This window comes from Balearica regulorum, chromosome 30, assembly GCF_011004875.1.
Source record: "Balearica regulorum gibbericeps isolate bBalReg1 chromosome 30, bBalReg1.pri, whole genome shotgun sequence".
NCBI lineage: Eukaryota > Metazoa > Chordata > Aves > Gruiformes > Gruidae > Balearica > Balearica regulorum.
In genome coordinates this window covers 1,072,910-1,180,969 of record NC_046213.1, presented here as the reverse complement: position 1 = coordinate 1,180,969, position 108,060 = coordinate 1,072,910, and the positions used below count along the sequence as shown (strand labels likewise).

General features: G+C 58.0%; 10 protein-coding genes across 14 annotated transcripts in view; 5 read left to right on the top strand and 5 right to left on the bottom strand.

Moving 5' to 3' along the window:
- Positions 1-7,683: 7,683 nt before the first annotated feature.
- On the top strand, positions 7,684-8,658 carry LOC142598713 (olfactory receptor 14J1-like). Its single transcript, XM_075737993.1, has one exon. It carries the CDS (start codon positions 7,684-7,686, stop codon positions 8,656-8,658), a length of 975 nt encoding a protein of 324 aa, XP_075594108.1.
- A 27,963-nt stretch (positions 8,659-36,621) lies between these two features.
- LOC104642516 (olfactory receptor 10H1) lies at positions 36,622-40,873 on the bottom strand. 3 transcript variants are annotated; one of them, XM_075738150.1, is made up of 3 exons: positions 39,264-40,873; positions 38,982-39,090; positions 36,622-38,847 (listed from the first exon to the last, which is right to left on the bottom strand). In XM_075738150.1, the coding sequence occupies exon 3, from the start codon at positions 38,092-38,094 to the stop codon at positions 37,105-37,107; it is 990 nt and encodes a 329-aa protein (XP_075594265.1). In that variant the 5' UTR covers positions 38,095-38,847; positions 38,982-39,090; positions 39,264-40,873; the 3' UTR covers positions 36,622-37,104. The 3 variants fall into 3 exon arrangements, with proteins under 3 accessions (XP_075594265.1, XP_075594264.1, XP_075594266.1); XM_075738149.1 differs by having other exon boundaries at positions 36,622-39,174; XM_075738151.1 differs by lacking the exon at positions 38,982-39,090.
- Positions 40,874-44,175: 3,302 nt separating this feature from the next.
- GIPC1 (GIPC PDZ domain containing family member 1) lies at positions 44,176-49,835 on the bottom strand. Its single transcript, XM_075738156.1, has 7 exons — positions 49,741-49,835; positions 48,757-49,165; positions 47,044-47,229; positions 46,583-46,763; positions 45,817-45,926; positions 45,615-45,696; positions 44,176-44,974 (listed from the first exon to the last, which is right to left on the bottom strand). Exons 1-7 carry the CDS (start codon positions 49,827-49,829, stop codon positions 44,823-44,825), a joined length of 1,209 nt encoding a protein of 402 aa, XP_075594271.1. The 5' UTR covers positions 49,830-49,835; the 3' UTR covers positions 44,176-44,822.
- A 1,207-nt stretch (positions 49,836-51,042) lies between these two features.
- On the bottom strand, positions 51,043-54,660 carry DNAJB1 (DnaJ heat shock protein family (Hsp40) member B1). Of its 2 annotated transcripts, none has more exons than XM_075738138.1 (3): positions 54,423-54,660; positions 52,750-53,318; positions 51,043-51,420 (listed from the first exon to the last, which is right to left on the bottom strand). In XM_075738138.1, the coding sequence occupies exons 1-3, from the start codon at positions 54,631-54,633 to the stop codon at positions 51,190-51,192; spliced, it is 1,011 nt and encodes a 336-aa protein (XP_075594253.1). In that variant the 5' UTR covers positions 54,634-54,660; the 3' UTR covers positions 51,043-51,189. The 2 variants fall into 2 exon arrangements, with proteins under 2 accessions (XP_075594253.1, XP_075594254.1); XM_075738139.1 differs by having other exon boundaries at positions 54,437-54,569.
- An 848-nt stretch (positions 54,661-55,508) lies between these two features.
- Positions 55,509-64,221, top strand: TECR (trans-2,3-enoyl-CoA reductase). 2 transcript variants are annotated; one of them, XM_075738210.1, is made up of 13 exons: positions 55,509-55,831; positions 57,940-57,990; positions 58,129-58,180; positions 58,966-59,010; positions 59,104-59,207; positions 60,058-60,173; positions 61,065-61,170; positions 61,425-61,497; positions 61,624-61,667; positions 62,086-62,143; positions 62,645-62,733; positions 63,146-63,191; positions 63,664-64,221. In XM_075738210.1, exons 1-13 carry the CDS (start codon positions 55,817-55,819, stop codon positions 63,789-63,791), a joined length of 927 nt encoding a protein of 308 aa, XP_075594325.1. In that variant the 5' UTR covers positions 55,509-55,816; the 3' UTR covers positions 63,792-64,221. The 2 variants fall into 2 exon arrangements, with proteins under 2 accessions (XP_075594325.1, XP_075594324.1); XM_075738209.1 differs by lacking the exon at positions 55,509-55,831 and having other exon boundaries at positions 57,048-57,990.
- A 111-nt stretch (positions 64,222-64,332) lies between these two features.
- NDUFB7 (NADH:ubiquinone oxidoreductase subunit B7) lies at positions 64,333-67,211 on the bottom strand. Its single transcript, XM_075738211.1, has 3 exons — positions 67,053-67,211; positions 65,581-65,749; positions 64,333-64,488 (listed from the first exon to the last, which is right to left on the bottom strand). The coding sequence occupies exons 1-3, from the start codon at positions 67,162-67,164 to the stop codon at positions 64,389-64,391; spliced, it is 381 nt and encodes a 126-aa protein (XP_075594326.1). The 5' UTR covers positions 67,165-67,211; the 3' UTR covers positions 64,333-64,388.
- A 6,366-nt stretch (positions 67,212-73,577) lies between these two features.
- On the top strand, positions 73,578-77,225 carry LOC142598712 (guanylate-binding protein 1-like). Its single transcript, XM_075737991.1, has 9 exons — positions 73,578-73,789; positions 73,880-74,007; positions 74,448-74,557; positions 74,874-75,076; positions 75,194-75,436; positions 75,741-76,021; positions 76,562-76,774; positions 76,900-77,002; positions 77,095-77,225. Exons 1-9 carry the CDS (start codon positions 73,597-73,599, stop codon positions 77,223-77,225), a joined length of 1,605 nt encoding a protein of 534 aa, XP_075594106.1. The 5' UTR covers positions 73,578-73,596.
- A 3,980-nt stretch (positions 77,226-81,205) lies between these two features.
- Positions 81,206-86,857, top strand: LOC142598781 (guanylate-binding protein 1-like). Its single transcript, XM_075738191.1, has 10 exons — positions 81,206-81,299; positions 83,210-83,421; positions 83,512-83,639; positions 84,080-84,189; positions 84,506-84,708; positions 84,826-85,068; positions 85,373-85,653; positions 86,194-86,406; positions 86,532-86,634; positions 86,727-86,857. Exons 2-10 carry the CDS (start codon positions 83,229-83,231, stop codon positions 86,855-86,857), a joined length of 1,605 nt encoding a protein of 534 aa, XP_075594306.1. The 5' UTR covers positions 81,206-81,299; positions 83,210-83,228.
- Positions 86,858-92,841: 5,984 nt separating this feature from the next.
- LOC104633080 (guanylate-binding protein 1) lies at positions 92,842-96,488 on the top strand. The gene is given in 10 exon segments (XM_010299179.2): positions 92,842-93,053; positions 93,144-93,271; positions 93,712-93,821; positions 94,138-94,340; positions 94,458-94,556; positions 94,559-94,699; positions 95,004-95,284; positions 95,825-96,037; positions 96,163-96,265; positions 96,358-96,488. Coding segments are annotated over 10 exon segments (1,602 nt in total). The 5' UTR covers positions 92,842-92,860.
- Positions 96,489-107,132: 10,644 nt separating this feature from the next.
- Positions 107,133-108,060, bottom strand: part of TRAPPC5 (trafficking protein particle complex subunit 5) — a gene marked incomplete at its 5' end in the record, with an annotated part of 970 nt that continues 42 nt past the window's right edge. The window contains one exon of the mRNA XM_075737990.1: positions 107,133-108,060. This exon is cut by the window's right edge and continues 42 nt beyond it. Coding sequence (XP_075594105.1) covers positions 107,785-108,060 — 276 coding nt within the window.

Sequence of the window (108,060 nt, the reverse complement as noted above, 5' to 3'; positions counted from 1 at the left end):
CACAGAGGTGCCAAAAAGCCCTATGCATTTGGGCTGCTGTTCCAGCGGCAGGATGCCCTGAGCTGATTGAGTGTTTAGTCTTGTCACCCAGCTGGTATATTCCCATTAACCACCATGAGAGGTGAAATGAGGACCAAGCCCAGCTGCTTCTTGGAGGTCAGAGGACAGGATTCATATCCTCCTACTTTGGCTTCTTTGACAGATGTCAATCTCTCACTAGCAGCTCTCTCTCAAGCCAAGGACCGGCAGGAAGCAGAGATGACCTGCCCATTGCAGAGGTCTTTGTCCCTGTCCTCACATCAATACACCACACGCACTATTTCTCCAGGCACTGCAGGGATACCAGAGTGCAAGGAATGCTTGCAAAAAGACAAGCTCCAAAGCATGCCTTTTTCAATGGCAAGCTGGTCTAGTGGAGAGTGTCCTTGCCCATGGCAGGGCGGTTGGAACTAGATGATCTTTGAGGTCTCTTTCAGCCTAAACCATTCTATGATTCTGTGATTCAAATTGACTGCCCGTTCTGCAGGGAATGAGGTAGAGTAGGTGAGTACAGACTCTTACGTGTAGCCTCAGCTTTCAGATGCCTGCGTCTGGTGTTCATTGCAATGGTAGAAATTCTCGGCTTTTCCTTAGCTCTCAGGATAAACACTGGTGAGTCACTGGAGAGCAGAACAGCTCCCGGTAACCTAGTGCAGACTCAGGAGAGCCAGTGCGTTGGTGGGTCCTGCTCTCAGCTGCCCTGTGCTTGCACCTCTCTCAGCTAGAGGACGATTGCACTCAGAGGCCACTCTGCAAGGGATCTGGACTGTGCCAACATCAGAGGAGTCCAGTTTCAGAGGGAGAAAAATCTCCAAAGAGCACTCTCTTTCTCTGCCCTGCTAGGGAGAGAGTGGCAGGCTGGGGGATGTGAAGAGGCTCCTGACTCAGATGAGCAAACCAAGGACTGTCAGACACCAGAAGGATCTTCCAGGAGAGCTGTGCTGTTCTTCAGCACTGCCCACAGCCTTCAAGGACACCCCAGGGGGACAGTCAGGTGTGGGCTCCTTAAAAGAGAGTGTGCTCATTCCCCAACTCGTGCACTGCATTGCCACAGCTCTTGGCATCAGAAGCGGGGTTGGGCATCTCACTGCCATAAAGGCACCTCCATGGAAGGACCCTCAGGGCCAGTATCTGAACCGCAGCTGAGTCCCCCCCACCTTTTAGCCCCAGGGATCTTTAAAACAGGGGCAAGAGCCGCAGCACTCAGAGATGGAGAAACACGGGTCATCACTCCTCTCCTCCTGCCAAAGGAGGCATGGAGAGAGAGAGAAAGAGAGAGGCCGGCTCTTGGGAAAGCCTTGCCCTTACCTCAACGTGCGCACCACCTTCCAGATGGTGACATTGCCGGCCTGTTGCTCTCAGCCCCTTGGTCGTGCAGCAGGAAAAGGGCAGTTGTGGGAGAGATGCCCCTCTCTTCTGCTGGAGATCTGACTGCAGAGGAGGTGACTCATGCTTTAGACCCCACGGTTTTGAGGGCAGAGGACTCTCCTGGGTGGGAGAGGAGACAAGAGGCGGGGGGGGCACATTCAGAGGCAGGCATGCTGAAAGGGAATCGCCTGGATCCCATTGCCCACAACCGAGAGACAGAACTGTTTTCTGCCTCTGGGCCTTTTCCCTGTCAGTGCTCACAGAGCCCACCCCACCCTCTGTGTGCTCTGATCTGCCCTCCAGAAACCTTCCAGGGCTGGACACGTTTCAGGAGCATCTCTGTGTTTGCAGCTGCTAAGGAGCAATTTAGAAGAGCCCTGTTGGGAAAGGTGGACACTGCCAAGGAGATGTTGGTGCTGCCTGTAGGCTGGGAGGTCAGGGGAGGGTGAAGGCACTTCCTGAGGTTCCTCACAGAGCTCTTGATCTTCCAAAGTAACGTTTTAGAGCTCTCACTATCAAATCTAAACCCTCAAAACTGTTTCCATCTCCCTATTGCCCGTGCGGGAAAACTGAAAAGAAACCAACAAATCCTGCACAGAACAGTTCAGAGTCAGGAAAGACCTTTCAGGTACCTGATGACTTTCCCTTCCCCTTGAAAAGTCCCCATGGTGAGCTAGAGCTTTGAGCTGCCCAATCCCACATAACACCCTCCAGACGGAAGAAAGACGCTGCCCTGCCAGGGCTGCTCCTTCCTCCCAGACTTTCTCCCTGTCCTGCTCTGGGTAGTTCCTCTTCTCCTGCACCCCTGAGAAGCTGTGAGAGGCATCCTGACAGGTCCCATCAGCTGTCAGATGTGGCAGCTTTGGAGGAGCTCTCTGGGAACATCAGCCATACCGCCCTGCAGCCAGAGACTTACTGTGTCCAGGACTGGGAAGATCTCCCCTGCTATAAGCCCTCCTCTGTCCTCCCACCCCGGGCTGCCTTTTATCTCCCTCCGAGTTGCCCATCCTGTCTTGTCACCTGGAGGCAGTGCTCTGAGCCCTGCACTCTTTGCAGAGGAGCTACTCCTGGACCGAGCTGTCTTTCTGCAGGCGCCATGCATCCATTCCCATGAGCTCTCTCAGTCCCAGGAGGTTGTGGCAGCCCAGGAGCACAAGTGCAGCTGAAGGTGTGACTTTCTCTGCCCCACACGCTTCCTCGAGATGCTCCCTGGTCTCTGGCGCTGAAAAAGCACCCGTGTCCCTCCTGGGGAACCCTCCTGGAAGGAGGCTGAAGAAAATAACTGCATCATGTCTCTGATCTGTGGGGAAAGACGTGGAGGCCAGCTGTGTGAGTTGTCCTTCCAGAGAATGGTTGACTAAGAGAGGCGACAAGTGCTGCCTCTGAAAACCCCTACTCCTCCCCAAATATTAGGCAGCGAGAGGAGGGGGTTGTTTTCCCCGTGGAGAGGTAGTGATGCAAGTGAGTCAATGCAGAAACTGCACTTTGGTTACAGGCTTCCCATCTCGATTCTTCTCCCTCCAGTTCATTCCACACACCTACAGGAGGTGGGAGGCCCTTTCCCTCAGGTCATGTGCACAGAAAGCAGGCGTCTGCATGGGAGCTCCTTGACTAAGCTCTCACGAGAGTCAGTGGAGATGGATGGAGTCAGTTGCTCACGCAAATGTCACTTAGTGACATTTCAGGGGGCTGATGGGTTGACCCTGGCCGGCCATGAAGCACCCGCTCATTCGTTCACTTGCCCTCTTCCTCCCTTCCCTAGAGGGACGGGAGGGAAGCTAAAAAGCTCCCCTTCATCAAGGTGGAAAAGGCTCTGAGCAGCATGATCTAGTGAAAGATGGCTGGTGACAAGGGGTGTCTGTGAAACATTCTTACTTCATGCTCACAGGAAGCATCACACTGATCCCGCTCGAGGATTTCAACCGCCCCGGTGTCTGTTGGAAAAGTGACACAGCATGCTGCAAGCAATATCTAGCATGCATTGAGGATCACTTCCTCATCCAGGTGAGAGAAAGCCCAACGAGAGGAGATGTGGTTTTGGATCTGTTGCTCACAAATGCAGAAAACCTTACCGGAGAGGTCAAAGATTTGTGTTAGCCTGAGCTGCAGTGATGATGCCCTGATTGAACTCATGAACTCGAGGGATATAGGCCAGGCAAAACTATAGTCAAGACCCTAAACTTTAGGGACGCTGAGTTTCAGTTGCTTGAGGGACAGGTGGATGGGAGCCCCTGGGAAACTGCCCTCAGGTATAAAGGAGCAGAAGAGACCTGACACCTTTTTAAAGGCATTCTTAGAGCACAACAACTGCTGCTTGCCATGTGTAAGAAATTGGGCAAGGAAGGCAGGAGACTAGCATGGCTGAGTAAGGACCGCCTGGTCAAACTGAAACACAAGAGGGAAATGCATAGGCAGTGGAAGCAGGGACACATGTCTTGGGACGAATATAAGGATACTGCCCGGAGTGTAGGGATGTGATTGGGAGAGCTAAGGCAGAGCTGGAGTTAAATTTGGCAAGGGGTAGGAAGAATAGTAAGAAGGACTTCAACAGGTACGTTAGTCAGAAAAAGAAGACAAAAGAAATTGAATTCCTCCCCCAAGAGACGCGACAGGGCATTTGCTGACAACTGACATGGAGAAGGCTGATGAACTCACCACCATTTTTTGCCTCTGTTTCCACTGGCGATTGCTCTTCTCACATCTCTCTGTTCCCTGAATCTCAAGGCAAGGACTGGGGGGGTGAATTCCCACCCACCGTAGGACAAGATCAGTTTCAAGACCATCTGAGGAACCTGGACAAGTCCATGGAACCCGATGAGATGCATCCCAGGGTCCTGAGGGAACTGGCAGGCATCATTGCTAAGCCACTCCCCATCCTGTTCAAAAAGTCCTGGCAGTCAGAGGAAGTCCCCAGTGACTGCAGAAAGGGGAACCATCATGCACATTTTTAAAAAGCATAAAAAGGAGGGACCTGGGAGCTACTGACCAGCTAGCCTCAACTCTGTGCCAGGTAAGATCGTGGAAAAGAGCCACCTGGAAGCTATGTCAAGGCGTATGGAACGCAGGGAGGTGGTTAGTGACAGTCAAGTCATCTTCACTGAGGGCAAAGTGTGCCTGACTAACCTGGTGGCCTTCTACGATGGAGCAACTACGTCAATGGACAAGGAAAGAGCAACTGATGTCATCTCCCTTGACTTCTGCAAAGCCTTTGACATGGTCCCACAACAAAGCATCCTTGCCTCTAAATTGGAGAGAGATGGATTTGATGGGTGGACTATTCAATGGATAAGGAATTGGCTGGAAGGCCGTATCCAAAGAGTTGAAGTCAATGGCAAGTTGGTGGACACCACCAACGTGAGCGCTGAAGTTGCTAGTGCTTGAGAGAAGGGATGCCATTCAGAGGGACCTTGAAAGGCTTGAGAAGGAGGCCAGTGTGAACCCTGTGAAGTTCAACGAGGCCAAGCTCAAGGTCTCACACACGGGTCGGGGCAATCCCCAGTATCGGTACAGACTGGGGGATGAATGGATTGAGAGCAGCCCTGCAGAGGACTTGGAAAGACTAGTGGATGAAAAATCGTGTAGAAGCTGGCAATGCGCGCTTGCAGCCCAGAAAGCCAACTGCGTCCTGGGCTGCATAAACAGAAGCGTGGCCAGCAGGTCAGGGAAGGTGATCCTGCCCCTCCACTCTGTGCCAGTGAGACCCCACCTGCAGAACTGCATCTGGCCACGGACACTTAGGTCAACAGGATCAGCTTCTACAAGGGCATCAGCAGCAAAAGGAAGCTTGGGCTAATTCATGCTTTTAAAATCAGTCTCTTTTCACTAATTAGGGAAGAATCTATAGGCAGTTACTTCAGTCAGCTTCAAAGTACAGTTTCCTTTCAGGCTCTGTCAGCCCTGGAGCCCCAGGGACATCTCCAGGGAGCGCAGAAGGGACAGAAGAAGTGGCACGTTGGGCCCGTCCTCTGTGACTGAGCTGGGCTGAGCTCCTGGCATGGAGGGAGCTCATGGCAAGTGGGCAGTGCCTGCGAGAGACAGCTCTGCCCAGGAGGAGCTCCTCCGCAAAGCGCAGTGGGGTTGAGGGGCCTGCCTGCAGGCAGCCAGGGAGGAGAAGAGAAGCAAAGGAGATGGCAGTGAGTAGTGGGAGGACACTGAGAGGTGGCTGGGGAAGAAATCTTCACAGTCCGTAAGACAGTAAGTCTCTGGCAGCAGGGAAATGCACACGCGTGTCCTGGCGGGGTCTTCTAGAGCTGGCGCATGCCACAAATGGATTTGGCAGGATGGCTCTCAGGGTTTCTTTTGTGTGGAGGAAGGTCGTGCTCCAGAGCAGAGCACGATCAGAGGGAAAGGACATGGCAACCCCCTTCTTCCAGGGAGGGCTGCAGGGGTGTGAATCCAGGTGCGCACCCAGGGGTGCCCAGGACTGTCCTTCAGAGCAGGGTCCTTGCACCGCAGGGGGCTGTGTGCTGGGGCAGGGACTCTGCCGCCATCCAGGGTCAGCACTCAGCCTGCCCGGGGAGCTCCCCACAGCACTTTGGGAAGGTGCTGGGAGTGGAAGGAGCAAGCCCCAGCAGGGCAGGGTCCTTCTGCTGTTGAGAGGGTGCTGCATGGGCCAGGGCTGCTCACAGCTCCAGATCTCCCCCAGAACATTTGCAGAGGGTCCTTTTGAAGAAGGACACAAATGGAGCATTTCCTTGAAAGGGCAGGTGTCTGTGCTTTGAATTTTCCCCTCTTGTTTGTCTGGGTGGGCAGTGGGAGATGGGAATTTAGTTCTCTGTTCTGGAGAAGGCACTGAGACCATGCTTCTCCTTCGGACTTGCCTGAGCTGCTCCTTCAGCCCCCGCACACACAGAGACGGCCCTAGGCAGTGTCCTGCTGCCAGGAGGTGTCTGCAGGGCAGAGCTAAGCACACAGTGTGTGGGATGGGGTCCATGAGCACTGACAGGGAGGACACCTGGGGATATTGAAACAGCTCCCGGCAGAGACATCTGCAGGCAGCAGAGACATGGGCGGGGAATGAGAGGACAGTGCTAACGGAACAGTCTGACAGGACAATGAGAGAAGCTCCCTGTCGGCCCTCAAAGGCATGGTTTTGAAGGGCATGGGTCAACTCCTTGGAAGCCAGACCTTCAGCAGAGCACACTCTCCTGAGCGTCCATCTTTCCCTTCCTGGCCTTCCCTCCCCTGGCAGAAGCACTGTGGCATTTCCCTTGTGTCTCCTGCGCCGCTGTTCTTGTTTGGAGGCTCTCTGGGGATGCGGGTTTCAGCTGCAGCTGAGACGCTCACCCTGTGGGTCGTGCCATGCTGATGCCTCCATGGCAGGGAGATGTCCAAACCCGTTGTAAACAGTGGGGTGGGAAAAAGCTGAGTCTCCCATCAGGATATCCTAATGGAAGTGCACAGCTCTCCATCAAGGTCTTTGTCATATCTGGGAGCCCAACACAGAAGACAGGGAGTAACCAGGCAGTTGCACGTAGGCAGCTGGAATGAGCCCGAGCCTGCGACTGGACTGACGGGCAGACTGGCTGTCCTCACTCTGCACTGAGGGACAGTCCCTTTGCCTCCCAGGACTCTCAAGATCTCGCTTGCAGTGCAGTACAAATGCCAGGGTTGCCTACCTGTGATAAGAGCTCCTAGGAGGGACACAGGCAGCTAGAACAAAATAAACAGCCAACACTGTTCTGCAGTCAAGTGAATTGAGGCTGAATATGCTGTAAAGTCCATCACAGGTTGATTTAATCACAGTTCACTCCAGCTTCCAAATAACCTATTGCAGTAGGGCAGGACTAAGTCCTCCAGAGACCACTGCAGAGTCCTCTCCTCCCAGTGGCACCCTCAGCCACAACAAGCCAGCACTCAGGTAAGGAAAATGCCCAAAGCTCTCTGAAAGGGGAGAGGAAGTTTGGGGGGGGGGGGGGGGGGGGGGGGGGGGGGGGGGGGGGGGTGTAAATGAAGAATAGCTTTGATTTTGCTCAGAGAAATCTCCCCTAACTTTTCACTGCCAACAAGACACCCCAGTTGAGATGGGGGGAACTGTGAAAATACCCCACCCCCCACCCCTCTGAAAATGCCTTCTGCCATTCCCAAGGAGTGCAGATGCTGACAAGCCCGTCGGAATTAGGAGCGGTTTGATCTGACAAATACAATGACCAGGCTCCTGCCCCTTCTATTCCCATGAACCCATGGCTTCACAGCAGGGTTGACTCCTGCACAAACCCAACTTCTCACTTTTTTTTTTTTTTTTCATGCACAGTTCCCCACGCCCAGAGGCAGCAAATGTCCAACGCCAGCTCCATCACCCACTTCCTCCTCCTGGCATTTGCAGACATGTGGGAATTGCAGCTCTTGCACTTCTGGCTCTTCCTGGGCATCTACCTGGCTGCCCTCCTGAGCAACGGCCTCATCATCACCGCCATAGCCTGTGACCACCGCCTCCACACCCCCATGTACTTCTTCCTCCTCAACCTCTCCCTCCTTGACCTGGGCTGCATCTCCACCACTCTCCCCAAATCCATGGCCAATTCCCTCTGGGACACCAGGGACATTTCCTATGCAGGATGTGCTGCACAGCTCTTTCTGTTTGTCTTTTTGATGTCGTCAGAGTTTCATCTCCTCACTGTCATGGCCTACGACCGCTACGTTGCCATCTGCAAACCTCTGCACTACGGGACCCTCCTGGGCAGCAGAGCTTGTGTCCACATGGCAGCAGCTGCCTGGGGCGCTGGTTTCCTCAATGCCATGCTTCACACAGCCAATACATTTTCACTACCACTCTGCCAAGGCAATGCCATAGGCCAGTTCTTCTGTGAAATCCCACAGATCCTCAAGCTCTCCTGCTCCAACTCCTTCCTCAGGGAAGCTGGGCTTCTTGTGTTTAGTGCTCTTCTATTTTGGGGGAGTTTTGTTTTCATCGTGCTGTCCTACGTGCAGATCTTCAGGGCCGTGCTGAGGATCCCCTCCGAGCAGGGACGGCACAAAGCCTTTTCCACGTGCCTCCCTCACCTGGCCGTGGTCTCTCTATTTCTCTGCACTGGCATGTTTTCCAACCTGAAGCCCCCCTCAATCTCTTCACCATCTTTGAATCTGGTCGTGGCAGTTCTGTACGCGGTGGTGCCCCCAACATTGAACCCCCTCATCTACAGCATGAAGAACAAGGAGCTCAAGGATGCAGTCAAGAAACTGCTTGGATTTATTTCAGCAGCCACAGACTGCCAGCCTTCCTCTGCAAATGGCTCCCACTCTCTGTCGTGACAGCCCAAGCCTCTCTTCTTTTTTTGGTTTGGTTTTTTTTTTTTTTTTTACCTCTTGTGATGCTGTTGTCTTTAAGGAAATGTCATTATTCATCCCCTCCGGACAATGTATCCACCTGTCTTGTGTGACCCTGAGACTTTGTGTAAATGAGGAGCCAGGCTCTCCGTGTATTTCTCTAAATAAACAAACTTGCTGCAGCAACGTCTTTCTCCAAGGTCCACCCTCAGTGGAGCAGGACGGAATGGGAAATGAAAACCCCTTTGCGGCTGCACCAGGTGGGGGCAGGCTGCTCTGTCCCTGGGGCAGCAGGAGCAGCCTGAGGACCCCCCCAGAGCCCATGGTGTTGTGCTGGTCTGGGGAGAGGGGATGGCACGGGTTGGGTCTCCTGGAGAGAAGAGCAGGAGACACGGGGTGACACTGACCTCTGTTTCCCTGTGCTATGGAGGTCGCCCATGCTTGGGTGTGACCCTCAGGAGCCACTACGGCCTTCAGAGGGTCTGGGGTGTGGTGTGAGTGCCCGGAGGTCTGCAGCACCCTACGGTAGGCACTGCCGTGGGTCCAGCTGAGACTGGGCTGGGCTGGGCAGTGAAGACAGGCGAGGTGGAGAGAGGGCAGGGGAGGTGGGAGAGTTTGGGCACATCTGGGCTGGGTGAGAACGTGCCCAGGAGATGTAGCCATCAGTGTATAGCTCGTGACCATGCAGGGTGAGGGCACAGCCCAGTGGGTTTGTGCTGCAGAGCCTGTTCTAATGGAGGGGATCCAAGACATACAGGGTCAGGGGAGAAGAGACTGGCCTGTGCCCTTGGTGGCACGGACACACCAGGAAGGTGGGCCCAGGGCACTTGGAACCTGCCAGCCTCTCTCTCTTTGGCCATTTCCATACTCACCCTGGTTGTGAGCTCACCCTAGAGCTTTAGTTGTTGCTCATTAGACACCAAGGCTGAACAAGGAAACTTCAGGGCTGCTGCTGAACAGGGAGGGTGATTAAATAAGAGCAGACGCAGATGGGGCTGAGGGACTCAATGCCTCCATGTTTAGGGAAAGGGTTGAAGGAGGAGGAGAGCATTGATTGTCAGGAACCTCATGCAATCACAGAAGGACAAATGCCAGCTTCTGCCGGGCTGGGAAGCAGACCTGTGGAGAAGGTAGGTCTTAGTGGTCAGGAATCTGGAGAGGAGGCAGCCGTGCGCCCTGAAGCAAGGGAGGCCAACAGGGTCCTGGGATGTACTAGGAACCCTCGTACAGGTAAAATGTTGGCAAGCTGGAGGAGCTTTAGCAAAGGGCCCCCAAGATGGTCAGGGCCTGGAGCACTTGGCCTGTGAGCAGAGGCTGAAGGAGCTGGATTTGTTCAGCCTGGCAAAGGGAAGCTTGAGGGAGACCTCATCGCAGCCTAGCAGTTCCTACAAGGAGGTCATGGAGAATACAGAGCCAAATTCTCCACCATGGTGCATGGTGGGAAGATGAAGGGCAACGGGTGTTGGGTGAAAGAGATGGTCAATGTGGAGATAAGTAAAAGATTTTTCACCCAGCTCAGGGCTAGTCCTGAGCAGGGCGGCCATGAGCCCTGTCGGCCTTCCTGCCTGGCACAGTCCGTCGGGTGGCTGCAACAGCCTTGCCCCCAGAATCAGCACCCAGGCGGGTCTCTTTCACCTGTGTCACCCCACATTAGATCCCACATTCAACAACCAAACCCACCCCTTTGCGGGCATCTCCATCTGCCCTGTCCCATGGGATGACAGAGCCAGGGTGTTACTTTGTGCTCATGCAACAACGTTGGTGCTGAAATCAGACGCTACGGTGTAGAGTTGAACCCTCCAAGAAAAGATGTTGTTGTGAGGGACCACGTCTTGAGTGAACTGTCTCAAAGCTTGTTCGCAACCCTGGTAAGGTCTTCACGAGACTCCCCACTGGATTGGCCGAGCCCAGTTGCCATGGACAGACCAAGAGGGGTCAAAGAACAATCACGTTGCTTCGGGGGGTGTGGTGGGGGTATGCCTAGGCAGGGGCGACCACCCCAACCTGTCGAGAGCATGCGCAGGTATGCAGTACGTGCCGTCGTCTAGGGAACAACCTTCCCCCACACCCTATAAAAGACTGCTCGGTCAAATGGTGAGGGGGACTCTCACTGCCGGAATACACGAAGACTACGGACTAACGGGACGCCGCTGAATCCATGGTGGTGACTGTCTTTCGCAACTCTATCCTGACTGCTTGCTAAATTCCCTCCTTTTCTAGTCTCTCTTTCCCTTTCCTATCGCTACTTTCTTGATAGGTACTTTCTTCAATGAAGTCCTCCAGGTAGCGGCATATGCCCTCATTTGTGTCTTAATCTCACTCCGGGTATAACAACAAATCTTCCCAGCCCGAGCTTTCCCACATTGGAACAGTTGTTAAACAGCAGCGTTGCAGTGGTGGCCACCATCTTGCTTTTGCAATGGAGGGCTTCTGCTCGTTTACACAATGGATCTACTCTGACCATGATGCACTTGGTGTTTCAAGCTGTCACTGGCACAGTCAATCTGCAAGCATGCCCATGGGCCTGCAATATGTTGGTGCTGGACTGGGGCTTCTACTCCAGCCCAATCTGTGTTGCTCAGGGCATATGAAAGACGATTCTTACGCCAGAGCTCTACATCCTTCTTCGGGTTAGGCCACCACTCAGTGTCCTTCATGGTGTTCAGAGTGCCTTAGCTCATGGATAAACCAGATTAGATCTCCTCAAGTACTCTGCGGAACAAGCCAATGCTTGTTGCCTTTGGCATCTGTGGCATAACAAAGACTACTTTCCCTTAATACATGGATTGACCTGATGGGTCTTTCACACTACTCACTTTCAAAGGGGATGTTTTCCCAAAACAACAAGGGCCCTAGATGCTCACTTGGATCCAGTACTGGCAAAGAACGAAGAGCTGCTCAGACATGCGATAGTCAGGAGAGACAACCACACACACACACACAGACACACACTAGAAACAGGAATAAAAGACAGAGAGCAGAAATGATTTAGAGGTAATATAGTCTGAGAGCTCTCGCAAGTAGATGATAATAATTGGAAAGGAGAGAAAAGTAATTCTTGTCAACACTTCATGCCAGAATATAATGAGAAATTGAAACTACCTTGTCAAGTAGGAGTGAAAGAAAGGAATAACTTTAAAGACATAAATTTTACCATCATAAAGACGAAGAGGAAGGAGGAGGTATTATTTTAGAGCACGTTACTGGGTTTAGCGACAGTAGAAGTAAGGCAAATTATAGGGTGGGATGACCCCAGCAGGCAGCTAAGCCCCCTCCCCGCTGTTCGCTCACTCGCCTCAAGCGGGATGGGGGAGAGCATTGGAATGGCAGAAAAACTCATGGGTCAAGACAAAGACAGTTTAAGAAGCGAAGCCGAGCTGCGTGCGCAAGCAAAGCAGAATAAGGCATGCCTATCAGTGCGCTTTCCTTCCTCAGACTTTGCTGAGGGCACTGACTAGAGCCTCCTCTTTTTCTGGAACCAAAGAAAAAGAGGTTTGCGTTGGAAGAGAACTTAGAGCTCATCTGGCTGCAAGCCCCTGCCATGGGCAGAGAAAGGGCAAGGCGTCTCTGGGTGGGCTCGAACCACCAACCTTTCGGTTAACAGCCGAACGCGCTAACCGGTTGCGCCACGGAGACTCCCGAAGGGATGCCTAGAGTGCTTCCCGTCGGCAGGCGGATGGTTGGCCATTTCCAGGCAAGCAGAGCTCCACCACGCCTAATGGTGACTTGGGAAGAGAAACACCAGAACCCTGACTGTCCAGCCTTCGTCCTTCATCCTGCCTTCCCCCAGCACCGGACTGCCCCTGCCATGGCACTTCTGGTGCCACTTCTGTCTCATTCCCTGGCCACTGCAGACCATCCCTCTGCCCTACAAAGGTGGCACCTCTGGTGACTGGAGAAACGTGGTCGTCCCCTGAGGACGGGATGGAAAGCTGTGAGAGCTTCTTAGCTTCCCAGGGACTAGTCAGCAACCGGCAGTGTGGATGGATGCGAGAGAGGGTGGAGGGAACTCGGCGAGAAGCGAGGCGATGGCTGAGGGCTTTAGCAAATCCTCCCAACCATGCGTGAGCCCAGAAATGGAAAGCTGCTGATGTCTGTGGGTGGAGGAGGAATAGCTCTGCTCTGGGAATGTGCCTGAAGGCCCCTGCACAAAGGAGAGGTTGCCATCACGCCTGTGTGCCTCAAGCTGGGAGATGGGGAATGCCCACTGCTGGGGGGTGGCCAGACAGTGCTCAACACGCCCCACGAGCTGACCTGCCTCTCTTCCTTTCCCTCACTCCCCACGCTGGGATGGACCTCAGGAAGCCTTTTGCTTGCTTAGGGGCTGGTTCACGCTCTCAGGAGCTGCACCTCAGGAACTTGGCACCAGAGGGCTCCGTAACCTGCAAAATGCCCCAAGGAGCCAAGTCTCCCTCCATAATTCTCCCTAATTCTTCAAGTCTTGCCCGCCTCACTTGAGAGATTCCAGTAGCCAAACTGAGAAGATTCCAGTACTAAAAAACAGTAACACAGAATTCCTCCTTCTACCGGTTTCATTCATTTTTCTGCTTACAGAACTCCAAGTCCTATTGGTCTCCAGAGCCTGGCTCCGTCCTCTTCACACCTTCCCTTCGGGTATTTATATACATTGACAGGATGCCCCCCCCGAGACTTCTCCACGCTGAACAGTCCCAGGTCTCTTGTGGGAGACATGCTCCAGTCCATCATCTTCATGGGCCTTTGTTGGACTCTCTCCACTATAACCATTGCTCTCCTCTTGTCTCCAAAGGCAATCATTTCACTGGAGAAGGTTGTCAGGTCAGTCAAGCACGACTTCCCCCTGCTGAATTCATGCTGACTACACCTCATGGTTTTCCTGCTGTTGATGTGCCTGGAAGTAGTTTCCAGAATTCGCTGCTCCATCATGTTCCCATGGATGAAGATGAGGCAGAGCGGTCTGTATCTCCCTGGGTCCTCCTTCTTGCCCTTCTTGATTGTAGGACTGACATTTCATTTCCTCCACTCTTCGGGCACTTCTCCCAGGCACAGACTCATAGAATCATAGAATCCTTTAGGTTGGAAAAGACCTTTAAGTTCATCAAGTTCATTTCTGGTACAAGACAGGGTGCTGTTGGCCTTCTTGGCCACGGGGGAACACTGCTGGCTCATGTTCAGCAAGCTGTCGACCAACAGCCCCAGGTCCTTTTCCACGGGGCAGCTTTCCAGCCACTCTTCCACAAGCCTGTAGCGCTGCCTGGGGTTGTTCTGACCCAAGTGCAGGACCTGGTGCTCAGCCTTGTTGAACCTCATACAATTGGCCTGGGCCCATCGATCCAGCCTGTCCAGAGCCCTCTGTAGAGTCTTCCTACCCGTCAGCAGATCAACACTCCTGCCCAACTTGGTCTCGTCTCCAATCTTACTGAGGGTGCGCTCGATCCCCTCGCCCAGATCATTGATACAGACATTAAAGAGAACCGGCCCCAGTGCTGAGCCCCGGGGAACGCCGCTTATGACCGGCCACCAACTGGAGTTAACTCCATTCACCGCAACTCTCCGGGCCTGGCCTTCCTGCCAGTTTTTTACCCAGCAAAGAGTCATGATGATGGATCACAGACTATCAAGAGTGGCTTTGCAATGACATCTGCCAGCTCCCTCAGTATGCAGGAGTACATCCCATCAGGGCCCATGGACTTAGGTATGTCCCGTTGGCTTAAGTATTCCCTGACCTGATCCTCTTCCACTAAGGTTATGTGTTCCTTGCTCCAGCCTTACCCCCTGGCCTCTGGGACCCGGCATTCCTGAAGGTTGGTCTTGCTGGTAAAGGCTGAGGTGAAGGCGGTGTTCAGTACCTCAGCCTTTCCTCTGTCCTGTGTCACAGGGTGCCCTGCCTCATCCAGCAGCGAGCCCTCATTTTCCCTAACCTTCCTTTCATCACCCATGTACTTCTAGAAGCCCTTCTTGATGCCTTGGACATCCCAGGACAGATTCAATTCTCCTTGGGCTTTGGCTTTCCCAGCCCTCTCTCTGCGCGCTTGGACAATGTCTCTCTAGTCCTCCCAGGTTACCTGTCCCTGCTTCCACCCTATGAAGGCTTCCTCCTTCTGTTTGAGTTTTGCCAGGTAATCCTTGCTCGTCCCTGCAGGCATTTTTGCCCAATTGCCTGGACGTAAAATCATGTAGCTGCCGTGAATTAGCTTTGGCATTGCAGGGACGTCCGTGAGACAAGTGCCATCACAGTCAGTGTAGTTCGAGAAAATACAGCTGATGGAGACTCTTCAGGAGAGAGGTTGAGCTCTCCCGATGGCACATGACGCTAACTGGTCAGCTGAATACTTGTACGTGCTGCCATGAACGGGATGGATGAGAAGAGATTCCGTTGCCAATTCAATTGGGCACCTGCTGTCATTTCAGTTAGAATCAGGGAATCATAGAACAGTGCAGGTTGGGAGGGACCTTGAAAGATCATCTGGTCCAGCCTTTCATGGCAAAGGGACCCTAGGTGAGATTGTCTAGCTCCCTGTCCAATTGGACTACAAACCCGGAAGGAGATGCCTTGATTGACTCCGCTGAATCACTTCCCTCGGTCTGGATAAATCAGGTCCCTCCTCATAACCTTCCAGGTTTCCTACCTAATGCTGGGACAAGAAGAGTTGATTCTCATGGCCAGCTCTGTCTCTGATAGGAGAAATGGCAGTGCTGGCAATGAGTGTCTCTCCCCAGCTGAGGGAGGGAACATCAGGGATTCCTTCAGCCTGTTTCACAGCAGGTTCCCCTGGAGCCACAGGGGCACCTCGAGGGAGCCTGGGGGGGACAGAGAAAGTGGCACCTTGGGCTGGTCCTCTGCTGCTCAGCTGGGCTGGGCTCCTGGGACGGAGGAGGCTCATGGCAAGCGGGCGGTGCTTGTGAGAGGCAGCTCGGCCCAGGAGCAGCTCCCTTGCAAAGCACAGCAGGGCTGCGGGCACTGCCTGCGGGCAGCGAGGGGAGAGGAGAGAGGCGAGGCAGGGAGAGGTTGAAGTCAGCGTAGGGTGGGAAGATGCTGAGAGCTCACTGGAGGAGAAATCTTCATAACCTTGTGGAAGGGAGCATGGACATGCAGGCAGAGGAGAGAGGAGTCTGGTCTGGAACAGTATTTGCAACTACAGTCCTTGGCCATCGAAGGACAGGGTGGTGATGGGCCATGAAGTAGAGTCAGAGGGTGGCAGCAAAGATGGGTACAAACAAGGAATTTATGTGCATTGCCTTCATTGTGCAGGTAGGATTTTGGGAAAGACAAAGCTTACCTGGGGTTGGTTGCAAAGAATGTCAATAGCAAAATCAAGAGCTTTGATCACTCATTAGACACCAAGGCTGGACAAGAAAACTGCAGGGCTGCTGTGAACAGGGAGGGTGATTTAATAACAGCAGATACAGATAGGGCTGAGGGACTCAATGCCTTCTTTGCCTTAGTCTTTACTGAAAAGTTCTCCAGGGCTCTGTGCTCAGGGAAAGATCTCGAGGAGGAGGAGAGCATTTATTGACAGGAACCTCATGAAATTGCACAAGGACAAATGCCAGTTTCTGCCTCTGCAGGGGACTAACCCTGGCAACGGCACAGGCTGGGTGCTTCCTGGCTGGGGAGCAGCCCTGTGGAGGTGGTCTTGGTGGTCATGAATCTGGACATGAGGCAGCCGTGCACCCTGAAGCAAGGGAGGCTAACAACATCCCAGGTGGTATGAACAGGAGCATGGCCAGGAAATCGAACGAAGGGATTAGCCAATTCTGTGTCCATAATTCAGATCTCAAATACAGGAAAGGTGTTGGCAAAGTGGAGTATGTTCAGGAAAGGGCCCCCAAGATGGTCTGGGGTTGGAGCACTTGGCCTGTGAGTAGAGGTCAAGTGGCTAAGAGGCCAAGAAAGCAAGGCTTAGGGGAATTCATCACAGCCTGCCTTACCTATGAGGAGGTCATGGAGAATGAAGAGCCAAGCTCTTCATGATGGTGCATGGTGGGAGGAGAAGAACAATGGGTGGAAGGTGAGGGCAGATATTCAGCCTAGACACAAGGAAAAAACTTTTTCACCATCAGCTCAGTCAAGCATTGGAGCAGGTCTCCCAGATAGACTGTGCAGTCTGTCCTGGGAGGTTTTAAAAATCCAGCTGGTTCAAGCTCAAGCTGAAATACTTGAATCCTTGTAATAAAACAGCAATGTTTTCCCACCATACCAGAATGTGGGAATTTCCAGGAAGTGCATTGATCATAGGAGAAGAAATATTGACGTCTCTCTGTACTTGCATTACCACTATTCTATTACACTGTGTGTTTGATCTCCCTCACCTTTCAGGTGTTCCTACCTCTCCTGATTAAATGACTATGTCTAAGGGCATCTCTTCAGCAGACTATCTGGACATACGCCCTTCCAATGGCTCTCCAGATTTCTCCCTCCCCTTGCACTTTGATCATTCAGATAGATACCTCCAAACTATCTGGTTGCTGCTTTGAGCTTCAGGCAGTTACAAACTTGTCCCATCTCTGAGAAGTCAAGTTAACTCTTGAGCCAACTCCTTAACTATGTTTATATCTATCCTTTCCTATTCTTGCACAGATATCCCCAGTAGAAGGTGGACTTCTCATTAGATGCAGCTTGGACTTGGCATACAGCTGAGGAGAGTTTTTTTAAAGCTTATTAAATTGCATCATGTGTAACTTTTGGGTTTTGGCAATGAGGAGAAGTCCTCCTGTGCCTGTGTGCAGTCAGTTGTCTGAGGAAAGCAGGTGGGAATTGGTGCCAAGGAGCTGTAACCTCCAGCTGCAGACTTCAGTGGAGAAGTCTGATGTGAGGACAAGTGATGCAAGGCTCACGGGTCCAACCAAAGAAATGGTGGGGCTGGGGAGGTGAGGAGCAAGGGTGTCCCTAGAGTATCTAGCCTGAAGGGACTGCTTTTCCTAACTGCCCATATCTGCTTAGGTGACCTTCAGGATCAATAGCAATTGGAGAATGCTGCTATCACTTCTTCTGTAAATAAATAAATTAAAAAAAAATAAAATTTACCTTGAAAAAGTAAAAAGCCTTTTATCGTAAAAGCGCATGGAAGTCTTCCTCTCCAATTAGCTGTAGAAGTCTTGAAGTCTTGAAGAAAATCATGGGAAAAGACACCTGAGGGCTCTCTGCCTTGTAATGAGCCCCATGGGGTATTTGGTGCTGAGTGCATGGATCTGCAATGCTGAGAAGAGATTGCACAAACTGCTCAAGGAATCAAAGTCAGAAGCAAACTCTGAAGTTTCCTGGAGTATTAATGAGCCCCACTGAGGGCCATTACCAACACAGCCTCCCCATGGACTCGTTAGAGCAGAAAATTGGAGACAGTGATGACAGGCAGGCAAAGGCAAAGTTAAAGTTCTGGTGGCTCTGATGCTGCATAAAGACTTGATGTGTTTTACCAAGCCAAATGCCAAGCCCTGACCCCAGCCCCTCAGAAGACGGATCCTGCCCATCATGTGAGACTCAGAGCTCTTCATGGGATGTGGGGTGTGTGATGCTGAGTGAAGGGCAACAATATGACACCTCCTGGCCTGCACGGGGATGTGCAAGGAGGCAACATGGCCTCAGTGCCAGGAGGACAATGTGTCTCCCCATAGGCCTTTGTGGCAGAGACATCAGCCATAGCCAAGGGGACAAAGACCTCAGTTCTGTCAGGGCCTTTCCACCTTGCCAACCCCCTTAGTCATCTCCACCATTGGCTGTTCTACACTGTCCCATGCCTGCATCTCTTTCCCTGCAGGCTGTAGACATCCAACACACTTCCCCATCTTGTTCTAAACTTGGTATGTCCCTATCTTTACTGACATCGTTCCATCAAGGGCTGTTCCTTTAAACACAAAATCATGGGCTAACCCAGACTTCTTCTAAGTGACCTGTTGCATCAAAGTACTACCCTCCTTCAAGTGACATTTCAGTCTCTTCATGTCCATCTGGACATCCAAAACTGCAGTTTCTTTTTTTCCTTTCCCATGCTCTTACCCATTATTAAATAACCATGCAATCATCTCTGAAAGTAAACATCAAGCTTTCTCAAGCTATTACTATACTTTCCTGAGCCTCCACTTCACCAGGCCAACGAAGCCCCCATCTCTCAACCTTTCCACACCTGGTCCCTAACCCCATCTTGACAGACTTCGTATTGAGCCACTCCAGTTCCTTCCCTCTCCTCCAGAGCAGGGACCCCCACGCTAGGACACTATTCCAGTGCTGAGTCCATGGAGGGATGATCATAGAATCATAGAATCATAGAATCATAGAATGGTTTGGGTTGGAAGGGACCTCAAAGATCATCTAGTTCCAACCCCCCCTGCTGTGGGCAGGGACACTCTCCACTAGACCATGTTGCCCAAAGCCTCATCCAACCTGGCCTTAAACACTTCCAGGGATGGGGCCTCCACAACCTCTCTGGGCAACCTGTGCCACTGCCTCACCACCCTCACAGTAAAGAATTTCTTTCTAACATCTGATCTAAATCAACCCTCCTTCAGCTTGAACCCATTACCCCTTGTCCTGTCACTACACTCCCTGATGAACAGTCCCTCACCATCTCTCCTGTAGGCCCCTTCACATACTGGAAGGTCACAATTAGATCTCCCCAGGGCCACCTTTTCTCCAGGCTGAACAATCCCAACTCTCTCAGCCTGTCCTCATAGCAGAGGTGCTCCAGCCCTCTGATCAGCTTCGTGGCCTCCTCTGGACTCTCTCCAACAGCTCCATGTCTCTCCTTTACTGGGGCCCCCAGAGCTGGACGCAGTACTCCAGGTGGGGTCTCACCAGAGCGGAGTAGAGCGGCAGGATCACCTCCCTCGACCTGCTGGTCACACCTCTTTTGATGCGGCCCAGGACACGGTTGGCTTTCTGGGCTGCAAGCGCACACTGCCGGCTCATGTTGAGCTTCTCATCGATCAACACCCCCAAGTCCTTCTCCTCGGGGCGGCTTTCAATCCATTCCTCGCCCAGCCTATAGTCGTGCTTGGGATTGCACCGACCCACATGCAGGACCTTGCACTTGGCCTTGTTGAACTTCATGCGGTTCACACGGGCCCACCTCTCCAGCCTGTCAAGGTCCCTCTGGATGGCATCCCTTCCCTCCATCGTGTCGACCACACCACACAGCTTGGTGTTGTCGGCAAACTTGCTGAGGGTGCGCTCGATCCCACTGTCCATGTCGCCAACAAAGATGTTGAACAGTGCGGGTCCCAGTACCGACCCCTGAGGAACGCCACTCATCACTGATCTCCACTTGGACATTGAGCCGTTGACCACAACTCTTTGAGTGCGACCATCCAGCCAATTCCTTATCCACCAAGTGGTCCATCCATCGAACCCGTGTCTCTCCATTTTAGAGACAAGGATGTCATGCGGCACAATGTCAAATGCCTTGCACAAATCCAGGTAGATGACGTCAGTTGCCCTTCCCTTATCCACCGATGCTGTAACCCCATCGTAGAAGGTCACCAAGTTTGTCAGGCACAATCTGCCCTTAGTGAAGCCATGTTGGCTGTCACCAATCACCTCCTTGTTTTCCATGTGCCTGAGCATAGTCTCCAGGAGGGTCTGCTCCATAATCTTGCCAGGCACGGAGGTGAGACTGACCGGCCTGTAGTTCCCTGGGTCTTCCTTTTTACCCTTCTTAAAAATGGGGGTTATGTTCCCCCTCTTCCACCCAGTGGGAACTTCGCCAGACTGCCAGGACTTCTCAAATATGATGGCGAGTGGCCTGGCCACTTCATCCGCCAGTTCCCTCAAGACCCGCGGATGCATCCCCTCAGGACCCATGGACTTGTGCACCTTCAGGTTCCTTAGATATTCTCGAACCTGATCTTCTCCTGCAGTGGGCAGTTCTGCATTCTCCCAGTCCCTGCCTTCTGTGACCTGGGCATGTGGCTCAAGCACTTGCCAGTGAAGACTGAGGCAAAGAAGTCATTGAGCACCTCAGCCTTCTCCATATCCTGGGTAACCAGTTCACCCGTTTCATTCCGGAGGGGACCCACATTTTCCCTCGTCCTCCTCTTATCACTGACATACCTGTAGAAGCTTTTCTTGTTTTCCTTGACATCCCTGGCCAGACTAATTTCTATCACAGCTTTGGCTTTCCTAACCTGATCCCTCGCTGCTTGGACAGTTTCTCTGTATTCCTGCCAGGCTACCTGCCCTTGCTTCCACCTTCTGTAGGCTTTCTCTTTTTGTTTGATTTTGCCCAGGAGCTCCTTGTTCATCCATGCAGGCCTCCAGGCATTTTTGCCTGACTTCGTCTTTGTTGGGATGCATCACTCCTGAGCTTGGAGGAGGTGACCCTTGAATATTAGCCAGCTGTCTTGGGCCCGTCTTCCTTCCAGGGCTTTGTTCCATGGTATTCTACCAAGCAGATCCCTGAAGAGGCCAAAGTCTGCTCTCCTGACGTCCACTCACCTTGTCTGGGTGGCCATGCTCCTCCCACTGCAGCCCAATGTGCATATGGCCATATTCATGTTTAGCACCACTGCCCTGTACGGCATCCCTTGTAATGCCCAGGCTCTTCTCCTCAAGGTTGCTCCTCATTCAGTTCAAGTCTGAGCCTGTCTTGATGTACAGGGTGGTTTTGCTTCGTAATGTAGAAAAAATCAAAATATCAGAAGATCAGAAGGAGAAAGTCCCTTCTCCTTGGATTTCTGTTGACCAAATCCCTGAGTTCCTCAAGGTCCAATCAGACTGAAGCGCAATTGTGTCAGCTGTTAGTCTGTGCACGCAGATGGCTCACCTGACTTGTGGTGTCTCTAAAAAGTTCAAGGCATGAGGAATTCAGACTGGACAGATAATAAATTAAAGGAGGAGATACTAATTAAATGAAATTTCAAGCCAAGATAGATATTACCATAGTGACCACCCCAGAAACACCAAATGACAGTACAAAAAAAGCAAAACCAGGGCCAATGAGGAAAGGTTAAACAGAGGTGGGCTGTTCATATGGGAGGCTGTGAGGATGGTCAAAGGGAAGAACTTGGGAGGGACAAAAGACGGAAAAAGAAGACACAAGGTGAAGCCAAGGGTACGGTCAGGGCTCTTTTGGGGTATCTGCCATGCAACCCTTCACCCAAGAAAGACTGGCTGGAGTGGGACACAAAGCTGATCTGACCATACTTAGGTCTGACTTATTTCCATGGTCATGGGGAACCTGAGTGCTTTCCCTACCATCATCAAAGGAAGAGCCCTGTAGTAGATGGAAACACAGAATCATTCAGGCTGAAAGGGACCTCAGGAGATCTCTAGTCCAACCTCCTGCTCACAGCAGGGTCAGCTATTAGGTTGCACCAGCTTGCGCAGGACTTTATTCACGTTGGGCCTGAAACCCTCCAAAGATGGAGATAGCACCAGCTCTCTGGGAAGCCTTCTCCTTGCTCATTGGCCCTCATCCTCCCATCCTGCACCACAGCAAAGAGCCTGACTCTCCTGATTACCTCCTGGAAGGTGAGGGCTCTTCTGCGGTCTCCTGAAAGCCTTCTTTTCTTCTGACTGAATAAATCCAGCTCCTTCGGCCTCCCACAGTGAGAAAGTTGACCTTACAAATGCATACCTGAGATGTTTAAGGTTCTTTCAATCCTGCTGGCTTCACTTGGATCTGCAAAGGACTTCAGGGTTGTGAGAATATCATTCTCCTTCTGCCATGGCTTTCTGCATGTGTCACTCTCCTTGTCACCATGATGTCATGCACAGGTGTTGCAGGCTGTGAGGAGGGTCCAATGAACAAATAGTCATTCACAATTAAATTTTGAACTCAAAATGTTTCAGGTCGAAGAAGCAATGTCACACCATTAGGAGAGGCTGGTGCTGGGGGTGCCATGCCTGGTGCTGATACACGTGCAGAGGAGGAATTCATGACTGCAAGAAGCACTGTACCTGTCACCAGTGGTGTCAGAAACACTGAAGGATTCAGGTCAGAATGGACCATGGGAGGTCTCCAGACCAACTTTCTGCTCACATCAGGATGAACACTGAATTGCCACCAAGTTCCTCAGGGCTTTGCCAAACAGCATCCTGAAAATATTTTCGGGGGGCATTTGGGAGAATCCTGGGAATCCTCAAGGAAGCTGAGGGGGCCTTTTGCTGCCAGGTAAAGAGAGCCACAGCTTTCTGTGAGTCCCAGTAATCTGCTAGCAACCTCTAGCTGTTTCTAACAAACACTTTCTGCTCTCCTTGATAAAAAGCTGCATTTTTGAGAGGCTGCAGAAACTTTTCCAGTGCTTGGACTGTTACTCCCTGCTGCTCTTACATGTAGACATCAGTGACACAGCCAAACATGGAACTACAGGCTGGTCAGACTTATGTTGATCCCTGGGAACATGGTGGAGCCATTTCCAGGCAGATGAACAGCAAGAAAATAATCAGGTGTAATCAGTATGAATTGACCAAGGGGAAGTCATGCTTCACTGACCTCATAAACTTCTACAATGAAATGATAGGCCTGGTAGACAAAGGGACAGCAGTGGATATTGTCTATCTGGGCTCTGACGCTGTCTGCCAGAAGATGTTCATAGAGAAGCTGTTGAAGTCTGGGCTGGATGAGCAGACAGTGAGTTGTGTTGAAAAGTGTCTGGGCCCAGAGAATGGTGATCAGTGACATGAGGTCTAGTTGGAAGCCACTAACTGGCAGTGTACCCTAAGGATCAACACTGGGTCCAATCCTGCTCAAAATCTTCATTAGTGATCTGGGTGATGGGGTAGAGTGTACCCTCAGAAGATCTGCTTATGACACCAAACTGGGAGGAGTGACTGATACACCAGAGGGTTGTGTTGCATCCAGAGGGACCTCGGCAGGCTGGAGAAATGGGCTGATAGGAACTTCATGAAGTTCAACAAGGAGAAGTACCAAGCCCTGCCCCTGGGGAGGAAGAACCCCAAATGTACCAGTTTTTGCTGAGGGTCTCCCAGATGGAAAGCAGCTTGGCAGAAAAGGCCCTGGGGGTCCTGGTGGAATCAAAGTTGAACATGAGCCAGCAATGTGCCCTTACAGGAAAGAAGGTGAATGTTACCCAGGCCTGCATTAGACAAAGTATTTCCAGCAGGTCAAAGAAGAGGATCCTTCTCCTCTCCTCAGCAATGGTGCAGCCACAGCTGGAGTACTGGCTCTAGTTCTGGGATCAAGAGAGTCTTGAACATTCTGGAGAGAGTCCAAAGAACAGAAAAGAAGATGCGCTGGAGCATTTCTCCTATGAGCACTGCGATAGGTTGTGGAGTCTTGTGACAGACGCACAATCAAAGAACAATTAAAATTAGCAAGAGAAACCACTAAAGATGGCCAAGGAAAAGGAATTATTTGTAGGATGTTAGGCATCTGCCTAGAAGGAACCTGTCAGGAGAGGAAAGCTAATAATGAGGAGGTTTGGAACTAGATGGTCTTTGAGGTGCCTTCCAACCCAAACCTTTCTATGATTCTAAGAGAGAGAGAGATCTGACAGGAAACAGAAGGCAAGAAGGCAGCTGAGAGATTACCGTCAAGCAGCTGCAGAAGTAGTTACAGGAAGAAAAAGAGAAAAAAAACAAAGTTGGAAGAAAAGATTGAGCTGATGCTCATGCAGGCCCTGCAGCCCCCTAACCCCTTGCAAATCAGGAAATAAATAGTGTCCACAGAAGATCGGGATGGTGATATTTGGGGTGATCCTGATGACTATGATGAGGGAAATGATGACTCCTGTTCCACTCTGGTTCCCCTGACCATGAGGCTAGACCCATCATGAAAGCAGAATATTCTGAAGGACCTTGGGCTGGTGCCCAGTGACATACTATGCAAATCATTCCCTGGGTTCCATTGCAACCGGCAAACTTAGAAGAGCAATACGGCAGAAAGCCACACGACCCTGAAACTGAAATTTTGTGGCATTTGTGGTGGCACCTTTGGAGATGAAGCAAAAGCTTATTGGGGTCCAGGAGTTTTCACCAAGCTCATGAATGAAGCCCATTCTGTCATCAGTAGGGCAGCCCACTGGGCTGGGGGAACAGATGCCTTCGATCGAGGTGAACCTTCCATGATTCCCATCCACTCCCTAAGCGAGCTCACGGCTGCTGTCACAAAAGACATCTGCATACAAGCCATGCCTATGCAGAGAGAATCCTGTGATACTCCGATATCCATCACGGTAGATCATGCAATATTAAAGCCACTAAATGAAGGAGGCACTCACATTTTGATTCCAGTTGGTTCTTGATGACAACTGGTGAAATTTCTAATAGATACAGGAGCACAAATTTCAACGGTAACACAACAGGATGCCGAGAAGCTGGGTGTACGACCTGGACAGCAAAGAGTTAAAAAGTCACTCGAGGAAACAGAGCAAGTGTTATTTGCCAAAGCACAAAAATTATGGCTTCCAGAAGTGGATGCTGTCTACTTGCTTTGCAGTTAAAAAGCATGATGAAAATATTTTGGCTTTTGATGTTTTGACTGGACAGGACTGGTGCCTGACAGATGGCAGCGGGTGTTCCCTTGGTACAAGTACCGGCCCCAACCCCGGTAGAAATTGGGAAGTTACAGTGCGTGTGCTCGGCACAGCCCAGAAATTACCAATGTACCACAGTGTCTGATTTCTGCTGCAGCACAAAATGGAATTTTGGATGTAATAACAGACTTAAAAAACCCAGCACGTTATTTCCCAACTCCCCGTACAATTCACCTGTCTGGTCAGTCCGAAAGCCAGATGGAGGATGGCGCCTGACAATTGATTTGATAATAATATATTATCATATATTGCTATCATAGTTTAACTTGGAGAAGAGGAGGCTGAGGGGAGACCTTATTGCTCTCTACAACTACCTGAAAGGAGATCGTAGCCAGGTGGGGGTTGGTCTCTTCTCCCAAGCAACTAGCAAAAGGACAAGAGAAAACGGTCTCAAGTTGTGTCAGGGGAGGTTTCAATTAGATATTAGGAAAAATTTCTTCGCCGAAAGAGAGGTCAGGCATTGGAACAAGCTGCCCAGAGAGGTGGTGGAGTCACCATCCCTGGAGGTGTTAAAAAAAAATGTAGACATAGCACTTTGGGACATGGTGGTGGTGGGTCAATGGTTGGACTCGATGATCTTAGAGATCTTTTCCAACCTTAGGATTCTATGATTCTATGTCAACACAGCTGCAGAATCCAATACTGCAACTTTAACAGCCATGCTACAAGCAGCCGCACATCCTTGGATGACAGTGCTAGATGTCAGAGAGAGGTTCTTTGTGGTCCCCTTGCAGGAGGGGGATAAAGAGAAAGCTGCTTGTTTCTTGGGAAGGTATACAGTACACCTTCAACAGACCCCCACAGGGTTGTCAACATTCACCCACAATTGCTCATGCTGCGTTTGCTGAACTTTTACAGACAGTCCCACTTCCACAGGATGTGAAACGGTACCAAAATATAGATGCTATTCTGATCAGAGGAACCTGCCCTGAAAATACGGAGGAAGTGGCGGCAGTGTGGGAGGCACTATGAAAAGCAGAAGTTGAAGCTCCACTGAAAAGTGCCAGGGACCAAGTAGAGAAGTAGAATTGTTAGTACTCGGTGGATTGCAGGTAGTGCAGCAATTCCACCGGACGCCCTAAGCAAAATGGAACAATTGCAGATGCCCCAGTCTAGGAAAGAATTACAACAGCTTATGGGTACTTTAGGTACTGGAGGAAACCCTTGCCTGGATTTTCTATCATTTACAAAAGGGAAAACCGTGGAACTGGAACCCAGACCATGAATCTCACAGTAGTAAGAAAACTGTTGCAGCATGATGACCTGTGCCAATTGCTAAAATTCATTTGGAACAACAGACAGAGAACCCTGATTACTGTCCATCGTGATGCAGAGACAATGCACCGCGTCCCACAAAGAGTGAAGAAAGGTGGAGAACATCACTGGTGGGAAACCCTCCTTGGCTGCTCACCAACAGCAACTGGAGCTTTGAATGTGATGTTGCATCCAGTTTTTGTTCTGTTAGTTTTGAGTTTATTGTGTTTATTGCTTATAGTCATTTTATATATTAAAGTTTGGTGAAAGATGAAACACATTATGTCAATCCAACATGCAAAACATATGCAATCAGCTGATTCTCGTACGTAAAATGGTATATAATTAGCACTAATTGTGACACTGAAGCTAAGCAACCTATCAAGTAATTGTACCCTTATCACTGATCTGCAATACACCACATTTTTATGACAGAGGCATGAGGTAACCATACTACCACTCTATGAGTCAACAAAGTGGATTGAATGTCGTCATGGGGTGGAGCGTGACAGATGCACTTGACTCAGCGTGCGCTAGCAGCCCAGAAAGCCAACCGTGTCCTGGGCTGCGTGTCCAGCAGCGTGACCAACAGGTTGAGGGAGGGGATTCTGCCCCTCTGCTCCGCTCTGGTGAGACCCCCTGCAGTGCTGTGTCCCGCTCGGGGGTCCCCAGGACAAGAAGGACATGGAACTGTTGGAGCGAGTCCAGAGGAGGCCACGGAGATGATGCGAGGGCTGGAGCACCTCTGCTATGAGGACAGGCTGAGAGAGTTGGGGTTGTTCAGCCTGGAGAAGAGAAGGCTCTGGAGAGACCTTAGAGCCCCTTCCAGTCCCTGAAGGGGCTCCAGGAAAGCTGGAGAGGGGCTGGTGACAAGGGCAGGGAGTGACAGGCCAAGGGGAATGGCCTGAAGCTGCAGGAGGGGAGATGGAGATGAGATCTGAGGCAGAAATCCTTCCCTGTGAGGGTGCTGAGGCCCTGGCACAGGTTGCCCAGAGAAGCTGTGGCTGCCCCTGGCTCCCTGGCAGTGTTCAAGGCCAGGCTGGATGGGGCTTTGGGCAACCTGGGCTAGTAGAGGGTGTCCCCGCCCATGGCAGGGGGGTTGGAGCTAGATGATCTTTGAGGTCCCTTCCAACCCAAACCATTTTATGATTTTATGACTCCTTGACCAAACCAGTGGTAGCTTGGTGCAGGCTCCAAACAAGGTAAAGGTCTAATCCATAACCGGACCAAGAACTTCTCTAACCCCAATCTGTTCTCTGAAAACCCACAGAAGAAGAGAGTGAGATGGTGAGCATTGACGCATATGAGCTTGGAACACTGATCACCAGATTAACACATGAATAGAGGCTGGCATGTCCAAGACTTGTTTATCAAGGAACAAAGGAAGTTTTGGTACAAGGACTCTCATGCATACCTTTCCCATTGCATGTAATTTGACTACAAACCAACTACTTTATTCATACAATTATGGAATCATTTAAGTTGGAAAAGAGCCTTAATGTTATCGAGTCCAACCATTAACCTCATGCTGCCAACTCCACCACTAAACCATGCCCCTGAGCCCTACGTCTACACATCTTTCAAATCCCTCCAGCAATGGTGACTCCATCACTTCCCTGGGCAGCCTGTTCCAATACTTGGTAACCTTTTCGGTGAAGAAATTTTTCCTGATAGCCAATCTAAGTCTCCCCTGGCACAGCTTGAGGCCATTTCCTCTTGTCCTATCACCTGAAACTTGGGAGAAGAGACTGACCCCCACCTGGCTACAACCTCCTTTCAGGGAGTTGTAGAGAGCAATCGGATCTCCCCTCAGCCTCCTCTTCTCCAAGCTAAACAACCCCAGTTCCCTCAGCCGCTCCTCATAAGATCTGTTCTCTAGACCCTCCAGCATCTCAATGTCCTTCTTGCAGTGAGGGACCCAAAACTAAACACAGCACTCGAGGTGCAGCCTCACCAGTGCCAACTATAGGGGGATGATCTCTGCCCTGGTATTGCTGGCCACACTATTCCTGATACAAGACAGGGTGCTGTTGGCTTTCTTGGCCACCTGGGCACACTGCTGGCTCATGTTCAGCCCATTGTCATCCAGCACCTCCAGGTCCTTTCCAGGGCAGCTTTCCAGCCACTCTTCCCCAAGCCTGTAGCATTGCTGGGGGTTCTTGTGACCCAAGTGCAGGACCTGGCATGACAGCCCGAGTGACCCCTCTTTGAGCTTTGAGCTGGTGGGCAGCATGGCTGCATGGTGGTGATCTTCTCTTGAGCTGGGACGCCTCTCAAGGTTGCTCCTCGAGGCAGACAGACCTCTGACCAATTGCAGATCTTTGGTAAGTGACCGATATCACGCACAACCTTCTGTTCTAGCGCACTAAGTGTTTGCACTGGAAACTTTGATTCTGTATTGGTAGTTTTGAGTTGGCGTGGTATCCTTTGTGCAGTAAGTAATAGAGAGAACCTTGCTGTTGAACTTGGTTAAGTCACACTTTTACAACATGGTGTTTCAATCAAACCATTTTTGCTGATACCTTTGGTGGTGGTTCTTTCAGAGGTCTGAATCGCCCGCCCACAACAAACTGGTGTCACGGACGGGATTCTACATCTGATCCGATCACGGTCACCAAGATGGTCAGGGGACTGATGCTTACAAAGCACGAGAAGAGGCTGAGGGAAGGGGCTTTGCTCAGTCTTAAGAGGGCAGAAGGCAGAGCTCAGTGCCACCGTCAGTTACTCAGGAAGTGCAAAGAGGGAGTAAAGAAGTTCTGGATACCCCTCCCTGGAAGTGTTTAAGGCCAGCTTGGATGAGGCTTTGGGCAACGCGGTCTAGTGGAGGGTATCCCTGCTCGTAGCAGGGCGGTTGGAACTAGATGATCTCTGAGGTCCCTTCCAACCCAAACCATGATGATTGGGTTGGAAGGGACATGATTCTATGGTTCTATGGTTCTGTGTGGAGCAGCGTGGATGTAGACAGAGGCACAGAGCCCTTACATTTCTCCGTGTGATTTGGAGCCAACTTTGCTGTCTCGGTGATATTCATCTCACCTGCCTGGCGGGACACAGCACAAATGTCCCTGCTCGCTGGCCCACCTCTGCTGCCTTTCCAGATGCTGGAGAGACAGAGGAGTCTGCTTCTCCCCAGGAAGAAGTCAAAGAGGGCTGATACGGGTGGATGTCTAGAGGATGGGGCCAGACTCTTCCCTACGGTGCCATGACAGACACCATAAAAGGGGGGCTAGTTGGGCAGTGGGGGGCGGCGTGGTTCTGGCACGGTTCTGGGACGGGCTGTGTGTCTGGTCGGTCAGTCTGTCATTGGATCGGTAAATTGTTCTCTGTTCTCACCCATTGTGAATATCTGTTATCAGCACTGTTGTTGATTGTTTCCCTCTCCCTTGCTGTCCCAGTAAACTGCCCTTATCCCAACCCTCGAGGCTTTGCCGTTGTTTTCCCGTTCTCCTCCTCATCCCGCTGGGGGAGGGGCGAGTGAGTGACTGCATGGGGCTCTGCTGCCGGCTGGGCCTAAACCACATCAGTATATTATCAACACCACTTTCAGCACAAATCCAAAGTGCAGCCCCATACACACCGTGAAGAAAATTAACTCTATCCCAGCCAAAAACAGCGCAGGCTGCACCAGAAGTTGGGAGGGGACACAGCCAGGACAGCTGACCCCAACTGACCATTTTGCTTTGCTTGCACGCCTGGCTTTTGCTTCACCTATTAAACTCTCTTCATCTCAACGCACAAATTTCTCACTCTTATCCTTCCGATTCTCTCCCCCATCCCGCCGGGATGCGTGGGGCTGAGCTGCCGGCCGGGGTTAAACCACGACAAGCCCCAGCCATCACCCCACCTCCGCCAGGTACCAGTAAAGCCCACGGACGCAGAGGCAGCACAATGGCTCATCCCACGCCCGGACCCCGAAGCTGCCCCACTGCAACCTGCGGACCCCCCGGGACTCGCTCCAGCGATGGCCAGCTCCACAGACACTGCCCACCTCTGGGCTTTGAGCCCTTTCTGAGGACCTCACGAGCCCTGCCTTCTGCCAGGAACACCAAGGGGATTGCCACTGGGGGACAAGAGGCTGCCCCTCACGTCTCGGGCATTCCAGCACAGCAGGGATGAGACGAAAGCTTAGGGCATAGGCTCCAAGCTGAGGCAAGTCCCAACTTGCAAGCAAAGCCATGGGGGGGTTGAGCACAGGCTCCCAGCCACCCATTCCCCTTGCTCCATCCCAGAGCCCGAGCAGAGCTTTGGACCTCGTCCCCCTCCTGCCTGGCGGGGTCCCTTTCGCTTGTTGGGGTCTCTGTCGCTTGCTGGGGTCAGAAGGAATCATCCTGCAGCCCCAGTGCCCAGAGCTGCTTGCGTGGGATGCGGAGGAGGGATTACGGAAAGGACTCACCGTTGTCTTTGTCCCCTGCCCTGGGCTGAAACAGCTTTGCTGCAGCCTGAGTCCTGCCCTGCCTTTTATCCTGCACCCTTGGCCACAACCACCTCCCCTCCTCTTCCGGGAAATAAGTGTGAGAGAGCAGAAGCGAAAGTCAGGAACTGGGAGGGAGGAGGAAATCCCTACTAGAGGTCCTGTCCCACTCGGTGGGTGAGGGTGAGGTTAACTCTTTAATTCTCTGCGCGGTAGTCAGGGGTAACAGCAATTACTCGAGAGGTTCAAACAAATCACAACTTTACTTAAAACTCAGCAGAACTACGAAAGTTAACAGCTTGGCTGAAGTTATAACAATCCTTAAAGCTCAGCGGAACCACGAGAGATAACGGCTTAGCAAAACTTGTGACGACATTATCCTAACCTGCCAAAAACAAAGTTAGAGACAGTGAGAGTGGTGGAGAGGAGAGAGAAAGAGAAAGAAAGGGAAGAAAAGAAAAAAGATATCACCACCCTTGGATCCAGACATGTTTTCTCCTCGTAGCTGTAGTCCTAGGGTGGCGACTACACACTGGAAACCGATGTTTCCCCTTTACAGAACCCAAAATCGCCCGTCCCATAGGTGGGGTTTGCCACCACTGAGCAGGTGCAGTATGTGCTCAGGAATGTTCCAGAAATGAGTCGGTGTATCGGTAATGACCTTTACTCGTTACTGGAGCTCCAGGGATGGACAGTGGTTGGACCCCAGCCAGCAGCTCAGCATGAAAAGAGGCAGCAGGAGAAATAGCGACGGTTTAATAAGCAAAGGAACAAGAAGGAAAACCAAGTGAAGCAAAAGCCAAAGTTGGCGTGGGCGGGGACAAGAGTGAAGATGGCCAAAGCCCCTCACATCCAAGAGCAGCCCGCAGGACGCGCAAGCGACCGGGAGCACGGCCAACAGGATGTGGCACGGCGGTCGGCGAGGCAGTTGGTGCAGGCAAGGCGTGCGGGTCGGCCACAGTCCCCATCCCGGTTCTAAAGGGTAACTCAAGTCGGGGTCATCGCCCTCCCAGGAGAGGACCGGCTCTGGCTTCCACTCGCCTGAAAGCCATTGCCAGAAGGAATGTGGCCACCCAGACGGAGGTCCCATGCAAACATACAGCAGGTCTCGGGCTGCGGGGAGTGCACGAGCCCATCACTGGGACCGGAGGGCAGCAGAGACAACAGCTGTCTTCGGTGCGACCAGGTGGATGATCTGCTGAGCCTGGTGGCAGAGCCGAAAGATGAAGTGGAAAGGTCAGGGAGTATGAGGGAGTGCGAGAGGGAGCTAGAGTGGCGGAGCCGCAGCCTGCCCTCCCTGAGGCCAAGGCAGCCGATGGAGGCTCCACGATAGAGGCTCCACGAGAAGCGGAGGATGCCCTGCCCTCTTGCCACCAAGCAGAAGGAGGGGACCTTAGAGACATGGGGGGGAATGGAAAGGGGTCCCTGCTCGGGGCGGCAGGCAAATCCCCTGCCGGCCTCCCTCAGCCTCCCAGTTGCTCTTACACAACAGATACAGGGCTGTGGAACTAGAGGGCCAGCCCAATGAGGATGTCGATGAAGGTGTGTCTAGGGGGTCGCCTAGGGTGAGTCAGTCAGCCCCACGCATTACGACTACCTCTGTTAAGAAGACAAGGAGGGTCATTGTCATAGGCGACTCCCTTCCGAGGGGAACAGAGGGCCAATATGGCGACCAGACCCACCCCACAGGGAAGTCTGCTGCCTCCCTGGGGCCCGGGTTAGAGACGTTACCAGGAAACTCCCCGGTCTGGTGCGGCCCTCTGATTACCATGGACCTGTGGAGAGCAGACTTTGGCCTGCTCAGGACACTGGTTGAGAGGGAGCCTTGGGAGACGGTCCTGAAGGGCAAAGGGGTCCAGGAAGGCTGGGCACTCTTCAAGAAGGAAGTCTTCAAGGCATGGGAGCAATCCGTCCCCACGTGCCGTAAGGCGAAGCGGCGGGGAAGACGACCGGCCTGGCTGAAGAGGGAGCTTCTGCTGGGACTCAGGGAAAAAAGGAGAGTCTACCACTCTGGGAAGAAGCAGCAGGCAACTCAGGAAGAGTACAGGGATCTTGTTAGGTCATGCAGAGATAAAAGTAGAAAGGCAAAAGCCCAGCTAGAACTCAATCTGGCCACTGTTGTAAGGCATAACAAAAAAATTGGTTTTTACAAATTCATTATCAACAACAAGAGAGCTAAGGAGAATCTCCATCCTTTGTTGGATGCGGAGGGCCACCTGGCCACCAAGGACGAAGAAAAGGCTGAGGTACTTAATGCCGCCTTTGCCTCCATCTTCAATAGTCAGACCAGTTGTCCCCAGGGCATTCAGCCTCCTGAGCTGGAAGACAGGGACGGAGGGCAGAATGAACCCCCCGTGATCCACGAGGAAGCAGTTCATGAACTGCTACACCACCTGGACGCTCACAAGTCTATGGGACCAAAGGGGATCCACGCGAGAGTGCTGAGGGAGCTGGTGGAGGAGCTTGCCAAGCCACTCTCCATCATTTAGCAACAGTCCTGGCTAAAAAACAGGGAAGGTCCCAGATGACTGGAGGCTTCTCAATGTGACGCCCATGTACAAGAAGGGCCGGAAGGAGGATCCGGGGAACTACAGGCCTGTCAGCCTGACCTCGGTGCTGGGGAAGGTTATGGAACAGTTCATCTTGGGTGTGCGCTCACCAAGCGTGTGCAGGACGACCAGGGGATCAGGCCCAGCCAGCACGGGGTCGTGAAAGGCAGGTCCCGCCTTACCAACCCGATCTCCTTCTATGACCAGGTGACCCGCCTAGTGCGTAAGGGTAAGGCTGTGGAAGTTATCTACCTGGACTTTGGTCAAGGCTTCGACATGGTCTCCCACAGCATTCTCCCAGAGAAGCTGGTGACTCACAGCTTGGATGGGTGCACTCTTTGCTGGGTAAAACACTGGCTGGAAGGCCGAGCCCAGAGAGTTGTGGTGAACGGAGTTAACTCCAGTTGGCGGCCGGTCACAAGCGGTGTTCCCCAGGGCTCAGTCTTGGGGCCAGTCTTGTTTAACATCTTTATCAAGGATCTGGATGAGGGGATTGAGTGTGCCCTCAGTAAGTTTGCAGGTGATAGCACATTGGGTGGGAGCATCGATCTGCTGGAGGGTGGGAAGGCTCTGCAGAGGGATCTGGAGAGGCTGGCTGGCTGGGCCGAGGCCAGCTGTATGAGGTTTAAGAAGGCCAAGTGCCGGGTCCTGCCCTTGGGTCACAGCAAGCCCTGGCAACGCTACAGGCTTGGGGCCGAGTGACTGGAAAGGTGCCTGGAGGAAAAGGACCTGGGGGTGCTGGTTGCCAACCGGCTGAACGTGAGCCAGCAGTGTGCCCAGGTGGCCAAGGCGGCCAACAGCATCCTGGCTTGGATCAGAAATAGTGTGGCCAGCAGGAGAAGGGAAGTCACTGTGGCCCTGTACTCGACTCTGGTGAGGCCGAACCTTGAGTCCTGTGTTCAGTTTTCATAGAATCATAGAACGGTTTGGGTTGGAAGGGACCTTAAAGATCATCTAGTTCCAACCCCCCTGCCACGGGCAGGGACACCCTCCACTAGACCATGTTGCCCAAAGCCTCGTCCAACCTGGCCTTAAACACTTCCAGGGATGGGGCCTCCACAACCTCTCTGGGCAACCTGTGCCACTGCCTCACCACCCTCACAGTAAAGAATTTCTTTCAACATCTGATCTAAATCGACCCTCCTTCACCTTAAACCCCTTACCCCTTGTCCTGTCACTACACTCCCTGATGAACAGTCCCTCACCATCTTTCCTGTAGGCCCCTTCAGGTAGTGGAAGGCTGCAATTAGATCTCCCTGGAGCCGCCTTTTCTCCAGGCTGAACAATCCCAACTCTCTCAGCCTGTCCTCATAGCAGAGGTGCTCCAGCCCTCTGATCAGCTTTGTGGGCCTCCTCTGGACTCTCTCCAACAGCTCCGTGTCTCTCCTTTACTGGGGCCCCCAGAGCTGGACGCAGTACTCCAGGTGGGATCTCACCAGAATGGAGTAGAGGGGCAGGATCACCTCCCTCGACGTGCTGGTCACACCTCTTTTGATGCGGCCCAGGACACGGTTGGCTTTCTGGGCTGCAAGCGCACACTGCCGGCTCATGTTGAGCTTCTCATCAATCAACACCCCCAAGTCCTTCTCCTCGGGGCTGCTTTCAATCCATTCCTCGCCCAGCCTGTAGTCGTGCTTGGGATTGCACCGACCCACGTGCAGGACCTTGCACTTGGCCTTGTTGAACTTCATGCGGTTCGCATGGGCCCACCTCTCCAGCCTGTCAAGGTCCCTCTGGATGGCATCCCTTCCCTCCATCGTGTCGACCACACCACACAGCTTGGTGTTGTCGGCAAACTTGCTGAGGGTGCGCTCGATCCCACTGTCCATGTCGCCGACAAAGATGTTGAACAGTGCCGGTCCCAGTACCGACCCCTGAGGAACACCACTCATCACTGATCTCCACTTGGACATTGAGCCGCTGACCACAACTCTTTGAGTGCGACCATCCAGCCAATTCCTTATCCACCGAGTGGTCCATCCATCGAATCCGTGTCTCTCCAATTTAGAGACAAGGATGTTGTGCAGGACAATGTCAAATGCCTTGCACAAATCCAGGTAGATGATGTCAGCTGCCCTTCCCTTATCCACTGATGCTGTAACCCCATCATAGAAGGCCACCAAGTTTGTCAGGCACGATTTGCCCCTACTGAAGCCATGTTGGCTGTCACCAATCACCTCCTTATTTTCCATGTGCCTGAGCATAGTCTCCAGGAGGGTCTGCTCCATGACCTTGCCAGGCATGGAGGTGAGACTGACAGGCCTGTAGTTCCCTGGGTCTTCCTTTTTACCCTTCTTAAAAATGGGGGTTATGTTTCCCTTTTCTTTTAAATCTCTTAGTGTGAAGGAGAAGATCCACCTCCCAGCCCGAAGAGAAAGAGCCTCGTGATTGCAAAGCCATGCAAATGTATTTAAATAGCATTGGAGGTCTGCTGCCATGTCAGACCCTGGAAGTGACCAAAGGAGATGTCCACCTCCTCTGGTTTCCTTGGCAAGGAAATTAATTTTCTGAATTTCAGACTGAATCATACACCTTTAGGATCTGCTCATCACCACTGAAGGACCAGGGAGGTTTCCGATGTGGACAGATGTCCACTGGGAGTTGCACAAAAATTGTGCTGAAGTAAACCAAATTTCAAAATGAAGATGAAATTTGCCTTGAGGGAGTGGGAAATCGGTCATTAGGTGCATGTGAGCTTTTGGTGTCTCAGGGAAAGGATGTCTCCAGAGACAGGGGATGCATCTCAGTCCCTGCTCCCAAGGCAGCTCTCTCTGGTGGCCTTTCCAAGGGCTGAGGGGATGCGTGTCCATCACCATCAGCAATGCCCACCATTGCTCTCAGTGCCCCCCCTTGCAGCGATGCATGTGTTAGGAAGACAGGATGCATGGTTTGTTGTCCTAAAATCCCCTTAAAATGAAAAATAAAGACAGTTGGTGCCTGTTGAGAGCAGCCTGTGGAATGCTCTGCAGGCAGAAATGAAGAGAAAGCCTCCTCCCCAAAAAAACCCAACCCAAAACAAACAATATGTGCTTATGCCACAGTTATTCGTATGGATGAAAGGGATAAATAGTTCTGTCCAAGGCCCCTTTACCTGCTACAAAGCCCAGAACAGCACCAGGACACTCACAACCACCCCATGAGACACCTCCAAACCTCTGCTTCTCAAGGGCCTCTCCAGGTGGCTCACCACCCACACGTATATTTTGTATAAACAGGACTACAAAGATGCAAAGTGTTAAATCACACAAAACACTTTCATTGGAAACAACCTTGTTAAAGCCAGCTTTAATTGCCTTAGACAAGTGGGACTTCTGAAACAGCAGAGCAGTAAGTTGTGTTTGTCCCCAAGTGGTTTTGAGTTTGCAGTTTCTCAAAAGAGGAGCACATTGAAAGGGAATAAATCCAAGACCTTCTCGGACCAGCCACAAAGTCATCAATAGAAGAGGCAAAGTCATGATTAGGCCAGTCGACAACGGTCTTCTGCACCAGGTATCAGAAGAATTCACCTGCTGCTCCTCAAGGAGTTGCCCATGTCTCCACTTCGAGGAGACCATCACTCCTGCTTTTGCACGGTGCCGAGTGTGTAGCACTAAATGTTAAACCAAAACACTCCAGCCAAGCAAGGTCTGCCATCCCCAGGGAGTGTAAAAGACATGAGAGTCACGGAAATGACTCATCTTCCTGGAAGAAGTATGGCTATTGTTTGGAAAGCAACGAGGAACCACCAAAGAAAAGCAAGAAAAAAAATTAGTGATAACCACTCCTGCAGCTGAAACTAGAGCCCGGCCAAAACCTCGTATTCCTGACAACGAAGCTTTTCCTCAGGGATTTCCAAAGGGCATTTTTCAAGTCTTTGCTTCGCAGACTAAAAATGATGGGGCTGAGGAAGGGGGTGAAGACCGTGTAGGACACATCAGTGAGAGCACTCGCTCCCGCAGCTTGGGGCAATTTGCGTTGCAGGTAGATAACGGAGGCGCAGCCATAATGCACCACCACTACGGCGACGTGGGAGGCACAGGTGGAGAAGGTTTTGTGCCTCCCCTCCGCTGAGGGCATCTGCAGGATGTGTCCAAGGATGAAGGCGTAGGAGAGAAGGATGAGCAGAAAGCAACCCAACAAGGCAGTCATGCAAAGGATGTTGACCACGGTGGCAACCATCTCGCCACCAGCACAAGTCAGCTGGAGCAGGGGGGGCACGTGGCAGAAGAAATGGTCGATCTGGTGGGACCGGCAGAAGGGTAACTGGAAGACAGCACATGTCACCAGCAGCCCCAGGAGACCCCCACCCAGCCATGAGGCCACCACCAGCTGGATACAGACACGGGAGGTCATGAGGGTGCTGTAACGCAAGGGGTGACAGATGGCCACGTACCGGTCGTACCCCATCACCGTCAGGAGGAAAGAGTGCATGAAGCCAAACGTGAAGGAGAAATGCGTTTGTGCAGCACAGCCCAGGAAAGAAATGGCTCGAGTTCCAGACACTAACCCAGACAGCATCTTTGGGGTGATGGAGAAGGTGTAACAGAGCTCTGAGAAGGACAGGGCACCTAGGAGGAGATACATGGGCATGTGCAGCCCTCGCTCCACCCTGATAACAACCATTATCACCAGATTTCCAGCCAGGGTCACCATGTGCATGAGGAGAAAGAGCACAAACAAGGCAACCTGGAGCTTGGGGAAGTGGGAAAACCCGGTCAAAATGAACCCTGTTGGGGTGGTTTGGTTGTCCCTTCGCATTTGTGCTTTGTCTGAGAAGAGGACAACATTTTAAGCAGCAGCTCAGCCTCCCATGGTGGAAACAACACTTACAGCAGACTTAAATTCTTGCTCTCTATGAATCTCCCATGGGAAATAAGGTGGAAATTGGTGTGGATGTCCGAGATCTACCAAATCTTTTCTTTGCCCAGCAAAATCTCACGTACCTTCAGAGGTTCTGTCCTGGCACAGCTGAGAAGAACTCAGTAACGTCACTAATTTACATTAACCTCAGTCCTGGTCCACACTGATGCCCAATAGCCAAGCCAAGAATGGCCTAGAATCATAGAATCACAGAATCATTCAGGTTGGAAAAGACCCTTGAGGTCATCAAGTCCAGCTGTAAACCTGCCAAGTCCACCACTAAACCATGTCCCTAAGCACCACGTCTACACGTCTTTTAAATACCTCCACGGTGGTCTTCAGCCAACCCCCTGGTGTCTCTGTGATGGTTGGTACCAGGACTTTGTAGGTAAGAGTTACTCCAATACCTCTGTGAGGACCAACCGTAAGAGCAAGAGAGGCTGCTTCACATGAGAAGACAAGCGTGGTGAGCCATAGCCTGGTGTGAAGATTGATTTTGGGGATATTTGCCTCTTCAGGCTGAATTTCCCTGTGGACACTCGATCCTGTGTCAAGCACAAAGCATCTTCTCATTCTCCATCACCTGAAGGGTTGTGCTGCATTAGCTGAGGGGTGCGCTGGGTCCCCCGTGCACGGAGTCACCGATTGCAACTGGGAAGAAGAAAGAAGAGCAAGAAGGGAATTAGGTCCTCGATGGGGTCAGGGGACACAGCAGCAAGAAGGTTGCGTTCATCACTGCCGGCTGCAGACCTCCGTCACCTTCTCCAGGTCCCCCTTGCTCTCACCTGGGATCTACACCCACTGTAGCTGCTCCTGGGGGCTTTCTGGAGGGGGGTATACACCCTACATATCCTGTACCAGGATGAACTTGGGTCCTTCACACCATCAGCAGATCTGGGCAAGGGGTGGGACAATGCCAGGGAAGAGCGGCACGGTCAGCAGTCTCACCAGACTCCAGGACAGTCAACCAAGCTACATCTTAAGGGGATGTCTCACCTAACTCTGGATGCTCACCATTTCTCTGTGAGAAACGGGCATTTCTCACAGGAACTTGTCCAATCACTCACCTTCAGAGGGGTTGGCTCACGCTGCTCCAGAGGTCCTCATGCTCCAGGAGGTCCAGCCTGAAGGATCTCTCTAGGCATCAGGGATGTTGGAAATTAGAGGAGATGCAGTTTGATGGTCTTGGAACTGTAGGAATTCCTTAATACCTTTAAAACTGTTTTTTTCCTGTTGCTGCTGTCAGCCCCCAGGCTTCTGGAGGAGAAGCTGTTCCCCGAGCTTCAGCAGGACTTGGCCACCCAACCCGATGGCAACAATGAGGTGATGAGCACTCGCTCAAAGGCAACAGCCCCGTGATGATCCCGTCTGCCTTTTCCCTCGGTGTCCAGCCACCAACGCGGCCTGGACTTAAATAGCTTGTAGGCACGGAGGTGGGTGGAGACACTGGGTTGAACGTCATCATCCAAGGTCAGATGATGCCTCTTCCAGAGGTCCCACATGGCAGCGGGGGCTGCAGATCTCATGTTTCCTTGGTGCAGAAGCGTAGGGACGCGCGGGAGCTCAGCCTGGCACTGCAGCTTGAAGAACCAGCCTGCGGGGAGGTGGAGACACGGCGCTCTCCATCGTGTCTCTGGAGGTGACGCATCCCACGTGAGGTCACACCAGTGGGAATCCTGGTCCTTCTCCAGAGCAGCACGTCTACTCGCCGTAAAGAGAATCAAACATCTGCGCAGGGTCCGGTGGTGACACTGTCACCCGAGAAGTGCTGCTGCAGCTCCAGCAGGCAGGACTGCCATGGTTTTCTTTAAGATCTCAAGGGTTGAGACCTTTTAGGTTGAACAATCGAGAGTTTTGTGCGAAGAGTGGAAAGGGGAGCTTGTGTGCGTGCAGCTCCTGGCATGACGTCACCTTCCATGCGCACCATGGGACAAGCAGCTCTCCTCCAGGACCAGCCAGGAGGTGTCATCTCCCACCTCTTGCCGTCAGCCCAAGGCCTCATCGCGCAGAGCACGCAGCTCAGAGGGTCTCCTGGGGTGGCATGGGACCTCTGTGTGGCTCTGAGATAATTTTAAGGTTAATTTGGAAAAATGCAATAATGCACCCAAAACCAGGAGGGGGTTGGCTGGGCCACCTCGGTCTCCAGTGGAAACCCGCGGCCTCTTGTGTTTCCTTCTCAGGGTGTAACGTGAGGACTCATCTCTAACTCCAGAAGTCCTCTGTGGAGGTATCTCCATCTGAGCTGGTTCCTCAGATCTTCAGAGAGCTGGAGAAGACCTGGGCCAAGGAGCGCGGGGCACAAATCATCTCCAAGATACAGGTGGCCACTTGTAGGGTCTCATGCTCCAACCTACCCCTTGGTGACTACCCAGAGAGCCTGAGTGACCAGCTCAAAAGCAGATCTGGTGCACCGGACGAGCCTGGTGGCCTCATCACAGACATCTCCAGCATCAGCCAGAGCTTCTGATCAAGCTCTCTGGGACTGGACTTAGTTGTCTGGTGCTCTACTAAGTGTAGGACATCCTGTGAGCTTCTCAAAGGTTGTCTTAGCTCAGTCCATCACCCTGGGACCTGCAAAACCAGCTCCATCCCAGCATGCGGCTCTTGGAAAGCGTCTCCATTGCCGCAGCGCCAGCTCCGGCAGAGATGACGAGATTTCTCTGCAATCCCCGCCCACCCCCCCATCTGCCCACACCTCCAGGATGGAGATGACCTCTGCACTAAGAGGGAGGTGGAGGAGCTGGGCTGAGCCTCCAGACACGTCTGGCTTAACCCCAGAGGAACCTGTGAGGAGAAACCCTTCCCCACGTCGGCACGAACACGCGGCTCCTGGTTTCCCTCCCCGTGGACGACCCCCATCCATCGTCCGCACGTTGGCTCCTTGACTTCACGCACCTCCATCCTGGTGGACCTCCACCCTTTCCACCTTCCCCACCGTTGACCACCCTGGCTGCCCCAGACCACGCTCGGAGGCGATTTTTGGGGAGCAAGGCGGGGCCTGGCAGGGGGAGCCATGGGAGGGGGGACACCCAGGACAGGGACGGGGACCTGGGGAGCTGCCAGCGCAGCGCGGGGGGCGGCCACGGCCTTTGCGAGAGACAGAAAGGCTCAGTCCTGCTGGGGGGGTGATCTGCTGGAGCCCAGCCTAACCCTAAACTTAACTCTAACCCCAACCCTAACTCAAATCCTAATCCTAGCTCTAAAGCTAACCTTAACTTTAAACCTAACCAAATCTTAACCCAAACAAAAAATCTAACCCTAAGCCCAATGTTAGCCCTAAACCCAACCCTACACCCTAATCTGAAACCTAATCCTAATCTAAACCCTAACCCAAACCCTAACTCTAACCCCTAACCCTAGCTCCAAACCTAACATTAAACCTAACCCAAATCTTAACCCAAACAAAAAAAACTAACCCAAACCCCAATGTTAGCCCTAAGCCTAAACCAAACCCCAACCTTAAACCAAACACAAACCCTAACCCTAGCTCTAAACCCAACTCTAACACTAAACCCAACCTTAAACCTAACCCAAACTCTAACCCTTGCTCTAAACCTAACTCTAACGCTAAATCCAACCTTAAACCTAACTCAAACCCTAATCCTAGCTCTAAACCTAGCACTAACCCAACCTTAAACCTAACCCAACCTTAAACCTAACCCAAACCCTAACCCTAGCACTAAACCCAGCCTTAAACCTAACCCAAACCCTAACCCTAGCTCTAAACCTAGCACTAAACCCAACCCAAACCCCAACCCTAACACTAAACCCAGCCTTAAACCTAACCCAAACCCTAACCCCAGCTCTAAACCTAACCCTAAACCTAACCCAAACCCCAACCCTAACACTAAACCCAGCCTTAAACCTAACCCAAACCCTAACCCCAGCTCTAAACCTAACCCTAAACCTAACCCAAACCCCAACCCTAACACTAAACCCAGCCTTAAACCTAACCCAAACCCTAACCCCAGCTCTAAACCTAACCCTAAACCTAACCCTAAGCACTAAACCCTCGCTCTACCCCTTAACCCACCCCTAACCCTAATACCGGTCCTAACCCCAACCCTGGGTTAGTGCCCCCCCCCCCGCGCCTTTCCCTCCCCCTCCCGTCCCCCCTCCCCCTCCCCGCAGTGCCACCGGCTGCCGCCAGGGGGCGCTCTAGGACCGCCGGTCCCGCCCCTCCCCCCTCCCCGGGCGGCTCGTGCAAAGAGCCTCGCGCGAGCCACGAGCACTCGTGCAAATACGTGTGCAAATGCCCCCTCACGGACCCCCGCGTTCCAGCCCCACCTGGCCCTCGCAGGGTGCCGCGAGGCGGGAAGTGTGCAAGGGGGTGTGCGAGGCCAGGAACGGCCGTGCAAAGGGGGTGTGCGAGGGGGTGTGCGAGGCCACAAAGAGCCGTGCAAGGGGGTGTGCGAGGCCAGGAACGGCCGTGCAAGGGGGTGTGCGAGGGGGTGTGCGAGGCCACAAAGAGCCGTGCAAGGGGGTGTGCGAGGCCACAAAGAGCCGTGCAAGGGGGTGTGCAAAGGGGTGTGTGGGGACGTGCATGAGGCCAGAAACAGCCATGTGAGGGGGTGTGCAAGGGGGTGTGCAAGGCCACGAAGAGCCGTGCAAGGGGGCGTGCGAGGGGGTGTGTGGGGACGTGCGTGAGGCCAGGAACAGCCAGGCGAGGGGGTGTGCAAGGGGGTGTGCGAGGCCACAAAGAGCTGTGGAAGGGGGTGTGCAAAGGGGTGTGTGGGGACGTGCATGAGGCCAGAAACAGCCATGCGAGGGGGTGTGCAAGGGGGTGTGCGAGGCCACGAAGAGCCGTGCAAGGGGGTGTGCGAGGCGGTGTATGACGCCACAAACAGCCGTGCGAGGGTGTATACAAGGCCATGAACAGCTGTGCAAGGGGGTGTGTGAGGGGGTGTATGAGACCACGAACAGCCATGCAAAGGGGTGTGCAAGGGGGTGTGCGAGGACGTGCATGAGGCCAGGAACAGCCATGCGAGGGGGTGTGCAAGGGGGTGTACAAAGCCACGAACAGCCCTGCAAGGGGGTGTGCAAGGCCACGAACAGCCACGCAAGAGAGCGTGCAAGGGGCGTGTGAGTGCGCAAGGCTGGGAAGAGGCACGTGAGGGGTGTGCAAGGCAATGAAGAGACGCGTAAAGGCGCGTGCAAGGTCCTCACAAGGGACGTGCAAGGCGCGGCCGTGCAAGGCTGGGAAGAACCGTGCAAGTGGCACGTGAGGGGGGCGCGAGGGGGCGCGCGAGGCCAGGAACAGCCGCACAAGGGGGCGTGCGAGGCCGCGAAGAACCGTGCGAGGGGCGTGCGAGGGGCGTGCGAGGAGCGTGCGAGGGGCAGCTCAGCTGTCCCCAAACCGCTGCCCCCCCCCCCGTGCCCACCCAGCAGCGACCACTCCCAATTTCTCTCTATTTTATGTTAAAATCACTTTACATGTAAAGTACAAAAATACGCCCCGGGGCGGGGGGGGGAGCAGCCCCCCACCCCGTGACCACCCCCCCCAGCTCCAGGGGACCCCCCCAGGGGACACGGGACAGGGTGACGGGGCGGGGGGGGGGGCTGTGCTGTGCGTCCCCCCCCCCGACACCCCCCTCCCCGAGGTAGTCAGTGCGGTGGGGGGGGGGACGACAGCGTGTCCCTTGGGGGGGGGGGGGCAACAGCGTGTGAAGTGGGGGGGACAGCGTGTCGCGGGGTGGGGGGACAGTGTGTGACAGGCTCAGATTGGCACGGGGGGGGGTCTGTCTCATATTTTGGGGGGACACAGGGTTGCTTCGGTTCCCCCCCCCCCTAAAAAGCCCCTGGGGGGGTGAAGTGGGGGACCCTCATACCTCACCCTGCAGGGGGAGGGGGGGCATTAGTGTCATGGGGGGGGCACTAAGGGCCACCCAAGGCGGGGGGGGGGGGGGGGCTGGAGCACCCCCCCCCCCCCCCCAGTAGTGGGGTACAGCCTGGGGCGGGGGGACGGAATTGGGAGTCTTCAGGCCTGGGGTGGGGGGGGCTTTAAAGGGGTCCCGTGTTTGGGGGGGGGGGGCACCCACACCTGTGGGAGGACACCCAGGGTCATTGGGGGGGGGGCCCAAAAAAATGGGGAGGGGACCTAAGTCCATAGAGGGGCCCTGCAGGAAATGGTGGGGGGTACCCCCCTCTGTTGGGGGTCCCAGACCACCCTGGGGGGGGGGGGGGGCTGTGCTGTGAGGTGGCACCCCAGTTCGCTGGGGGGGGTCGCAGGGTGTAGTGGTGGTCCCGTGTCGGGGGGGGCCCTGGCTGAGAAGGAGGGGCAGGTAATTTGGGGGGGGGTGTCTGGAGTTGGGGTGGGGGCACCCAGGTCCCTCGGAGGGGGTCATGGGGGTGGGGGCTTCATGGGGGGCTCCCCAGCTGGGGTGGGGGTCACCGGTGGGGGTCCCCCATCTCCAGCAGTTTTCAGGGGGGTGTCCAGCTTATTGGGGGGACGACGACCCATTTTCAAGCATGGGAGGGGGGGGGGTCCCCCAATCACGAGATGGAGCCGAGGGGGGCCCAGTCCATGGCGGTCAGTGGGTGGAGGGGTCCACCCCCAAATCCCAGGGGATGGTCCCGGTCCAGGGGAGGGGTCCCCCCCCCACACACAGTGGGCAGGGGGGGGCCCCCTAGCAGCGCCCCACCTTGGCGTCGCCGATGGCCCCCCAGACGTCGAAGACGAACTCGTCGGGGAAGGCGAAATCCCCGAGCTGGGAGTCGAGGGCCTGCGCCAGCGCGTCGGGGTCCCGGGCGTCCCGGCCCAGCTCCACCATGGTGGCGGCTGCGGGGACAACGGGGACACTCAGGGAGGGGGGGGACACACAACGGGGACACTCGGGGGGGGGGGGGTCCCCAGCAGCCTGGGAGGGGGTCCCCGTGTCTCTGGGAGAAGGGGACAGGGCCTGGGCTGGGGCAGGGTGGGGGGGTGGCACCCTGAGTGAGGGGGGGGCTTGCAGTGGGGTGGGGGATCTCAGCTCCCTGGAGGGGTCCGGGGGGGTCCCCAGCACCCCCAGGGGGGTCCCCAGCACCCTGAGAGGAGGGTGCCCTGCAGTGGGGTGGGTCCCCAGCACCCCCAGGGGGGTCCCCAGCACCCTGAGAGGAGGGTGCCCTGCAGTGGGGTGGGTCCCCAGCACCCCCAGGGGGGGTCCCCAGCACCCTGAGAGGAGGGTGCCCTGCAGTGGGGTGGGTCCCCAGCACCCCCAGGGGGGTCCCCAGCACCCTGAGAGGAGGGTGCCCTGCAGTGGGGTGGGTCCCCAGCACCCCCAGGGGGGTCCCCAGCACCCTGAGAGGAGGGTGCCCTGCAGTGGGGTGGGTCCCCAGCACCCTGAGGGGGAGGGAAGGTGCAAGGGGTGGGTCAGAGGGGTCCCCAACACCCCGAGGGGGGGTCCCTCACCCCGGGGGGGTCCCCAGCCCCTGCTCACCCAGCTCGCTGTCCCGGATGCCCATGTAGCTCTCCAGCAGATCGTCCACCTTGGCCACGGCTCGCTCCTCGAAGGCGGAGGGCTGCAGGGGGGGGGACACGACACATTGGGGGGGGGGGTGTCAGGGAGATGTGGGGGGGGACCTGTGCCTCTCCATCTCCCCCCCCCACACACACCCATGACCCCTCACCAGATTTCCTACCTGCTCCTCAACGGTGGCGGGTCCCCGAGCGCGGAGGCGCAGGGTGCCCCGGCCGGTGCCCAGCTGGGTGCCCCCCCCACGCGCCCCCCCCGCCCGTGGGCCGATCATGTCTGAAAAACAACCGGGGGGTGGGGGGGGGGGACGGTTAGAGGGGCTGCAATTTATTGGGGGGCCCCCCCAACACGGATGGAGGGGGCTCCGAACCAATCACAGACCCCAAGAGGTGGGAGGAAGAAGGTTTGGGGGTCTCCATAATACCCTCATCAGTCTTGGGGGGCCCCCACATGCCCCCCCTAAGGTAAGGGGTCCCCATCAGCTCCTTTGGGTTTTGGGGCCCCCCCCAGCACTGTGGGTCCCCATCAGCTCTCTCTTGGGTTTTGGGGTGTCCCCCCAGCACTGTGGGTCCCCATCAGCCCCCCCTTGGGTTTTGGGGTCCCTCCAGGCTATTGGCTCTGCATCAGCTCCCCCCTTGAATCTCAGAGGGACCCTCAGGGCTATGGGGTCCGCCCCCATTTTTGGGGGGGCCCTAAGGTTCTCCGTCTACCTCCCCAGATGTCGTGTCTCCCTCTCTCTTACTGGTGGGGCTCCCAGTGCTCCCAGTAACCCAGGACACCACCCTGCAGTCCCCCAAGATGGGGGACAGCAAAGCTCTGGACACCTGGGTCCCCCCAACCCCATGAGGGGGGCGTGGCTGCCCTGGGCAGGGGGAGGTGGGGACCACAGGGACCCCCCCACTGGGCTCCCAGTGCTCCCAGTTTGGGCTCACCGAAGGCCTTGCGGGGCTCGGTGAGCTGGAGGGCGAAGGTGCGTCCCCGGGGCAGCTCCTTCAGCATCTTGGCCACCTCGTAGTGACGGGCGCCCACCAGGCTCTGCCCGTCGATGGCCTCGATCATGTCCCCCACGCTGATCACCGGGATCCGGTCGATGACGCTGCCCTCCCGGATCCGCTGTGGGACCACCCGGGGTGGGGGGGGGGGGGGGGGGGGGAGGGGGTCACCACGGCGACCCCCACCCCCCACATCATGCTCGGGGATGTCCCCAGGTCCCACCCGACCCCAGGGACCACCCAGGAGCTCCCACATCCCCCCCCCCCCAGCGATATCTCCGTCCCACCTCCACGCTGCCTCGGGATGTCCCCACGTCCCCCCGCAACCCCGGGGCCCTCTCTGAGCACCCCCAATGACAACGTGTGTGTGTGTGTGTGTGTGTCCCCGCGGGGGGTGTCACCTTGATGAAGGCGTAGCCGGCGCCGTTGTCCGTGATGGTGAGCCCCAAGGCTTCCTCCGACTTGAAGACCTCGACCTCCTTGCGCTGGCCCTTGGTGTGGGCGAAGATGAAGTCCTCCAGACCGATCTGGCCGCCCAGGAGCTTCTCCATGTCCACCTTGTGCGTGTTGAGGGTGCAGAACATCACCTGGCCGGGGCAGCGGCGTCACGACACGAGGGTGGGGGGACAGGGGGAGGGACACACCTGGGGACAGCAGGGACATCCCCCCACACACACCCCGGGACACGCGTGGGACGGTCGTGGGGGTGGAAGGGACCTGGGAGATGCGCGAGACCTTCCTGGGGACAACGGGACCCGCCTGGGGACACGAAGGTTCCCTCTTCTTGAGGATGTGTGGGACCCCCCAGGGGACATGTGGGACCCCCCCAGGGACATGTGGGACCCCCCGGGAACACGCAGGGACCCCCCTTCCCTGGGGACACCTGGCACCCTCCTGAGGGACACCTGGGACACCCAGGACCCCCCCCAGGGGACACGAGGGATCCCCCCACGTTGGGGACACCCAGGGACCCCTCTGCACACCCCTGGGGTCCCCTCGCCCCAACTGCAGCCCTCCCCGGCTGCCCCCCCCCCCCCCCCCAGCCCAGGTGTCCCCTCCCCCCCTTCGCTCTGGGTGTCCCCAACATCCCCAGCACCCCCCCCCACCCCTCAGCTCCCAACATCCCCCGACCCCCCCGCACCCAGGGGTGCCTGCAGCCCACCCAGGTGCCCTGATCCCCAGCACCCAGTGGGTGCCCCAAACCCCTCCGGGTGCCCTGTCCCTCAGCCCCCCTGCATCTCCCAGCACCCAAGGGTGCTCCCGCACCCCTCAGGGTGCCCTGTCCCTCAGCCCCCCACACCCCTCAGGGTGCCCTGTGTTTCATCCCCCCACAGCACCCAAGGGTGTTCCCATGTCCCTCAGGGTGCCCTATGTTTGATCCTCCCATGCCCCACAGCACCCAAGGGTGCTCCTGCACCCCTCAGAGTGCCCTGGCTCATCCCCCCATGCCCCACAGCACCCAAGGGTGCCCTGTCTCATCCCTCCACACCCCTCAGGGTGCCCTGTGTTTGATCCCCCCAGACCCCACAGCACCCAAGGGTGCTCCCGTATCCCTCAGGGTGCCCGGTCTCATCCCCCCATACCCCTCAGGGTGCCCTGTGTTTGATCCCCCCACACCCCACAGCACCCAAGGGTGCCCCCATGTCCCTCAGGGTGCCCTGTGTTTGATTCCCCCAGACCCCACAGCACCCAAGGGTGCTCCCGTGCCCCTCAGGGTGCCCTGTCTCATCCCTCCACAGCACCCAAAGGTGCTCCTGTGCCCCTCAGGGTGCCCTGTCTCATCCCCCCACAGCACCCAAGCGTGCTCCCGTGTCCCTCAGGGTACCCTGTCTCATCCCCCCACACCCCACAGCACCCAAAGGTGCTCCTGTGCCCCTCAGGGTGCCCTATGTTTGATCCCCCCACACCCCACAGCACCCAAGGGTGCTCCCGTGTCCCTCAGGGTGCTCTTTCATCCCCCCACCCCCCCATCCTTTAGTCGTCCCTCCCCCTCCACCTCCCTGAGCCCCAGCACCCAGTGGGTGCCCCAAACCCCTCCCAGGCTGCCCCATCCTTCAGCATCCCGTCCCGTCCCCCCCACCCCCCCGGCTCCAGCACCCATGGGTGCCCCCCACCTCTCCCGGGGGGATGCGGAAGGCCTCGGCGATCTTGCCGTAGAGTTCGCGGACGTTGGTGAAGCCCTCGACGCGGCCCGTGGGGCTGCCGTGGGCCAGCTGCGTGTGGAAGACCAGGCGAGGCCGAAGGGCGGGGGGCGGCGGGGGGAGCCCCGGGGGGGGCGGCCCCCCAAGAGCCCCCACCGGGACCCCGGGGGTTTCACCGGCAGCCCCCCCTCGCCCCCCCGCCGCTTCTTCGTTCTCCACCAGCGGCGGGGGCTTCTTGCGGCGGCCCAGGCCCAGCGGCATGGGGGGGGGGGGAAGGGGGTGATGGGGTAAAGGGGGGTGACAGCAGAGATTTGGGGGGGTGGGTGGGGGGGTGGGTGCCCCCTCCCCGAGGAGGGGGGGTCCTGCGGTGCTGCGCTGGGTGCTGGAATGAGAGAGGGGGAAACTGAGGCACGGGGTGGGGGGGTGAAGGGGAGGGGGGAACTGAGGGACGGGGGGAACTGAGGGACGGGGTGGGGGGGTGAAGGGGAGGGGGGAACTGAGGGACGGGGTGGGGTGAAGGGGAGGGGGGAACTGAGGGACGGGGGGAACTGAGGGACGGGGTGGGGGGGTGAAGGGGAGGGGGGAACTGAGGGACGGGGGGAACTGAGGGACGGGGTGGGGGGTGAAGGGGAGGGGGGAACTGAGGGACGGGGTGGGGTGAAGGGGAGGGGGGAACTGAGGGACGGGGTGGGGGGGGGGGGGGTGAAGGGGAGGGGGGAACTGAGGGACGGGGTGGGGGGGATCGAGGTACCAGGGGCCACCCCGGCTCCGGGGGTCCCCGAGGCCCCCCAAGGTGGGGGGGGGGGGCTGGGCCCGGTGAACTCCGGGTACCGCCCCTCCCTCCCGCAAGGAAGCGGCGACGCGGGGCCCCGGCCACCTACCCCCAGTGGGGGGTCGCGACACCCCGGCCCCCCCCCCAGCCCCGGCCCGGGCCTCCCCCCCCCGCCCCCCGCTCACCGGCCGGACCCTCCCGCCCTCCAGCCGGGCGCTGCTGCTGAAGCGACACTTCCGGGAAGGCGGGGCCAAACCGCGCCGGGACCAATCATCGCCACCGCCCCGCCCCGCCGACCAATGAGACGCGCGACAGGAGTGGGGGAGGGGGTGAGGGGGCAGGAAAGGGCTCAGCCGCACCCACCCCCCCCCCGCCCCAGCTCCAGGCAATGGGAGCGCCCGGCCCCGCGCCCCCGCGCGTGGGGCTGCCCGCAGCCAATCAGGGGCGAGAACTGCGAGTCTCAGCGTCGGGGCGGGGCCAGGAGGAGTGGGCGGAGCCAGGAGGAGTGGGCGGGGCCAGGAAGGGGGCGGACGGCCACGGAGCCCGGGGGGGGGGTGGGGTGGGGGGACAGACCCGGACCGACCCCATGTGGGGGGACAGACCCCACGGGGGGAAGGACTGAGAAACCCCCACGGGGGGTGCATTGCGGGGGGGGGGGGGGGACACGGACACGAGAGACCCCGCTAGGGGCGAACACAGCCCACGGGGGAAGGGGGGGATTCACCCACGGCACACACCCCCCCCACACCCCCCCCCCCCAAAAAGGAGCCGGAGGCGGGCGGAGGTTTCAGCGCTTTATACAAAGCCGTACACGTGCGCTCCTGTTGCAGGAACAGACCCTTTTCCGGGCGGTTTTATCCCAAAGGATAAGAGGGCCCCGCCCCGCCACGAGCCGCCCGCGGCCCCCCACCCCCCCAAACCCCCCCCCACCCCTCCCGGGGCTCCCCTCTGGCCTCGGGGGGGGGGGGGGGGGGGGAGAGGGGGCTGGGGGCTCCCCACGACCCCCCTCTGCAAGGAGGGAGAGGGGCTGAGGACACCCCGGGACCCCCAGAGCCCCCCAAAATGGGGGGGGGATGTGGGGACCCCCAGAGCTTGGAGGGGGAAGCCCCAAAATGGGGGGACAAAACCACCCTGGGAGCTCCGGAGCAGAGGTGGGGGGTGGGGACGCCTCGGGACACCCCCAAGGATGGAGGTGGGGGGACAAAGACACCCCAAGACCCCCAAACGGGGAGGAGGGGGGGGGAGGGGGGTCAAGGACACCAGGAGTCCCAAATTAGGGGGGGGGGGCAGGGACAAGGACACCCCAGGGCCACCAGAACACAGAGAGGGGACAGGGACACCGGGAGCCCCAAGGTGGGGGGGGGACACACACCCCCCCCCCCCGGAGCACAGAGCTGGGGGGTGACAGGGACACCCCATCCCCCCCCCAGACCCCCAGGAAGGGGGGGGGGACACCCCTCAAGCCCCCCCCCCACAAACCTGGAGCCGCTCTCAGCCTGGTGCAGGCAGCAGGGCACCCGCAGGCAGCGCAGGCAGGAGCCACCCCCCCACCCCAGCACGGTCCCCAAGAGTCAGAGGCCACCCCAAGCCCCCGGAATTTGGGGGGACATGGGGGGGGGGCAGGGTGGGGGGGGCTAGACGGGCAGGATCTGCTCCAGAAGGGTCTTGGAGGAGGGGGGGATCCTGTCGGGGAACTTGACCTCGAACTCGATGATGAGGTCACCGCGCTGGTCGGGGGTGCGGGGGTAGGGCAGCCCCTCGCCCGGGATGCGGCGCTTCACCCCCGGCTTCAGCACGTCCTTGAAGACCATGGGGATGGTGCGGCCGTCCAGCGTGGGCGCGTTGACCGTGCAGCCGCAGAGGGCCTGGCGGAGGGTGCCGGCGTCGTCGTCACCACCACCACGCCGAGGAGACCACCCGACCACCCGTCACGTCCCCCCCACCGCCCAGACCAACCACCCGTCACGTTCCCGCCAAGCCCAACCACTCAACCCTCGGCCCTCACCGCCCAGACCCACCATCCATCGTGTCCCCACCACCGTCCCATCACCCGTCACATCTCTACCACCAAGATCGACCACCTCGTCGTGTCGCTACCACCCGCCAACTGCCCAACCACCCTTGGGCCTCACCACCCAGATCCACCAGCTCCTGCATCCCCACCACCCCCCATCACATCCCCACCACCACCACCCCGACCCCCCATCACACCCCCACCACCACCCCGACCCCCCATCACACCCCCACCACCACCCCGACCCCCCATCACATCCCCACCACCCCCCAGACCCCCCATCACACCCCCACCACCCCCCAGACCCCCCATCACACCCCCACCACCCCCCAGACCCCCCATCACACCCCCACCACCCCCCAGACCCCCCATCACACCCCCACCACCACCCAGACCCCCCATCACACCCCCACCACCACCCAGACCCCCCATCACATCCCCACCACCACCCAGACCACCCACCCAACCACCCGTCACGTCTCCACCAAGCCCAACCACTCAACTCCTGGTCCTCACCACCAAGACCCACCATCCATCGTACCCCCACCACCGTGACAACCCATCCAATCGCCCGTCACATCTCTACCACCACGACCGACCGACCCTGTCGTGTCCCTACCACCCACCAACTGCCCAACCAACTCCTGGCCCTCACCAGCCCCTGCATCCCCACCACCTAGACAACCACCCATCACATCCCCACCACCCCCTGCACCTCCATCACTGAGGCCAACCGACCCTCTCATCCCCAGCACCAAGGTCAACTGCCCAGACGACCACCTATCACTTCTCCACCATCCATCGTGTCTGCACCACCCAACCCAACTGCCCAGAGAACCACCCATCATGCCCCCACCACAAAGATCCACCACCCATCGCATCCTCACCACCCAAACCAACCGCCTCCTGCGTCCCTGCCACCCCGGGAAACGCTTGTCACATCCCTGCCACCCAGACCAACCCACCCCTGACATCCCCACCACCACCCAGACCAACCCTCACCTGCTGCATCCCCACTATGACCAAGACCGATCTGCCCCCGACATCTCCACCGAGACCAACCCAGCCCTGACGTCACCACCACCATCATCAGGACCAACCCTCACCCACTGCATCCCGACCATCACCAAGACCAACCCAGCCTTGACGTCCCCACCATCACTGAGACCAACCCACCCACCTCGCGGAGGCTGATCTTCGCCGGGTACACAATGTCCGAGCCCTCCCGGCGGAAGACACCATGAGGTTTGTCTTTGAGGACAAAGACGACGTCGGCGGGGATGTTGTTGGGCGTCTGGTCGCCCTCCTTGGGAAAGGTGATCTTCGTGCCCTCCTTCCAACCCCGCTTCACCTCGATGGTGAGGATCTTGTCCTCGTTACGAACCGTCTTCCCGTCGGGGTTGAGACGCTTGTGGGAGATCTTCATCTTCTTGGTGCAACCGCTGTAGATCTCCTCCAGGGAGACCTTCAGATCGTAGAGGACTGGGGGGTCTTGCTTACGGCAGGCGCCTTCTGGTCCACCCCGACCCCGGGGGAAACCAACGCTACCGAAACCTCCCACGTGGAAGGTGGTGAAAGCGTCATCACCGTCCTCGTCATCTCCGTTGCGTTGGACGAAGAAGGTGTCGAAGGGGTTGCGACCGTCGAAGAATTCGGCGAACATGGCATGGGGGTCGCCCCGGAAGGTGTAGGTGAAGGTGGGGCCATTGGACCCCCCTGGGCCAGAGGTGGGGGCTCCCCCCTTCAGCCCTAGAAACAGGGGGAAGGTGCCCGTCAGCCCCCCCAAATGCCAGAGGTGACCCCGGTAGATCACCGAAGTGCCCCAGCGTGTTCCCGGCCAGGGCAGGGTGTGGGGTGAGACGCGGGCAGGGCGTGGGGCGGGTGAGGGTGTGGGGCAGGCAGGCGGGCGGGCGGTGGCGGCGGTCTGGCGCACTCCCAGCGCCAGGAGCAGGAACCGGTTCTGCTCGAGTGCCGGAGGACGCGGCACAGACAGACGCCGCTGACAGCTGCCGGCCCCGGCCAGGCCCCAACAGGCCCAGCCGGATCCATCACCACCCCCCGGCACACCCCGGCGCAGCTCCCGGCACCCCCTGGGCTCCAGCCCTGCTGCCTGCGCCCTGCCAGACCCCCAGTCCTGCTGCCTGCGCCCTGCCAGACCTATCACCCCCTGCCAGATGCCCCCATTCCCCCAGCCTGTCCCTCCAGCCTCTCACCCCCCTGCCTGTCCCCCCCCCAGCCCAACCACCCCATCAAACCCCCAGGCCTTTACCCTGACAGCCCCCCAACCTCACTGCCTGCCCCCCATTCCCACAGCCTCTCCTCCCCCCCCAGCCCCCACTCCTGCTGCCTGCCTTCATCCTGACACTCCTGCCTGCCCTGCCCCCAGGCCCCCATCCTCACTGCCTGCCTCCGTTCTGACCCCCCCCGACCCTACCCTGACTGCTTGTCCCCCAAACCTGCCATCACCCCCTGACCCCCACCCACCCCGAAGACCCCGATCACCCACTGCCTGCCTTCCCCCAACCCCACCACCCCTACCTGCCCCCCTTCACCCCATCACCTCCCCAGCTCCACCCCCCACCCCTGCCTGCCCCCCCACCCTGCCTTCACCCTGACCCCCACCCTCCCTCCACCTCATCACCTCCCCAGCCCCACCCCCCCACCCTCCCTGCCTGCCCCCCCAGACCCCTATCCCCCCCAATCCCCCCACCCCTGCCTGCCCCCCCCCCCGCCTTCACCCTGACCCCCACCCTCCCCGCCTTCCCCCCCAGACCCCCATCCCCGCCGACCCCCACCGCCTGCCCCCTCCCCAGAACCCCAACCCGCCCCCCCCTCCCCGGTGCCGCCGCTCACCCTCCTCCCCGTACTTGTCGAAGATCTCCCGCTTCTTCGGATCGCTGAGGACGTCGTAGGCCTCGGCCACCTCCTTGAAACGCTCCTCGGCCCCCGGCTCCTTGTTCTTGTCGGGGTGGAAGCGCAGGGCCTGCCGGCGGTATGCCCGCCGCACGTCCTCCCCCGAGGCCCCGCGGGACAGCCCCAGCGTGCGGTAATAATCCTTCCCCATACCCGCTACCGCCGCCCCCCCCCCACCGCCGCCTCCTCCTCCTCCTCCTCACACCGCCACCGCCTCACTGAGGGGATGGCGGAACCTTCCAGAGCCCGCCGCACGCCTCGCCCCGCCCCCCCGCCTCTCCGCCAATCCGCGAGCGAAACATCGGGAAAGGGCGGGAAGAGGGAGGGGAGAGGGGGAAACGGCGCGCGACGAGCGCCTGCGCGGAGGTGCTCGGCTCGGGATGGGCGGGGCATCTCAGGCCCCGCCCCCTTTCCTGATCTGCCCCCCCCAGCGGGACCCCGCCGGCTGTTGCCATGGGAACGGGAGGGCGGGGCAGGGGCTCTCCCCGTCACCATGGCAACCGCCACCCCGAGAGACAGCTGTCCCTGTCACCCATGGCAACAGCGGGAGGTGGCTGACTGGCCCTGTCACCCGCTGTGACACCCCGTCCCTGTCACCCACAGCCACTGTCACCCCCAGATGTTGTCACCCACACCGACAGTCCGTCCTCTGCCACCCACGGCACCCACCGCTCTTGGTGACAGCACCACCCACGGCCACTGTCACCAATGACATCCCATCGCTGTCACTGCAGGGTGTCACCGCCGTGTCACCGTCTGGGCCTTGTCGTCCCCGGTTCAGGTGACACCTGAGGCAGAGACAATCGCATGGCAGCCACCCCGGGGGACAGGGGGACACGGGGACATGGGGACACAGGGACAGGGGGACACGGAGACAGGGGGACACAGGGAGAGGGGGACACCGGCACATGGGGACACCCCATTTCCCCCCCACCCTCAGGCCCCGCCCTCTTTCGCGAGGCCCCGCCCCCGCCTCGCTTCTCGAGGCCCGTGCGGAAGTCTACCCCGTCCAACCGCGATGCCGCTGGCCTCCGCCGCAAGCCCATTGGCTGCCGGTGCCGTCACTCTTCGCCCCGCCTCCGCTTTCCATTGGCCGAGGTGCCGTCAGGCTTTTCCGTTGCCCCGGAAACTAGAGGGGCGGGAAAGGGAGAGGGTGGGGGCGGGGTCGCCGGGCTCTCGGGTCCTGATTGGCTGCTTGCCACCACCCGCGCGGCGGTGATTGGCGGCGGCGCGGGTCCCCGCCCGCCAGGTGAAACGGGAGGATCACGTGGGGGGGGGAGCGGGCGCCCGGCGGGAGCGGCGGCGGCGGAGCAGCAGCAGCAGCAGCGACAGCCATGAAGCACTACGAGGTGAGGCGCCGCCGCCCGCCCTGGCCCCGGTCCCAGCCCCGGCTCCCCCTCACGGCTCGGCCCGGCCCGGGCCCGTCGACCCCTCGCTGTTCCCTGCGGGCCGCCGCGCCCCATCTACGCATGCGCCTGACACCCGAGCCGCGCCACTGCGCCTGCGTGCGACGGAGGCGAGGCAGTGCGCATGCGTGCGGCGACGCGGGGCTGTCTACGAGCGCGCGCGGAGGTGGGGGGGAGAGAGACACGCATTGAGCGCATGCGCATCGGGTCTCCCCCACTGAGCATTAAGCCGCGCATGCGTGGGAGGCCGAGCTGCCGGCCGCGCATGCGCAGCAAGACGGCGATGGGGTGCGCACATGCGCAGTGGTGGGTGCGAGGCCGAGGCCTGGGCGAGGCCTGGCCCTTCCGGTGGGGCCCGGGCCGGTTCAACTGGGTCCAGCCGCCCCCCTGGGCCCGTCCCGCCGGGCCTTGCCCGGGCCTGTCACGGCCGTGCCTCACCCCGCTGGCGTCACGCACACACACACCCCCCCCCCCCCGCCAGTCTCAGCAGCCGTGAGGGGATGACGGCAGCGGTGACGGTGACGGGTGTGGCGGCCGCCTTACTGCCCCGGCCCACACGGGAACGAGCGAGGTGTCACCCCCGGGGGGTGGCGGGGGGCTTGGTGCCCCCTCGGGGGTTGTGCCGGGGGAGGGGAGGGGAGGGGGGGGGGCTCCCCGGGGAGGGGAAGAGCCTCACTGCCCGCACGGGCAGGGCTCACCCCCGCCTCTCTGCCCCCCCCCCCCGGGCAGGGGAACGGCATCGCGGGGGCCGGGAGGGCGGTTCCTGCCTGCAGCGCTGCCAGCCCCGGCCTGCCCGGCCCGTCAGGCAGGCTGCCTGCTGCCGCACCCCGCCGGCGAGGGCGAGAAGGGGAGCCCCCAACCCCCACCCCTCCCGACATGGTGTCACCCCCCTCCCCCCCCCGGGGGGCGGCTGTGACGCTGTCACGGCCCCAGGATTCCCCCCCCCCTCCCCCATCCACGAGTGGGGGGGTGACAGGGGTGCTGCCCACCCCTTCGGGGTGCCCCGTTTCCCCCAGGGTGGCAGCGGCCGCGGGCAGATGTTTGTCATAGCTCGACGGTGACGTGGGCGGGACGCAGCCCAACGGGGCCGGGGGGGGGAGACCCAAAATAAACCTCTTCCCCCCCGCACCCCCCCCGGCTCTGTCCCTGTCACCATCGCTGTCACCACGCTCGGGGCACCCTCACACCTTGTTTGGCACGTCCATGGGGGTGTCACACCCCCGGCACCCCCCCTGGGGTGACAGACCCCTGTTCCTGACAGGGTGTGACAGGGTGACAGACTCCTGTCCCCGTCAGGGTGACCCTGGGGTGACAGAGCCCTGTCCCTGCTGGGGTGTCAGAGGGTGACAGACCCTTGTCTGGGTGTCACAGGGGTGACATATCCCCTGTTGGGGTGTCACAGAGGTGACTTACCCCTGTCCCCATCAGGGTGGCACATTGTGACAGACCCCGTCCCCACCAAGGTGTCACAGGGTGACAGACCCCTGCCGCCACTGGGGTGTCACAGGGTGACATATCGCCGGTGTCTCCAGGGGTGACAGACCCCTGTTCCCGTCACGATAGCATGGGGCGACCCAGGGGTGACATCCACCCACGTGGCCGCGCTTTGGCGAGCCCCGTCCCCACCCTTGATGCCACCAAGGCCCTTGGGAGTGTTGGGGAGGGGGTGTCCAGCCTTACCTCCCGCCCGTGCCGCGCTCCTGTCCCCTTCCGTCCCCGCCAGCCGCCAGTCCCCGTCCCTTTCTGGGCGCCGAGTGACCCTGTCCCTCCCCGGGCCACCTCCAGGGCCACCTCCAGGGCCACCAGGGCCAAGAGCCACCCTGGGGTGGTGGGGGTTGGGGGGGGGGAGGTTTATATTTAGCAGCTCCCCGGGGACCGATCGGGTTTCGGCTGGGCGCGCCGCCGTCCCCACGGTGTCCCCGGGGGCCGATGACATGGAGGGAACGGGATTACCCCGTGAGGGGGGCCAGGTGTCCTCGTCCCCCATCCTGGGGCTGTGGCGCCAGGCTCCCCCCCCCAAGAAGGTGAAGAAAGCCGTCCTCTTCTTCGAGGTGGAGATCCTGGACGCCCGGACGCGGGAGAAGCTCTGCTTCCTCGATAAGGTACCTGGGGGACGCGTCCCCTCCCGCCTTGTCCCCTGTCCCCCTGGGTGGGTGGGTGTGGGGGGGCTGGGGGGGGGAAGGGGAAACTGAGGCAGGGGCGCCCCGGCAGCCCCCCGACGGCCTCTGGGTCGCCCGCAGGTGGAGCCCCACGCCACCGTCGCTGAGATCAAGAGCCTCTTCACCAAGGCCCGTACGTACAGATGGGGATGGGGACGAGGACCCTCCGCTGGGGACCCTCGGGTGGTGGGGACCCTCATTGCGCTTGGGGACCTGTCACCGGGCCATGGGGACCCCCGTCACGGGGGGTGGGGACCTTCATCGCGGCTGGAGACCCATCACAGGGCCATCACGGTCTCCGTTGTGGCTGGGGGCCGTGAGGACCCTCGTGGTGGCCAGGGACTCATCGCAGGGCTGTGGGGACACCATTGTGGCCTGGGGACCTGTCACGGGGCCATGGAGACCCCCGTGGTGACCAGGGACCTGTCGTGGGGCTGTGGGGACCCTCGTCAAGACCAGGGACTCGTCATGGGCCTTTAGGGACCCCTGTGGTGACCAGGAACCCGTCACGGGCCCTTGGGGACCTCTGTTGTAGGTGGGGACCCGTCACGGGGCTTTGGGGATCTCCCTTGTGGCTCAGGATCTGTTCCACGGCCGTGGGGGGACCCTTGTCGTGTCTGGGGACCCTCCATGGGGACATCTTGGTCCCCGTTGTGACCAGAGACCTGTCACGGAGCCATCGTGGTCCCTGTCACGACCAGGGACCCTCCATGGGGACCCCTGTTATGGCTGGGGACCCCCAACCATGCCCAGGGACCCGTCCTAAGGCCCTGGGGACCCCCGTCACAACGGGGGGTTCCATTGTGGTCCCCGTCACGGCTGGTGACGTGTCACAGGGCCATGGGGACACCTGGACCCCGTCCTGGTGCCATCGCTGTCCCCACGGTGCCACCGACGCCGTTCCCTCCTCTCCCGCAGATCCCCAGTGGTACCCGGCCAGACAGTCCCTGCGCCTGGACCCCAGTGAGTGCCACCGCGGGGGGCGTCCCTGAGGTGTCCCCAAAGCGTCCCCCACCCCGTCGGGGCTGGTGGTCACCAGGGCGCGTGTCCCCGCAGAGGGCAGGTCCCTGAAGGACGAGGACGTGCTGCAGAGCCTGCCCGTGGGCACCACCGCCACCTTCTACTTCCGTGACCTGGGGGCCCAGATCAGCTGGGTGACGGTGAGGCCTCCCGCTGTCCCTCTGTCCTGCTGTCCCTCCTGCTGTCCCTCTGTCCTGCTGTCCCTCCCGCTCTCCCTCCCGCTCTCCCTCTGTCCTGCTGTCTCTCTGTCCCGCTGTCCCTCTGTCCTGCTGTTCCTCCTGCTGTCCCTCCCGCTGTCCCACTGTCCCGCTGTCCCTCCCGCTGTCCCTCCCGCTGTCCCGCTGTCCCGCTGTCCCTCCCGCTGTCCCTCTGTCCCGCTGTCCCTCCTGCTGTCCCTCTCGCTGTCCCTCCGTCCTGCTGTCCCTCCCGCTGTCCCTCTGTCCTGCTGTCCCTCCTGCTGTCCCTCCCGCTGTCCCTCTGTCCCGCTGTCCCTCCTGCTGTCCCTCCCGCTGTCCCGCTGTCCCGCTGTCCCTCCCACTGTCCCTCCATCTGTCTGTCCCGCTGTCCCTCTGTCCACCCCGTTGTCCCTCCATCCATCCTGCTGTCCACTCCATTGTCCCTCCATCCATTCCTCTGTCCGTCCTTCTGTCCGTTCCTCCGTCTGCTTCTCTGTCCTTGGGCACCTCTGTCCGTCCCTCTGTCCCTCCATCCATCCCTCTGTCCGTGTCCCTCTGTCCCTCCATCCGCTCCTCCGTCCCCACATCCCTCCGTCCGTCCCTCTGTCCCTCAACCCCCCTCGCCCGTCCCCGCATCCCTCTCTCCGTGTGTCCGTCTCTGCGTCCCTCAGCCTGTCCCTCGTCCCTCCGTGTCCCCCCCGTCCCTCTGCCCGTGTGTCCGTCCCTGCCTCCCTCCGTGTCCCCTCAGCCCCCCGCCATGTCCCTCCGCACGCCCCCCACGTCCCCCCGTGTCCGTCTGTCCGTCCGCCCGCAGGTTTTCCTGACGGAGTACGCGGGGCCGCTGCTCATCTACCTGCTCTTCTACTTCCGCGTCCCCTTCCTCTACGGCCCCCGCTACGACTTCACCGCCAGCCGCCACCCCGTCGTCCAGTCAGTGGGGGGCAGGATTTGGGGGGCAGATGGGGGGTAGGGGACTGCTTTGGGGGGGGATTGGGGGTGCTCATATCTGGGGGGGCTGGATTGGGGGGGGAGCTGAGATCGGGGGGGGTCATGGGGGGGCTGAGGGGTGGAATTGGGGGTCATGGGGCCTGGGGGGGGCTGGGGGGCAGGATTTGGGGGGCAGATGGGGGGTAGGGGACTGCTTTGGGGAGGGGTTTGGGGTGCTCATATCTGGGAGGGGGCTGAGATCTGGGGGGGGGGTCATGGGGGGGCTGAGGGGTGGAATTGGGGGTCATGGGGCCTGGGGGGCATGATTTGGGGGGCAGATGGGGTAGGGGGCTGCTTTGGGGAGGGGGATTGGGGGTGCTCATATCTGGGGGGGGTTGGATTGGGGGGGCTGACATCTAGGGGGGGCAGTGCTGGGGGCTGAGGTGGGGGTCATAGGACATGGGGGGGGTTGGGGCAGAATTGGGGGTCATGGGGCCTTGGGGGGCTGGAATTGGGGGTCATAGGGCCTGGGGGGGGCAGAATTGGGGGTCATGGGGCCTGGGGGGGGCTGGGGGGCAGAATTGGGGGTCACGGGGCTGGGGGGGCTGGAATTGGGGGTCATAGGGGCTGGGGGGGGCAGAATTGGGGGTCATGGGGCCGGGGGGGGGGGCTGCCCTGTGGGGGCTCAGGGATTGGGGGGGGCCACACCAGGGGTCCCATGGCCCTGGGGAGGGGGGGCTCTGGGGGCTGGATTGGGGGCCCTGCACCCCCAGGAACAGCAGTGGGGGGACAGCGGGGGACAACCGCCAGCAGGGCTGCGGACAGGGGGGGCGCGGGGTGTGTCTCTGTGTGTGTGTGTGTCCCCACATGTGTCCCCCCCGTGCCCCCCCCCAGCCTGGCCTGCTGCTGTCACTCCTTCCACTACATCAAGCGCCTGCTGGAGACGCTCTTCGTCCACCGCTTCTCCCACGGCACCATGCCCCTGCGCAACATCTTCAAGGTGACACCCCCGTCACACACCCCCCCCCCCCGCTGTCCCCTCCCCGGGCAGCCACCCCCCCCCCCCACCGCCCCCTCGCCGTGTCCCTTCAACCACCCATTCCCCCCGCCACCCCAGCACGGGAACGCCTGTGACCCCGGGGTGCTGGCATCCGGGTGTCTCTGGGTGTCACCCAGCCACCGCGTGTGTCCCCCCCCTCTGTGTGTGTGTGTGTGTGTGTCCCCCGTGTCCCCAACCCCTCCCGCTCCCCCCAGAACTGCACCTACTACTGGGGCTTCGCCGCCTGGATGGCCTATTACATCAACCACCCGCTGTACACCCCCCCCGGTGAGCGGCACCCCCCCCCCCCGCCACCCGCTGTACCCCCCCCCCGTGTCTTGTGTCCCTCATGGGGACACCATGGGGACACGTGGGTGCCCCTGACCCCCCCCAACCCTGTGTCCCCCCCTCCAGCCTACGGTGACGAGCAGGTGAAGCTGGCGCTTGCCGTCTTCCTGGTGGGTGCTGGGGGGGGGCAGGTGGGTGCTGGGGGCGGGGAGACGGGGGGGCTGGGGGCGGCAGGTGGGGGCTGGGGGCGGCAGGTGGGTGCTGGGGGGTCTGGGGGGGGCAGGTGGGTGCTGGGGGTGGGGAGACGGGGGGGCTGGGGGCGGCAGGTGGGTGCTGGGGGGGGCAGGTGGGTGCTGGGGGGTCTGGGGGCAGCAGGTGGGTGCTGGGGGGTCTAGTGGGTGCTGGGGGGGCACTGGGGTGGCAGGTGAGTGCTGGGGGAGGAGACAGGTGGGTGCTGGGGGGGGTCTGGTGGGTGCTGGGGGGGGGGGGCAAGTGGGTGCTCAAGGGACACAGGTGGGTGCTGGGGGTGGGTCCAGGGGCCACCCCCAGCTCAGGGCCCCCCCCTGTGTCCCATCGTCCCCCCCCCAGTTCTGCCAACTCGGGAACTTCTCCATCCATGTGGCCCTGCGGAACCTGCGCCCCGCCGGTGAGGGGACACGGGGACACGCGTGGGCAGGGCGGGGTGGCGCAGGGCGACGCACACGTGCGTGCTGGGGCACGTGGGCGCACGCGTGGGGGGGGCACACGCATTGGGGGGCACACGTGTTGGGGGGGGCAGACACAGGGCACGTGGCCCCGCACATACGCGTGGGGGGAACACGGAGAACACGTGACGGTGCAGGGGGACACGTGTGTGAAGGGGCACAACACACGCATGTGACCACATGTGTATGTGTGGGGTGGGAGGCACGCACACATGTATCAGATCGCACACGCGTGTGCGGGCACATACAGCGGGCAGGTGGCCACACACGCGTGTGGGAGCACCCACGGGCCGGGGGGGGGGCACAGGGAGGGCGTGTGATGGCGCAGAGGCACATGGGGGGGCGGGGGGCAGGTGTGGGGGTGTCCCACGCGTGTGGGGGTGTCACACATATGCGGAGGTGTCACACATGTGTGAGGGTGTCACACGCGTGTGCTGGGGCAGGCTCCAAGACACGGAAGATCCCGTACCCCACCCGCAACCCCTTCACCTGGCTCTTCCTGCTCGTCTCCTGCCCCAACTACACCTACGAGGTGGGGGGGGCACCGGGGGGGGGGGGCACTGCTGGGGGGTGCCAGCACCCTGGGGGGGGGGGGGGTCCTGGTGGGGGGGGGCACCTCTGTACTGGGGGGTTCCAGCACCCTGGGGGGGGGGGGGGGGGTCCTCTGTACTGGGGTGTTCCAGCACCCTGGGGGGGGGGGGTCCTGCTGGGGGGGGGGCACTGCTGGGGGGTGCCAGCACCCTGGGGGGGGGGGGGGGGTCCTGCTGGGGGGGGCACCTCTGTACTAGGGGGGGGTCACTGCTGGGGGGTTCCGCACCTTGGGGGGGGGGGGCACCTCTGTACTGGGGGGTTCCAGCACCCTGGGGGGGGGGGGGGGTCACTGCTGGGGGGGGGGGAAGGAGCTGCCCCCCATAACGGGTGCTGCCCACCCCCACCCCCCCCAGGTTGGGTCCTGGATTGGCTTCACCATCATGACCCAGTGTCTGCCCGGTGAGTCGGGGGGGGCACCCTGAGGGGGGGGGGGGGGAATACCTGGGGGGGCTGGGCAGGGGGCACCCTGATTGGGGGGGGAGCACCCTGATGGAGGGGAGCACCTGGGCTGGGGTGGGGGTGCCATTTTGGAGGGTGGGGCGTTGTGATGGGGGCACCTTGATGGGGGGGACACTAATGGGGGGGGGGGTTTCACCTAGAGCCGGGGGTCAGTGTCCCACCCCCCGCTGCCCACGTTCCCTCAGGGTCCCTGTGTCCCCTGTCCCCCCCGGCCATGCCTCCCCCACGTCCCCTGTCACCTCTTGGGGTCCCCATCCCTCCCTGTCCCCCCCCTCCATGTCCTCTCCCGGGGTCCCCACGTCCCACCTCCCGCGTCAGTGTCCCACCCCCAGCTGCCCACCTCCCCCGTGTACCCCCCGCCCCGTGTCCGTCCCCCCCCCCTTGTCCCCCGTGGTGACGGTGGCCCCCGCAGTGGCCCTCTTCTCGCTGGTGGGCTTCGTGCAGATGGCCATCTGGGCGCAGGGCAAGCACCGCAGCTACCTGCGGGAGTTCCGCGACTACCCCCCCCTGCGCTCCCCCATCGTCCCCTTCCTGCTGTGACACGGGGACAGCCCGCGACACCCCCCCACCCCCCGCGGGGACACCCTGGGGACACCCTGGGGACACCCGGAGCCAGCGGGGGGGGGGGGGCAGGGGACATGGGGACAGGGGACACGAGCCTGTTGTCCCCCCCGAGCCCATGCTTGAGGGTCCCAGCCCTGGTGTCCCCGTCGGTGTTCCCGTGGGGTCTGTCCCCTCCCCGGTGGCAGTGTCACCCCTGGGACTGTGCCGGCCACTGCGGGTGACAAAGCGACGTCACCCACATGTGGCCTGTGACGGTGGCCCGTGTCACCTCCCTGTGGCCGCCTGTCATCCCGCGGGGCCAGGAGTGACCTGTGTCACCCGTGGGTGGCCGGGAATGACCTGTGTCACCCGTCATTGTCCCCCCCTTGTCCCTGCAGGCGACAATAAAATCACGTCACGCCCCCAACGTGTGGCCTGTCATTGTCCCACCCCGGGGGGGACACGTGGGGGGGGTCACGGCCACCCCAGGGGCGAGACACCCCGTCGTCCCCAAGCGCAGTGACAGGCCAGCGCGGCATCAGCTCGGCAGGTTTATTGTGTGGCGGGTGTCCCCGCGTGTCCCCCGCGTCACCGTCACTCGCTGGTGGCAGCTGCCACCTCCCGCTGCCGGATCCGCTTCTGGCGCTGGAGCAGCCGCCGCTCGCGCTCGAACTCCTTCATGCGCATCACGTAGCTGGGGACAGGCGCGTCACCCGCGTGTCACCGGGGGACACCGCTGCACCGGGGGACACCGCGGCGGGCAGGGGACGACGACACCATGGGGGTGTGGGTGCCCGTGGGGACGGGGAGCCCCAGAGGACACCGCGGTGTCCCCGTGTCCCCGTCACCCCCCACTGACACGTCCTGTGTCCCTCCTGTCCCGGTGTCCCCCCATGGCCCCATGTTCCCTCCCCACGTCACCTGCCCCCCCATGTCCCCCGTCCCCGTACTCCTGTGTCCCGTGTCCCCGCTGTGTCCCTGCACCGCCCTGTCCCCGTGCCCCAGCCAACGTCCCCGTGTCCTGGTGTCCCCGTGTCCCCCGTCCCCTCTGCCCCCATCCCTGACCCCTGCTTCCCTGTTCCCCCCCCGCCACGTCCTGCTGTCCCCCCCATGTCCCAGTGTCCCCCCCCATGTCCCCTCTGTGTCCCAGAGATCCCATCTCCATCCTCATGTGTCCCCCTGTCCCCTTCGTGTCCTGGTGTCCCTGTATCCCCTCCCCATGTCACCCCCATGGCCCCCCATGTCCCTGTGTCCTCCCCCCATGTCCCCCCTGTGTCCCAGGGTCCCGGTGTCACCCCCTTGTCCCCTTTGTCCCCCCATCCCTGTACCTCTGCATCCCCATTTCCCCCCTGCCACGTCCTGCTGTCCCCCACCGTGTCCCAGGTTCCCTAAATCCCCTCCCCATGTCCCCCCCCCGTGTCCCCTCATGTCCCCGCCATGTCCCCAGTGTCCCCTCATGTCCTCCGTTCCCTGTGTCACCCCTTTTTCCCCTTGTCCCCTCGTGTTCCCCCACGTCCCCCCACCCCTGTACCTCTGCATCCCCATTTCCCCCTGCCACGTCCTGCTGTCCCCATGTCCCCCAGTGTCCCCCCACGTCCCCCCCCGTGTCCCCTCCGCGTCCCAGGTCCCCCGTATCCCCTCCCCGTGTCCCCCCCACGTCCCCTCTGTATCCCCCCACCCCTGTACCTCTACATCCCCATTTCCCCCCCCCACCTCCTGCTGTCCCCACGTCCCCCGTGTCCCCCCCCCCAACGTCCCCCCGTGTCCCCCCGTGTCCCCGCGGTACTCGCGGTGCTGGCACGCGTCCCAGGCGTGGCGCAGGTGGCGGCAGTCCCAGGGCACGGGGAAGGCGTCGCGCTGGCAGCGCAGCAGCCGCAGCAGATGGTGGGCGCAGAAATCCCGCTGCTCCAGCGGCACCCGGGCCCCCGCCAGCTGCTGCGCCGTGGCCACCATCACTGTCACCGGGGGGGGACACACACACACACACGCGTGTGCGGGGGTCAGCGCCCACGGAGGGGGAGTGGCACGTGGGGGGACGTCGCAGGGACAGCGACACACGTGTGGCACGTGGGGACGGGCAAAGGCACATGGGGATGTGGCGGGGTGGGGGCACGTGGGGACACGCGTGGGGACACACAGCAGGGGTGGGGACACGGGGTGGCACGTGGGGAGACACACGGCAGGGGGACAGCGACACGTGTGTGGCACGTGGGGATGTGGCGGGGTGGGGGCACGTGGGGACGCACGTGGGGACACAGCAGGGGTGGGGACACGGGGTGGCACGTGGGGAGACACACGGCGGGGGACAGCGACACGTGTGTGGCACGTGGGGATGTGGCGGGGTGGGGGCTCGAGGGGGCACGTGGGGACACACGTGGGGAGACACGGCAGGGGGACAGCGACATGCGTGTGGCACGTGGGCACACAGCGGGGGGGACACGGGGTGGCACGTGGGGACACATGGGGGACACACGGCAGGGGGACAGCGACACGTGTGTGGCACATGGGGGGACACAGGGTGGCACGTGGGGACACAGCGGGGGGGGACACGGGGTGGCACACGGGGACACACGGCAGGGGGACAGCGACATGTGTGTGGCACATGGGGGGGACACGGGGTGGCACGTGGGGACACACGGGGGACACACGGCAGGGGGACAGCAACATGCGTGTCGCACGTGGGGACACAGCGGGGGGACACACGGGGGAGACACGGCAGGGGCACATCACGGAGACACCCGACACGCGTGTGGCACGCGGGGACACAGCACGGGGGGGACACGGGGCGGCACACGGGGACGTCAGCGCGCGCGCGGGGAGTGGGGACACGGCGGGTGACACACGGGGACATCGACACGCGTGTGGCACGTGGGGACGGAGGACGGGGGGGGGGGGGGGACACGGCGGGGACGGGACATTGCGGGTGGCGGCCGTGGGGACCCACGGGGGGGACACGCGGTGTGACGGGGACGCATCGGGCCGCCACGGTGGGCAGCGGGACCCGAGAGGTGACAGGGGCAGGCGGGGGACAGCGCGACGAAGGTGTCACCGCGCTGCGCCACGCGCGGGGACAGGGCACGAGGACGGGCGGACACACGTCACGGGTGGGGGACACCGAGGTCACGCGATGGCCCGATCCCGCGGGGACACCCCAAGGTCAGCGCCGCCCCCCCCCCGTGCGTGTGTGTGTGTGTGTGTGTGTGTGTGTCCCTCCCCCACTCGTGCCCCCCCCCCTCCCCACGCGTGACCGGGACTGACCGCGTGGGGCGCGGTTCGGCAGCCCCAGGTCGGCGGGGAAGGACGGCATCTGCAGCGGGTCCGGCTCCGTCTCCGCGCCCCCCGCGTAGCGCCGCACCAGGTGAGCGCCCATGGCAGCTCCGGGAACCGGCACCGGAACCAACGGAAACGGAACCGGAAACACCGGCGCTAGAAACGGAAACAGCGGAAATACCCGGAAAAAAAAACGGAACCAGCGAGACGGGAAACGGAACCCGGGCGGAACCCAAAGCGGGACGGAACCAGCGGGCCGGAAGTTCCGCCATGGGCCGGGGCGGCGGCCCTGGCTGGGGGGGGCGGGGCACACACCCGCCGTTTGGGGACATTTGGGGACATTTAGGGACAATCAGGGACCCTGGGGATGGGGTGGGGGCTGGGGGGGGGGGTCGGGACGGGCGGGTGGCAGGAGCTGCAGGGTGCCAGGGGGCCCTGGGCCGGGGCCGGGCCTGGGGGGGCCGGGGAGCGCTCGGTCACCATTTACGGTCAAAACAGCTTCGATTTGGGGAAATTCATTGAATTTCTTACCAATCAAATCAGAGTAGAACAATGAGAAATAAACCCAAATCTTAACCCCCACCCCTCCCTTCCTTCCCCCCCAGACCCAACTTCACCCCCATTTCTCTCCCTCCCCGCCAGCGGCACAGGGGGACGGGGAACGGCGGTGGGGGTCAGTTCATCTCACCGCGTCTCTCCTGCTCCTTCCTCCTCAGGGCTGTGACCGGCAAACCGGAAAAGAATTCCTTACCGCGACCGTGGAATTACAGAGCGTTCTTTCTTACGGCGCCCGAGGCACGGGGGATAGCTCTGCCTGTCGGGCACACCCTAAAACAAAAGTTCATCCTTTATGTACCTGAAAGACGTGAATATTCGTACATTTTCCAAGAAGTCTCGGCCTCTCCGCCCGTCTGCTACGTTTCCATAATGCTGGCGTTGCAAAACTACGTGACGCATGGGCGGGGGTCTCGGGTGGTCGCCCAATGGGGGACGCCCAAGTGCCCCTGCCCAAGGGTGTCTGGGGTGACAGAGCAGGAGATGGCTGTAGGGGGTTCCTGGCAGGTGTGTGTCCCCTTGGACTGGGTTTGGCCGGGATAGAGTCAATGTTCTCCTCAGATGCCGGTGTGGTTCTGTGGTTTGGATTTGTTGGTAACGCCCCCGTGCTGTAGCTGCTGCTGACCAGAGGCTGCACAGCATCAGGACCTTTTCTGTTTCTCACCCACCGGTGAGGAGGCTGGAGGTGGGCAAGAAGTTGGGAGGGGACCAAAGCGATATCCCAGACCATGTGGCACTCTGCTGAAGCCATAAAAGCTGGGGAAAGAAGGAGGAAGGGGGGATGTTTGCGGATGATGGCGGTTCTCTTCCCAAGTCACCTTTATGCGGGATGAAGCCCTGCTTTCCTGGAGATGGCTGAACACCTGCCTGCGATGGGAAGTGGTGAAGGAATTCCTTAGTTTACTTTGCAAATGCAGCTTTTCTTTTTCCGATTAAACTGTCTTTGTCTCGACCTAGGAGTTGGCTCACTTTTACCCTTCCCACTCGCTCCGCCATCCCCAAGCGGTGTGGGGCTTGGCTGCGTCACCCCAGTGCAGGGGAACGAGCACCGTTCCCCTCACAGATTCGCAGATGCACAGCTTGGTAGGGGTTGGAAGGGACCTCTGGAGATCATCTAGTCCAACCCCCTGCAGAACATGTTGCACGGGATCATGCCCAGGCGGGTTGGGAATCTCTGCACAGAAGGACACTCCACACCCTCCCTGGGCAGCCTGTCCCAGCGCTCGGTCACCCTCAGAGTGAAGAAGTTTTTCCTCATTTTCAGACGGAACTTCCTGCGTTCCAGTTTGTGCCCGTTGCCCCTTGTCCTGTCACGGCACCGTAGGGAAGAGTCTGGCCCCATCCTCTAGACATCCACCCGTATCAGCCCTCTTTGACGTCTTCCTGGGGAGAAGCAGACTCCTCTGTCTCTCCAGCATCTGGAAAGGCAGCAGAGGTGGGCCAGCGAGCAGGGACATTTGTGCTGTGTCCCGCCACGCAGGTGAGATGAATATCACTGAGACAGCAAAGTTGGCTCCAAATCACACGGAGAAATGTAAGGGCTCTGTGCCTCTGTCTACATCCACGCTGCTCCACACAGAACCATAGAACCATAGAATCATGTCCCTTGATCTGCAGTTGGTCAGAGGTCTGTCTGCCTCGAGGAGCAACCTTGAGAGGCGTCCCAGCCCCAGAAATTTTTCCTGATATCCAATCTAAACCTCCCCTGGCACAACTTGTGGCCATTTCCTCTTGTCCTTTTGCTAGTTACTTGGGAGAAGAGACCAACACCCACCTCACCACAACCTCCTGTCAGGGAGTTGTAGAGAGAGAGAAGGTCTCCCCTCAGCCTCCTCTTCTCCTGACTAAACAACCCCACTTCCCTCAGCCGCTCCTCAGAAGACTGGTGCTCCAGACCCTTCACCAGCTTTGTTGCTCTTCTCTGGACACGCTCCAGCACCTCAATGTCCTGCTTGTACTGCGGGGCCCAAAAATGAACACAGCACTCAAGGTGCGGTCTCACCAGAGCACAGTCACTTCCCTTCTCCTGCTGGCCACACTATTCCTGATCCAAGCCAGGATGCTGTTGGCCGCCTTGGCCACCTGGGCACACTGCTGGCTCACGTTCAGCTGGTTGGCAACCAGCACCCCCAGGTCCTTTTCCTCCAGGCAGCTTTCCAGTCACTCGGCCCCAAGCCTGTAGCGTTGCCAGGGCTTGCTGTGACCCAAGGGCAGGACCCGGCACTTGGCCTTCTTAAACCTCATACAGTTGGCCTCGGCCCAGCCAGCCAGCCTCTCCAGATCCCTCTGCAGAGCCTTCCCACCCTCCAGCAGACCGACGCTCCCACCCAATGTGCTATCACCTGCAAACTTACTGAGGGCACACTCAATCCCCTCATCCAGATCCTTGATAAAGGTGTTAAACAAGACTGGCCCCAAGACTGAGCCCTGGGGAACACCGCTTGTGACCGGCCGCCAACTGGAGTTAACTCCGTTCACCACAGCTCTCTGGGCTCGGCCTTCCAGCCAGTGTTTTACCCAGCAAAGAGTGCACCCATCCAAGCTGTGAGTCACCAGCTTCTCTGGGAGAATGCTGTGGGAGACCATGTCGAAGCCTTGACCAAAGTCCAGGTAGATAACTTCCACAGCCTTACCCTTACGCACTAGGCGGGTCACCTGGTCATAGAAGGAGATCGGGTTGGTAAGGCGGGACCTGCCTTTCACGACCCCGTGCTGGCTGGGCCTGATCCCCTGGTCGTCCTGCACACGCTTGGTGAGCGCACACCCAAGATGAACTGTTCCATAACCTTCCCCAGCACCGAGGTCAGGCTGACAGGCCTGTAGTTCCCCAGATTCTCCTTCCGGCCCTTCTTGTACATGGGCGTCACATTGAGAAGCCTCCAGTCATCTGGGACCTTCCCTGTTTGTTAGCCAGGACTGTTGATAAAGGATGGAGAGTGGCTTGGCAAGCTCCTCCACCAGCTCCCTCAGCACTCTCGCGTGGATCCCCTGTGGCCCCATAGACTTGTGAGCGTCCAGGTGGCGTAGCAGGTCGTGAACTGCTTCCTCCTGGATCACGGGGGGTTCATTCTGCCCTCCGTCCCTGTCTTCCAGCTCAGGAGGCTGAATGCCCTGGGGACAAGTGGTCTGACTATTGAAGATGGAGGCAAAGGCAGCATTAAGTACCTCAGCCTTTTCTTCGTCCTTGGTGGCCAGGTGGCCCTCCGCATCCAACAAAGGATGGAGATTCTCCTTAGCTCTCTTGTTGTTGATAATGAATTTGTAAAAACCAATTTTTTTGTTATGCCTTACAACAGTGGCCAGATTGAGTTCTAGCTGGGCTTTTGCCTTTCTACTTTTATCTCTGCATGACCTAACAAGATCCCTGTACTCTTCCTGAGTTGCCTGCTGCTTCTTCCAAGAGTGGTAGACTCTCCTTTTTTCCCTGAGTCCCAGCAGAAGCTCCCTCTTCAGCCAGGCCGGTCGTCTTCCCCGCCGCTTCGTCTTACGGCACGTGGGGACGGATTGCTCCCATGCCTTGAAGACTTCCTTCTTGAAGAGTGCCCAGCCTTCCTGGACCCCTTTGCCCTTCAGGACCGTCTCCCAAGGCTCCCTCTCAACCAGTGTCCTGAGCAGGCCAAAGTCTGCTCTCCACAGGTCCATGGTAATCAGAGGGCCGCACCAGACCGGGGAGTTTCCTGGTAACGCCATCTTCACTCTTGTCCCCACCCACGCCGACTTTGGCTTTTGCTTCACTTGGTTTTCCTTCTTGTTCCTTTGCTTATTAAACCGTCGCTATTTCTCCTGCTGCCTCTTTTCATGCTGAGCTGCTGGCTGGGGTCCAACCACCGTCCATCCCTGGAGCTCCAGTAACGAGTAAATGTCATTACCGATACACCGACTCATTTCTGGAACATTCCTGAGCACATACTGCACCTGCTCAGTGGTGGCAAACCCCACCTATGGGACGGGTGATTTTGGGTTCTGTAAAGGGGAAACATCGGTTTCCAGTGCGTAGTCACCACCCTAGGACTACAGCTACGAGAAGAAAACATCTCTGGATCCAAGGGTGGTGATATCTTTTTTCTTTTCTTCCCTTTCTTTCTCTTTCTCTCTCCTCTCCACCACTCTCACTGTCTCTAACTTTGTTTTTGGCAGGTTAGGATAATGTCGTCACAAGTTTTGCTAAGCCGTTATCTCTCGTGGTTCCGCTGAGCTTTAAGGATTGTTATAACTTCAGCCAAGCTGTTATCTTTCGTAGTTCTGCTGAGTTTTAAGTAAAGTTGTGATTTGTTTGAACCTCTCAAGTAATTGCTGTTACCCCTGACTACCGTGCAGAGAATTAAAGAGTTAACCTCACCCTCACCCACCGAGTGGGACGGGACCTCTGGTGGGGATTTCCTCCTCCCTCCCAGTTCCTGACTTTCGCTTCTGCTCTCTCACACTTATTTCCCGGAAGAGGAGGGGAGGTGGTTGTGGCCAAGGGTGCAGGATAAAAGGCAGGGCAGGACTCAGGCTGCAGCAAAGCTGTTTCAGCCCAGGGCAGGGGACAAAGACAACGGTGAGTCCTTTCCGTAATCCCTCCTCCGCATCCCACGCAAGCAGCTCTGGGCACTGGGGCTGCGGGATGATTCCTTCTGACCCCAGCAAGCGACAGAGACCCCAACAAGCGAAAGGGACCCCGCCAGGCAGGAGGGGGATGAGGTCCAAAGCTCTGCTCGGGCTCTGGGATGGAGCAAGGGGAACGGGTGGCTGGGAGCCTGTGCTCAACCCCCCCATGGCTTTGCTTGCAAGTTGGGACTTGCCTCAGCTTGGAGCCTATGCCCTAAGCTTTCGTCTCATCCCTGCTGTGCTGGAATGCCCGAGACGTGAGGGGCAGCCTCTTGTCCCCCAGTGGCAATCCCCTTGGTGTTCCTGGCAGAAGGCAGGGCTCGTGAGGTCCTCAGAAAGGGCTCAAAGCTCAGAGGTGGGCAGTGTCTGTGGAGCTGGCCATCGCTGGAGCGAGTCCCGGGGGGTCCGCAGGTTGCAGTGGGGCAGCTTCGGGGTCCGGGCGTGGGATGAGCCATTGTGCTGCCTCTGCGTCCGTGGGCTTTACTGGTACCTGGCGGAGGTGGGGTGATGGCTGGGGCTTGTCGTGGTTTAACCCCGGCCGGCAGCTCAGCCCCACGCATCCCGGCGGGATGGGGGAGAGAATCGGAAGGATAAGAGTGAGAAATTTGTGCGTTGAGATGAAGAGAGTTTAATAGGTGAAGCAAAAGCCGGGCGTGCAAGCAAAGCAAAATGGTCAGTTGGGGTCAGCTGTCCTGGCTGTGTCCCCTCCCAACTTCTGGTGCAGCCTGCGCTGGTTTTGGCTGGGATAGAGTTAATTTTCTTCACGGTTTGTATGGGGCTGCACTTTGGATTTGTGCTGAAAGCGGTGGTGATAATATACAGGTCTTTTCCTTTCTGCTGAACAATGCTTACAGAGTCAAGGGCTTTTCCGCTTCTCGCACCACCCGTCAGCGAGCAGGCTGGGGGTGGGCAAGGAGGTGGGAGGGCACACGGCCGGGATGGCTGACGTCACCCCTATGACGTGATGCTCAGCAATAAAACTAGAGGGGAGTTTGCGGCGGAGGCTGCTGCTGCTGCTGCTCAGGGCTGGGCATTGGTCAGTTGGCGGTGAGCAGCGGTTTGCATTTGCATTGCTGAGCAAACTTCAGGAAATAATGCCGAGCACTTCCACCGTGCCACTGGGCTTTCAGGAATCGATCTCTTTCTGTTGTGAGGCCAGCGAGAAGGGGCTGTGCACCTCTTCTAAGTCTTGTCACCATCTTCAGAGCACGGCTGGCAAGGGGCAAGAAGGGGAGGCGTGGCGGAAGCAATTTGGTGCAAAGCACAATTGGCTTGGAAAAATGAAGCAGAATGATAATGACTGTCCCTGTTTGGACTGTGGGCTGTCCCCAGCGTGTTGACCAGCGCATCTCACCGTCTCCTTTGCAGGCTGTGTTTGCTGTCGGCGATGGCATCTGACATCCACATGCCGGAGCCTGTCTGCCTCATTGAGAACACCCAGACGAAGGGGCTGGTGGTCCGTCAGGAAGCCCTGCAGGTGCTGTCAGAGATCACCCAGCCGGTGGTGGTGGTGGCCATCACAGGGCTGTACCGCACGGGCAAGTCCTACCTCATGAACAGGCTGGCTGGTGAGAGGAAAGGTGAGGGAGGTCCCAGGCCTGCACGGCCAAGGTACCGGGGTTTTCCTGCTCTGTACTTAACACGGTTGAGACCCTTGTGTCCTCCCATAGGTTTCTCCCTGGGCTCCGGCGTGCAGTCCCACACCAAAGGTATCTGGATGTGGTGTGTACCTCACCCCTGCCAGCCTGGACACACTCTGGTGCTGCTGGACACCGAAGGACTGGGTGATGTGGAGAAGGTGTGGAAGAAGCAGAAGCTGCCTTTGTGCATTCCCAGCACTTTGTGGAAGCTCTTGAGGGCCCCGCCATGGTGACCAGGGTCAAGGTGCTCCCACCGCCTACGGCGGCCTTCAGCCTGTGTGCTGGGACGAGCCAGAGGCCATGGGGAAGGAGGTCGGGGTGGACAAGTTGCCACATCACTCTGCTTTTCTGGAAGAGAGCAGCAGAACAGGAACAAGGAGCTCGGGGAGCACTTTGATAGAGGTCTGTGGGACCTTGCGAGTTAAGAGTGGAGGATAAGCCCAGCTACAGAGAGACACAGTGATGGCATGGGGGCGAGTCTCTCCAAAACCTGCTCTTGCTGTGGCCGGGTGGTTAGGGGCATTTGGGGTCGGAGGATCTGAGGCTTTGCTGATACTTGGGGAGTCATCTTGATAAGAGCCAAGGGTTGTTGTTGCAGGGCGACAGCAAGAACGACGCCTGGATCTTTGTGCTGGCCGTCCTGCTCTCCAGCACCCTGATCTACAACAGCAAAGGCACCATTGACCAGCAAGCCATGGACCAGCTGCAGTATCCTTGGTGGGACAGCAGCACCAGGGATGCCCTCCTCTCCCTGTGTGGGGGGCTAGGGGTTGACAAATCCCAGTTGCTCCCACAGCTGCAGAACCTTCTGGTGGTGCCCAGTGATGTGCTTTGAGGCCTTAGGCGTCCTTGTGTTGGGGACCTCAGGGCTGAGGGCTTTTCTCCCTCCTCTTTCTGGTGGTTCCAGGCTGTTCTCCACCCCTGCAGAGTCTCCTCTCTGCCCCGTCGAGTGCTGAGTGGTTGCAGGATGGCGATGCCCCTGCATTCAGAGCTGACGTCCCTGTTTCCTTAGCCAGCTCCCTAGCTACGCGATGAAGCTGGCTGGGCATGTCAAGTTGAAAGCAGCACCCAAGGCGAGTGAAGATGAACCGGAGGATTCAGAAAAAATTGTCCTCTTCCTCCCGACTTTCATCTGGGCTGTCCGGGATTTCACCCTGCAGCTGGAGCTGGATGGGGAGGAAATCTCTGAGGACAAATACTTGGAGAACGCACTGAAGTTAAAGGCTGGTAAGGGAATGGTGCTGTGCTGCTGGAGATGTCCAGCCCCAGAGCCAGCAGCGCTGCGGTGTAATTCAACAACAGCCCAAGCCCGCTGAACTTGCTTCATGTCCTCTTACCCCACAGGCAGCAGCCCGGAGACCCAACGCTACAACCAGCCCCGGGAATGCATCCACCAGTTCTTTCCGCATCGCAAGTGCTTTGTTTTTGACCAGCCGGCCAGAAAGGGGGACCTGGTCCGCTTGGAGGAGCTTGAGGATGATGAGATCGATCCTGACTTCCAGCAGCAGGTGGAGAAATTCTGCAGCCACGTCTGGGAAACGTCTCCACTTAAGACCATCCCCGGTGGCCACATCATAACAGGGAGCTGTGAGTACTGCTGTCCAGAGGGCTGGCTGGCCAGCAGCTCTTGGGACTGTGTCTGGAGAAGGATCAAATGTAGAGCGAAACGATGCCGGTGGGCAAAAGGAGAGCTTCTCTGCTGGCTGCTGTCCCTGCCTCTGGATTTGGAGCTTCTGGGTGTGGCAGGCGGGGTGGGAAAGAGTTAGGAAAAGAAGTTGAGGGAGAGTCTGGCAGGGAGGCAGGAGGGATATGGCAGGACCCAGGGCCAAACGGGAGGCTGCGTTCTATTCAGGCTGCAGATCTCTCTCTCATCCTTGGTCCTCCTTGGCAGTGCTGGGGAAACTGGCAGCGACCTACGTGGAGACCATCCGGAGCGGGGCAGTGCCGTGCCTGGAGAGCGCAGTGCTCGCCCTGGCAAAGATTGAGAACACAGCGGCAGTGAAAGAGGCCGTGGCGTTGTACCAGCATCTGATGGAGCAGCGGGCGAAGCTGCCGACGGAGACTGCTGAGGAGCTGCTGGAGCTGCACGCCCAGTGTGAGCGGGAGACACTGGACCTGTTCACGGCACGGGCATTCGAGGATGGCATCTCCCAGTTCCGGGAAGATCTCATGGTAGGTGGTCCCCAACGCGGGCAGGATTACCCCAGGGACACCATCATCCCCTTGGGTTTGGGGAGATAGCGTGGTCCTGTGGGATGGGGGTCTCCCTGCCTCCTGCCAGAGGACACTGCTGTGCCCTCTCCAGAGGACACTCAGTCCCAACGCCTGCTCTCACGCTCTGCACTTGTCCCTGCTGCACTACGTCTTCTGCCTCGGTTCAAAGCTGTGCTGCAATGGGCACAAAGCTCAGCCCTGGCCCCTGTCTTGCTGCAGCCCAGATGTGTCTCTGCCCTGGCCGGAAGCCTGGAGCCTCCCACGCTTCCCCTGTCCTGCTGGCTAATTCTTGTCCCTGGGTTTTGTGGAGCCTGTCATGCTCTCTGCTCCTGTGCACCTTGGTCCAGACGTGCCCGTGGGTGTCACCTCCCAGCTGATTACCCCACAGACCGGAGATCTCAGCTCCCATGTCAACCTGCCTTGATTTTTGCCTAGAATGAGGGTGGTGGATGCGGCTCAGCCTGGGCTGATGCCTTCCCTCTGCGTCTTTCCGGACAGCGCCAGGTAGAGGCGATCAAGGTGAAGTTCCGCAAGGACAACGAGCAGGCATCCCGTGACGAGTGCCAGGCTGCTCTCAAGAAGCTCTTCCAAGGCATGAAGGAACGAATCAGTGGTGGTGTCTACATTGCGTCAGGGGGTTACCAGCTGTTCAAAGAAGACCAGCAGGCACTGGTGGAGAAGTATCAGCAGCTGCCTGGCAAGGGGGTGATGGTAGGAACAAGAGCAGCTCCCCTTCCAGGGGGGAGGCTCCATGTCCCAGCGCCTTCCCCCAAGAAACCATTTCTCCCCAGCTGCTCTTTCTCCTCTTGACTCCTCTTCCACCTGTGGTCCTACAGGCTGATGCTGTCCTGCAGGAGTTCCTCCAAAGCACAGACCTTCTGGCCAAGTTCATCCTCAAAATAGACCACTTCCTGACCTGGAAGGAGAAGGAGATGAAAAGTAATTTCTGGGCTGGGGAAATGCCCCTGCCTGCGGGGGCATTGTGGGCTCAGCTCCTGCCCTTGTAACACCTCTGTTTCTCTGTTCACCAGGTGAGCGAGACCGGCATGAGAGAGCTGAGCAGGAGAGAGGGAACTGGTGCAACAACAAGATTTTTCTATCTATAGCGTTAAATGTGACATTGGCCGTATTATTGCGTAAAATCCCTGTACTACTAAAGTAAGAGAGGTGTGTATTGCCCCCACGCACAATTCTGTTAAAATTCAAGAGCCTTTCCTGCAAGATGCTTGCCTTAGAGTGTGGAAGTGTCCTCCACGTTCACCTGTACCGCGCGACCTAGTGCTTTCGTGCACGTCTACTCCTGGAGAAGATGGTCTCCTCCTCCCTCCCAGAGCGCCTGGTCCCTCACTGCATCTGAAGGCACGGGGAACATCAAAATCCAGGGTGGCCTGGGGCGCAGAAAGGCCATAATGCCAGCAGGCAGGTCTGAGCATTTTGCCATGCTCAGAACATGTCACTGTATGTAGTGGGATGTAACCCACCTCTTCTGGAGACCTCCTCACCAGGGCCATGAGAAACACGCCCAGGAGAGCTGTCAGGAAGTTCTCCCCACAGGGATGTTCTGCTCTGCGCTCGCTCACCCCATGTCCGTGCTGCTCCCCCTTGCCTTTTTTCAGAGCAAGAGACGCCCAAGTGCCCCTGCCCAAGGGTGTCTGGGGTGACAGAGCAGGAGATGGCTGTAGGGGGTTCCTGGCAGGTGTGTCCCCCCTTGGACTGGGTTTGGCCGGGATAGAGTCAATGTTCTCCTCAGATGCCGGTGTGGTTCTGTGGTTTGGATTTGTTGGTAACGCCCCCGTGCTGTAGCTGCTGCTGACCAGAGGCTGCACAGCATCAGGACCTTTTCTGTTTCTCACCCACCGGTGAGGAGGCTGGAGGTGGGCAAGAAGTTGGGAGGGGACCAAAGCGATATCCCAGACCATGTGGCACTCTGCTGAAGCCATAAAAGCTGGGGAAAGAAGGAGGAAGGGGGGATGTTTGCAGTGATGGCGGTTCTCTTCCCAAGTCACCTTTATGCGGGATGAAGCCCTGCTTTCCTGGAGATGGCTGAACACCTGCCTGCGATGGGAAGTGGTGAAGGAATTCCTTAGTTTACTTTGCAAATGCAGCTTTTCTTTTTCCGATTAAACTGTCTTTGTCTCGACCTAGGAGTTGGCTCACTTTTACCCTTCCCACTCGCTCCGCCATCCCCAAGCGGTGTGGGGCTTGGCTGCGTCACCCCAGTGCAGGGGAATGAGCACGGTTCCCCTCACAGATTCGCAGATGCACAGCTTGGTAGGGGTTGGAAGGGACCTCTGGAGATCATCTAGTCCAACCCCCTGCAGAACATGTTGCACGGGATCATGCCCAGGCGGGTTGGGAATCTCTGCACAGAAGGACGCTCCACACCCTCCCTGGGCAGCCTGTCCCAGCGCTCGGTCACCCTCCGAGTGAAGAAGTTTTTCCTCATTTTCAGACGGAACTTCCTGTGTTCCAGTTTGTGCCCGTTGCCCCTTGTCCTGTCACGGCACCGTAGGGAAGAGTCTGGCCCCATCCTCTAGACATCCACCCGTATCAGCCCTCTTTGACGTCTTCCTGGGGAGAAGCAGACTCCTCTGTCTCTCCAGCATCTGGAAAGGCAGCAGAGGTGGGCCAGCGAGCAGGGACATTTGTGCTGTGTCCCGCCAGGCAGGTGAGATGAGTATCACTGAGACAGCAAAGTTGGCTCCAAATCACACGGAGAAATGTAAGGGCTCTGTGCCTCTGTCTACATCCACGCTGCTCCACATAGAACCATAGAACCATAGAATCATGTCCCTTGATCTGCAGTTGGTCAGAGGTCTGTCTGCCTCGAGGAGCAACCTTGAGAGGCGTCCCAGCCCCAGAAATTTTTCCTGATATCCAATCTAAACCTCCCCTGGCACAACTTGAGGCCATTTCCTCTTGTCCTTTTGCTAGTTACTTGGGAGAAGAGACCAACACCCACCTCACCACAACCTCCTGTCAGGGAGTTGTAGAGAGAGATAAGGTCTCCCCTCAGCCTCCTCTTCTCCTGACTAAACAACCCCACTTCCCTCAGCCGCTCCTCAGAAGACTGGTGCTCCAGACCCTTCACCAGCTTTGTTGCTCTTCTCTGGACACGCTCCAGCACCTCAATGTCCTGCTTGTACTGCGGGGCCCAAAAATGAACACAGCACTCAAGGTGCGGTCTCACCAGAGCACAGTCACTTCCCTTCTCCTGCTGGCCACACTATTCCTGATCCAAGCCAGGATGCTGTTGGCCGCCTTGGCCACCTGGGCACACTGCTGGCTCACGTTCAGCCGGTTGGCAACCAGCACCCCCAGGTCCTTTTCCTCCAGGCAGCTTTCCAGTCACTCGGCCCCAAGCCTGTAGCGTTGCCAGGGCTTGCTGTGACCCAAGGGCAGGACCCGGCACTTGGCCTTCTTAAACCTCATACAGCTGGCCTCGGCCCAGCCAGCCAGCCTCTCCAGATCCCTCTGCAGAGCCTTCCCACCCTCCAGCAGACCGACACTCCCACCCAATGTGCTATCATCTGCAAACTTACTGAGGGCACACTCAATCCCCTCATCCAGATCCTTGATAAAGATGTTAAACAAGACTGGCCCCAAGACTGAGCCCTGGGGAACACCGCTTGTGACCGGCCGCCAACTGGAGTTAACTCCGTTCACCACAACTCTCTGGGCTCGGCCTTCCAGCCAGTGTTTTACCCAGCAAAGAGTGCACCCATCCAAGCTGTGAGTCACCAGCTTCTCTGGGAGAATGCTGTGGGAGACCATGTCGAAGCCTTGACCAAAGTCCAGGTAGATAACTTCCACAGCCTTACCCTTACGCACTAGGCGGGTCACCTGGTCATAGAAGGAGATCGGGTTGGTAAGGCGGGACCTGCCTTTCACGACCCCGTGCTGGCTGGGCCTGATCCCCTGGTCGTCCTGCACACGCTTGGTGAGCGCACACCCAAGATGAACTGTTCCATAACCTTCCCCAGCACCGAGGTCAGGCTGACAGGCCTGTAGTTCCCCGGATCCTCCTTCCGGCCCTTCTTGTACATGGGCGTCACATTGAGAAGCCTCCAGTCATCTGGGACCTTCCCTGTTTGTTAGCCAGGACTGTTGATAAAGGATGGAGAGTGGCTTGGCAAGCTCCTCCACCAGCTCCCTCAGCACTCTCGCGTGGATCCCCTGCGGCCCCATAGACTTGTGAGCGTCCAGGTGGCGTAGCAGGTCGTGAACTGCTTCCTCCTGGATCACGGGGGGTTCATTCTGCCCTCCGTCCCTGTCTTCCAGCTCAGGAGGCTGAATGCCCTGGGGACAACTGGTCTGACTATTGAAGATGGAGGCAAAGGCGGCATTAAGTACCTCAGCCTTTTCTTCGTCCTTGGTGGCCAGGTGGCCCTCCGCATCCAACAAAGGATGGAGATTCTCCTTAGCTCTCTTGTTGTTGATAATGAATTTGTAAAAACCAATTTTTTTGTTATGCCTTACAACAGTGGCCAGATTGAGTTCTAGCTGGGCTTTTGCCTTTCTACTTTTATCTCTGCATGACCTAACAAGATCCCTGTACTCTTCCTGAGTTGCCTGCTGCTTCTTCCCAGAGTGGTAGACTCTCCTTTTTTCCCTGAGTCCCAGCAGAAGCTCCCTCTTCAGCCAGGCCGGTCGTCTTCCCCGCCGCTTCGTCTTACGGCACGTGGGGACGGATTGCTCCCATGCCTTGAAGACTTCCTTCTTGAAGAGTGCCCAGCCTTCCTGGACCCCTTTGCCCTTCAGGACCGTCTCCCAAGGCTCCCTCTCAACCAGTGTCCTGAGCAGGCCAAAGTCTGCTCTCCACAGGTCCATGGTAATCAGAGGGCCGCACCAGACCGGGGAGTTTCCTGGTAACGCCATCTTCACTCTTGTCCCCACCCACGCCGACTTTGGCTTTTGCTTCACTTGGTTTTCCTTCTTGTTCCTTTGCTTATTAAACCGTCGCTATTTCTCCTGCTGCCTCTTTTCATGCTGAGCTGCTGGCTGGGGTCCAACCACTGTCCATCCCTGGAGCTCCAGTAACGAGTAAATGTCATTACCGATACACCGACTCATTTCTGGAACATTCCTGAGCACATACTGCACCTGCTCAGTGGTGGCAAACCCCACCTATGGGACGGGTGATTTTGGGTTCTGTAAAGGGGAAACATCGGTTTCCAGTGCGTAGTCACCACCCTAGGACTACAGCTACGAGAAGAAAACATCTCTGGATCCAAGGGTGGTGATATCTTTTTTCTTTTCTTCCCTTTCTTTCTCTTTCTCTCTCCTCTCCACCACTCTCACTGTCTCTAACTTTGTTTTTGGCAGGTTAGGATAATGTCGTCACAAGTTTTGCTAAGCCGTTATCTCTCGTGGTTCCGCTGAGCTTTAAGGATTGTTATAACTTCAGCCAAGCTGTTATCTTTCGTAGTTCTGCTGAGTTTTAAGTAAAGTTGTGATTTGTTTGAACCTCTCAAGTAATTGCTGTTACCCCTGACTACCGCGCAGAGAATTAAAGAGTTAACCTCACCCTCACCCACCGAGTGGGACGGGACCTCTGGTAGGGATTTCCTCCTCCCTCCCAGTTCCTGACTTTCGCTTCTGCTCTCTCACACTTATTTCCCGGAAGAGGAGGGGAGGTGGTTGTGGCCAAGGGTGCAGGATAAAAGGCAGGGCAGGACTCAGGCTGCAGCAAAGCTGTTTCAGCCCAGGGCAGGGGACAAAGACAACGGTGAGTCCTTTCCGTAATCCCTCCTCCGCATCCCACGCAAGCAGCTCTGGGCACTGGGGCTGCGGGATGATTCCTTCTGACCCCAGCAAGCAACAGAGACCCCAACAAGCGAAAGGGACCCCACCAGGCAGGAGGGGGACGAGGTCCAAAGCTCTGCTCGGGCTCTGGGATGGAGCAAGGGGAACGGGTGGCTGGGAGCCTGTGCTCAACCCCCCCATGGCTTTGCTTGCAAGTTGGGACTTGCCTCAGCTTGGAGCCTATGCCCTAAGCTTTCGTCTCATCCCTGCTGTGCTGGAATGCCCGAGACGTGAGGGGCAGCCTCTTGTCCCCCAGTGGCAATCCCCTTGGTGTTCCTGGCAGAAGGCAGGGCTCGTGAGGTCCTCAGAAAGGGCTCAAAGCCCAGAGGTGGGCAGTGTCTGTGGAGCTGGCCATCGCTGGAGCGAGTCCCGGGGGGTCCGCAGGTTGCAGTGGGGCAGCTTCGGGGTCCGGGCGTGGGATGAGCCATTGTGCTGCCTCTGCGTCCGTGGGCTTTACTGGTACCTGGCGGAGGTGGGGTGATGGCTGGGGCTTGTCGTGGTTTAACCCCGGCCGGCAGCTCAGCCCCACGCATCCCGGCGGGATGGGGGAGAGAATCGGAAGGGTAAGAGTGAGAAATTTGTGCGTTGAGATGAAGAGAGTTTAATAGGTGAAGCAAAAGCTGGGCGTGCAAGCAAAGCAAAATGGTCGGTTGGGGTCAGCTGTCCTGGCTGTGTCCCCTCCCAACTTCTGGTGCAGCCTGCGCTGGTTTTGGCTGGGATAGAGTTAATTTTCTTCACGGTTTGTATGGGGCTGCACTTTGGATTTGTGCTGAAAGCGGTGGTGATAATATACAGGTCTTTTCCTTTCTGCTGAACAATGCTTACAGAGTCAAGGGCTTTTCCGCTTCTCGCACCACCCGTCAGCGAGCAGGCTGGGGGTGGGCAAGGAGGTGGGAGGGCACACGGCCGGGATGGCTGACGTCACCCCTATGACGTGATGCTCAGCAATAAAACTAGAGGGGAGTTTGCGGCGGAGGCTGCTGCTGCTGCTGCTCAGGGCTGGGCATTGGTCAGTTGGCGGTGAGCAGCGGTTTGCATTTGCATCGCTGAGCAAACTTCAGGAAATAATGCCGAGCACTTCCACCGTGCCACTGGGCTTTCAGGAATCGATCTCTTTCTGTTGTGAGGCCAGCGAGAAGGGGCTGTGCACCTCTTCTAAGTCTCGTCATCATCTTCAGAGCACGGCTGGCAAGGGGCAAGAAGGGGAGGCGTGGCGGAAGCAATTTGGTGCAAAGCACAATTGGCTTGGAAAAATGAAGCAGAATGATAATGACTGTCCCTGTTTGGACTGTGGGCTGTCCCCAGCGTGTTGACCAGCGCATCTCACCGTCTCCTTTGCAGGCTGTGTTTGCTGTCAGCGATGGCATCTGACATCCACATGCCGGAGCCTGTCTGCCTCATTGAGAACACCCAGACGAAGGGGCTGGTGGTCCGTCAGGAAGCCCTGCAGGTGCTGTCAGAGATCACCCAGCCGGTGGTGGTGGTGGCCATCACAGGGCTGTACCGCACGGGCAAGTCCTACCTCATGAACAGGCTGGCTGGTGAGAGGAAAGGTGAGGGAGGTCCCAGGCCTGCACGGCCAAGGTACCGGGGTTTTCCTGCTCTGTACTTAACACGGTTGAGACCCTTGTGTCCTCCCATAGGTTTCTCCCTGGGCTCCGGCGTGCAGTCCCACACCAAAGGTATCTGGATGTGGTGTGTACCTCACCCCTGCCAGCCTGGACACACTCTGGTGCTGCTGGACACCGAAGGACTGGGTGATGTGGAGAAGGTGTGGAAGAAGCAGAAGCTGCCTTTGTGCATTCCCAGCACTTTGTGGAAGCTCTTGAGGGCCCCGCCATGGTGACCAGGGTCAAGGTGCTCCCACCGCCTACGGCGGCCTTCAGCCTGTGTGCTGGGACGAGCCAGAGGCCATGGGGAAGGAGGTCGGGGTGGACAAGTTGCCACATCACTCTGCTTTTCTGGAAGAGAGCAGCAGAACAGGAACAAGGAGCTCGGGGAGCACTTTGATAGAGGTCTGTGGGACCTTGCGAGTTAAGAGTGGAGGATAAGCCCAGCTACAGAGAGACACAGTGATGGCATGGGGGCGAGTCTCTCCAAAACCTGCTCTTGCTGTGGCCGGGTGGTTAGGGGCATTTGGGGTCGGAGGATCTGAGGCTTTGCTGATACTTGGGGAGTCATCTTGATAAGAGCCAAGGGTTGTTGTTGCAGGGCGACAGCAAGAACGACGCCTGGATCTTTGTGCTGGCCGTCCTGCTCTCCAGCACCCTGATCTACAACAGCAAAGGCACCATTGACCAGCAAGCCATGGACCAGCTGCAGTATCCTTGGTGGGACAGCAGCACCAGGGATGCCCTCCTCTCCCTGTGTGGGGGGCTAGGGGTTGACAAATCCCAGTTGCTCCCACAGCTGCAGAACCTTCTGGTGGTGCCCAGTGATGTGCTTTGAGGCCTTAGGAGTCCTTGTGTTGGGGACCTCAGGGCTGAGGGCTTTTCTCCCTCCTCTTTCTGGTGGTTCCAGGCTGTTCTCCACCCCTGCAGAGTCTCCTCTCTGCCCCGTCGAGTGCTGAGTGGTTGCAGGGTGGCGATGCCCCTGCATTCAGAGCTGACGTCCCCGTTTCCTTAGCCAGCTCCCTAGCTACGCGATGAAGCTGGCTGGGCATGTCAAGTTGAAAGCAGCACCCAAGGCGAGTGAAGATGAACCGGAGGATTCAGAAAAAATTGTCCTCTTCCTCCCGACTTTCATCTGGGCTGTCCGGGATTTCACCCTGCAGCTGGAGCTGGATGGGGAGGAAATCTCTGAGGACAAATACTTGGAGAACGCACTGAAGTTAAAGGCTGGTAAGGGAATGGTGCTGTGCTGCTGGAGATGTCCAGCCCCAGAGCCAGCAGCGCTGCGGTGTAATTCAACAACAGCCCAAGCCCGCTGAACTTGCTTCATGTCCTCTTACCCCACAGGCAGCAGCCCGGAGACCCAACGCTACAACCAGCCCCGGGAATGCATCCACCAGTTCTTTCCGCATCGCAAGTGCTTTGTTTTTGACCAGCCGGCCAGAAAGGGGGACCTGGTCCGCTTGGAGGAGCTTGAGGATGATGAGATCGATCCTGACTTCCAGCAGCAGGTGGAGAAATTCTGCAGCCACGTCTGGGAAACGTCTCCACTTAAGACCATCCCCGGTGGCCACATCATAACAGGGAGCTGTGAGTACTGCTGTCCAGAGGGCTGGGTGGCCAGCAGCTCTTGGGACTGTGTCTGGAGAAGGATCAAATGTAGAGCGAAACGATGCCGGTGGGCAAAAGGAGAGCTTCTCTGCTGGCTGCTGTCCCTGCCTCTGGATTTGGAGCTTCTGGGTGTGGCAGGCGGGGTGGGAAAGAGTTAGGAAAAGAAGTTGAGGGAGAGTCTGGCAGGGAGGCAGGAGGGATATGGCAGGACCCAGGGCCAAACGGGAGGCTGCGTTCTATTCAGGCTGCAGATCTCTCTCTCATCCTTGGTCCTCCTTGGCAGTGCTGGGGAAACTGGCAGCGACCTACGTGGAGACCATCCGGAGCGGGGCAGTGCCGTGCCTGGAGAGCGCAGTGCTCGCCCTGGCAAAGATTGAGAACACAGCGGCAGTGAAAGAGGCCGTGGCGTTGTACCAGCATCTGATGGAGCAGCGGGCGAAGCTGCCGACGGAGACTGCTGAGGAGCTGCTGGAGCTGCACGCCCAGTGTGAGCGGGAGACACTGGACCTGTTCACGGCACGGGCATTCGAGGATGGCATCTCCCAGTTCCGGGAAGATCTCATGGTAGGTGGTCCCCAACGCGGGCAGGATTACCCCAGGGACACCATCATCCCCTTGGGTTTGGGGAGATAGCGTGGTCCTGTGGGATGGGGGTCTCCCTGCCTCCTGCCAGAGGACACTGCTGTGCCCTCTCCAGAGGACACTCAGTCCCAACGCCTGCTCTCACGCTCTGCACTTGTCCCTGCTGCACTACGTCTTCTGCCTCGGTTCAAAGCTGTGCTGCAGTGGGCACAAAGCTCAGCCCTGGCCCCTGTCTTGCTGCAGCCCAGATGTGTCTCTGCCCTGGCCGGAAGCCTGGAGCCTCCCACGCTTCCCCTGTCCTGCTGGCTAATTCTTGTCCCTGGGTTTTGTGGAGCCTGTCATGCTCTCTGCTCCTGTGCACCTTGGTCCAGACGTGCCCGTGGGTGTCACCTCCCAGCTGATTACCCCACAGACCAGAGATCTCAGCTCCCATGTCAACCTGCCTTGATTTTTGCCTAGAATGAGGGTGGTGGATGCGGCTCAGCCTGGGCTGATGCCTTCCCTCTGCGTCTTTCCGGACAGCGCCAGGTAGAGGCGATCAAGGTGAAGTTCCGCAAGGACAACGAGCAGGCATCCCGTGACGAGTGCCAGGCTGCTCTCAAGAAGCTCTTCCAAGGCATGAAGGAACGAATCAGTGGTGGTGTCTACATTGCGTCAGGGGGTTACCAGCTGTTCAAAGAAGACCAGCAGGCACTGGTGGAGAAGTATCAGCAGCTGCCTGGCAAGGGGGTGATGGTAGGAACAAGAGCAGCTCCCCTTCCAGGGGGGAGGCTCCATGTCCCAGCGCCTTCCCCCAAGAAACCATTTCTCCCCAGCTGCTCTTTCTCCTCTTGACTCCTCTTCCACCTGTGGTCCTACAGGCTGATGCTGTCCTGCAGGAGTTCCTCCAAAGCACAGACCTTCTGGCCAAGTTCATCCTCAAAATAGACCACTTCCTGACCTGGAAGGAGAAGGAGATGAAAAGTAATTTCTGGGCTGGGGAAATGCCCCTGCCTGCGGGGGCATTGTGGGCTCAGCTCCTGCCCTTGTAACACCTCTGTTTCTCTGTTCACCAGGTGAGCGAGACCGGCATGAGAGAGCTGAGCAGGAGAGAGGGAACTGGTGCAACAACAAGATTTTTCTATCTATAGCGTTAAATGTGACATTGGCCGTATTATTGCGTAAAATCCCTGTACTACTAAAGTAAGAGAGGTGTGTATTGCCCCCACGCACAATTCTGTTAAAATTCAAGAGCCTTTCCTGCAAGATGCTTGCCTTAGAGTGTGGAAGTGTCCTCCACGTTCACCTGTACCGCGCGACCTAGTGCTTTCATGCACGTCTACTCCTGGAGAAGATGGTCTCCTCCTCCCTCCCAGAGCGCCTGGTCCCTCACTGCATCTGAAGGCACGGGGAACATCAAAATCCAGGGTGGCCTGGGGCGCAGAAAGGCCATAATGCCAGCAGGCAGGTCTGAGCATTTTGCCATGCTCAGAACATGTCACTGTAGGTAGTGGGATGTAACCCACCTCTTCTGGAGACCTCCTCACCAGAGCCATGAGAAACACGCCCAGGAGAGCTGTCAGGAAGTTCTCCCCACAGGGATGTTCTGCTCTGCGCTCGCTCACCCCATGTCCGTGCTGCTCCCCCTTGCCTTTTTTCAGAGCAAGAGACGCCCAAGTGCCCCTGCCCAAGGGTGTCTGGGGTGACAGAGCAGGAGATGGCTGTAGGGGGTTCCTGGCAGGTGTGTCCCCCCTTGGACTGGGTTTGGCCGGGATAGAGTCAATGTTCTCCTCAGATGCCGGTGTGGTTCTGTGGTTTGGATTTGTTGGTAACGCCCCCGTGCTGTAGCTGCTGCTGACCAGAGGCTGCACAGCATCAGGACCTTTTCTGTTTCTCACCCACCAGTGAGGAGGCTGGAGGTGGGCAAGAAGTTGGGAGGGGACCAAAGCGATATCCCAGACCATGTGGCACTCTGCTGAAGCCATAAAAGCTGGGGAAAGAAGGAGGAAGGGGGGATGTTTGCGGATGATGGCGGTTCTCTTCCCAAGTCACCTTTATGCGGGATGAAGCCCTGCTTTCCTGGAGATGGCTGAACACCTGCCTGCGATGGGAAGTGGTGAAGGAATTCCTTAGTTTACTTTGCAAATGCAGCTTTTCTTTTTCCGATTAAACTGTCTTTGTCTCGACCTAGGAGTTGGCTCACTTTTACCCTTCCCACTCGCTCCGCCATCCCCAAGCGGTGTGGGGCTTGGCTGCGTCACCCCAGTGCAGGGGAACGAGCACGGTTCCCCTCACAGATTCGCAGATGCACAGCTTGGTAGGGGTTGGAAGGGACCTCTGGAGATCATCTAGTCCAACCCCCTGCAGAACATGTTGCACGGGATCATGCCCAGGCGGGTTGGGAATCTCTGCACAGAAGGACACTCCACACCCTCCCTGGGCAGCCTGTCCCAGCACTCGGTCACCCTCAGAGTGAAGAAGTTTTTCCTCATTTTCAGACGGAACTTCCTGCGTTCCAGTTTGTGCCCGTTGCCCCTTGTCCTGTCACGGCACCGTAGGGAAGAGTCTGGCCCCATCCTCTAGACATCCACCCGTATCAGCCCTCTTTGACTTCTTCCTGGGGAGAAGCAGACTCCTCTGTCTCTCCAGCATCTGGAAAGGCAGCAGAGGTGGGCCAGCGAGCAGGGACATTTGTGCTGTGTCCCGCCAGGCAGGTGAGATGAGTATCACTGAGACAGCAAAGTTGGCTCCAAATCACACGGAGAAATGTAAGGGCTCTGTGCCTCTGTCTACATCCACGCTGCTCCACACAGAACCGTAGAACCATAGAATCATGTCCCTTGATCTGCAGTTGGTCAGAGGTCTGTCTGCCTCGAGGAGCAACCTTGAGAGGCGTCCCAGCCCCAGAAATTTTTCCTGATATTCAATCTAAACCTCCCCTGGCACAACTTGTGGCCATTTCCTCTTGTCCTTTTGCTAGTTACTTGGGAGAAGAGACCAACACCCACCTCACCACAACCTCCTGTCAGGGAGTTGTAGAGAGAGAGAAGGTCTCCCCTCAGCCTCCTCTTCTCCTGACTAAACAACCCCATTTCCCTCAGCCGCTCCTCAGAAGACTGGTGCTCCAGACCCTTCACCAGCTTTGTTGCTCTTCTCTGGACACGCTCCAGCACCTCAATGTCCTGCTTGTACTGCGGGGCCCAAAAATGAACACAGCACTCAAGGTGCGGTCTCACCAGAGCACAGTCACTTCCCTTCTCCTGCTGGCCACACTATTCCTGATCCAAGCCAGGATGCTGTTGGCCGCCTTGGCCACCTGGGCACACTGCTGGCTCACGTTCAGCCGGTTGGCAACCAGCACCCCCAGGTCCTTTTCCTCCAGGCAGCTTTCCAGTCACTCGGCCCCAAGCCTGTAGCGTTGCCAGGGCTTGCTGTGACCCAAGGGCAGGACCCGGCACTTGGCCTTCTTAAACCTCATACAGTTGGCCTCGGCCCAGCCAGCCAGCCTCTCCAGATCCCTCTGCAGAGCCTTCCCACCCTCCAGCAGACCGACGCTCCCACCCAATGTGCTATCACCTGCAAACTTACTGAGGGCACACTCAATCCCCTCATCCAGATCCTTGATAAAGGTGTTAAACAAGACTGGCCCCAAGACTGAGCCCTGGGGAACACCGCTTGTGACCGGCCGCCAACTGGAGTTAACTCCGTTCACCACAGCTCTCTGGGCTCGGCCTTCCAGCCAGTGTTTTACCCAGCAAAGAGTGCACCCATCCAAGCTGTGAGTCACCAGCTTCTCTGGGAGAATGCTGTGGGAGACCATGTCGAAGCCTTGACCAAAGTCCAGGTAGATAACTTCCACAGCCTTACCCTTACGCACTAGGCGGGTCACCTGGTCATAGAAGGAGATCGGGTTGGTAAGGCGGGACCTGCCTTTCACGACCCCGTGCTGGCTGGGCCTGATGCCCTGGTCGTCCTGCACACGCTTGGTGAGCGCACACCCAAGATGAACTGTTCCATAACCTTCCCCAGCACCGAGGTCAGGCTGACAGGCCTGTAGTTCCCCGGATCCTCCTTCCGGCCCTTCTTGTACATGGGCGTCACATTGAGAAGCCTCCAGTCATCTGGGACCTTCCCTGTTTGTTAGCCAGGACTGTTGATAAAGGATGGAGAGTGGCTTGGCAAGCTCCTCCACCAGCTCCCTCAGCACTCTCGCGTGGATCCCCTGTGGCCCCATAGACTTGTGAGCGTCCAGGTGGCGTAGCAGGTCGTGAACTGCTTCCTCCTGGATCACGGGGGGTTCATTCTGCCCTCCGTCCCTGTCTTCCAGCTCAGGAGGCTGAATGCCCTGGGGACAACTGGTCTGACTATTGAAGATGGAGGCAAAGGCGGCATTAAGTACCTCAGCCTTTTCTTCGTCCTTGGTGGCCAGGTGGCCCTCCGCATCCAACAAAGGATGGAGATTCTCCTTAGCTCTCTTGTTGTTGATAATGAATTTGTAAAAACCAATTTTTTTGTTATGCCTTACAACAGTGGCCAGATTGAGTTCTAGCTGGGCTTTTGCCTTTCTACTTTTATCTCTGCATGACCTAACAAGATCCCTGTACTCTTCCTGAGTTGCCTGCTGCTTCTTCCCAGAGTGGTAGACTCTCCTTTTTTCCCTGAGTCCCAGCAGAAGCTCCCTCTTCAGCCAGGCCGGTCGTCTTCCCCGCCGCTTCGTCTTACGGCACGTGGGGACGGATTGCTCCCATGCCTGGAAGACTTCCTTCTTGAAGAGTGCCCAGCCTTCCTGGACCCCTTTGCCCTTCAGGACCGTGTCCCAAGGCTCCCTCTCAACCAGTGTCCTGAGCAGGCCAAAGTCTGCTCTCCACAGGTCCATGGTAATCAGAGGGCCGCACCAGACCGGGGAGTTTCCTGGTAACGCCATCTTCACTCTTGTCCCCACCCACGCCGACTTTGGCTTTTGCTTCACTTGGTTTTCCTTCTTGTTCCTTTGCTTATTAAACCGTCGCTATTTCTCCTGCTGCCTCTTTTCATGCTGAGCTGCTGGCTGGGGTCCAACCACCGTCCAACCCTGGAGCTCCAGTAACGAGTAAATGTCATTACCGATACACCGACTCATTTCTGGAACATTCCTGAGCACATACTGCGCCTGCTCAGTGGTGGCAAACCCCACCTATGGGACGGGTGATTTTGGGTTCTGTAAAGGGGAAACATCGGTTTCCAGTGCGTAGTCACCACCCTAGGACTACAGCTACGAGAAGAAAACATCTCTGGATCCAAGGGTGGTGATATCTTTTTCTTTTCTTCCCTTTCTTTCTCTTTCTCTCTCCTCTCCACCACTCTCACTGTCTCTAACTTTGTTTTTGGCAGGTTAGGATAATGTCGTCACAAGTTTTGCTAAGCCGTTATCTCTCGTGGTTCCGCTGAGCTTTAAGGATTGTTATAACTTCAGCCAAGCTGTTATCTTTCGTAGTTCTGCTGAGTTTTAAGTAAAGTTGTGATTTGTTTGAACCTCTCGAGTAATTGCTGTTACCCCTGACTACCGCGCAGAGAATTAAAGAGTTAACCTCACCCTCACCCAGCGAGTGGGACGGGACCTCTGGTAGGGATTTCCTCCTCCCTCCCAGTTCCTGACTTTCGCTTCTGCTCTCTCACACTTATTTCCCGGAAGAGGAGGGGAGGTGGTTGTGGCCAAGGGTGCAGGATAAAAGGCAGGGCAGGACTCAGGCTGCAGCAAAGCTGTTTCAGCCCAGGGCAGGGGACAAAGACAACGGTGAGTCCTTTCCGTAATCCCTCCTCCGCATCCCACGCAAGCAGCTCTGGGCACTGGGGCTGCGGGATGATTCCTTCTGACCCCAGCAAGCGACAGAGACCCCAACAAGCGAAAGGGACCCCGCCAGGCAGGAGGGGGACGAGGTCCAAAGCTCTGCTCGGGCTCTGGGATGGAGCAAGGGGAATGGGTGGCTGGGATCCTGTGCTCAACCCCCCCATGGCTTTGCTTGCAAGTTGGGACTTGCCTCAGCTTGGAGCCTATGCCCTAAGCTTTCGTCTCATCCCTGCTGTGCTGGAATGCCCGAGACGTGAGGGGCAGCCTCTTGTCCCCCAGTGGCAATCCCCTTGGTGTTCCTGGCAGAAGGCAGGGCTCGTGAGGTCCTCAGAAAGGGCTCAAAGCCCAGAGGTGGGCAGTGTCTGTGGAGCTGGCCATCGCTGGAGCGAGTCCCGGGGGGTCCGCAGGTTGCAGTGGGGCAGCTTCGGGGTCCGGGCGTGGGATGAGCCATTGTGCTGCCTCCACGTCCGTGGGCTTTACTGGTACCTGGCGGAGGTGGGGTGATGGCTGGGGCTTGTCGTGGTTTAACCCCGGCCGGCAGCTCAGCCCCACGCATCCCGGCGGGATGGGGGAGAGAATCGGAAGGATAAGAGTGAGAAATTTGTGCGTTGAGATGAAGAGAGTTTAATAGGTGAAGCAAAAGCCGGGCGTGCAAGCAAAGCAAAATGGTCAGTTGGGGTCAGCTGTCCTGGCTGTGTCCCCTCCCAACTTCTGGTGCAGCCTGCACTGGTTTTGGCTGGGATAGAGTTAATTTTCTTCACGGTGTGTATGGGGCTGCACTTTGGATTTGTGCTGAAAGCGGTGGTGATAATATACAGGTCTTTTCCTTTCTGCTGAACAATGCTTACAGAGTCAAGGGCTTTTCCGCTTCTCGCACCACCCGTCAGCGAGCAGGCTGGGGGTGGGCAAGGAGGTGGGAGGGCACACGGCCGGGATGGCTGACGTCACCCCTATGACGTGATGCTCAGCAATAAAACTAGAGGGGAGTTTGCGGCGGAGGCTGCTGCTGCTGCTGCTCAGGGCTGGGCATTGGTCAGTTGGCGGTGAGCAGCGGTTTGCATTTGCATCGCTGAGCAAACTTCAGGAAATAATGCCGAGCACTTCCACCGTGCCACTGGGCTTTCAGGAATCGATCTCTTTCTGTTGTGAGGCCAGCGAGAAGGGGCTGTGCACCTCTTCTAAGTCTCGTCATCATCTTCAGAGCACGGCTGGCAAGGGGCAAGAAGGGGAGGCGTGGCGGAAGCAATTTGGTGCAAAGCACAATTGGCTTGGAAAAATGAAGCAGAATGATAATGACTGTCCCTCTTTGGACTGTGGGCTGTCCCCAGCGTGTTGACCAGCGCATCTCACCGTCTCCTTTGCAGGCTGTGTTTGCTGTCGGCGATGGCATCTGACATCCACATGCCGGAGCCTGTCTGCCTCATTGAGAACACCCAGACGAAGGGGCTGGTGGTCCGTCAGGAAGCCCTGCAGGTGCTGTCAGAGATCACCCAGCCGGTGGTGGTGGTGGCCATCACAGGGCTGTACCGCACGGGCAAGTCCTACCTCATGAACAGGCTGGCTGGTGAGAGGAAAGGTGAGGGAGGTCCCAGGCCTGCACGGCCAAGGTACCGGGGTTTTCCTGCTCTGTACTTAACACGGTTGAGACCCTTGTGTCCTCGCATAGGTTTCTCCCTGGGCTCCGGCGTGCAGTCCCACACCAAAGGTATCTGGATGTGGTGTGTACCTCACCCCTGCCAGCCTGGACACACTCTGGTGCTGCTGGACACCGAAGGACTGGGTGATGTGGAGAAGGTGTGGAAGAAGCAGAAGCTGCCTTTGTGCATTCCCAGCACTTTGTGGAAGCTCTTGAGGGCCCCGCCATGGTGACCAGGGTCAAGGTGCTCCCACCGCCTACGGCGGCCTTCAGCCTGTGTGCTGGGACGAGCCAGAGGCCATGGGGAAGGAGGTCGGGGTGGACAAGTTGCCACATCACTCTGCTTTTCTGGAAGAGAGCAGCAGAACAGGAACAAGGAGCTCGGGGAGCACTTTGATAGAGGTCTGTGGGACCTTGCGAGTTAAGAGTGGAGGATAAGCCCAGCTACAGAGAGACACAGTGATGGCATGGGGGCGAGTCTCTCCAAAACCTGCTCTTGCTGTGGCCGGGTGGTTAGGGGCATTTGGGGTCGGAGGATCTGAGGCTTTGCTGATACTTGGGGAGTCATCTTGATAAGAGCCAAGGGTTGTTGTTGCAGGGCGACAGCAAGAACGACGCCTGGATCTTTGTGCTGGCCGTCCTGCTCTCCAGCACCCTGATCTACAACAGCAAAGGCACCATTGACCAGCAAGCCATGGACCAGCTGCAGTATCCTTGGTGGGACAGCAGCACCAGGGATGCCCTCCTCTCCCTGTGTGGGGGGCTAGGGGTTGACAAATCCCAGTTGCTCCCACAGCTGCAGAACCTTCTGGTGGTGCCCAGTGATGTGCTTTGAGGCCTTAGGAGTCCTTGTGTTGGGGACCTCAGGGCTGAGGGCTTTTCTCCCTCCTCTTTCTGGTGGTTCCAGGCTGTTCTCCACCCCTGCAGAGTCTCCTCTCTGCCCCGTCGAGTGCTGAGTGGTTGCAGGATGGCGATGCCCCTGCATTCAGAGCTGACGTCCCTGTTTCCTTAGCCAGCTCCCTAGCTACGCGATGAAGCTGGCTGGGCATGTCAAGTTGAAAGCAGCACCCAAGGCGAGTGAAGATGAACCGGAGGATTCAGAAAAAATTGTCCTCTTCCTCCCGACTTTCATCTGGGCTGTCCGGGATTTCACCCTGCAGCTGGAGCTGGATGGGGAGGAAATCTCTGAGGACAAATACTTGGAGAACGCACTGAAGTTAAAGGCTGGTAAGGGAATGGTGCTGTGCTGCTGGAGATGTCCAGCCCCAGAGCCAGCAGCGCTGCGGTGTAATTCAACAACAGCCCAAGCCCGCTGAACTTGCTTCATGTCCTCTTACCCCACAGGCAGCAGCCCGGAGACCCAACGCTACAACCAGCCCCGGGAATGCATCCACCAGTTCTTTCCGCATCGCAAGTGCTTTGTTTTTGACCAGCCGCCAGAAAGGGGGACCTGGTCCGCTTGGAGGAGCTTGAGGATGATGAGATCGATCCTGACTTCCAGCAGCAGGTGGAGAAATTCTGCAGCCACGTCTGGGAAACGTCTCCACTTAAGACCATCCCCGGTGGCCACATCATAACAGGGAACTGTGAGTACTGCTGTCCAGAGGGCTGGGTGGCCAGCAGCTCTTGGGACTGTGTCTGGAGAAGGATCAAATGTAGAGCGAAACGATGCCGGTGGGCAAAAGGAGAGCTTCTCTGCTGGCTGCTGTCCCTGCCTCTGGATTTGGAGCTTCTGGGTGTGGCAGGCGGGGTGGGAAAGAGTTAGGAAAAGAAGTTGAGGGAGAGTCTGGCAGGGAGGCAGGAGGGATATGGCAGGACCCAGGGCCAAACGGGAGGCTGCGTTCTATTCAGGCTGCAGATCTCTCTCTCATCCTTGGTCCTCCTTGGCAGTGCTGGGGAAACTGGCAGCGACCTACGTGGAGACCATCCGGAGCGGGGCAGTGCCGTGCCTGGAGAGCGCAGTGCTCGCCCTGGCAAAGATTGAGAACACAGCGGCAGTGAAAGAGGCCGTGGCGTTGTACCAGCATCTGATGGAGCAGCGGGCGAAGCTGCCGACGGAGACTGCTGAGGAGCTGCTGGAGCTGCACGCCCAGTGTGAGCGGGAGACACTGGACCTGTTCACGGCACGGGCATTCGAGGATGGCATCTCCCAGTTCCGGGAAGATCTCATGGTAGGTGGTCCCCAACGCGGGCAGGATTACCCCAGGGACACCATCATCCCCTTGGGTTTGGGGAGATAGCGTGGTCCTGTGGGATGGGGGTCTCCCTGCCTCCTGCCAGAGGACACTGCTGTGCCCTCTCCAGAGGACACTCAGTCCCAACGCCTGCTCTCACGCTCTGCACTTGTCCCTGCTGCACTACGTCTTCTGCCTCGGTTCAAAGCTGTGCTGCAATGGGCACAAAGCTCAGCCCTGGCCCCTGTCTTGCTGCAGCCCAGATGTGTCTCTGCCCTGGCCGGAAGCCTGGAGCCTCCCACGCTTCCCCTGTCCTGCTGGCTAATTCTTGTCCCTGGGTTTTGTGGAGCCTGTCATGCTCTCTGCTCCTGTGCACCTTGGTCCAGACGTGCCCGTGGGTGTCACCTCCCAGCTGATTACCCCACAGACCGGAGATCTCAGCTCCCATGTCAACCTGCCTTGATTTTTGCCTAGAATGAGGGTGGTGGATGCGGCTCAGCCTGGGCTGATGCCTTCCCTCTGCGTCTTTCCGGACAGCGCCAGGTAGAGGCGATCAAGGTGAAGTTCCGCAAGGACAACGAGCAGGCATCCCGTGACGAGTGCCAGGCTGCTCTCAAGAAGCTCTTCCAAGGCATGAAGGAACGAATCAGTGGTGGTGTCTACATTGCGTCAGGGGGTTACCAGCTGTTCAAAGAAGACCAGCAGGCACTGGTGGAGAAGTATCAGCAGCTGCCTGGCAAGGGGGTGATGGTAGGAACAAGAGCAGCTCCCCTTCCAGGGGGGAGGCTCCATGTCCCAGCGCCTTCCCCCAAGAAACCATTTCTCCCCAGCTGCTCTTTCTCCTCTTGACTCCTCTTCCACCTGTGGTCCTACAGGCTGATGCTGTCCTGCAGGAGTTCCTCCAAAGCACAGACCTTCTGGCCAAGTTCATCCTCAAAATAGACCACTTCCTGACCTGGAAGGAGAAGGAGATGAAAAGTAATTTCTGGGCTGGGGAAATGCCCCTGCCTGCGGGGGCATTGTGGGCTCAGCTCCTGCCCTTGTAACACCTCTGTTTCTCTGTTCACCAGGTGAGCGAGACCGGCATGAGAGAGCTGAGCAGGAGAGAGGGAACTGGTGCAACAACAAGATTTTTCTATCTATAGCGTTAAATGTGACATTGGCCGTATTATTGCGTAAAATCCCTGTACTACTAAAGTAAGAGAGGTGTGTATTGCCCCCACGCACAATTCTGTTAAAATTCAAGAGCCTTTCCTGCAAGATGCTTGCCTTAGAGTGTGGAAGTGTCCTCCACGTTCACCTGTACCGCACGACCTAGTGCTTTCATGCACGTCTACTCCTGGAGAAGATGGTCTCCTCCTCCCTCCCAGAGCGCCTGGTCCCTCACTGCATCTGAAGGCATGGGGAACATCAAAATCCAGGGTGGCCTGGGGCGCAGAAAGGCCATAATGCCAGCAGGCAGGTCTGAGCATTTTGCCATGCTCAGAACATGTCACTGTATGTAATGGGATGTAACCCACCTCTTCTGGAGACCTCCTCACCAGGGCCATGAGAAACACGCCCAGGAGAGCTGTCAGGAAGTTCTCCCCACAGGGATGTTCTGCTCTGCGCTCGCTCACCCCATGTCCGTGCTGCTCCCCCTTGCCTTTTTTCAGAGCAAGAGACGCCCAAGTGCCCCTGCCCAAGGGTGTCTGGGGTGACAGAGCAGGAGATGGCTGTAGGGGGTTCCTGGCAGGTGTGTGTCCCCTTGGACTGGGTTTGGCCGGGATAGAGTCAATGTTCTCCTCAGATGCCGGTGTGGTTCTGTGTTTTGGATTTGTTGGTAACGCCCCCGTGCTGTAGCTGCTGCTGACCAGAGGCTGCACAGCATCAGGACCTTTTCTGTTTCTCACCCACCGGTGAGGAGGCTGGAGGTGGGCAAGAAGTTGGGAGGGGACCAAAGCGATATCCCAGACCATGTGGCACTCTGCTGAAGCCATAAAAGCTGGGGAAAGAAGGAGGAAGGGGGGATGTTTGCAGTGATGGCGGTTCTCTTCCCAAGTCACCTTTATGCGGGATGAAGCCCTGCTTTCCTGGAGATGGCTGAACACCTGCCTGCGATGGGAAGTGGTGAAGGAATTCCTTAGTTTACTTTGCAAATGCAGCTTTTCTTTTTCCGATTAAACTGTCTTTGTCTCGACCTAGGAGTTGGCTCACTTTTACCCTTCCCACTCGCTCCGCCATCCCCAAGCGGTGTGGGGCTTGGCTGCGTCACCCCAGTGCAGGGGAACGAGCACGGTTCCCCTCACAGATTCGCAGATGCACAGCTTGGTAGGGGTTGGAAGGGACCTCTGGAGATCATCTAGTCCAACCCCCTGCAGAACATGTTGCACGGGATCATGCCCAGGCGGGCTGGGAATCTCTGCACAGAAGGACGCTCCACACCCTCCCTGGGCAGCCTGTCCCAGCGCTCGGTCACCCTCCGAGTGAAGAAGTTTTTCCTCATTTTCAGACGGAACTTCCTGCGTTCCAGTTTGTGCCCGTTGCCCCTTGTCCTGTCACGGCACCGTAGGGAAGAGTCTGGCCCCATCCTCTAGACATCCACCCGTATCAGCCCTCTTTGACGTCTTCCTGGGGAGAAGCAGACTCCTCTGTCTCTCCAGCATCTGGAAAGGCAGCAGAGGTGGGCCAGCGAGCAGGGACATTTGTGCTGTGTCCCGCCAGGCAGGTGAGATGAATATCACTGAGACAGCAAAGTTGGCTCCAAATCACACGGAGAAATGTAAGGGCTCTGTGCCTCTGTCTACATCCACGCTGCTCCACACAGAACCATAGAACCATAGAATCATGTCCCTTCCAACCCAATCATCATGGTTTGGGTTGGAAGGGACCTCAGAGATCATCTAGTTCCAACCGCCCTGCTACGAGCAGGGATACCCTCCACTAGACCATGTTGCCCAAAGCCTCATCCAAGCTGGCCTTAAACACTTCCAGGGAGGGGAACTGGACATCCAGAACTTCTTTACTCCCTCTTTGCACTTCCTGAGTAACTGACGGTGGCACTGAGCTCTGCCTTCTGCCCTCTTAAGACTGAGCAAAGCCCCTTCCCTCAGCCTCTTCTCGTGCTTTGTAAGCATCAGTCCCCTGACCATCTTGGTGACCGTGATCGGATCAGATGTAGAATCCCGTCCGTGACACCAGTTTGTTGTGGGCGGGCGATTCAGACCTCTGAAAGAACCACCACCAAAGGTATCAGCAAAAGTGGTTTGATTGAAACACCATGTTGTAAAAGTGTGACTTAACCAAGTTCAACAGCAAGGTTCTCTCTATTACTTACTGCACAAAGGATACCACGCCAACTCAAAACTACCAATACAGAATCAAAGTTTCCAGTGCAAACACTTAGTGCGCTAGAACAGAAGGTTGTGCGTGATATCGGTCACTTACCAAAGATCTGCAGTTGGTCAGAGGTCTGTCTGCCTCGAGGAGCAACCTTGAGAGGCGTCCCAGCCCCAGAAATTTTTCCTAATATCCAATCTAAACCTCCCCTGGCACAACTTGAGGCCATTTCCTCTTGTCCTTTTGCTAGTTACTTGGGAGAAGAGACCAACACCCACCTCACCACAACCTCCTGTCAGGGAGTTGTAGAGAGAGCTAAGGTCTCCCCTCAGCCTCCTCTTCTCCTGACTAAACAACCCCACTTCCCTCAGCCGCTCCTCAGAAGACTGGTGCTCCAGACCCTTCACCAGCTTTGTTGCTCTTCTCTGGACACGCTCCAGCACCTCAATGTCCTGCTTGTACTGCGGGGCCCAAAAATGAACACAGCACTCAAGGTGCGGTCTCACCAGAGCACAGTCACTTCCCTTCTCCTGCTGGCCACACTATTCCTGATCCAAGCCAGGATGCTGTTGGCCGCCTTGGCCACCTGGGCACACTGCTGGCTCATGTTCAGCCGGTTGGCAACCAGCACCCCCAGGTGCTGGTTGACACCAGCTCCCCCTCCTTACTTCGCCATGAATGGAGAACTCTATCATTTCATGGTCACCAAGCCCAAGACAGCCTCTAACCACCACATCTCCCACCAGTCCTTCTCTGTTTGTGAACAGCAGGTTGAGCGAGACATCTCCCCTGGTAGGCTCATTGACCAGCTGTGCCAGGAAGTGAGGGCACTGGTGAGGGCCCTCGGCCTACTGCTCAGAGACGTACTGGATGCACTACAGCACACTTGAAGCCTAGAGGAGACGAGCCGGGGGCTCCAGATGCAACAGGAACCAGCGAGGTAACACTGGGAAGATACATCAAAAGAATCCCAGCCACCCCAGCCAATAAGTCAGCCTCATCGGGGGGACAACTGAAATGCCTCTACGCGAACGCATGGAGCATGGGGAACAAACAAGAGGAGCTGGAGACGTGTGTGTGCCTGCAAGGCTATGACCTTATTGGCATTACAGAGACGTGGTGGGACGGCTCCTATGACTGGAGTGTTGGGATGGAAGGGTACAGGCTCCTTAGGAAGGACAGGCAGGGCAGGCGAGGAGGGGGTGTTGCTCTCTATGTCAATGGCCAGCTGGAGTGCATGGAGCTCCACCTGGGGATGGACGAGGAGCCAACAGAGAGCCTATGGGTTAGGATTAAAGGGAGGGCTGGGGCAGGGGACATCATAGTGGGGGTCTGCTACAGGCCACCTGACCAGGGAGACCGAGCAGTGAAGCCCTCTAGAGGCAGATAGGAGCAGCCTCACGCTCACAAGCCCTGGTCCTCATGGGGGACTTCAACCACCCTGACATCTGCTGGAGGGACAACGCAGCTGAGCGTAAGCAATCCAGGAAGTTCCTGGAATGTGTCGATGACAACTTTCTCCTCCAAGTGATAGAGGAGCCCACGAGGAGAGGTGCCATACTGGACCTTGTTCTCACCAATAAGGAGGGCCTGGTACGGCACGTGAAGCTCAAGGATAGCCTTGGCTGCAGTGACCATGAAATGGTGGAATTCAGGGCAGTGAGGACGGCACTCAGCAAGCTCACTACCCTGGACTTCAGGAGAGCAGACTTTGGCCTCTTCAGGGATCTGCTTGGTAGAATACCATGGGACAAAGCCCTGGAAGGAAGACGGGCCCAAGACAGCTGGCTAATATTCAAGGGTCACCTCCTCCAAGCTCAGGAGCGATGCATCCCAACAAAGACGAAGTCAAGCAAAAACACCAAGAGGCCCCCATGGATGAACAAGGAGCTCCTGGGCAAAGTCAAACAAAAAAAGGAAGCCTACAGAAGGTGGAAGCAAGGGCAGGTAGCCTGGGAGGAATACAGAGAAACTGTCCGAGCAGCCAGGGATCAGGTTAGGAAAGCCAAAGCCCTGATAGAATTAAATCTGGCCAGGGATGTCAAGGACAACAAGAAAAGCTTCTACAGGTATGTCAGTGATAAGAGGAGGACGAGGGAAAAAGTGGGTCCCCTCCGGAATGAAACAGGTGAACTGGTTACCCAGGATATGGAGAAGGCTGAGGTGCTCAATGACTTCTTTGCCTCAGTCTTCACTGGCAAGTGCTTGAGCCACACTGCCCAGGTCGCAGAAGGCAGGCACTGGGAGAATGCAGAACTGCCCACTGCAGGAGAAGATCAGGTTCGAGAATATCTAAGGAACCTGAAGGTGCACAAGTCCATGGGTCCTGAGGGGATGCATCCGCGGGTCTTGAGGGAACTGGCGGATGAAGTGGCCAGGCCACTCACCATCATATTTGAGAAGTCCTGGCAGTCTGGTGAAGTTCCCACTGGGTGGAAGAGGGGGAACATAACCTCCATTTTTAAGAAGGGTAAAAAGGAAGACCCAGGGAACTACAGGCCGGTCAGTCTCACCTCCATGCCTGGCAAGGTCATGGAGCAGACCTTCCTGGAGGTTATGCTCAGGCACATGGAAAACAAGGAGGTGATTGGTGACAGCCAACATGGCTTCACTAAGGGCAGATTGTGCCTGACAAACTTGGTGACCTTCTATGATGGGGTTACAGCATCGGTGGATAAGGGAAGGGCAACTGACGTCATCTACCTGGACTTGTGCAAGGCATTTGACATTGTGCCGCATGACATCCTTGTCTCTAAAATGGAGAGACATGGGTTCGATGGATGGACCACTCGGTGGATAAGGAATTGGCTGGATGGTCGCACTCAAAGAGTTGTGGTCAACGGCTCAATGTCCAAGTGGAGATCAGTGATGAGTGGCGTTCCTCAGGGGTCGGTACTGGGACCGGCACTGTTTAACATCTTTGTCGGCGACATGGACAGTGGGATCGAGCGCACCCTCAGCAAGTTTGCCGACAACACCAAGCTGTGTGGTGTGGTCGACACGCTGGAGGGAAGGGATGTCATCCAGAGGGACCTGGACAGGCTGGAGAGGTGGGCCCGTGCGAACCGCATGAAGTTCAACAAGGCCAAGTGCAAGGTCCTGCACGTGGGTCGGTGCAATCCCAAGCACGACTACAGGCTGGGCGAGGAATGGATTGAAAGCAGCCCCAAGGAGAAGGACTTGGGGGTGTCGGTTGATGAGAAGCTCAACATGAGCCGGCAGTGTGTGCCTGCAGCCCAGAAAGCCAACCGTGTCCTGGGCTGCATCAAAACCAGCGTGACCAGCAGGTCGAGGGAGGTGATCCTGCCCCTCTACTCCGCTCTGGTGAGACCCCACCTGGAGTACTGTGTCCAGCTCTGGGGGCCCCAGTAAAGGAGAGACATGGAGCTGTTGGAGTGAGTCCAGAGGAGGCCACGAAGCTGATCAGAGGGCTGGAGCACCTCTGCTATGAGGACAGGCTGAGAGAGTTGGGATTGTTCAGCCTGGAAAAAAGGCAGCTCCAGGGAGATCTAATTGCGGCTTACCAGTATCTGAAGGGGACCTACAGGAGAGATGGTGAGGGACTGTTCATCAGGGAGTGTAGTGACAGGACAAGGGGTAAGGGGTTTAAGCTGAAGGAGGGTTGATTTAGATCAGATGTTAGAAAGAAATTCTTTACTGTGAGGGTGGTGAGGCAGTGGCACAGGTTGCCCAGAGAGGTTGTGGAGGCCCCATCCCTGGAAGTGTTCAAGACCAGGTTGGATGAGGCTTTGGGCAACGTGGCCTAGTGGAGGGTGTCCCTGCCCATGGCAGGGGGGGTTGGAACTAGATGATCTTTGAGGTCCCTTCCAACCCAAACCATTCTGTGATTCTCTGATCTGTTCCCCCAGCCCAGTGGGCTGCCCTACTGATGACAGAATGGGCTTCATTCATGAGCTTGGTGAAAACTCCTGGACCCCAATAAGCTTTTGCTTCATCTCCACTCATCAAAGGTGCCACCACAAATGCCACAAAATTTCAGTTTCAGGGTCGTGTGGCTTTCTGCCGTATTGCTCTTCTAAGTTTGCCGGTTGCAATGGAACCCAGGGAATGATTTGCATAGTATGTCACTGGGCACCAGCCCAAGGTCCTTCAGAATATTCTGCTTTCATGATGGGTCTAGCCTCATGGTCAGGGGAACCAGAGTGGAACAGGAGTCATCACTTCCCTCATCATAGTCATGGACCTTGTTGTGCGAAAGGGTACAAGTCTGAAGTGTGGCTGCGGGAGGCCCTCCCGTTGAGTCACGAGGTTCAGGAAGGACCCGCTTGCTTTCTAAACTCCTTCTCAGAGAGGAGCCTGGTGCGGAGTGTCCCGTCCCACTCAGGGGGTGAGGGTGAGGTTAACTTTTTAATTCTCTGCGCGGTAATGAGAAGTAACGACAATTACTTCAGAGGTTCAAGCCAACTATAAATTTACTTAAAATTCAGTGGAACTACAAGAGAGAGAGGCTTGGCAAAGGTCATAACAATGCTCAAAATTTAGCAGAACTATGAAAGGTAAGCGTTTAGCAAAACGTGTGACAATATTACCCTAACGTGCCGAAAATTAGGTTACAAAGAGAGTGAGAGAGAGGAAAAGAAAGACAGAAAGAAAAGAGAGAGAGAGAGAGAGAGAAAAGATATCACCACCCTTGGACCCAGCGATGTTCTCTGCTCGTAGTTGTAGTCTTCAGGTGGTGGGCGCGCGCCGAAAACTTATGTTTCCACTTTTTATAACCCGCTGTGCCCGCCCCATAGGCGGGGGTCTGTCATCACTGAGCAGGCGCAGTATGTGCTCAGGAATGTTCAGAAATGTTCTAGAAATGAGTCGGTGGGTTGTGGGGGTGCGGGGGACTCACTGCCCCCCCCCCTTCACGGCTGACCAAGCGAGTGGTGATCTGTCACGGGCACATGGTGCACAGAGCACAGATGGTCATTGTTTACGTGTTTCAGGAATAGAGGAGTGGTCTCACAAGACGTTATCCTGCCTCCGCAGGCTCCGTTCTTGTTCAACACTCCCTGGTCATCATCAGCCCATCCCTGTCCATGTCAAGACGGGTGTTTGCGACATTCACTTGTTATCAGAGCCTCACAACAGCTAGGTCCAGTCTTAGTCCCAGACTTGGTCAACGGTTTCTGTCTAAAGGGTTATGTGTGTAGCCACTTCTCAGAGTCAACGTTTGCCTGTCAGAGGCCCCACTAAGGACTTTCACTGAAACAGTTTCGCAAAGTTGAAAAGAAAAATAGGTAATTTATTGAGGCGACAGATATAAAAGTTCGGAATTGCCGTTGATAAATGCACTTACTGCAACAATTTTGAGCTCAAGTTAATAGTTCAGCGCTTTTGTTAATGATAGTTTTCCCGGGGTAACATCCGACATAATCGGAGGCGCAAGTCTTACCAAAGAGGCGTCCGTGCTTGGGGAGGAGAGAGGTCCAGGCCCGTCGACCCGTCCGGATAGTTGGAGTTCTCGTCCTCAAAAAAGAGGATTCTAAATGCCAGATTTATACTTTTGGCGAGGTGGGACTAAGTCAGGTATTGTGTGTCGATTGGCCCTTAACAAGGCTTGTTGTGCAGTTGATGGGGGCTGGGGGGGGGGAAGTGGCAGCGAACAAAGGCGTTCAGTACAGAGGTGGGGTGGTCTGTTTAGTTTTACCAAAGTAACGTCAAGCTGTGAAGGCTCCCCCTCACCCCAGGCGTCACTTAGTTGATTAAGGAGTGGACCGTCAGGCGCCGCATCTTGTTAAGATGAACAAATTGCTCATCTCCTGCCCCTGTTCAGGTCCAGTGCTTATCAGTGCAAGATAAGCAAGTTGCTCAATCCCTGCTCTCGCCCAAGCTGGACTCCCCCAGGGCCCCTTCTGCTGGGTCGTAATGGCCCTGTATTCGGCACCAACAAGCCTGGACACGTCCGGCATCCGACAGACCTCCATGGCTGTTGGTGGGATCTCTGCTCCACCATCATCATCCTCCATGGCTGCAGGTGGGATCTCTGCTCCACCATCATCATCCTCCATGGCTGCAGGTGGGATCTCTGCTCCACCATCATCATCCTCCATGGCTGTTGGTGGGATCTCTGCTCCACCATCATCATCCTCCATGGCAGCAGGTGGGATCTCTGCTCCACCATCATCATCCTCCATGGCAGCAGGTGGGATCTCTGCTCCACCATCATCATCCTCCATGGCAGCAGGTGGGATCTCTGCTCCACCATCATCATCCTCCGTGGCTGTTGGTGGGATCTCTGCTCCACCATCATCATCCTCCGTGGCAGCAGGTGGGATCTCTGCTCCACCATCATCATCCTCCATGGCTGTTGGTGGGATCTCTGCTCCACCGTCATCATCCTCCATGGCAGCAGGTGGGATCTCTGCTCCACCATCATCATCCTCCATGGCAGCAGGTGGGATCTCTGCTCCACCATCATCATCCTCCATGGCAGCAGGTGGGATCTCTGCTCCACCATCATCATCCTCCATGGCTGTTGGTGGGATCTCTGCTCCACCATCATCATCCTCCGTGGCAGCAGGTGGGATCTCTGCTCCACCATCATCATCCTCCGTGGCTGTTGGTGGGATCTCTGCTCCACCATCATCATCCTCCATGGCAGCAGGTGGGATCTCTGCTCCATGCCTGGAGTTATGGGAGGGGCGTGGCCACGGGAGGGGCGTGGCTATGTGAGGGGCGTGGCTACGGGAGGGGGCGTGGCTACGGGAGGGGGCGTGGCTAGGGCCGCTGAAGGGGCGGGGTTTGGGGACAAGGCAGCGTTAAGGGGCAGACAGATTTTAAAGGTGTTGAAGGGGCGGGGCTAAGGGGCGGGGCTAAGGGGCGGGGCTAAGGGGAAGGGGCGGGGCTAAGGGGAAGGGGCGGGGTTAAGGGGAAGGGGCGGGGTTACAGAGTGGTGTAAAGGGTGGGCGGGGTTCAGGGAAGGGGCGTGGCTAGGATGAGGGGCGGGGCTAGGGAAAACGGGCGGGGTTAGTAAAGGGGCGGGGTTCAGGAAAGGGGCGGGGTTTGGGGAAGGGGCGGGGTTCAGGAAAGAGGCGGGGTTTGCGAAGGGGCGGGGTTTGGGGAAGGGGCGGGGTTTGGGGAAAGGGGCGGGGTTTGGGGAAGGGGCGGGGTTTGGGGAAGGGGCGGGGTTTGGGGAAGGGGCGGGGTTTGGGGCTGCTTGGGGTTGGGTTTGGGGCAATTTCTGGGCAATTTGGGGGTCACATGTTGGTCCGACTCTGGGCGGGTTTGGGGCAGTTGTAGGGTTCCCCCCCCCGAGGCCCACGAGAACATGGTGCCCCCTCCCCCCCCAGCCCCCCCCGCCCGGGCGATTATTTGCCCGATGGGGGAGGGGGGGGTCACCCCAGTCCCACCCCCCCCCATGAGACCCTCGTGTAAACGGAACGGAGCCCCGTTGGGGGGGGGAGCCTCATTTTGGGGGGGGGGTGGAGCCCCATTGGGGGGGATCTGCACCCTATTTCGGGGGGGTGGAGCCCCTCTTCTGGGGGGGTGGGGGTCAAACCCCATTTTGAGGGGGTTGAGCCCCATTTTGGGGTGTCCAGGCCTCGCGGGGCAGGGTGTCTGAGCACCCTGGGCCCCCCCACAGAGAGTCTGGGCCCCCCCAAACGCCCCCAGCCCCCGAACGCTGCGTACCCCCTACACCCCCCCCGGACACCTCGGTTGATGTCCCCCCCAATGTCCCCATGTTTCCCCCCCCCCGTCCCCATGCCCCCCCAGCTCCCCCCCCCCCACGTGGCCACGTCCCCTCTGGGGACCCGTGGTGGGTGACACACATGGGGACACGTCCCATGGGGACACTGGGGGGGACACTGGGGGGGACAGGGGTGACGGTGCCACCCACCGCCTGCGGGGCCGAGGGGCACAAGGGACACCGGTCAGCGAGGGGGGGGACACAGGGGGCTGCCACCCCCCCAGCCCGGCCCTGGCCCATGGGTGCAGCAAGCGTGTCCGGGCTCAGCCGGTGACACCCCCAGGCCACCGACACCCCCAGCCCTTGGGGACACGTGGCAGCACTTTGAGGGGGGGACGGGACACACATGGGGACAGCGTGCGGCCACCCAGTGCGGGACACCCGGGGTGGGGACAGGGCGGTGACACCCAAGGGGACCCCAAGGGGACGGGGACACCCCCGTGTCCCCAGGAGGGACAAGGGACAGGGTTTGGGGACACCAACGGCCCCCACCGCAGCCCCCAAGGGACCGGAGGGGACAGTGTCACTGCAGAGGGATGGGGGCCACCCCAGGGTGTCCCCAAGTCCCCAGCGATGAGCGAAGGGACACCGGGGGGGGGACAGGGGCCGGCCTGAAGCTCCCCAAGAGACACCACGGGACGGGGTGGGGACAAGGGATGGCACCGAGGGACAGCAGCTGTCCCCAGGGGTGGCCAAGGGCCATCAGGAGGGACACAGAACGGTGACAAGGGACACAGAGCAGCTCCAGCCTCCCTGGGGGGGACAAGGGACCGTGTCTGGGGACCCAAAGGAGCCCCCGGATGTCCCCAAACAAGAGCCAAGGGCCACCAGGAGGGACGAGAGCTGGTTTATAGTGACACCAACCGACTTGGGGGCCCTGAGAGACACCGAGGGCCATCGGGAGGGACAAGGGACGGTGATGACAGACCCAACCCAGCTCCAGCGTCCCCAAAGGGGACCAAGGGCCATCAGGAGGGACAAGAGTTGGTGTCCAGGGACACAAAGGGACCCCAATATCCCCAGACAAGACCAAGGGACATCACAAGGGACAGTGGTGAGGGACCCAACCCCGATCCAAGGTCCCCAAGGGAGGTCAAGGCCATCAGGAGGGACAAGGGACGGTGACAAGGGACCCAACCCAGCTCCAACGTCCCCAAGGGAGGTCAAGGCCATCAGGAGGGACAAGGGACAGTGGTGAGGGACCCACCCCAGCTCCAACGTCCCCACAGGAGACCAAGAGCCATCAGGAGGGACAAGGGACAGTGGTGAGGGACCCACCCCAGCTCCAACGTCCCCAAGGGAGGTCAAGGCCGTCAAGAGGGACACTGACTGGCGCCCAGGTCCCCAACCCAGCTCCAACGTCCCCGCAGGCGACCAAGAACCATCGCGAGAAGCGAGGGGCGGCGGTGAGGAACCCCAACCACCTCCAGCGTCCCCACCGAGGGCCACCCTCCCTCCCTCCCTCCCGTCCCCCCAAGCCCCCTCAACGCCCCTCCAGGCTCTTGTCGCGGGCGATGACGGCCTCCTCGAACTTGATCATGAGGGTGGTGCCTTTGTGCCAGTGCGCCGTGACCTTGGCGGGGAAACCACTGGCGGTGAGGACGGCCTCCACCAAGCCGGCGGTGAAGGCGGCGCAGTTGAGGGTGCTGTTCTCCTTGGGGACCGAGATGTAGGTGTTGACCAAGGGCTCCTTCTCGATGACGTAATAGGTCTTGTCGTCATCGTTGGCCTGTTCCAACTTGTCGGCCTCTTTGCCGAA

Coding starts and splice junctions, on each gene's coding strand:
- LOC142598713 (XM_075737993.1), top strand. CDS start 7,684: ATGTCCAACGCCAGCTCCATCACCCACTTCCTCCTCCTGGCATTTGCA.
- LOC104642516 (XM_075738149.1), bottom strand. CDS start 38,094: ATGCGAAGGGACAACCAAACCACCCCAACAGGGTTCATTTTGACCGGG.
- GIPC1 (XM_075738156.1), bottom strand. CDS start 49,829: ATGATTGGTCCCGGCGCGGTTTGGCCCCGCCTTCCCGGAAGTGTCGCT. Junction 45,927..46,582: donor CGAGCCCCGCAAGGCCTTCG/GTGAGCCCAAAC, acceptor GTTGTTTTTCAG/ACATGATCGGCCCACGGGCG. Junction 45,697..45,816: donor CCGCCACCGTTGAGGAGCAG/GTAGGAAATCTG, acceptor CCCCCCCTGCAG/CCCTCCGCCTTCGAGGAGCG.
- DNAJB1 (XM_075738138.1), bottom strand. CDS start 54,633: ATGGGGAAGGATTATTACCGCACGCTGGGGCTGTCCCGCGGGGCCTCG. Junction 53,319..54,422: donor CGACAAGTACGGGGAGGAGG/GTGAGCGGCGGC, acceptor CCCTGTTTCTAG/GGCTGAAGGGGGGAGCCCCC. Junction 51,421..52,749: donor CGAAGATCAGCCTCCGCGAG/GTGGGTGGGTTG, acceptor ACCCTCCGCCAG/GCCCTCTGCGGCTGCACGGT.
- TECR (XM_075738209.1), top strand. CDS start 57,520: ATGCCACCAAGGCCCTTGGGAGTGTTGGGGAGGGGGTGTCCAGCCTTA. Junction 61,668..62,085: donor TGGCGCTTGCCGTCTTCCTG/GTGGGTGCTGGG, acceptor TCCCCCCCCCAG/TTCTGCCAACTCGGGAACTT. Junction 62,734..63,145: donor GCCCCAACTACACCTACGAG/GTGGGGGGGGCA, acceptor CACCCCCCCCAG/GTTGGGTCCTGGATTGGCTT.
- NDUFB7 (XM_075738211.1), bottom strand. CDS start 67,164: ATGGGCGCTCACCTGGTGCGGCGCTACGCGGGGGGCGCGGAGACGGAG. Junction 65,750..67,052: donor GCCGAACCGCGCCCCACGCG/GTCAGTCCCGGT, acceptor CCCCGGTGACAG/TGATGGTGGCCACGGCGCAG. Junction 64,489..65,580: donor GACGCGTGCCAGCACCGCGA/GTACCGCGGGGA, acceptor GCCTGTCCCCAG/CTACGTGATGCGCATGAAGG.
- LOC142598712 (XM_075737991.1), top strand. CDS start 73,597: ATGGCATCTGACATCCACATGCCGGAGCCTGTCTGCCTCATTGAGAAC. Junction 74,558..74,873: donor CAAGCCATGGACCAGCTGCA/GTATCCTTGGTG, acceptor CCAGCTCCCTAG/CTACGCGATGAAGCTGGCTG. Junction 76,775..76,899: donor TGCCTGGCAAGGGGGTGATG/GTAGGAACAAGA, acceptor GTGGTCCTACAG/GCTGATGCTGTCCTGCAGGA.
- LOC142598781 (XM_075738191.1), top strand. CDS start 83,229: ATGGCATCTGACATCCACATGCCGGAGCCTGTCTGCCTCATTGAGAAC. Junction 85,069..85,372: donor CCACATCATAACAGGGAGCT/GTGAGTACTGCT, acceptor CCTCCTTGGCAG/TGCTGGGGAAACTGGCAGCG. Junction 86,407..86,531: donor TGCCTGGCAAGGGGGTGATG/GTAGGAACAAGA, acceptor GTGGTCCTACAG/GCTGATGCTGTCCTGCAGGA.